This window comes from Melanostigma gelatinosum (assembly GCF_949748355.1).
Source record: "Melanostigma gelatinosum genome assembly, chromosome: 7".
In the NCBI taxonomy this organism is placed as follows: domain Eukaryota; kingdom Metazoa; phylum Chordata; class Actinopteri; order Perciformes; family Zoarcidae; genus Melanostigma; species Melanostigma gelatinosum.
In genome coordinates, this window is record NC_136640.1 from 14,315,419 (window position 1) to 14,459,597 (window position 144,179).

Genomic DNA, 144,179 nt, shown 5'->3' on the forward strand with positions numbered 1-144,179 from the left:
CATGATGATAGCCTCAATCAATGGACTCCTGGACTCTGGAATTGCGTTGTTCTTTTTTCTTTCGTTCATGCAAGCGGAGGCAGAGGGCTGATAGTGACAGAGGGTCGATTCATTTCTAAACATTAAAACAATGAACATACACATTTCTGACACAGAATAGAGTTAAAATATAACATATTGAGGTACAATTAGTGGTGGAATGGAATTTAATACGTTTACTCAAGTATTGTACAGTTTTGAGGTATTTGTGCTTGAGTATTTCCATTGAATGCTACTTATACCTCCACAACATTTCAAAAGGAAATACTGCTCTTTACTCCCCTACATTTATTTGACACTTATAGTTCCTTTCTTTTGCCATAAAAAGATAAACATATGATATGCTTATGTGATGTAATGCAGTACTACACTACTCACCCAGTATAAGGTGTCTAAAACTGGTTCATGAACTACAACAGTAAAATGCTCTTACATGTGTTCATTAGTGATGAAATATAATATTTCATAATAATATAACAAGGAGGAATTCTTACTTTTGATACTTTGGGCTTTTTGCTGATAATATGTATTTATTTGCTGAAGAAACATTTCTACTGCGTACTTTTGCCACTCCACTTCCATCCTGGGTCAAACTATTTAAAGGATATGACAAAGTAACGTGATTAAGTCTCACGGTGTAGTTTCAGAACAAAAGCTAAATGTAAAAACTGTTTCAGAGCTGAGGAGCTAAAACTTACTTTTTTAACCAAATCTCTGGAGTGGCCAAAAGTGGAAACACTTGTCTTGGTTGTCAGTATCTTGTTGCCTGAATTTCAATTGAAAGTAATTTCATATCTCTGAATGCAAATGAAGAGGGCAGTGTGCGTGAGTCTTGTTGCACAATTGCAGCATTTTATGACATTTTATGGAGGTGAACAAAGATTTACGTGGGATAAAGGCACAATAACACATAATTATCCATAAAGCTCTCGCCATTACTAAAAGACAAATGGCGCTGTCGCCAGTAGCTTTGTCGACGTTGTTGGTCGGTCCACCACTTCCAGACTGAATTAAGGCTTCTGACTTTGGTGATCCGCTGACTTTTCCTCTAGTGCCAGCATGAGGTTGAAATATATGGTTTTGAGTTAAATGTCTCTGCAACTATTGGGTAAATCATCATGTAATTTGGTTCAAATATCCACCGCCAACATGTTGGAATGCCGACGTCAGCTTTTACTTAAAGCACTGCTAATTACAGCCTCACAGAGCAGCAGCCTCTCGTTTGAATATGTCTAAAATGATGTCAACATCACCAAACCATTGAATGGTTACGAAAGTTTTTAACGTTTAAATGTGAATGAGTTGTCTTGTCAATGTTCAACCAAATCCGAATGGTTTCTGGCATCCTTGTGTCTGGTAATAACATAGAACAAATTCTAGTGGAATGAGGGGCCAACATTCCTTATGACTAAAGTATTGCATCGGCAACGACCGATAAAGAGCTTATCCACTGAGTTTTCTTACATCCAGTCCCATGATCATGACGCACAGTGTGGAAATAATAAACCGAAACATCTTTACTGCTGCTTTGGTTACTAGTCACGAGAAGATCTGGTGAAGAAACGTGATGAAAACTAAAGTTTGCATGTGCACAGTACAGAAAGTACAAGGCTGGTCTAGGATCTTCCAGACAATATTGTCCCTGAATGGCTTCAAAGGGAGTTTCAAGTCAAAGGGAGAGAGGGAAACGGCAAGCTGTATCTGAGCCACACGTTTAAATGCAGTTTAATTTGGCATTGAAGCTACAACATTTGACTCTCCCTCTCTCTAATGTGAAACAGCAATAACTTGGATCCTCTCTGCCTTGACAGAATGTGCAGTCCATAACTCTCTCTTATTAACTTAGATCCTGCACCTAAAAGATTGATTGCTGATTTAATATTGCATTTATCTTTTTTGGCTATCGATCGCCCATCTTTGACTTGTGTTCATACAGTAATGAAACTATATGTAGCATGATGCTCCTGGGAAAAACAAGTTTCTGTCATTCACACCAATACATCTCAGAGTCTTTATGCTGGGGCTGACACCACACTGACATAATATAATACAATACAACATAATGCAATGTCATTGTTTGCCGTGGTGGAGCTTAGTCTCCAACAAAGAAACACTTCAGTATGGTCAGTATAGTTACTGATTGAGAAAAAAACAGTTTAGTGGTAATTTGCTGAATTGCGTAATCACTGTATGTGAGCTCCTGCAATTATAAACCCTCTTAACAATCATATTACCTCTAGACTTGGTACAAATTGTGATTTCCATGACTGACGATGCCAGCTGTTTCAAGCTCTAACCATTCTTTCATCTGGTTATACATCAATGAGCAATTGTCTTGACGACTTCAATCATTATTTATCTCAATATGATATATTAATATCTCAGTTAGTTTAGTTGTCAATTGTTTACTCTGTGGCACAAATGAGTGGCCATACTAACGCACACAAAGTTACCATGACAGAAGAACTAAACTATTGAAAAAACAAGCACAGGCATGGGAGCAGTGAGTAAGTTGAGATGCACCATTGCACGGTATTTTGGTTGGACAAGTGACAAGAAGATGGACCAACAACACAAGGCCACCTGCCAGGCTCATAATTACAAATGGACAGGTTGTGGCCCTGTTTCTTGCCTGCAGCATGAAATGAAAGCCGGTTGGTTTTCCCAGTTCAGCCACACAGGACTGGTGTAAACAGATACACGAATAGATCACTCATGACATGGAAAAGAAACATTTTCCATTTCATCTCCCTATTGTCGTTAGGATAAATAATCTATGCTTGCTGCTCGTTGGGGATGACAAGGTAAAATCTGAAATGCAACATACTGACTCTATACATACTTGTCATCCATTCCATTGGCTGTCTGGAAAAATAAGATGTAGACTGAGGTTTTGATTCTTTTTGGGATTTATATTCCTAGAAATTGTATGATTCTATTGAGATGATATATCTTTTTTGTTTGCCATTGCTGCATTTACTTATTTGAAAGAAATAACTTCTAATAACGTCTTTGGAGAGTCAGAAGCGAGGGTCAAAGGACAGAGGGCGCAGCTGTGCAGATGGTAAAGCCCCTTGAAGCTGATTTGTCATATTGCCAAAATAAATAAAATGTATTTATTTACTCAAGTTTCATATCAGTTGGTGGAAGTTAGCTCAAACCTGTTTCTTGATTATTGTATCAAAAAATGTTTCTTCTACTCATCTCAGCCTGGAATCAAAGGCCTTCAAACGCCTCTTGTCACGCAGCCAATCTACTTTGCCTCAGCAAAGTTCTCTGAATTCAAAGGATTGCACTCATACGCATCACTGGCAGTGCAGGTCTGGCTTAAGATCCTTAATTATAATAATTTCTGGTGCCTCCCTAGATGTGTTGAACTCAAGAATGTTCACGCACAAAGGATTTCACTGTGGCCAAGCACTCCCACTGTGACACATTCACACAGTACTTAAACTCTGTGTTTGAATTTTCAGATATTTTTACATCTGCTTGAGCTACCCCCACACGCAGCTGGGTGCTAGCACTGCACAGCATGGCTCTACCTCGATGAAGACACCATCTTCCCTCTGACACCCGTGCTCCCCACTGAGAGGACGCAAGTAGTGAAGCGAGCTCCATGAAAGATTTACCAACCAACTGAGGTGGTCTCCCTTAGAAGCTGAGTGGAGTCCGGTGGTTGGAGGCGAAAAGGAGGGATGGAATTCCAATGGGAATCCCGGAGTGTCTGAAGTGTCATTTTGTATTCAGAGAAGATATTTAGTATTCTACTGCTCAGCAGTGGTCTGTCCCTCAGAGGCATTCACCGAGCCTCCGTCACACCCTGGATCCTGCAGATTGCATTAGAGTTTGATAGCTGATGGGAGGAGACACTTGCCTGCCCAAACACCAGCCAATTACAAACTCCAGCTGGACAGAGAGACAGTTGGAAATAACACAGAGGTTAACACAAAGTCACATGGACGCATGTGGTTTCGGTTTCTGAGAAAGTTCCCTGCTGACAAATGTGCACTGTTGAACAAACTCACTTTTGAACTGGAGAAAGTAGCACGAACAGAACCCTTGCCATGACCAAGGCTTTTGATCTCTGCATTATTTCTTCATCTAAAAACACGAGTGCCTGTTTACTTTTGAGACTTTAACACCCCTGCCTCAAGAGAATTAACTTATAATTGTTCTTTATTCGATTTGACAGTAAACTCTGAGGGAATGTTTCGTGGTGTGCGTCAGAGTTAATCTCTGCGAATACATTGATGCCATCGATGAAAGCACTCCATGTGTATAGCCTACAGTTGTTCTAACAAGCTTATATTTTTAGTAAGCTGGTATGGATGTGGTCTAAGCCACCCATGTGAGAATAAATTCTACAAATAATACTAGACTTGCTTGGACCTGTCTCCCGGTTTCCCACACAAATGTTGTGTCGTGATGAATGTTGTACTTCTTGCATGAAGATATGTGTCGCAAAAAAAATGAGAATGAAATCCTGTAGGCTACTTAGAGGGAAAAAAACTCCCCTGAACTTACAACTTCTTTGTCAAACTCCTGCAGCCTTAAATCAGTTCCTCCTGCAGGGTCCTTTCAAAAAGTGAGTTCATGAGAGTCATATTGCTTTGACAGATCAGTCCTTCCAGGAAACGATACATCTCATCTGGCTCTGTCACCGATAATAGAATTAGCTTAGGCTGCCTTGCAACCATAGCTGTTTAGCTGTCTGCACCACAGCCACTGCTTTCTCCTGCGTGATAGGGTTCTCTCGTTAAGGAGACTTGGATTCAGCCACAGCCTATAGTACACAGTTTATATCCGAGAACCACAGGCGGATCAGCACAAGACGATCTCGTGGAGCGCACAGCTGACACTCTTGCGTCATCTGCATTAATGTGGAGTCATCCCTTTAAGAAAATCACCGTTTAAATAAATAATAAAATTAATTTAACATCGGGATGTGAAGCAAAGTTTGGATTCATAAGCAACTGTTGCTTTGCAAACTGTGACAATTAAGTTGCATCTTGGTCGTTTTAAAGTTTCGCAGCGCGTCGCGTGTGAGCTGCAGGCTACCTAAATGGTAATTGGAGGCACCTGAGGAATTTGCGGTGCAAGGTGGGATGGTTCTGCCTCGTGCGTACACCGGGGGCGCGCTCCTGTCTCCATATCACTGACACTTAATTTAATTCTCCAGCTCCACGAGACGGGCGTGCATTACGGAACGAGCACGAGCAGCGAAGAAAAGCCCCGAACATGCACGCCGATATCCATCAAATGACACAAAACACGTGCTGTCATATTTAGCTGGTCAAGATCCAAAATTAAATCCGAGCGTAATTAAGCTTTGTCGCGCACCGGAGTGACTAACACGCGCAGCTGACCGCCTGTTTGTGTTTGCACCCTGCAGTCAGTTGCTGGGGACGCACGTTGTAAAATGAGGTTTGGAAGCATCATTTTAATCGTCGCTCTCTGCTCTTTTACCGCTTATTATATTTATGAGCCCATTCCTGAGGAGATAGAGGAGAGATGGAAACTCATGCTGACCAACTCTTTCTTCAGAAGTCTCAGCCACCTGGTAAGGAAAAAAAAACCTGTATTCTTGCAGGCTATCTTTACATTATGTGCTGGTAGCCTTGTGATAATTACTTTGGACATAAATCCCCTTAGAATATATTGTACTGTGGGTGAATGCACCTTTTTTTCTTATTTCAAAAGCTAATTGTCTTGGTTTTGTGTGTTCTCTCTGTAAGCAAGGTGACAGGTTAAACGTTTATTGTATTTTGCTGATGTGGATATAAATGCTTATTACACCAGATTATGTCAGATGCTAATCCATGTGTTGTATAGTCCTGCACACCTGTTCTAATAATAGACCCTACTAAGTAAACGCCTCTGTTTATGACCGTTAGATGCCTGTGGTTTACTGTAGCCCATATGACTCTATACGCTTAGAATACGACATAATTAAGTAGTATTGCATGGGTGTAACACTACTGTAAACATGAGCAGTGGCTAAATTCCTATAATAAATCCATCATAAAAAAGTTTGGCCAAAGTACAGAATGTCCCCATGTAAACCCATTATAATCACAATGTTCTGATCCCACGGCCATACAAGCACAACATCATGCATGCTACTATCTACAGCCCTGGCTTCAAAATAGTGTGATTTTTACTATTTTCTAACAGAATGAGTCATTTTCTCTTGTTTGCCCTGTGGAGCAAATGCATATTTTCCTGATTTCCACAAGGGTTATTGCTGCTGTATTATGGAGCACTGCAGTGTTTGATGCAATGCATCAAAATCAATGTTGCTAATCATTTGCATAGCCCAGACTGTGAAAAGGCAGTTGGCAGTTACAGAAAGTAATCACAATTTTGCGTTGTCGTTGTTTTTCGTGAAACACAACAGTGGCATTGATCACAAACTGGCATTTAGAGGGTGAAACTTGTTTTATTTATATAAATACATCTTTTACATTTCAGGATTTCATGAGAACTTTATTATTTATTTTCACTACAAATGACCTGTGACAAAGCGAGAGAGAGAATGCTTCTCTCGCCTGATGTTTGTGCTTCACTGAATGTGGAGCTTGCAGTTGAGGACTCTTTGAGTGTGCTGTAACAGCAGAAGAGCATCAGCTGATTCGCCTCATGCCAGCCACTGACTAAGTGCCTCATCAGACGTAATGGAGTATGAGTCCTGCTTTTAAAACTCATTATGTAGTTTTGACTTTTCAAAACAAATAACTGCAGGGGGCTTTTGGCATTTTACCAAGCAACATTCACATGACTATAGTCTCCATCTATGGCCACATAGCTCAGCATCTTTACCTTTAATGCTTTGAATATTATGAGCTTTCGTCAAGGTGATTGTTTGCTTAGGATAAATTCCCTGCAAATAGCTTCACTCTAAGTATCAGACGTAACACGAATGGCTCGGGTTTGATGAACAATGATCAGTTCTGTAATGTGTCTGTCTCTATATCTCACGCTTCACTTTCCAGGCAGACCTCAGTGAATTACTGGGGCTGAAGGACTACATGGGGGTTATGTACTTCATCACTCTGGCTGAAAAGGTAGTGCCTGTGTCTGACGAACATGTCAAGGTGAAGGAGGAGACATTTGATGGCGTGGAGGTGGTGCTGTACCAGCCAAAGCGGAGAGACGGTGACGCTGAGCTCCGGAGAGCTGTCATATACCTGCACGGTGGAGGATGGTGTCTGGGTAGTTCCCGTAAGTTGATAGGCTGGCCTCTCTGCTCCTTCGTCACACATAATTATGACTGCAGGGATTGACAGATGGATGGATGGGTGAATGGGTAATACATATTCTTGTGTTCATCGCACAGTAATTCTATTTTATTGAGGACGTATTCTGAAGTTGATGTGACACATTACAGACTTACATAGACTCCCTGTGACAGCTACTATGATTGTAAATTATGAACAAACTACACAAGGCACAGAGCTTTCCAAGTTTCCTGAGGAAATAATACACCGTCTGCTGGAGCGGTGGGAACCTCAGAGGGTGGTTACCCTTGCTAATTCAGAAAGTAAATACACGAGTGTGCATGCCGTTCGACACATCTCATGCTGTTGTTGCAATCTGTTGAACGGCTGTAACAATTACAGTGACACGGATCTTGCCATGAAGCAGATTCATCACTGTTACTGCAACCTTCATGTAAGATGATGTGTGGTTTCAGGAATGAATGGATGTCAATGACTATGATGGTTTGTGTTGCTTTAAAATCTCTGTTCTGATAAATGGTATCTGTTTATGCAGGGATGAGTCCATATGATCTCCTGGCCAGGAAATTGGTCACCGAGCTGGATGCAGTGGTTCTGTCTGTAGAGTAAGTGTTTCATATTTTATGGCCAGTCATATGCAGCTACTGTAATATAGTGCACAAACTGCTGTTTCATTTCCATTAGTCATAGTTCATTCTGTTCCCCAAATTCTTTCTCTCAGTCGGTTGAATCGGTGTATTGGTATGTTGGGGTTTTGCCTTTTCTTCTTCATCCAAATTCCTGTCTGTAATTTGTTGATTGTTGGATGAGTGATTCCAGCATTTCACAATCCCAAAGTTAGCCATGCATCACATTTGCCTTTTAGATTTAAACACAAAACAACTCAGAACATACAGCTTTACGTAATCTACCTCATTTCATGAACGTAAATGCAGTTTGCAGTTGTTGCAACACTTGAATTGTTTTCAAATGAAAAACAAAATCTGTTCTGAATTATTTTGTATGGACTTGAAATGAGAAAGCAGATCTTGAAAACAACTGCTTGTGAATGTGGTAACAAACTGATCCCCTTAAAAATGTCTCAAAGTTTATTTTCCATGGCTCAAAATGTTGTCTGTGCACATGGCCTTCAAAGCTCATGTTTATGTATGCTTCTGCTTTAATCTGCACCTTTCTGCTTTTCCAGGTACAGACTTGCCCCTGCTCACCACTTCCCTGTCCCATACGAGGACGTATACCGTGTGGTCAAACACTTCCTCCAGAAGGGGGTGCTGGCCAAGTACTCTGTGGACCCAGGACGCATTGCTGTGTCTGGGGATAGTGCTGGAGGGAACCTGGCAGCTGCTGTCTCTCAGCAGGTACTGAATCTGTGTTTCTCTCGAGTGGCAGCTCTATATTGCTGGTTCACATGTGGAACCACAAAGAACTGTATGAAGAGGTGTCATGAGGCAATGTTAATGAGACAGTTTATCATAAATAGTATTGTATTACCCTGAAGAAAAGAACATGGGCTCTTTGCTGGGATGTGACCAGTAGTGACCAACTATTTCATAGCCTATCATGTATGTCTTTCTTTCAACTGTTCAGCAGGTAAGTACATTCATTTTAAGATGATTTATCTTTTTGAAAGTAGTACACTTTCAAAAGTATTTGTACTGTATGAATGCCACAACATTTACATTCAGGCAACTCTTAATCACATCAATTACTTTCGGGAAGTGGCCATTTTAAATTACAGTCGGAGAAAAAAAATAAAAACCTAGTAAAGAATTATCGGGATACAGATTCAGGAGGGCTGGGATTTCATCTCATACAATGGTGGCACATGAAGGAAAATGAACTGTACATGTTGTGGGCACCTGAGCAGATACAATGAATGTGCAAAGAATAAGTCAACAAACAAGGCGAGGAGTTTAGCTCTCTTAAGTTAATCTCTTTGAAATTTACTTTTGTCACAGTGATTTAGGTTGTTGTGAATTCTCTAAAACTATCCTCTAGCTTTAGTACAGTTTCACACAGTACAACTTGGATTATTACTGTGCTTTGTTGTATGCAAGTATAGTGACAATAAAGTTGAGCTGAAAGCAGTACTTGTATCGCAATGACTTTGCATTCATGCACACTGCATGTATGCACTAAGCCAGGATAAGCCAAATCAGCACCAGAGGAGTCGGCACTATAAAGACGGCGCTCTCCCAACTCTTACAATATATTTCTCTAACAGCTGTGACATTACCCTAAAGTGGCAGTAATGGCTTTAAAGGACTCTGCATGAGTTTTCTTCATGTGCCCACGTGTGATCATTATTGTGCCCTGTAACAGGAGCCTATTGCTGCTGGCAAGGAAGACCAATGACATCTATGGTCAGGTTGAAGTCCTCTGCTTCCTGTCCCTCAGCTACCACAGATAATTATATGGGCACGGGAGTGACATGGTTCAAGAGGCAAGGAACAGGGAGAAAGGTATCTCCTTGAACCTCAGAAATGTGAGAGCCATCCTATACCTATGCTGGTTGAACACCTGCACTGCCCATACCATTTTGCATGCATTAGAGGCTGATAAACCCCAAAAATTGGTCAAAGCTGTAAAATTGGTTGGTCACCATGTCTATGTTCATGTTCCCAAATACATTTCCCCTTTGTTTTACTTTTCAAGGACTGGCTTTAGAACACTAAAGGTACTCATGTATTCAATATGTGTGCATGCAACTCTAGAACTATTGCATCGCTGGGGAATGAGGGTCTAAAGCTGCACATTGGTGTGTGTATATGTATCTTTCATCCGTGTAAGAACTGGGGGTAAAGCATTTGCGTCCACTAGGAAGCAGTGTCACGTTTGGGAAACCAAAATGTAAAAAAACACGTAGACAAAATTATAAGGGAAAAAAACAATTTCACCGCAGTAACAGTGTAACCAAACCACTATATCGTGAAAGAATTTCAATGTATTACCGTATATGGATGGGACAGTGACAAGATCACTTGTGGCAGTACTATGGTGAAATGTACGCCCAAACTCTGAAAGAAAAAGATAAATTCCCAACAGGATGTCTGATCAAAAAGCTTCGTAAAGATGTTTGCGTGTATGTCCACAGAAGCATAATTCTAGTTTTATTCTACCTAGACAACCTCAATCTGATTGCTCATTCCGGGCGATGGGCATTGTTACATACAGTCCAGTTGACACAGCTTTAACGCTGTAGGGGGTTGGAATCAACTTAATTAAAGAAAACCATTTCAAACCAGCCAACAGGTGCACGATGTCCTATGGAGAACTTACGGTGTTGCACCATGGAGAGTAGCTTATCCCGTTTAGTGCTTCACTTTCTAGGCCTACAAGAGTCTGGAGCAGACATCATGTCCCTGGGCACCCGATCAGTAGACCTTTGACAACAGCATTGTATTCATGAGTCAGACATCTGGCTGGTAGATAGGGATCTGTTTGCTTCTAGGCAAAAGCCCAGTGCACTCACTGGTTCACACTGTTATTCGGGTGATCCCATGATGAGAAGTGGATATGCAGTTCACCCTGACGTCACCCATTGGTTTGTTGACTGCCGTTTTTGAAGCCTTGAGTTTGCCTTTTTAAATGAACATCAATCTGTATTGAAGAAGACTTGAAACTAACGATGGGCCTTGTTATATACAGTCCAGTTGACACAGCTTTAACGCTGTAGGGGGTTGGAATCAACTTACATTACATTACAGTCATTTAGCAGACGCTTTTATCCAAAGCGACCTACAATAAGTGTATTCAACATCGGTTTTCGAGAGAACTAGTCACCAGAAGTCATAAGTGCATCTCCTTTCTTCAAACAAGCATCTAAGAGCATAAACCAGAGCCAACGTACAGTGCAGAAACAAACGAATGCAATAAGTTCCACAAACTAATATGAATACAATAGATGCTAAGTAAGTGCTAAGTGGAAGGCTAAGGGTAGGCCTTCTTGAAGAGGTGAGTTTTCAGCCTGCGCCGAAAGATGGGCAGCGACTCCGCTGTCCTGACGTCAGTGGGGAGTTCATTCCACCACTGTGGGGCCAGGACAGAAAACAGCCGCGACGGGGTCGATCGGCCGTAGGGACCTCTGAGCGATGGGGCAACCAATCGCCCCGAGGCAGCAGAGCGAAGAGGTCGGGCGGGGGTGTAAGGCTTGACCATGGCCTGGAGATAGGAAGGAGCTGTTTCACTGCCCTGTAGGCTAGCACCAGAGTCTTAAACTGGATGCAAGCTCTTACAGGGAGCCAGTGTAGAGAACGGAGAAGACAAGTTATGTGGGAGAACTTGGGGTGATTGAACACCAGGCGAGCTGCAGGTTTCTGGACAAGCTCCAGAGGTCTGATGGCCGACGCCGGGGCTCCGGCAAGTAGTGAGTTGCAGTAGTCCAGGCGGGAGATGACAAGAGCCTGGATGAGCACCTGCGCCGTCTCATCAGTGAGGAAGGGGTGAATCCTCCTTATGTTGTCGAGCAGGAATCTGCAGGAGCGTGTAACCGATGCAATGTTTGCTGAGAACAATAGTTGGTCATCCAGGGTCACACCCAGGTTTCTCGCAGTCCGAGTTGGAGTCACGACGGTATTGTCAATGGTGATGGACATGTCTCGGTGTGGCAACCCTTCCCCGGGAGGAACAGTAGCTCGGTTTTGTCCAGGTTGAGCTTGAGGTGGTGTGTCGTCATCCACTTCGAGATGTCAGCCAAGCACGCAGCGATGCGTGCCTCCACTTGAGCGTCACCGGGGGTAAATGACAAGACCAGCTGGGTGTCATTGGAACTTATAGAAAAGCATTTCATACCAGCCAACAGTTTACAACTATTTACAATGTTTAGTGAGGTAATAATTCAAGTGAGGAGTAGGGGTCATTTTCTCATAGACTTCTATGCAACTTCGTATTTATTTTTGCAAACAAAGGAGTTGCACCCTAATGGCCATTTGAAATAATGCAAATTTAGGGCACTTTAGCCTTGGCTTCACTTTCTAGACCTGGAGGTTGCTGCCTGGCTTCACCCTCTTTGGACATCGCTGTCCCCTCACAAATTAGGCCTTTGTCATATTTCCCATAAAGACAGCTAGAGGAGATAGACGCAAAACTGCTTGTCGACACAGTGCTTACTTTCCTGCAGCTTCTGGTACAGCCGAGCATGATGCATTTGACTACTAGTGCATGGATAGATTAGATCCCATTTTAATGTGGTAGTGGAGGGGCAGTATTCCATAAAAACAGGTTCAATTACTCTCATATTAACACATTTAGTTTTATTGCAGCACATTCCTACTCATATTCTTTTGTTTTACTTTTTATTTAGCTTACAATGATTTTTTTGGCGTACAGTATGGACTGGTTGACCAAGTTATGTTTTAGAGGCCAGCTCCATTGGACCAATCCAGTTCTCGTACTACATCTGAGTCAAGAATTCTCAACTCTCAATTCTCAGTGAAGAGACATCTATACAGAACACTGTATAGATGTGACTATACAGTGAGTGTGACTAGTACATGTAATCAGATGATGCTGTTTTATTTCTCAAAACTTTTAGCACAAATTTAATTCGATTAAGAAATAATCAATATCATTTTCTTCATATAGATGCAAATGTTTCACCGTCTCTCTCCACAGTTACAAAAAGAGCCTGGGCAGCAGGTTCAGTTGAAGGCCCAAGCACTCATCTACCCCGTACTGCAGGCTCTGGATCTCAACACGCCTTCCTATCAGCAGAATCAGGACATGCCCATTCTGCCCCGCACCCTCATGGTGCGTTTCTGGAGTGAGTACTTCACCAGCGACAAGGCCCTTTTCAGAGCCATGATGGCCAACACTCACAACAACCCTAAGTCTTCCAGCCTGCTGAAGTTTGTCAACTGGAGCGCCTTTCTGCCAGAAACATATCATAGAAAATACAACTATAGTGCTCCTGCTGTAGTGCAAGGAGCCGGAGGAGATGGAGTTGGGATGGATGGACCATCTCAATCTTTTGCCGACCCAAGGGCATCACCCCTGCTGGTTCCAGACTCTGCTTTACGCTCTCTGCCCAAGGCCTACATCCTGACATGTGAGTATGATGTTCTCCGAGATGATGGGATCATGTATGTCACACGGCTCCGTTCTGCTGGTGTTGAGGTGACGCATCAACACTATGACACAGGATTTCATGGAGGGTTGATGTTCACTGTGTGGCCAACTGACTTCCTGATCGCACGTCGCATGACAAACAACTATATCAAATGGCTGGAGGAAAACTTGTAAAAAAACCTCTTGACTATCAATATTCATTCCAACTTTTCCACACAATGCACCAGTGTTTAATTAGGTGCATTTTTTCCCATCTGGTGTTAAAGTTGTCTTTTTCTTGGGTCATGCTACTTTTCTTTAAATATACTGAGAAATAATTAACATCTTCTGTTTTTCCACTCATGGACCACATTAGATACCCGTCGGAAGGATTTAGAAAAGAACAGTGCAGATTTGTTCACATAAGGTGGTGTGAGTAGAACACGAGACATATGACACCATTACTCAAGTATTGTACTTGATTGTAGTACAGTATTGTGTTCATTGTCCACCAAACACAACACTACCCAGAGAGATCAGCGGGGGGAAATTAAACTGTGGAATATCACAAAGGTTGTCATGTTGTGGATAGTTTTTTTTAGCTGGCTAACTGGCCTTTTGTGGTGCTGTTTATTCTTGTTTCCCATTACAAGACCTTCTACCTGATCTTATTTTACTATTGCATCAGTAACAACACTGTAAATTAGCAATGTGTGCCACAAGAGAAATTGGAGCTATCCCATTTGGGGTTTTAAAAATCCAGAGTAAGTCTTGGAAAAGGAGGAAAGGATTTTCACAAAAGCAAAAAATGATGAAGCCAAAGGTAACATTGAGTGCAGCTGACACTGAAACCTAAGATTGTTTAAATGCGTTTGCAAAAACCTTAACTCCTGATGGATTGGCAAGTGATGTGTTTAAATACAGAAACACTGTTTTCAAGAACAAGGCCTTAGTTGTGTCACCCATACACACAGGGAGGTGCTTGTTGCTATGATACAATATTTAGATTGAAGAGTGAATATTATCTTCATCAGCACATCTAATTACATCGAGTTTATTTCCATATACATGATTTTAAGTATTTTTGTAATGGCTGCACATCAGGGTGTAGCGTTGATGCTGGTAGAAGATTGTACAAATAATAATTAATTAATATCAAGATATGTAACAATAAGTAAAAACTAAATGATTTATAATCCCATACATTAGTCTAAAACAATGATGGTACTCAGCTTACGCCATAAGCCACCATTAGTTTAACTAATTTAACAGAAGATTCAATTTTGGACGCCCCCCAATTTTGGAAAGATTCAAAATGCTATATTAATCAAATAAATCTTAATTTCAGGGTTGCTACGGAGTTCTTAAGTATACGGAGACCCATTATTTCACCTACACATAAATCAAATTATCAAGTTCTTTATAAATTAAATATTTCTTGGACTGACTACATACTAAACTATTCAACAAATAAAATGAATAAACAATAAAATACACAAAGTGAAGGGGATGAACAAAGAATATGATGAACAGTACAATGAATAATGATGAACCACAACTAAATAAAAAGGATCATATGTGACCAGGTAGAATCAGTGACTCACATCATTGACTCTTGATTAAATCCGTCGTTCGACGTTTATACCTAGAATTTAGCTCAAAACATCTTATGCACCGTTGAGCAGTTCAGAATTTATGAAGCACCAGCGAAGATTGTAAAGCACCTTTTGTATTAGTTTTAATTTAATTTAGATCCTTAGTTCTAAGATACTTCTATCTAGGATTATTTTATTCTGTGACTTAAATGTATTTGGCCTAGGAACATCAAGATGATTTACATCTGGAAATGGTATTGTTTCACCTGACTGCTCTGATAGGCAGATGGGAGGGATGCAATGGCGGCTGTTCCTCTTTTGAAATCTGCATCTGGTTGGATGATTGTAATTTGTTGCGGTTTGAGTGCATCACAGGTCGGAGCTGCATGGCACATTAGACAGCACGGGGTTGCCAAAGTCGACAGGTCAGGAACACAATACCAGAGAAGAGGCGGAACCGGCAGAACCGCGAGGGAGAGATCTGACATGCAGGATTCAAAGATGTCAATAATATTTGTGGTATTTTAGAAACCAGGTGAAGGGAGGCACTTCTTTAGGTTCTTGCTTGTCAGGTCAGCTGGATGTCCTCTCAGCCTGTGGAGATGTTCCTGCTAGCAGAGGGCCTTCGAGCCTGCGGATGGACAAAACTGGAAACAGCCTTGCATTTAGTCAATTTGACCTTCTACATCAGGGGTATTTAATTCAAATTGAAAAAGGTCCAGCAAAGATGCAAACCTCATAATGTCCGAATTGCATTCTGTAGCCTACCCTTACATCGATTAAATAATTCAACAATCATTTCTAGTAGGTTGGCTTGATCGGCTCAATCGAGTGATGCTATTGCCACATTAATTGGATTCGCTGCGCCTGCGGTTGGGGAAAAAACAACGCTGTCTGTGAAGATTATTGTTTATATACCAGTTATTGTGACAGGTAGAACTGTCATTGTGTTCGGTTTCTTTTTTTAAAATTCTATTTAGTGATCCCCGTTCTTCAAATTAAAAACAAATAAGCTACTATAGCTATATTGGTTGTGATTTAACGACAATAAACCGACAAAAAGGGACTCCGAAATAACTACGTAATGATGCCGATTTGTAAAAAGTCTGAATTCATGTTGAGTTAGTTCTCTCCGCAAGGTTTACACACGCACACACACATGTATACACATAGTTTGGTCCGGTCTCTGTTGATATGAGGTGTCGTAGAGCTCTGGGTGAACACAGACGGCTATAGTATTTATTTCCTGATTCAACAACGGCAGGATGTCAGTGATGACAGGAGAAACATCTCTACGCTGATAGGCTATCGCGCCGCAGCGTCACGCCATTTTTTCGCTGAAGTTGAAAAATTTCAACTCGCGCGTTTGGTGCGTTTTGGTGTTTGGTGTGAACACATAAGACCAAGTGCCAGTTTTATGATGAATTGTGTAACATTTAGCTTGAAACCATTCACTTGTCTCTCCTTCATATTCTCCTTTCTGCCTGTGGCTGACATCAACCTGTGACTTCTAAGCACATGGGATGGCTGTTGAAATGATAACGGGGAGGCAAAGGTTACCAAAAAACAATCCTTTGAATGAATGTTATTTAATTGCTCACTGTTCTTTAAGCTTTACTGTCAGATATATCGTGTTTTTCTTCCAGTTTCTCATTTTTACAAAGATAATACAGTATCACATAAAGTATGTAACTTGTTAACTAAGTAAGTTATAACTTAAGTTATCAGAGGAACAGAATGCACTGCTACATTCTCAACTGTAAATATGGATTTTTGGTTTGAATTTCATCTTGATGAATTTGATTTGCATCATTTTCAATTTCAATGTTATCTGTCAATAAATTGACTTGACCTCTAACTACTGCTTGTTTGTGTGTGTGTGCAATCACATGTAGTATAAAGAGAGCAAGACATGCTGTACAAGAATAGAGGAAAAAGAGAAACAGAAATGTCTTGTCATCCGACATGACGTTGACAGATACTACACATCGTGATAGTAAAGAGGATGATAGACTGACTCAGATACACCAAATCCACTTGGCACAACTGAGGTAAAGCAGTCCATCTTGCATCAGTTGGGTATTCATAGCTGAGGGGGAGTGTACAGTTGATCTGCATAAATCCACAAATCTACCACTAAACACACCTACCCACGTTCTACCCAAGAGGTTGGAAAAAACATGTTTTTTTTTGTTCTCATGATAGCAAAGAGGATGATGCATGAGTGCGAAAAAAAGAAAAATAATTATGTGCAAAAGGATGATTCAAATAGGTCAACCTCATTCGTCAGGACACCTTAAACAAAACTCCACGCCTCTGAGGGATAGAGTGGAATGCTTATGCGCTACACCATGCTGGTCATATTCTTCTGTCTGCTGGTCTTGTGTGCAGATGTGCGTACATGAGGGCTAATAACAGTAACGTGAAATGGATTATGGCAGATGATTCTTTGAATCTGTTAATAATGCATAGTGGTTTTGCTTTGATTATATCGACATACAGTGTAGAAGGTGCACAAATACTCTGTTCACACAGGAATGTGAAGGTAAGCAGCTCATACTGCTCATGCAAATACGCACATTATGTAACAAGATTTTCTCTCGAGTTTAGTGCAACACTGTTCTACACTGAGACTTGAAAATAAATCACGTCATTTTCAAAAGGTCAAACACTGAAAGATTCGAAGCCACAGCCAGTCAAGGTTGATTTATTTCCTTTATTAATGTTGAGTCTCCGACAAATAACTTTTTTGTTCGCATGCATTTTATCACCACAACATCATCACTGCTTAGAGTAAGTGCCTTCTTTAATAAACCACAAGTTTAAAATACAGAAACAAACCTAAAAACCTGTATAAGGATCAAGTGCCCTGTAATGCCCGAACTGGTTCAACACTGAATTACCTTCCCAAAATGTAATATAGAGCTTTAGGTTTTGTAATTCTCCTCAGATGAACTTCATCTGCTGCTTTTTCAACAGCAGATGAAGTTCTTCATACATTGCTTTTTCAAATGGAGAGAATAAAATAAAAACAAACACTGAGCATTTCATTCCTCTGATTTCTATTGCAATTTGTATTTAGAGTTAGTGTTTCAAACCTGAATGTGGAAGACAAAGAACAACAGGGAAATTATGTGCTGTTGTAATGATGGTGGTGGAGTTTGTGGGTGTGTATGAACTCAAAGTAAGCATCTATAGCCTGACACTGTTCCACATGCATTGTTATACAAACTAACAATGCACACTGTGTTGTACAGTAATAGGATACTGATTACACACCCTCCAAATCCAAACCATTTATTGATCTATTTGATCCTATTAAGACCCTGATACTAGCGAATAGATTGCACAATAAACCTAAAACAATGAGTCGGTTCTTGCTGATGACTTAGTTGAAAAGGACACAAGGTATAAGGTACTTCATAACTCAGCAAGTTGGGGTCACTTCAGTCCACGAAAACCAAAGTCAACGATAACAAATACACCTTTTTCAATGTTTTAGTTGTAGTATGTCCCATTTAGTAAAATGCAGATGTAGAGTGCATAAAAAGAAGTTCTCAGAAATACTTACAGACAGCTAAAGTTTCACATTACACAAGAACAATTATGGGATAAATCCACCGAAGCAATGGTTGGCAGAGTTGATTATCACTGTGATTTTATTAATACCGGTATTGATACTGATTAAAAGTGTAAACGTATCTACATGGAATGGATTGTTATGTGAATGGCAAACATAACTGATATTTGGTATCCACTCTCACACACAAACACTTTGTGCATCAAGCGTTTCAAAGTTCCCCTATTCATTTCAGTCGATGCAAACACATTTATTTCCTCTCTTGTTTTCACACTTGATGTCTCACATTAAATGTGTCTCACATTAAATGTGAGACATCAACTGGCAGGCCTCCTGAGCCAAGTCACAAAGTTGTTAACCAACAACTTGTTGCTGTTTTTCTGTGTTGTGAAACTGATGGTTGCAGCATCTTTCAATTTTCAAATGTACTGCTTCTTTGAAAACAAAGGTACTTTTTCCTTCTTAGTTCAATGTGATGAGCTTGCTTTAAAAAAAGACGATCTGCCATTCAAAGATTTCATCATTTTGTGTCACAACCGTCAGTTTTCATAAAACTGTAACTTCTATGTCTAAGAAAGGAGAAGTGTTGCATGATGAGATTTTTATAAATGGGCATTCATACATTTACATTGTGACAGCTGACACTATGGGGCACTGAGCAGTAAACCATTTTGTATATAATGAAAGCTTTTAAGTCTTGGATATAGTTAGGAAAAAAAAGTATTGCGAGATCGATATCAAATGCTTTACTTAAGAAAATAAATTGAGCAGGACATTATTCCTTAGCATCGAAAAGATCCGTACTGAGTGATATTCAAATGTCCAGAAAAAATGGAGCCAGGCCCGAGTCTAAAAACAAAAATATTTTTCTCATTACACAGTAACTAGATGTTCCAGCATTTTTACTTTTTAAGAAAGCCTGGAAATTGGCCGAACATTCTTCAAACCATGTGAAATACATCCCCTATAGTCAATGGTGCATGTAGTGCACCTTTTTATCATCATCTTTTTCCAGACCTTCACTGGCTTATTAGATTAATCTCTGAATGTGCTCATGACAATTGAGGATGCAGCTTTCTCAACTAATCTCATCCAACTGTTACTCAACTCTCAACAGTGTAGGAGTCTATCGCCTTCTTGACTGAGAAATCTGCAAATGTTCTCTCCACGGGAGAAAGGAGTCTTAGAGCGATTGTTTTGGCTTTGACTTTGAATAAAACATGCAGTACAATGTTCCTTTTTGCAATTCAATATGTGTTAATAATGTGGAACTAAAATTCATTCACTTGGCTTTGGAACACATAGGCAGTTCACAAAACAATACCACGATGTTGACTTTCATTTCCTATCTGTGATGTCAAGAGCCTTTCCCCTGCTTGGATAATACATGTTGATGATGTTTCTTCCGATAGGGAGCCTCGAGTATATTTTGGCAACAAAGCTTACAGTGTTGGTCAGCCTTTGCAAAGCACATGATCTGCTGGTGCGAGACATGTGAGACAAAGTCACGGTAGATTTGTATTATTTTGTTTTTACCTTGTCCTGTAGAGACGGTCAGCCCGGTATAATAAAATGAACATGTCCTTAAAAGACCCAGCCTGGGATGACAGTGGTCCGTTAGGTTATGCTGGGATCAAGAGCAATCTATCAGCATTCCTGTGCTTTAGTAGTGCTGGGATTTGTTCTCGTGGAGGCCAACAGCAGGGCGATGGCACAAGACTTATTTTGAATACTGACTTGGGTTAGCATATCTTTTGGTTTGTATGATTTATAAAGGATATGTGATCATCTGTGAATCATTACATAAGATAAAACTCTACTGGCCTTCCTCCACGTTACACAAAACAAATGTTCGTCCAATATCAACCACGGAAAATTCTCAGACCATCAGGCAGTGCTCTCCTGGCTCTGTCTTCTATCATTGCGAGACAGCAGGATGTGTGTGCTTCAGACCGGCAGTTTACCGACGCGCCTCAAGGGTAAGTTGATTTAAGGACACAGATCTCAAAGAATACTTTTTATTGTGTGATTATTATACCTTACATTGGTGAAATATTTGACACACATGACATTTTCTTTGTTTTTTGAAATGACTTTGTGATATGTAAATAAAGTTAGCCTCCTCTTGTCTTGTCTGGGAGAGGGAAGAGAATATGCCTTTGGTTGAGTCAGACAAATAATCTCATCTCATATCCAATAATGTAATAAAGTGTTTTTAATTACCATTGTATATAGTGAGAGTGCACACCACACACATATCAGTCTGAGTGCTGCTAAAAGATTGCTGTCATTTCAAACATGACCTCATGACGCACTGTTGTCTTTACGTGGGCAGCCTGTGCAAATCAAGTGGAGGCTTATGGAGCTTTCTCAGGTTTAAACAATTTGAAGTGGCTAGCCTGTGGACTTTAGCCTTGCAAGTCAGAGTTCTCGTCTTTTGTAGAATTATATGTGAAATATAACGATAAATGCTCATTTGCACCACCTGGCAGTTGAAAATGATGAAGAGAGACAGTTAAGCAGTCCTCAGTAAACATACAGAGCCCAGGGGCTGAACAGACGCTCCCTCCCACTCACCAAAGAATGTTTCTCTCACATATCTTTGATCGACTTCACAGGACCTTCAATAACTTATAGCTAATACATCAACCCTATTACACACACTAGTGCCATATTTCTTCACATCACTATTTCAAACATGTATTGCGCGACTACAGCAGGTGGCTTGACCTAAAACGAAAGGGTCATAATGCGTGTGTGTGTGTGTGTGGGTGTGTACATGTGTGGGTGTGAGCTTTGCTGAAGAATTACAAGCTATGACTAAAATGCAGTACAGAGTACACTAAACCAGTGTTCATACATTTTTAAAGGAGAAGGTAAAGCTTTAAACATGTGTGTAGCAGAACATATGTTGTTCCTTCTCTCTCTTGATATTCAGTGATCCCAAATATCAAGTTTGGAAGCACTGCACTAAACTAACACACATGTGCCATATCATTTAAATTTGAATGCAGTTACTGAAAAACTCCTGTATGTGTTGGTGGAGTTGGAAGAGGGCTTTAAAATGAGCCCATAGAACTATACCAATTACAATCCTCATACAAGTGGGAACCACCAGAAAGGGAATTCCATGGCAACTGTATCTGAATTATAAATAACAAAATCATTCCAGCTACGCACATCATGTACCAGCCCTGACATACATCGTGTGATACAAATATAATCCAGCAGAGGGCAGTAGTAGCCCAAAACTCAGATTGTGGACTTAGCTCTACAAGTGTCCTGCCTTACGTTTGAGGAAAATGACATTGGTGAAGTTATGTAGCAAAAGGAAATGTACAATAAAAACCTTGAAGTTCGATCAAATGAACTGAAATAACGTCTGAACAATGAGAGCAAGTCCTAGTCGTTGCCAGTGAAATGGAAATGAAGGAGGCAGAATGAGAACCAGTGAAATAGATGACAACGCTGGGATGGACTAGTTAGTAGAGGGTGGATCTGTGCCAAACAGTATGTCACAGTTTACTCATCACTTGTTTAGGCGCGTGTGTGAAATGAAGAAATGAAAAGATGATGGACTGTATCTGCTAGTTTTTACTTGTGCCCATTCCTCCCTCCCCTCCCTCTACACACACACACACACACACACACACACACACACACACACACACACACACACACACACACACAGAGACAACCTAAACGAGAGACCAAAAATAAACACAGAATATCAGTATGTCTGACATACGTACATGGGTATTATATTAGACCGCTAGATTGTCATGTTAAGACATGTGAGTGAATGTGTGTCTCCTGCTGTGAGTGAATGTCCCCGTCAGCCCCTGTAGCTTAAAGTGTCCCAGTTCTGCAAGGTGACACACTTACAGCTTTATCACTACAACTCTGCACTAATTATCAACGTGGTTCACATTTGACAGCGAGTTAATTGGATCAAGGCCAGTGTAGAGTGTGGCTTTATGAGTGTTTTAGTGTGCATCACGTGAGACGAAGGCATGAAAGTGAGGGACTGCATTTATATACTGCATAGGGTTAAGGTTATTGACTTACTTGCAGCACGATGTCCTAAAACTCTCTGCATTATCTGTGCTCTCTTCATGGCCCGTCTCCTCTGCTCTTTTGAGTTCTTACTTTTCATTCTTTTCAGAGTCCTCTCTCCCATGGTCTCCTATCTCTCTTCATGATCATTTCAACCTTCTCACACAATCTTTTTCAATTCCGTCTCCTTTATTTCCAAACTTCAAACTCCAATATGTTCTCACAGGCTCGAGTCAGAGGGTTTTTCAATTATTCATCCAGTGTTTGTTTGAGCAGCAGTCAAACTGGCATGCCCAGACAGGGGTGAGATTGACGGCTTTTCCTCTCGTCCCTTTCTTGGGGTCGCAGCCTGGACCATTTATGCAAACTAGTTTAAATATGTCCGTAAAAGCCCCAAAACAGTCCTTGTTTTCCTGTTTCAGACGTGCATGGACATACTGTCCAGTGAAACATGATCATTAGTTGTGGAAATACCCAGCAAGCTTTGGCTTTTTTGGCCAATTTACAGTTTTACTTCAGTGAGGGAACAGTTGAGTTCATGCTGTTTCATCTGTGTGAGAGACACTGTCAAATGAAGTCCCCCGTCCTCTTCCTACTGACGACTGCAGACACAAAGTAAAACTCAACTCGAACGAAGGAAGCAATTGTCAGACTTTGGCATGAAGTAACATTTATGGAATGTTTCTTATACAGACATGTACAGATATCATGTATATCTGTACATACAGTAATTAAATGTTTATGTCAAATGTTTATGTTAACCGTGTTCAGCTTTGTTGTCCCTATTTTGAGCTGCATGTCTATATCTGTGCATGCACATTGAGAGCGTCAATACCGCAGTCAAGTTCCTTGGATGTGTTCACACGTTCATTAAAGCTGATAAATAGAACTTTCATTTTTTACATTTGCCACTTTGGTATGTTCAAAACATTTTTGTGAAAAACAAAGATTTACTTTGGAGCCCTGGTGAAAACTGACAAGGTGACAAGTCAGCTGACAAGGTGATGAAACCTTTTGACAGGAAATGAAATAGCCATGACCCCCTTGTTCTACTATGTTTAGTCCTATAGGTGGTGTGGAACATTCCCCTTTAGTTTGAACCCTGTGCCTCCTGCATGTGTTTGGCCTACTGTGGATCTTTTTCATTTTCAGCCACGGCAGCTCCAGAGGCTTGTTTTACACACGCTGGTGGTGTATGCTGTGTCAGGCGTTCTCAGCGTTACTGATATGATTGCTTCTGCTGTCTACTGGGACATATAAATTCAAAACCACCATCAGGTCAACTAACCGTCAGCTAATCGCTACGCTAGTCACTGGACACGTTGCAGAGCAAAGACTTCCGAGCCTCAGCAGGGTCTAACATGTAACCCTGCCATGTTTTCAGCCTCTGTCGCCAGCTCTCACGGTCAGTCAAGCAACTGATGGCATGCCGTGACTACATCCAGACGCTTAACATTTGCGTGTAAAGCTTGAACAAAATCTCTGCTTTAACGCTGCTCTGCATATAAAGCATGGCTAGTGTGCGTTTACTTTTCCATGCAGTGAACAGTCCGAAAGCAGCTGCATGCTTTTCATTTTGCCAAGCGGTAGCGTGAGTCAGTCTTTGTGGATTTTTTCACAAGCTATGAAACTTGTTATCCCGCATTAAGCCGACAGCTGTGTGACACACAGGGGTGCACGCCGAACTGCAACATCTGTGTGCGATTGGCCAATGGCGTCCATGTCAATGTTCACGTGAATCACTACCATTCATTTCGGCAGGTGGCAGTTTGTACGTTTTCTTTGCAGGAGTTGTTTTCCGAGCGAATGCAAAAACACACACACACACACACACACACACACACACACACACACACACACACACACACACACACACACACTTCAGGGCCTTTTCAACGTCTCCTCTTGTTTCATTACCGGCATCACCAGGTTTTACATATGAGAACATTAACTCACCGCAAAGAACATAATAGCCCTCCTGTTCTATGTCTTGACTGGATGACATCATAGCGCTGCTGTGGGGAACCTGGGAGCCATAAAACAGGTTATATTATGTAAAACACATTGTAATGGTTAAGTAAGGTTAGTAGAGACACTGAGTGTCTTTTAAACCTCTGTGGTGATTGCAAAACACTGTACGTTGCTCTAAACGACAAGGAAGGGGGGGGGAGTACTCTGTATACCTCCGATTTTCAAGTACTCTTCGCAGCACATCAGCTCTCTTGTCACTCCTTTTCTGTGAGGCCTGAATTGGCAGCTCTGTCAGTTGCCAGTGAAGCGTGGGCTGACGACAGAAAACTTCCTGTTGCAACACTGACATCAGCTGTTCGTTCCTCCTCTTTCTCTTTTCTATTTTCCTCCCTTTTAACTTCCTGTAAGGGTTTTTCCTCCCTCCCCCCCCCCACCCCTTCCTCATCATTGTATGGCTTTATTGTATGGCTTGTCATACCCACAGCCTCCTAATTAGTGTCACAAGGTGTCAGGGGGACTGGGAGATCCCTGAAACTCCAGAAAAGAGAGTTTGCAATAGATTCTTGGAGGAAAATAATGCATTGAACGGTGACATCATTTTGGGGTTTTTCACTGTAAAAGTAGTATGATGACTTAAGATTCATCACAAAAGTAGAGTAGGCGGAGTTGACATAATCAAATCTACATAACCCCTGACAAATTCTAAATATCGCTCGATACCATATCTCAGTGTCAGGTGTGGAGAATGAGGAATTTCCCCTGTGGGGTGTTCTTCCTGGCTTGTATGTATTGGCACCGAGGGACAGGACTCACTTTGCCAGCCATTGTCAATGTGGGCAGCAGTACTTCTAAATAACACACCCACAGGAATTTGTCTCAGTCTGCTCGGTTTAAAAATGAATAAAGAGAGGAACTAAGGAGAGATGGTGTTTGGAGGTGCTCACAGAAGTAGAACCACTAGGAGTTTAAATGTTTGTTCTGAGGTCGAGAAGGGTTATCCTGTTTTCTCATAAGGAGAGAGTACCACACTGTAAATACTGCGAGGAGTCAAATAAAATGTATGTTGCATGCTTGTGAGTGTATGTTGCTCTGTGTTTGTGCATGCGGTGGAGGACTTCATGCACCTGTTCCAGTGTTTCCTCATCCTCATTTCTCTATCTCTGCTTCTCCTTCCTCCCTCATTGGTCAGTCGCTCTGCCATCTTCTCCTCACTCACTTCTCCTCAGGTGGCGATTATGCGTGGCATGATACTAATGTCTCAACTTCGTGCTCTGCTGCACACAGACAAGGATACAAAACAAACAAAAAAAAACCCCATCAGTGTTAGAACGAGGGAAGCAGTTTCTCCCATCTCTTGTTTCCACTCCTGCTCCCTCTCGCATCGCCTCTCGCAGCAGATAGATGGGGTGGAGGTCTCGCCCTGTGACATCACAGCTCTCTGCTTGTCTCATGGCGGCTCAGGTTTCAGCAATATGGATATTTGTTGGCTGACTCACTGTCCTTGAATTATGTTGTGCTGTGAAGGGGAGGCAGCATGGTTTTGGTCAAGGAGGGATGGATGTAAATTGGATTTTTGCTCAGATGTAGATAAATCTAAAATGAACCTGCATACATTCTCTGCTCTCTCCTCTTGCTGCAGTTCCTCATTTGCTTTGTAATTCAAAGCACTGCCTCGTCATTTTTTTAAAGTCTCACCACCTTAATACCTGTACTTTAAATTCTCAGATTTCCAATTTTATTTATGCATATAGCGGCATGGCTTTAGGGATGAAAATGTGGATCTACCGCTCTGGTCCAGAATATCTAAACAACTACAGGACGGATTGCCAAAACCCTGGTGGTCAGCTAGCGACAGCTAGTATGGATTGCCTTGAAATATGGTTCCCCCAACAATATTATTAAAACATTGATGATCCCTTCACTTTTCATTTAGTGCTAGCATGAAGTCATATAATGAATTTGTCCAGCACTTTGATTTATGTATTACCTGTAAAACCGATGATATTCAGCCTAAGCTGTACTTTCTGTTTAGTGCTAATTGTCACAGATGTTAGCAGGATAACATGGTGGAAGTGTTAGCATTTAGCTTAACGTTTAGCCTAAATATGGCATCACAGAGACGTTTCTTTTGTGTTCCAATTATAATTTTTCTATTAAAACTTTGTTGCCACCATTATGATTATATTACACCGCCTTTCTGACGCGATGAACTGATCTTCGGCCAATGACATAAAGGTTGAAAAGCTGATAAATAATTATTATTGGACCCTTTTGTTCAATGTTCGGATGCTGTCTTATCAGAGTTTCGTTGGCTGTATTATTTCACTCCCTCTATAGGGAAATGTATATAATGCGTATGTTCTTTCCCTTTGCCTCTATAGGGGGACACGAACACACACACTCACACACACACACACCCACACACACACACACACACACACACACACACACACACACACACACACACACACACACACACACACACACACACACCTTGCCCAGATAGATGGGTAGTGCTCAAGAACCACGGTGATGTGTGAAACAGATGTGCTGCTGATAGGCAGCATGAAACAAAGAGGATGAAGAGGATGATGATGAATGCACTGTGCAGTGGAGAAGGAAATGGTGGAAATGCTGCATTAGGGCAAGAAGGGCTTTGATTAAATTCTAAAGAGAGCTTCCCAGATTTCATTAAACCTGAGACTGCATTCTTATGGAGAGTGTAAAACTCTCCTCAATGAACACAACGCCTGAGATTTCTCTTTATGGATCCCATTCTTCTCATTCCCCCATTTTCTTTCTTTTCTTCATTTATTCCCATCACTGCTTTGGCAGAGGTCCAACACATAAGCTTTTTCATTGGCCTGCTGACTCTACACACAGCTTTACAACATTCTTGAGCAACAATCGTGCCTCCTCCTCACCTCTGTGTACACACTACACCTTGCTGCTCAAAAGCTCCGATATAGCCTTTACAAAGACCTCCCTGGAACATCCTGGCCCTTGTGTTGCTTCAAGCCCGTTCAGTATTTAGCCACAGCCTCACAGATTGCAGCCTTTACCTCCTGCTCTGGTTATATTCCTTTCTCTGTTCTGTGTAAACACTGCACAGACATACAAGTGTGCACATGTCAGCCACATTCTCTGTTTATACGAGCGGGGATACAGGCATGCCGGTGGTTTAAGCACTGTAAACACGTCTTCAACTGATGTCTGCTGCAGTGTGGGTGATGTCATCCCATGTGCGGCCTGAGCCAAGTTCAACATTCTACGCATGCAAGCGGTGAAGAGGGTCGTCGCACACAGGAAAACATATGACCAAAAAAAGGCATCAACAGTCTGGAGCAAACATCATTCAGCTGAGAACTGTGACGAGCAGAGCAAAGAATTGAGTTAGCTCAGACAGTCAGCTTTCATCGAGACGCATTAGGTTCCAGCTCATTCTTAGGCCTGGCACACAACTACCTCTGCTGTTACCCTTCATTCCTTTGTAGCTTCCGCTTTCCTTCTTTTTGTGTCTATCTTTTTTTTTCTGTCTCTCTCTCTCTCACACACAGAAAAAAAACAACATTGACTCTGTATAGCAGAATGATTACTTTTAAGCTGATGCTGTGGCAGACTGCAGCCTGTTTTCAAGTCAATGGCTCACTGTGAGCAAAGGGTAACGGCGGAGAGATGGATATGGAGTCAAGAAGCGCTGTGGATGGCAGCGGGATATCAGGGGCTGGTAGGAAGGAAAACCTCTGCTGGTTGGCCTGGTGTTGCTCTGCCTTACGAAGGCTGCATTTGGAAGCTAATGGACAAAATATCTACCCATCTATCCATGAGTCCATCTTTTTTTCTCTTCAGCTTTGGAGAAACATACAACATGCATAGCCACACGCTAACACATTTACATTCAGATGCTTGTCAGCACTGTGTGTGAATGAATAATTCAGGCTCCATGCAGCACATTCCAAGCACACATGGATGCTGTGGTGAATTCCAATCTGAAATAATCATGTCACTGTAATATCTTTTCAAGTTGTTTACCCATTCGAAACGCATGAATGTGTTTATTATTGCGTTGGTCATGCATACGCAGGAAGTAGGACACGGTGATTGGCGGAAATCTATCAAACATTAAAACAATGAAGATTATTCAAGTTACTGTCATTGAAGGATAAAAACAGGTGTACATACATACATTATATACATACATTATGCAGCAATAGGTTGAATATTTGTTGGCCTATTAATAAGAAATCAATGCAGTGATCACGTTGTTATTACCAGCACTGTAGGGTAATAATCTACTGGTTGATACTGTATATTTAAATCCCACTACCTCCACCAAGGCAGCTTTTGCTCATGATTTCTGTACCAGTTTTCAGCATCTTTCATTTTCTCTACAAATCTCTTCCTGTCGCACACTATACGCCCAACCACCATACATAAAGCACGATGCAGTAACTGCGTCTCAGTGATGATATTGATCATACACAGCACAGTTTCCTCCTCTTCATTTCAGCTTTGTTTGCGTTTACTTGAATCAATAATGAGCAGAGCAACGTGCACAGATTTCCTGAGGCAGTATGGGTAGTGTAGTCCCCGAGAGTGTCTGTCTCAGTGTAGGGTCTGAGCTCTGTGCTCCCTGCTGGGGTACTAAGGGGATTGGATATGCTCTGCTAATGCTATTAGTGCTGCAGCTGGGGATTACTGTCTCTAAAGGAAAGGGGAAAAGGGCAAGACAAGTGAGAAACCACTGCGTTGGGGAGTATGTGTGTGAAAGAGAATTTGCATGTTTGTACATGTGTACAGGAGAGATTAAAAAAGGGATATTCATGCAGACTATTGCACACTAACAAAAATACTAAGTCAATGGCTCTCATGCAAAGTGTTGTGTGAGCTGTTTTTTAAAATTTCATTTGGCCGTTAAGGTACTTCTGGGATTTGAGTTAATTAGTCTGTTAAGATGCCCAGCACCTCTTAGAAACAGACTTATTTTTAGCCAAAGGAGAGATAGTTGTCATGATTAGCGTTTTTTTCAAGAAGGCCAACGTTGAAATGTGATGCAGAAGCAGAGGTCTGATCCATTTAGACTGTGTTGTGTCAGAAAAGCCTGTTTAAGTATTGTGTGACATGTCGTCAAAGCTACATCTAAATCAAAGACAAAACAGTGAAGTCTAAATTTATACATCCATAACTGCTAAGAACATTGTGGTTGGCGCACATAAGGCATGCTCCATTTTGTTTACATGTCCACCTGTGCTGCAATTTAGTCCTCTTTTAGTCGGTGTAAGTGATATGACTGAGCTGAGAGGAGATCACTCCTGTAAAAGAACACATGGAAGAGAAGCAGAGTATTGCAGTATCAGTGGTGGACAAGCAGGACTCTGCTCTGCCCACCAGGATTTCCCCAGCTTGCCTTCTGGGTTGATCTGCTCTGTGAATTGTGCAGCTGCTTAAAAAGGGAGTGTGCCTTCAGGGAAGGACATTCAGACTTTGAATTATAAAATAATAATAAATAAAGAAGTGTTCTAAATCATTAAATAACAAGTACATAATTTGGCCTTATGAATATGCACAGTGTGTGTCGAGGACTGACATTCACCACAGGCGATATTATTTCACGAGGCATTTGTTTGTTCAATCAAACAGAAAATCTCAATTTCATATTGCCTGGGGGCTGCTGCAGGTGATGTTTTGAGCTTTTCTCACCTCAACTAAAGTAACAGTTTGATTTCACCCGTCAAATTTAGTTGCAAGTACAAACAGCAGACATGGGTAATGTACACTTGAAAACTCATTTCAGATCTGTTCCACTGTCAGTGATCCGGCGATGTTGACACTGTTCTCTGATAGTTTTGTTCATGCATCTCTAATCGGCTATTTATCTCCACATAAACACAGGGTTTAGCTGTGTTTATGCGTTAGTAGGCTAACATACTTGCAGATTGGTTTTAAAAAGTATGTGCATCTCCTTTACCGAAGCATTTCAGTTGTGTAGCTGTTTAAACTACCAGAACCAATATTAAAAGCGATGTTTCTGTTTTCCAGTGTTATCCCTCACCTTCTCTCTCTCTCTCTCTGTCGTATAGCTTCTCTTTGTCCAACACTCTCCAATAATCATCGCCTGATCACACATTTACGCATCTTTCAGCTAGATCTTCCTTATGAATATTTACCAACAGTAAGTCACTAAGGGCCTGAGCTTTGTTCACTCCTACCCTGTTTCATGCGTATGCCTGTGGGCTTCTGACTGCATGTGTGTATTATTTATCGGTATGCTGCCCTTTAGGCTGGGTCAGGCATTTGGCTCTAACCCAAGAGTATCCTATGTTATGAGAGATGCCAACATCTCACCCACGTACAGAGCCTGACCTGTAGATTAATATGCAAAGTGTTTTGGCAGACTCATCTTATTATTCATTTTTGTGGAGTTTTGAAAGAGAATGATGTTGAGTTGGTTTTCCTCATTTCCACATTCTATGTACAGTACAAGCTCGTTCTGCATAGTTCGGTTACTGACTGTACACAACACATATTCAGTCTGTACATTGCACTCTGGTTTCGCAGAAAGCATGACAGTATACACACACAACAGACACTGCTACAGAACAGACAAGGTTGCAGCTACATTGCACCATTCCGTCTGAGTGACGTTGACAACTTTTCTTCCGTCCAACACTTTTCAACAATTCGCATTATTGTTCCGACAATGGAGTCGGCATTCATCCGTGCAACGCAGTCAGGAGCGGCAATGCTGAACTGGTTGTCAAGCTGACAGTCAGAGGACGGTAAGCATGTTCGACTGAATGTCTTAAACTGAAGCAAATGGAGGTTTTGTCTATGTCTATTACATGTTTGAAATGATTTCACAGTTAACCTATTATCTTACAATATCATAGCCTTTTAGTGACTGTGCTGTCTGGTGGCCTGTGTGTTGAATAATACAGGTCAAGGCTCTGTCCTTGCTCCACAGTAGTGGAATGAGCTCCCCACTTTCTCATTGAAGGCAGGACCGCACAGTCACTGCCCATCTTCTGCCGCAGGCTGAAAACCCCCCTTTTCAGACTACATCTTGACACACCATGCTAGCATGTCTCACTTCTTAGAGAAAAACACGACAACTTTAAGCATTAGTATTGTTGCAATGAACACTTAGCTTTGGGTGGCACTTTCAGTTGTTGATGATATCCAGCTGTTGTTTCCCCAGAAGTTTATTCAACTTATTGCATTTCAGTTTGGACTAAAACACTAGGAAACTGTAACATGACATTCAGCGTTGGCATCTCATGGTTCAATTTCATATATGTTGAGGGATTAAGTGTGTGAGCTTACTCTTGGCTTCATTTTAAGGGCTTTCTTTTATGTGGTGTTAATTTGGGAGGGGTACTGGTTTACTATTTATAGGTAAGTTGCTCCAGTTTGCTTCCATGACTTACAGAAGCTGCACTTAGCATTTCATTGGTGTTGTGTGTGGTGGAACTTTCTCAGCCTCAAACACCACCAACTTTTAATTTAAGGGTGACGGCAACATTTTGGCATTCTGTGCCTCAGCTGGAAATAGTTTGCTGTGTACAGTTTGCATAGGCCGCTCTTTAAAAGGTTATGGCAGGTTTTTAGTTGTTGCACAGATTAAGCGAAAATACAATTATTTCATTGTTTTTTTACTTGCCATGATCAAAGATGTGACCTTGTTGAAAGTATGAAGCATTACCAATATTACTCTACAACAGCTCGTATTGTTGGGTTGATACAGAGAGGACTGCTGCTAGCTTGCATATGAATATTAACAAGAATTCCACACTGTGATGTTTCCCATTGTGTTTGGTGTGCATCTCTCTCTGCGGGAACAGACTGATTATACCAGACTCAGACATCGAACCCCTCACCCATCCCCGCTCCTTCTCTCAGACAGAGATGAGGGAAGATGTGTTTAAAAATAAATGAGTAAATATTATTTTGCTGTTAGATGCACCATTTGAAAAGCCTGTTCAATCTTACACCAACAACAGGAACTCAAGTCTTTAATACTGTAGTTCTGCTGTACACAGATTACACGCAAGACGCCACTCTTTTGGTTTGTAATGCATTGCCGTTTGGATGCTCAATGTAAAATGTGTGTGATGTGGTACGGTGCTCATGGCAACAAATTGACGATTTAGAAATATTTTGTCCTAAAGCTAAATTAGATAATAAGCAATACTTCAAGTGCACCGTTTAGACTTCAGTATGCATGGCTACATGTGATTATGAACAGGAAACTATTGATACCGATTGCAGCAGCATAGTCTCTCTGTGTTGACTGTCCTTTCATTTAACTACAAAATGATATAGTAAACAAAATATCCTCCTTGCCACTACAGTCTTTGCATATATAGGTAAACTTCATTTGAACCCATTTCTGTTAGACAAACACAGATATCACTGGATCTCTTGGAATGGAACCTGTCCCACTCGCTCGTCTAAACTGTGATTTCTGTGTTTACTGAGTGCTACGAAAAAAACAGACAAATAATTTCAACTTCCAACTACCAGCACCATAACAGAGTTTTTATTTGGACCCTTTTCTATGGTAAGTAACAGCCATGACTCATAACTTTGCTTTCGGATATAGACCAGGATGTAGTTATAATTAAGGTTTCGGAACAAGACCACACTTTACTCCCCCAATCATTTCATTGCCAGTGTCTCGTTAATTCCACTACCTGTGCCTCAATAACTCAATCACCCATGCAGGCCTATATACAAGTAACCCTTTGCTAACATAGCCCCTGCGGCTCCGCCTTCCTCTGCAGGTCCTCCTCCTTTATCTCTCGCGTCAACCACTACCAATGCTGCGACACCAGTTTCTACAAGTACTACATCCTCGTTGCATCGAAGGTTGCAGGTTGCCTCCAACAGTACAACCAGCCACCTATTGCCTCAACAGTGCCCCATTACCTTGCCCTTAGGGGCTACCGTGGCTCACTGGCTTAAGAGGGTCGTCTGGGAAACGGAAGGTCAACGGTTAGATCCCCGACTGGGACGTGTCACTTGTCGAACTGTACATCGTCGAGCAATACATTGAAACCCCGCGTGCCGATCAATGGCAGCCCACTGCTTCCTATATACAGGGATGGGTCAAATTTTGTGTATGTGTAAAATGTATCTGACAATAAAAATGGTTTCTTCTTTCTTCTTTCACTCCACCCGCACATGCTCCGACCGTGTTTTCAAAACCTGAGCCTCCCGCGCCTCCTCCCCCCATCATTCCCAAACAGCGCCCGTCACCCTACTGTCCCCTCGGCATGGACAACCTCTATTGAGGTGGCATAATGGTCTGCAACAATTTCAACAACATTTCAAGTTACTGCTTTCTCCAAGCCTGTTCCTTTTGTTGCAGTGCCCACGCCAAGTCCACTTGCCCCCATAACCCCAACCCCAGTCCTTGACTCTGCAGACACCTTAAAACACATATAAACATCAACGTCTTGAAGTCTACCCTTAAAGACCTTCAGTTTGCCCATTCATCAAAACTTCTGCAGGTTCTTTGGCGTTTCTCGGAAAGGTTAATTCTTCTTCGTAGTCCTTCTCACTTTCGGGTGCAAGAGTAGCCCCTAAATATTTGATTACTTTTCTGAGGCTTCCTACTTAACAATCACAAACTTCCATACGTCAATCACCTTCTGGACAACTTCTTCACTGTCAATCCATCTGACTCTCCTCTATCGTAAGGTCCCTCGACCGCCATTTCTGTTTGTACACCGATACAGAACCCCTCCATCGGAATCAGATGTGTCTACGGTGGTTCACCTCCACTTGGCCTCTGGAATTGTGCTCCGGAATTGTCCTCAATATTTCTCTTCTCCGCCCTTTACGAACTGCTCCCCATACTCCATTGCACTACTTCTAAAAATGTCATCCTCATCCATTCAGACCACCACCATTCTGCTCGACCACCACCATCCCCCTGTGCATGACCCCGACCAACCTTGTGCACTCGGTAACCGCCTCCCTTCCATCCCTCTCCACGCCCCTTCCATCCATCTCCTCGAGGCCCCCATCATCCCACCTTACACGATCCTCACCCTATCATCCAACCGAACTCAACCCTCAACCAATCTTTCTTTCTTTTCTTACCAACCTTCAGCCATTCCAAATAAAACTTGTTGCTACAAACTTTTGTTCCTTACGTATGCCGTTGTCTTCGTTAGTGAAGTAGGCGTTACTTTAAGTGTCACAGTGGTTGTGGTTGTTTTTGAACTACTAAAATGAAGAAGTAGCAGCAATTGTTTCCAGTCAGCTACTTTCTTACTGCACGGATTGTAAACCAGAGGGCACAGTTTACAAATCCGTTCTCACATTTTTTTCACCATGTGACCCCAGAGGGGCTCCATAAAAGGCTATAGGTTGTGGTGAGAATACAATGGAGCATAGAATACTACATAAAGAGTGGTTCTGAAAGTATCTGTAGAATAACAATTCATTGTCATTGTCAAGACTAAAATAATAATTTATTGGGCAAAATAACAGCCCTACGGTCTCTGTAGTCATGTTACTGTTATATGAGCAATGTTCATATTGTGGCATGTGGGTCTTTGAAAATGACACCCAGTAAAATATGCAAATCAGCCAAAAATGAATTTAAAAAATGAACAACAATAATTACACCAGCAGTTCAACCACCATCATTATACATACTCCTAATCAATGGTCATTGCACTTAAGGGGAGCCGTGATGTTGAATAGTTCCAATGAGCGGTGAGCTGTGTGTGTGTGTGTATGTGTATGCAAATGGTTCGTTTTAATGTCTCTAATGAATAGATGTAGCACACGAAGCCTGGACACCTGCTGTGTCCATTAGTCCCAAAGCGCATACTAATCACTGTGGCTTTCAAATCTGAGCAGGTTATTCACTGTCCCTAAAATTCAATGACCCTTCATTACACGGAGCAGTGATAGCTTGTTGAGTTATACGCTTCTTCCAGAGGCAAAAGAACACCACAGAAAAGTCCCTTTTATTGATTCATTGCAGTTTTCGCTTACGCAGAGCACTGGACGCCCGGAGAAGTAACTTTAACTTAGTCGCACATTCTCTGCAGATCGAAAGAATAAACTAGAACAACAAGTGTGAATTGACAACCTGCATGGACAAACAAGCCACATACCACCAGCTGTTGCTTCCCACCTTGTCTATACCATACTCTGCTCCCTTTCCCTTCAGTTGCCAAGCTCACTGATTAAATCATCCTCGGAAGAATTTCAACAATCAATGTTCAGTGAATCCCAGTTCCTACCTGTTCCCATGGCTACTGGGAAGACAGAGAACTGAACTGTGGGACATGTAGTGTTTTGACGCGGGTTCTATCTGGCTCCAGTGGCATGGTGGTACCACTCATCTTGGTGTAAATATCAACATGTATCATACATGTTTTGGTGTCAGAGGGGATTCTTGTAGGGCCAGTGGAAGAGGGGAGGAGACAGCGATGACAGCTGCGAGACAAAATAAAATAGAAGACTAGATGTTGAAAGATTGAGTGTTGGGGGTTACCAGTGCAATGGCTGCGCTGCAGGACTCAGCTGTGAGCTGCTGATTTACAGGGCCTGAAGGAAAGCCACGGCCTTCCACCCCCTCTGTCGCCATGGGAGACGGTGGAGACGAGGTCTCGTCTCATTTTCTTCCTCACCGTCATTCTCTCTCCATTATAGTACTCATCCCTCTATCTCCCGTTCCCTCTGCCCGTCTCTGTTCGTTTTCTGCCTGTCAACTACCCCTTTCATGATAACCCGCTGAGCTCTGATTATCATTCTGAATCAGCCACTAAATAACAGTTAAAACCAACCTCCAGGGAGGTGAGTAATCATAGAGATTGAAATAATTACAAAAGTGGGCACAGTCGGTCTCTCTGTGTGTCTTGCTGCCTGCATACATGTGTGCACACTTCCCATTCATTTCATAGGTCAGTTCAGCTTTACTTCCCTTGTTGGTAACGTGACTGAAATGTGTGTTATCAAAGGGTGGCAGGCCTCTGCACTAGCAGTAGTGATGGAGAGTAAGGAAAGAAACCACAAACAGGAACTATAGCCTGCTTCCAGGAACCACCACATCAACCCACACACTCAAAACCCACACACAAACTCAAAGACACACACAAGCCTAGAGATGCATGTGCATACACACACTCAGTTTGTCTCTATTCCCTCTGACAATACGCCACCCTCTCTTTATCTCAGAGGGCAGCAGCAACAGTTTGTGATCACATGACTGCAAGTGTCTCTCCTCATTTTTGTGTTTGCCGATTAGCTCAGGCTCAAAGTAAATGCTAAAAAAGAAGTAGAGGAGTAGAATGCATGCAGTGAGTTCACTTTTTCACGATTTAAACAGACTATACACGGGGAGAGAGCCTGTAGAGCTACAGGAGCGAGAGGGTTTGGGGAGGGGGAGGCTGTTGCTACGGCAACCAGAGTCGCGGCGCTCGTCATCATGATGCTTCTTCTGCATTGTGTGTGTGTGTATAGACACAGCTCTTGTGAGTTCACCCTCCTCTCTCCAGACAGGAGGCGAGGACATCCCTCGCTAATGCTGTGCCAACAGAGAGAGGAGAGAGAGAGAGAGAGAGAGAGAGAGAGAGGGAGAGAGGGAGAGAGAGAGAGAGGAGAGAGAGACTGAAACCCCATAATGCACTGCACGCTGCAGGGCTGAAGTCGTGCAGATTCATCAGTTCCTGTTCGGTTGTGTGTGAGCGCACACACACTCGTAGACCCAGACCGAGTGCAAGTGAAACACACAGACAACCAGGCAGGTAAGGCAGCTTTTCTCTGACTGTGCGGACAGCCACTGGCTTTACAAGATGATCTGTGTATCTGTGTATCTGTCCGTTGCTGCCTCTTGAGAGGAGGAGAGGGGAGAGTTGCTCTGTAGAGATGACAGGCTATCATTAATATTTGACATGTTATGATTCCGACAACTTCCCCGCCTGTTGCTAGAGATTTTTCTTACTTGGAAATGTTTGAGTTTGGGATTTAAAGATATATCCTTAGAGATTTGACATGTCTGATATGCAGGTTGAATATGTGTGTTAGTTTCTGTCTGTCACCGGTTTTGCTTTTTTGCACAGTTTGTTTTTCCTCCAGCTTGCAGATAGTGTTTAACTGTAGCTGATTTCAATATGCTGGGAAGGTTTTGCATGGATTTATATTGCGGGATCACACTTTCCCATTCTGACGACTGTTTGCCTTTTTATTGGGATAAAATAGTTAAACATGTATTTACATTTTCAAAAATAATAAAACAAAAGCATTAGGAATTCAACAGTAAACTTGACAGTTCATCAGGTTTATTCTCTAAATATCTAGTTAATGTTGCATTACTTGGTCTGATATGCTTCATGTAACACTAAAGTTAGATAAATTATGTTATTTAAACGCATGAAAGCCCAATGTGGCCGTACAAGCTTTATTCATGACGATCACTGATGAGGTGTTTCTGGATTAAGTTGTCAAAGCTCATTGTAATTCAAACGTAATTTACAGTCTCACATTACGACAAATACTTTAATAAGCTAACCCTGTTTTTTGAGTTATACACTGCATGTTGTGCCCAGTGACACCAGTGCAAGCTGATTGGCGGTTAAAAGCATGGCTTCTCCTTTACGGGTCAGTTTGTGGTTTAACGGCCACTGAGGCTTGTGACCGTATCTGTTGCGCCAGAGACACAGACAGGCTGGAAAATGCGATTGCAGGAGCTTAGAGCAGGGACTCTTAAACTTTATCACTGCAGGACTCCAATAGGAAATTTACGTCCTCCACCCATGGGACCCCATTGTGAAATCTTGTTTCAACAGTTATGATGGCCAAGAGTGAGAAATTGGTTTGACATAAAAGTCAATGATTGCTAAATTAAACCTTCATTTCAAAAGGTCATAATTTACACGTCCGTAGAAATCCCTGAAGAACACTTGTAAACATAGGTTATATTGTCTTTTAAAAAGAATACAGCTCAAGGTGATTTTATATTAACTTTAATCAAAGTCTCAGAAGAGCGTTGAGACTGTTTTAATGCAGATCAGACAAAAACAAAAGTATTTTGAATATTCAGTTTGTCACCATTTAGCTCTGAGAGAGCACAGCTTCTATCACTTCCCTGCACAAATCCACCTGTCAAAACTCTAAATGGAGAGGCTCCTCTTTTTCATTATGGCTCCTTTCATTAAGAGCCACCCTTCACTATCTGTGTTGTAGCATGATATAATTATCCACCAGACACCTCAACGACAGTGGCATCTATATCTCTGCCTCTGCTTTGTAGTAATTCAGCATTGGTGTTCAGAAGCTGTGTCTATATACTGTAGTCATCTGGGTATATCAGGTGTTCTTTAAAGTGAGTGTTTTAGTTCAGGATTCAGCCGGAAAAGAAACACTGAGCAAGAAAAAAAGAAATTCATGAGGATGTCTGTCAATGCTCTTACCAGAGCTATTTTAGTGGGGAGTTTATGAGCTTTTTGACCAATGGCCATTGATATATTCCACTACTGCTCTGTTATAGAGCTCTGTGCTGACAGATTCCCACACTTTCCACTGAGGTCACATCTTGGGGCCCCAGAATTGGTACCAGAACAACAGAGCTGTTCAGACCAAGAAGAAAGACGTCAGAGACTCTGGATTTGCTTGGCAACATGTATCAAAGAGGTGATATATGGATCCAGATCTCCTTGTCCAAATTTATCTCCTCCTGTCTTTGTACTTTTTCCTCAAACGTTTTCCTCATCCCTGTCTTTAAATATCTGGAACACGAGGGACACATGTTCATGGATCTGTGGCCTCCTTTTGATACGTCCAGAATGAGTGAGGACGTGAGCGACTCTGGCTTGCGTTAGAAAGCAGAAAGTCCTCTTCCTCTCTCTCCTTTCCTTGTACACAGGCATCAGCAGAGCAGTGAGCAGGAACCTTAGTGTGCATTCAATTATCTGCAATTGCAGCAATTATCTGCAAGTCCAAAACACTGTGCCTTGTTTCGTCATGTGTCTCTCCTTGAAGCCTGATGGTTGGAAAGTGAATTCACTCAATGATTCTGACGTAGGCCTACTTGTTAGTTACTTCAGTGTTTCCACTTCTACTTCACTCTGTCTCAAAGGGAACAAGTGCTCTGCAGTTTCATATTTTAAAACCTTATATTGTGAATTTTCAACGTAATGCACAGTAAATCCAACTACGAAACTATTTAAACTGGTTTAATGTTGGCCACACTTTAACATTGGGATGCTGCCTCCAGTACATGTGAAGACACAAATAATAATACTCCAATTACATGATGTAAAATAATACACTAAAAACACTGACAGGGTCATTCTGCGTCTATAATGAGTACTTTTACTTTCGAAAGTACAATTAACTTTTCGCAGCTTTTTACATAAAGCTTAAAACTAAAATATCATATCAGCAATGACTGTGTGTAATGTGAAACATTTTGCTTCTAGGGAAAAAACCCACGGAATATTGTCACCTGACCCAGCAGTTCCCTCAGCTCTATGAAGCAAACTGTTCACCATTTGAGTTGCTGATACTTGATAAATTATTATTTTTTAAAAGTCCGCATGTAAAAGTTACATTTTAAATGCAGAATTTTGGGAGTATTTGTTGTCTTGCTACTGTATGTGAGCGCTGTGCATGCTTTGAGTGAGGCAAGTGAAATAAGTATTTCCTTATGGAGAAAAACTGAACTTTATGGACAAAGCCAAGTGCTATTGGGGTCCTGCAGTTTTGATGACCATGAATATTCAAATTCCATCACAATAAAACATGCACACACATGGAGACACAGCATCCCATTCCCAATTCACCGTTATCTTGGAAGACAACTGCAGGGCCTTTTTTGGGCACACGCCGGTGACTTGTCAGCTCTAAAATTGAAATTCCTTATTACCGGCATCTGTAGTGCGTTGCTTTCACTCTATGAACGAATTGGTAAATATTTACAGAAGCTGGAGCTTAACATTAAGACTTAGAGCAGCACAGAGATCCATCATAGGTGCTTTTGAGGGCAGGCTGCAGGCTGCCGTTCAATCAACGCCTTTCCTTTTACACACACACTCCAATACAGTGATAAATTCCAAACACCCTGATGTATTGAAGCCACAAGTCAGTGATATGGCTCTGAGTCACTTGCTAACACCCACATGACACGTACACACACGCCTCCGCAAACACACACACACACACACACACATACACAAACAACGTGCTCACACATGCTTACATAGACACACATGCACCTGACGTAGTGTTTGATGGAGTTAGACGCCATGGCAACAGAGCGGTGACTCTTGCTGTCCTGTGAGTGGACTGAAGCTGTGGAGGAGGGAGGAGAAAGCTACCAGCTAGCACAGCTACACAAGTGCAGTTATTATTATTCCCAATCCCTCACTCACTATTCTCTGCTTTTCCTTTTTCACCTCAATTGGCTATCTACACGCTGCCTTTCTGTTTATTTTTCCCAAGTGCAATATAACTCACTGTAAGTTGTGAAAAAAACAAAACTCGACCAGGGGAAGGAGACAGAGGAACACAGGCGAACTGAGAAACAGGCTGGACATGGTCAGACGATGAACTGACAAAATACACAAGGCGAGCAGAGTGGTTACACACAGGTGGAATAACTCACAATTACAGAGGCGGGAAAAGACACAAAGGCAAGGAAGTAAAACCAGACATGACACAAGGGGAAAGTCAACTTACAAAACAAAACAGGAAACTAAAGAAGAAACCCAAGACCGTGACTGCAGGCTGCAGGTGGACAGGTCTCACAAACAGCATCTGTATGAGATTTACTGCCTGCAGATACAGATGGTGGAGAGACTGCGAGGATGAAAAAGGGGGGAGAGGGAGTTGGAATGGTGCAGGTGAATTGCATTTGGGTCTTGGGTAGCATTTTCACGGTCTGATTGTCAACATTTGTTGACATACCCACATGCACGCGGACGCGCGCACGCACTCTCATGCAGTGTGAAATTGTGGGAACGTGGCTGTGGAAGTTTGTCTGAGTTAAGTTCCCCCCTGCGCTTCTCTCCTCCCTCTTTTGCATACGGTCCAAGCGCGAGCTGTGAAAGGTGAACTTGCAGCCTGCTGTGGATAAATTATGTGTGACATGTTTGGCTGTGCTGCCTTAAATGGAGACCAGTGTATCTGAATACAGTAGGGCTCTGCCAAGAGGAAAGGAGAGAGAGCGAGAGAGAGAGCGAGAGAGAGAGAGAGAGAGAGAGAGGAAGTGAAGGACAGGGAGGAAAGGAGGAAGAAGGGGAGGAAGGAGAAGAGGCGAGGGAGGTAGAAAGCAAGGGAAGGAAAAAATAAAAAAGGAGAGAGGAGGGGGCAGTGACAGAGGGCGTGAAAGGGAGGAGAGCCGCGAAGCAAGCATGAGGTTTCCACTTTTCACTCTCCCCTCAGCAGCAGTCAGATGAGTCCTTGCAGAGATACAGTAAGTCTTTGCTGTTTACTCTGTGCATGTTACTTTTGTGTTTGTTTAGACACAAGACTGAGCTGTCCCCTCTTACAATTCCTGCTATTTTTTGTCATTTTATTCATTGCATTCTGGATGTTACCATCTGGATGTTGACTGTGATGTGTTTGAGTGAGTGAGTGAGTTATATGTTCTGTTTGAGCCCGTGTGTACAAATGCAGATGGCAACCGTGGTCGACTGCTAATGTGGGGTAGTTTGAGGTGGGACAGTTTTAATGTGGAAAAGAGCTGAGCAGACAAAATAATGGGTGTTTAATGTTCCGCAGAGTTGGTTAGCACACACTTACACGTACCCTTTTCTGGAAGACTACTCTTTCTCCCTCTCTCGGACTACAGTGAAATCCATGTTGTGTGACTCCTACTGTTAACACTAAAGATATGCACTCACGTTTATGGATGAATGAATCAAAACAGACAGCAACTCTCTCAGACACACACCTAAGTGAACAGCCCTGCACTCCTCCTGTGTAATGACTGCACAACTGGTGTTTACACTACAGCTGCCCTCAGGAAATTATTAAACTCCCGCTTTACCCGGGCCGTCTGCACCAGTCTGACACACAAAAACATGAACAGACGGGCTCCATGTGCACACACAAAATCATCATTCAAATTTCAAAGGCCCTCCAAAAAAAGTGATTTGGTTAAAATGGCTTATTATTCTTTAATAAAGTGTATCCTGTAATCAAGTTTGTGTAACCATGAAGAAAGTAAACAAGCAGTGTTTAATAATGCTCTTGTATTTCAATGTTTCCCCAAAAAGTTCTGAATGTGATCCATATTGGCAGTATGGGGAGAAACCACATTATAGATTTATAGAGAGATATGCTTATGTGCCGCTTAGACGGAGAAATTGAAGTATTAACAGGGTTTGTTTGTTTTGCCGTCAAAGCTTAATCACTGAACTAAGTGCATGAAATGTATCAGCTTTGGGGGTCAATTCATCTTCACAACATGCACGACTCATTTGCCACTTTTCCTTACATTTTCGACACCTGCAATGTGCTGGACTGTGAGCAACTGTGATCAGAGCTCATGATGCCAATATTCCATATACCGCCGAAGCAGGAAGTTGTGGTAAAAGGTGACACTTGTCGCTTATGAGCGAGTGCTGCCTGTAGTTCTTCACCCAATAAGCTTAATGTAGCTTCATCTTCTTTGACCATTTGTCATTTATCTACTGACAAAGAAAAACAATTTTATTTTGTATTCTATTCATCAACATGGGCTTTTTTTAATTACACGAGTATGCACAGTTGCTAACCTTCATGACTAAGGCTACACCTTCTACATACTTCACAATAACAGCCCGGCAGTAGTTTGCTGGTGAAAGACATTTTCTCCAATAGCAGGCACATTAAAGTGATTTATTTTTGGAACAGATGACATCACGTTACCTGAATGTTGATGGAAATTTGCGGGTGGACGAACATGTATGTCGGATGAAACACTGATTATTTTATATGTAATAAAAGTAATAACCTTAATTTGAACTTTGGTTATTTCCCATAGTGATGCTGCAACATACACTGCGTCTATCTATATATTCCCTGTTGTTTTGAGTACACGCCCTCCTCTCACAAACTGATCTGAACACCTTTGTCTCTCTTTCACAGTTTCACATCCTCATCCCTCTCCGTCTCATTCTCTGTCTTTCTGCCTTTATTTTATAGCTCACTTTGTATTTCCCTGTCGGTGTCAGACTCTCAGTGGGTTTGAAAAAGCTTCTCTGCAGATCAGAGCAGGCCGATCTACAAGGTCATTAGAGTATAACAGCGAGAGCGCGGAGGCACTCCGATACATCGGCTACTGAATTCCACAGCACACAAGTCTTGACTAAAGCACTGCATGCGAGAGAAGAAAGAGACCCTAAGGGAGACAGAGCAACGTGGAGAGAGGAGGCACGGTTACCTGCGTTTGACTGTGTTGATTCCTAAACAACGCGTGTTTCTATAGATTTGTCCTCGTTTCTTTTTTCTCCCCCACCTTCTCGTTTCATTGCCCAACTAATCTGTCCTTCAGAAGTGATGTCATCTCCCTGCTGTCCTCAGCAGGCACACGGCAATCTGTGGAATGCAGATGAGTCGTGTGTTTGTGTGTGAGAGAGAAATTGAGTGTGTGTATGTGCATAATGACAAGAGCACCCAAATACCCTGATTTACATGATTCAATTCTCGAGAAAAAAGAAAATGGGCGCGGGCTCTGATCAAGGTGACAGCAGGAGAACCTGAGAGGAGATGACTTTGAGTCTCAAGCCTCAGCAAGTCAGCACAGAGCGTATAACTGGCAGACAGACAGTCGGTCACTCAGGGTAATAGTTGGGGGAGTCCGTTTGGCATGTGGCAAAATCACAGTGAGTGAGTCAGTAACGTATGATTGCTGCTTTTTCTGCCGTCTGCAGAACTGTCACTGGACTAATGCACACCAGTGGAAGATGTAATCTATAGTAAATACACTTGGCTCCACGGTGGAGCCCTCTGTGAGTTCCGCAGATTAAGGTGTCAAACTGAATCACCGGTCATAGCTGAAGAGTACAGATTATCCCCGTTGGGCCAAATGCTGCTCTGATGACAAGTCAGGGGTTCTGCACTTCATATGTGTGTGTGTGTGTGTGTGTGTGTGTAGGTGTAGGTGTGTGTGTGTGTGTGTGTGTGTGTGTGTGTGGCTGCGATGTCGAAAACTGATTGTCGATATTTTCTTTCAGGGAGCATCCACTCTGTTGGTGTTTCCTGGTTTGATCGAAAACTGCCAGACTGCAGAATGTGAATAATTCACACAAGGCCAAACCATTAGCATCAATCATCTCCATCAATTGAGCTTCATAATCTTTACAACAATTCTGCTATTAAGCTTTTCAGCCATTCAGCTTCTAATCAGTGACCTGCTGTTACTGAACCGTCTCCTCTCAATGATTTTCCATTGTCATAAATGATTCTTATCTTGCTGTACTTATTGTATCTCTCTGTGTCTGACTCCTCTCTCTCTCTCACTCGGCTCCCATCTCATTACATGCTGAATACCTCCGCCCTGTCTTTTCTCAGACCGCGTCACCTGTTCATTTTCTTATCCGCCTGTCTGCCTGCATGTCTCAGTGTCTGTCTAGTTTGGCATGTGTCTGAGTGTCAGAGCACGAGAGACCAAATGAGAGTAAAAAAGGAAAGACTGCACATGCCTGTGTGTCTTTGCCTTTTTTCATGTCTCACAAAGGCCCCCTTGCTAGAAATCCCACATGATGTGATGGTAAATTTACACAAGGGAGCTTTTTCAAAGTGGCCAGTCTACTTTTTTCCCTGGCATCTGTCTGCCTCCCTTCCACCTATTACATCTATATCCCTTGGACGACTCCTTTCTATCACTCACTCTCTGTCCCTTACCTCGTCGGTCTAGCTGTCTTTCTGTCTCCGTGACTTTACCTTTTTCAATCTTTCTTGATCTGCACTCCCATCCACCTACCCACCCACACACACACACACACACACACACATATATATATATATATATATATATCATACACACACCTGCTCCATTGTTATTCCTGAGAGGAGTCGACTGGTCTGGCAGCGGGTTGTTTTATGTCCATGAACTTCGTGACACCCTGCCACTGCATTACATCACACTGGCGCTACCACAGCCAGGTAGCCCCACTGCAGTGAAGATAAGAGTAGCTGTACATACGAACCAAATGTATGAATACATGCACAATCCATGTATTTGCTCCTGCCTTCCTACCACACACAAACAAATAGGCAGCCCTATATCTAAACATATATTATCTCACATCCCTATTCACGTGGGTGTCTACTCAAAATGCCTCCCACTCCGTCTCTATGTGCACGTCAGGGTGTTTAAACACTTTCACTGATATCACAGTGCAGACGACAGCTTGCACACGTGCCACTTGACTGCCCTCGTCGCCTCCCCTCCCCTCTTTTTGTCTTACAGCTGAAGGAGGGAGTCATAGATCGTGCGTTCATGTGTGTGTGTGTGTGTGTGTGTGTGTGTGTGGGAGAGATAGAGAGCGCGCACAAGGGAGATAGTTGTGCGTATGCATACATATTACTCATATGGCTGTGTCCTGAATATCAATTCACTGACTGACCTTCCATCCATCTCTGTAGGTGTGCATCCTCCATGGATGATGCAGATCTGCTGTGTCATTGTTTGTGGTCAATACTAATGTGTGTGTGTGTGTGTGTGTGTGTCAGTCACAAGCTAGGGAATAGAATTAAGTCTAAGATTACCCTGGTGGTACAATCTGTGGAAACAGCATGGTAATGAGTATCGTTTCAGAATGACCGGCACTCTGAGACTGAGATCGGAGACTGTCGGATCAGATATCAAGCTTGCACGGGTGGGATTGGGCATTTGTCAGACAAGGGTCAAGTGTGCGCATTGTTAATACCCTTGTCCCCCCTCGGCAAGGTATTTGAGCTCATTAATGTCACTGAGATGGCCATAAAAAAAAAAAGATACACAATAGATTTAGGGACACCAAACGCAATATCATTGGCAAGAGTAAAAGTGGATATGTATCCAGCATTAGTCACTGTCATGTCCGTCATGCGTTTTCAAAATGAGCCATTTCATGATCATTAAAGAAACAAGCAGGACATCGCAATACCTGGGACCAAGAGCATGCGTACATCCATCCATTCATTCACACACACACACACACACACACACACACGAACACAAACACACACAACCTGACAAACACTTGACCTATCGGCAAATGTCAGCCTCATAGGTAGAAAGTTGGGGTGGGCACAGCTTTGTGGAGCCATTAATGGATAGATTTTTGTGAACCAATGAACTGATGTACCAACAGAACCAAATACAGAGTTGCTGGTTGCAGCTAAAAATATTACACTCCTCTTGGGCATCCTAAGTTATTATGAACTTGCAGATGCAATGATGACTCCCGTAAGAGTCTACAACAAACGATTCATGAGTTGCATTACAGGGTGTGGTATAGGGAGCAGCGCTAACCCACACCAATGAAAGAGGGAATCTCTGCTGAGATCATTGATGACTCCCACAAGAGTCTACGACAAACGGCTTATGAGTTTGGCCATAGTTATGGCTTACTGAATCTGTGTAGAAGTTATGTGTCTTTTACTTATAGGCCACCCTAACTGCTACACCCCCTTTTTGCAGATTGAAATGAACACAGATGGACCTTCAGTCCCACACAGTTGATGTCCCTGCCAAATTTCACCGTCCCAGGGCAAAAATTGTGGCCGCCAAAGGATGGGGAATTATTTGCGGACCGACTGACTGACAGAGTAAGCTGTAGAGCTGCTGTTCTCAGATATAAACCCTGAGGTCTCTCGCTGCTACGATGCTTGTTAGCCTTGTATCCCACAAGGTAGCACAATAACTGCATTTTTAGCGTGTTAGCTCAACATTTATGTTGCAGTTTTGTCTGTACTTCTGTTTGTGTAAATTAATAAATGTAATATTGGATGTTCTGCTCCAATTCAGTCCTACCAAACAATGACGACCCTCTTGAAAGGGTCCGTCAGTGAACATCATTAGCTTGGCTAAACAGATGCTGTTACCATACAGTTACAACACAGCAAATAGCACAGCACTAAATTCATGTTGGCAAATTGTGTCCTCAGGGTTAACTTTGCCAGTTTACAATTTCAAACTTTTGTCAGACAACCTCTGAGGCTCCAGCTCACCTTCTGGCTCCTGTCAAGTGATCAGCCAGCTGACGGTCAGCAGCTTTCTGTCACAACGCTGGCATGAAAATGAAGCAATCAAGTACACGGGAAACTCACATAAAATAATCATAACAATAAAATAAATGGAAATAAATAAAAGTCCTGCCCCCTCTGCTAACTAGCCACCGCCCGAGCTTCTACAACACAGTGTCTATGCATATTCTAAGCTACAGCAAATTGATATGTACTATCATGCTGGATGGATATTTTTTTAGCAAGCATGTCATTTAAAAAAAGAGAAAGGTAAGGCTCAAGGAATAACGTGGGACTTTCGCTGTCTAGAGTCTTCAGGTTCTGATCAAGCTGTGGTGAACTGAAACTGGTGATTTCTGTCCGATATGATCTAGTCTACTCTGACATCCCTATGCATGACTCTGGTATTTTTGTTTTAGTTTGGTCATCTCTACTGTGACCCTTCACTCATTCCCATCAACATGAACAATATCCGACTGAAAGCAATTTGAAAGTTTCAGTCACACCTACATCAGTACTCATCTTGTTTTATGATTGTCAGCATGCTGGTCCCCCAGTTTGTCCCTGCAGTCACGCCTCTACTGAACTGCAAGATTCCACATATTAGTGCAACAAGTCCAGCAGCTAGAATTCATTTGGGCAGCATAGGATATGTTTTACCAGGAGCATACAATGTGCAATTCTGCAGGTCATGGTATAAGACTGCATTTAAACAGCAGTTCACTTGTACATTTCTTCTTATGTTTGGTTTAGTCCACAAAAGGTGTGGTGAAAGGTATCATCAGGTAATATTTTTTTTGAAAATGAGATTGGAAAATATAGATCAAGGAGAATATCAAGGAGCCAGCAAAATATCAGGGCAAGGTTCTGTTGACCGAACATTATGAGAGATATTAATGTTACAATAGGATAGGATGCAGTTTTCATTGTCGTCAATAAGGTTGTTTTTCTTTCTAATGCTGTCAATCATCATCAGTGTGCAGACCTTCATCTGACTCTTGTACCACAGAGAGCAGCTTAGATCTTCTGACACACAAAACAAAATATTTGTAATGTCATGGTGAGAAAAAAAGTTACATATTTGGTTGATACAATAGAAAATGACTTTGCTAAATCTTTCATATTGTTTGAAGGACACTGTATACAGGTGAATCATTTGGTGAAACAAGCATTGTCTCTTACTGTCGCACCATCAGGACTAACTGCTCATGCCTCATTAACGGATGGTGTAGGTGTCTGCCGGGCGATAACCGTTCAGATGTCATGGAGCTCATTTGAAAAGTTGGTGTCTTTCATATGATTTCTACAATACTGCTTTGATATCAGGCTGGCCTTCAACATGGTTTCCCTATAGTTGCCGTGGCAGTGAGGACCTTGAAGCACATTTCCGTGGTACCGCAGCATGAACAAGGAACGAGGAACGAGGAACGAGACGGAGAGATAGCGGGGGCTGTGACAGTGGGCGAGACGAATAAGGACAGCTACTATTAAAAGATGAGCCACGTTCACAAAGTTGTTTGTGTCACATGATACTCTGAGTGCAACTCGGCAGAAGGCGAGCAGATTTGAAAGAAGTAGAGAGATTTTGGGGAGTGGAAAAGTGGAAAACACTGAAGCATATGCGTGAAGGGAAATAGAAAAGGAGAACAGGTGGGGGTCAGAGAAAGATAAATGAAGGATGAGAAATGTCAAGATGGTGTCACAGTTGAGAGCCAGCGGTGCTTTGAAATGGAACAAAATTCAGCTATTTCTCCACTCTTTTCATACTCATGTATGTATATATATATATATATATATATATATATATATATATATACACACACACCTGCCAGTACTCACCTTGTTTTTCTCCGCTCATTACCAGACACCAACCACTGTCCCTCACCCACTTGTACTAATTGACCCTGTTTGTCTTCCATCACTCTTCATCTATATTTCCCCTGCCACCACCTCTGGTCTCCTTTACTCCATTTGTCTCTCACAGACTCTTCCCCTCGCTTCTTCCTGACGCTCCTATCAGGAGAAAGGGCAGCTCAGGTCATATATAGAGCATATCCTGGTCAGTCTGTGATGCGGTGTAATACGAAGCGTCCAGCATCTGCTTTTTAATGCCGCAGTCAGCGCCCTTTAACCTCTCGCATTACTGAGTGAATTCCCCCTCCCTACCTCCATCTTTCCTTCTCCTTTTCTCACTTTTCAGAGGGTGCAAAAGTGACATCACTGATCAGCCATATTTCCGAACATCTTATGCAGGAGGCATAAAAATCTGATTCTGAGCCGTGAGACTGATTTGTGACACTTAAGGAATGTCTGAACCGTCAACTTGACCCCCAAACAAACAAGACCTTTTGGTTGCTACAGCGAGTCCAAGGGATCTGTTACAGATCAGAGTTTACTCTGTGAATGTCTTGGGGGATTTGTTTTGAAGGAAATTGTTTCCTCTTATTGTCCCGCACGTTTTGACGATAGCTCTCTTTGTTTCGCTGTCTAGTGTGTTTAAAAGGCCATAAGAACTCAAATACTCAAACGGCTTTCTTTTCTTCATCTTCCATCATTCTTTTTTCTTTTCTGGAAGTCATTCAAGGTGAATAAATGGCTCCCATCTCTGGCCCCTGTTCACTCTACTCCTCATATTTTTCTCTCTCTCTCGCTCTGTATTGCTCTCAGATGCAGGGCTCAATGTGGCTTGTGTTACCAGTGTGAGGGGCCCTGCCATAAAAGAAAGTGCAGTTCCGTGTGTCTTGCACCAAGCACGGCACATTAATATATCAAGATGCGCCGCTCTGTGCACATTTTATTCACAGTAATGAAAAATATTTGTTGACAAAGTTTCCAACAGACATGAACTTGATTAAAACGATATATTTTCATGAAAACACTGAGACTAAAGCTAAATCAAAATTAACACTGGCTCAGGAAGATGAACCAAACAATGTAGTGCAGGCTTTGCTTTGCATGGTATTTTTGTAGAGAATGACAAACAAAAATTCAACTTTTGCTATGAACACCTCAATGTGGTAAGATTCCCATTCATGTAGCCATATTAAAACCCATTTACTGTGTATGTAATCAGTTGTAAACAGTCAGTATTTCAGCAGCAGTGGTGTCACTGGAGGCTTAATGTGTGTGTTTTTCCTGGAGAAGTGTCAAAGCCATGAAATAATCCAGAGTTCGGCCAAACGAGTGGCACCGGTTTAGTAGACGGATTAGGACAGGATCACGGCTTCCTTTAAAAGAGGAGATGGAGACATGAATCCCGGTGACACTCTCGGCATTGCACTGTGCTTTGTACGGACCACATGTCAACAGCTGAAGTGAGTGAGTGAGACAAAATGTTTCGCTTAGTTTTCATTCTCTATACTCTCAATGAAGTGTGTGTGTGTGTGTGTGTGTGTGTGTGTGTGTGTGTGTGTGTGTGTGTGTGTGTGTGTGTGTGTGTGTGTGTGTGTGTGTGTGTGTGTGTGTGTGTGTGTGTGTGTGCGTGTGTGTTGGGGCATTAGGAGGTTGAGGATTGCACACTGTAATATCCCCAGCCTTCTCTACCTCCCTCTTCTCTCCAACTTATTACCTTGGCTAGTTGATCTGATGGTGTAATAATATCTCCTGCCTCTGGCTACGGGAAATGGCCACATGCATTATTCACACATGCTAAGATGCTTATTGATGACTCCTTTATTTATATATTCCCTCATTGCCAGAGTCATTTCTCACGTTTTTTTGGCCCTTCGTTTTGATCCTCTGTTGTGACGTGAGCCTCGTCTAATGGGCCTCACTCACTCTTGGTTTGCAAATGGGTTGTGCTCGTTTGATGGGAATTTAGTTCAAGCCTTTGGCACAAGATATAACCATGTGAAACTGGGTCTAATAACACATGTAGATGTAGCCCCATTCATTAAATCTGCTTTATTTGATGTCAAAGATCACGGCGGCTGAGTTGCCATCGCTGTTTCCACTGGGGTATCCCTCAAGTGCTGCGTGAAAATCCACAGAAAACATAACTGCTGTGAGAAAACTAGCATGACATTGCCTTGCGACTCCAGGGTAAGTTTGTCTAATCTAATTTGTGTACATTCTCCAGCTATTTGCCTCCTCCTAATTCATGCAGTCATTGCAAATGGGGCATATTCTCTTTTATGTCCGTGCATGGAGTACAGTGCTACTGGATGTTTAGTGGGTTTTCTCTCTAAATCCACATTTCCTGTTTGAGCCGTAGCTTTTCTAGAGCAGCAGAACTATAGTGAGCCATGTTTCTGGTCCAACACTGGTACTTTTAGGCATAAGTGTGTGTGTACGTGTGTGTTTTTTTTTTATCATTGAAAAACAGTTATAAAACTTTGTTGTCTGGCCATCTTTGTGACAAAGGTCATGTTTCACTTTCCATCTCTCTCTGTCTCAAATACACACACATTCAAATAAAGGCCCTATGAAGCTGTTCAGTGGTGGTTTTGTGTTGACTTTGTTACTCACAGTAGGCGATCCCCTTTTTAAAAAGCATTCATGATTGGCCTGCTTTAGAACTATACAATATACGTCATGCAGTGACTTCCAGAATTGAATATCTATGTTTAATATCAGACGGTGTCAGGGACAAGCATTCACAATTATTTCTGTAAAGCTGAGGTTTATGTTTGACCCTTTAGGAGTCTCGCTCTGCATCCTCGAAATAGTTATTTTTTTGCCAGAGTTGGGCTTTTTTAAATGTCTACAACAAAGGTGACGAGAGCAAAGTGACATTTTGTTTGCTCACCGGCGGCTGTGACCTGATGAATCTCTTTTATAGCAGACATAGTGGTTTTTTAATGACTGTGACTGAGAAATTGGATTAAATAGAGGATAGGTCAGGTCTGGCTTAATAAAGTCACCGATCTGGCACATTGGATCGGTGGACCTCTAATTGAAATAGAGGCATATCTTTTCCTCAGATGCAAATGAGATGGACGACTGACAAACACTGCTGAAACCCATCCTGTGTTGTGTAGACTTTAGAAAGTCTTGACTCAAATCAGAATGGGAACAGATATGAAATTCAGAAACACTGGAAAAGAGCAGAATTTCCCTTCACTTAAACATTCTTGAGATTATTTGCATTTTTCATGTGTAGTTATTCCTGCCTTTATTTGCATGCAAAAAATGCCACCTAACATCTGGGATTCAGCAGTGCAATACAGCGAGTCATAGAGGTCAGAGAGTGAGTAACAATAGGCAAATGCAGAAGACTCATTTTGCCACTCCATATTTCATGCACTGGTCATGTTAGCACTCTCTGTATTCTCTGTCCTTACCACATTTCTCCTGCCAGTGGGCTGCCCTGGCCTCTTTCTTGCCCACATACACACACACACACAGACACTCTGCCCAAGATATCAGCTTTGGGCTGAAAAAGTAGCTCACCACAGATGTGACCGGTCCAAATAGGAGAAGAGAGCATGAATCATAAGCAATCAATGTTTAACCAAGGGAATATTTTTACTGTATTCGTTTCCTTCATTCCTCGCTTGCTTCTCTATTTTTTCATGCTCCTCTTTCTTCAAAACCATCACTTTTTAAATGTTTTTATTGCAGTAGCCGATAGATTCCAGATCAAATATTAATCCCTATCACTGTTACATATCATCAATCTGTTTTTCGTTTTTTTTTATTTCTGACAAATAGCTGTAAATCGCTTTTGCGACCAAATGCAACCAAACAGCAACCACTGAATGTAAGCAACGTATTCAACATCATTCATCATTGTTGGTATTCGTCACATACATGTTATATATTCTATGAAAGTGTTAGACAGCTGACTGTCGATGTCGGTGCTTTCCATCAGCACATAAACAAACAATATAGACAAATAGCAGGACGTTCTGTTTTTGACTCTGACCAACATTTTAACTTCTGCTAGGCTTCTGGCAGATCTGAACATAATTAGGACACACAGTATTTTTGGTAACACTTTATAATAACTACACACTATGAAGCATTAGTTAAGTATGAGTAAACACTTAATTCATCATTTATAAAGCATTGTTCCTACATTAATAATTCATTAGTATGCAGTTCATAACAACAGTTATGAATGTTTTATTCTTGATGAATAAGCCCGTCTATTATGTGCTTCATTATTGTGTTTTCATACTTTATAAATGATGGATTCCCCATTTGTAAATGAAGTATTATATATTTTACAAACCAATTATTAAGGAGTTGTAGATGATTAATAAGATAATTTATAAAATGTTAGTAAATGATTAATAAATTCTTTAGATGTACATTATTCATGCATTTATATATATAATGATTTAGATATGCACTAATGCTTAGGGACTATGTTAATATATGCTTTATAAACACATATTAATACTGTAATGCATGATTAATTCATGATGTATTAAGGTAGTTACTACTTGTTAGTAAAGTGTTTTATGTGAGCTCATCTAAAGTGAGGACTATGCCTTACAAAGCATTTATAAATGACATTGAAAGGCCAGCAGTGCCTCAAAACACATCGTTTTTTTAACAGAACAGGCAAATAGAGACAACACAAAGTGATCAAGACTATATTAATATTCATTGCAAGATGCAAACAATATACTATTAAATACAAACCTCTCAGCCATTAATTCATATAAGAAACAAACAAACAAAGACATTCTTCACTTGTTTCAAGCGTTTCAGTCCTTAATTATTTTAATAAGGTATTATAAGTTGTTACTGAGATTGTATTACTGGTTCTGGAACTAGAATTGGCATGATTATAAGGCTGTTTGATCACCACTGACAAGTACAAAAAGTCTGAATTTCTTATTTCAAGCATCCTAACCTTTTCATCAACGACCAAATGGAATTCATTGTTTAATTGTCAATCTTACAACACAGCACAGCAATGATGTATTCCTGTAGACACAATACAGTACAGAGCAAAGACACTACATAACAAAGTCAAACTATTGCTTTAAGTTCTCCTCGGCCTGTCTCGTCCTTTAGCGAGATAAAGTGAGTGAGCGCTGTGCTAACTTCTCATTTGGAATATATCGGTTGCCATTACATTCATCTGGCCAAGATGTGGTTATGAACATCAGCATAAATGCCTTGTGATAATTCTGTACATCTAAATGGACTCTTAATACATTTGATCTAACAGACTAAAACAACCTCCAATAAATGCAGCCAGTATTATACCAAGATTCAGATGATTTACTGTAATTAGGTAACTATCTTTATAGTTATCACAGCCGTGTACTTCAACAGTTTAACTACAAACATGATGAGTAAAAGGATTAGGGTTAACCCTAACCCTTTTATTTTTAGATGGAGCCATTATTTTACTTGAAATGAGAGAACATTTATTCATGTATTTCTATGTATTATTATAATCCATCCAGTTAAATTAGAAAACTGAGAATAATAATTGTTAAAATATAATTGATTTGTACTTTCTTTATTTGATTTGACAGTTGTTGACTACACAGAGACGTTGTTACTATAAATATGGCACTAAATAGATATCGCATCAGAGCTGTCCAGGTGTCTTCTGTGGAGTTGTTGAAAACAGTAGGCGCAGGTTAAATTCAATTCAATTTATTTTTGTATCGACCAAAATCACGAATCACAAATTTGCCTCAGAGGGCTTTACAATCTGTACACATATGACATCCTCTGTCCCAGGACCCTCACATCGGAACAGGAAGAACTCCCCCAAAAACCCCTTTAACGGGGAGGAGAGAGGGAGAGACCTGTGGGCGAGCAACAGAGGAGGGATCCCTCTCCCAGGATGGACAGAAGTGCAATAGATGTCATGTGTACAGAATGAACAACATTTACAGAGTTACAACACATTCAATGCACATGACAGAACCACGGCAGCAGGAGGCAAGACCAGGGTCCAGGTATCACCAGCATCCACGGGAACCTGCGAGGTGGGAAAGCACAGAGGCGCCGGTGCAGGAGCAAAGTCAGCAATGTGCGTTAATGGTACCGCGAGGAGAGAAAGCACAAAGAGTGAGAGAACGAGAGCATACAAACACTGTACTAATGTAGGAGTTTAGAGTAAATCCCAACATTTGACACAGTTAGTTCATTATTTTACAACTGCATGATTATAAATACTATATTTCAAAATATCCCTCCTATAAGCAAAGCTCTCTAAGTTAATGCGAAGTACCCTAAGGCATGTTGGCACATGATTTGAAGACATACCGCCCACTATCATTAACATTCTAGTTCTATTCCACATGCATGTTCCATCCAGCATTCCATTCTCTTCTCAATGGCAGTTTTTGAATTATTTTATGAATTATTTTAACTAGTAGTAACTACCTTAATAAATCATGAATTAATCATGAATTTCAGTATTAATACGCGTTTATAAAGCATATATTAACATAGTCCCTAATCATTATATGTATAAATGCATGCATAATGTACATCTAAATAAGTTATTCATCATTTATCAACACTTTATAAATTATCATATTAATCATCGACAACTCCTTAATAATTGGTTTGTAAAATATATAATATTAATTTACAAATGGGGAATCCATCATTTATGAAAGCACAATAATGAAGCACATAATAGACGGGCTTAATCGAGAATACAACATTTATAACTGTTGTTATGAACTGCATACTAATGAATTATTAATGTAGGGACAATGCTTTATCAATGATGAATTAAGTGTTTACTCATACTTAACTAACGCCTCATAGTGTGTAGTTATTATAGAGTGTTACCGTATTTGTATTGAAGTCATGCGCACAAACGTTTGTCTGGATGGTTGCTTTATACAAACGTCATGTCAGTGCAGAGCATATCAGAATACTCATGAAGGCATTTCATCTGAGTGTGGGGGATTTGGGAGTGATGTAACCACATGTGGGATGCCGGGTTAAGGGCACTCACTGTAAGCGTGGCAGCTGTAGGAGTTTTGGGGGGCAGTGTTTGGATGAGTGGATGTATGGAGCATGCAGCAATGCGTGTGGCGAGAGAGAAAAAACAAAAACAGAGATATGTCACACTATTGTCTTTGTTTCTCGAGTGACCTTATCTAGTCCTCGTCTCGCTCGTCTTGCCTGGCCACCTGCCAGCAGAGATGCTGGAACCATCTCGCCAGTTGCTCAGCCATTTCCAATCTCACCAGAGATGTGCAGATTGATAACTCATGAATCAATACTTTCACACTCAAACACTTGCTCATTTGTTATCGATGCCTATGAAAAGGGTGCAGTGCAATCTATCGGCAAAGGTTGTTCTTTGTAATGATGGCTCATTTCGACATGTATTATAGAGATTGAGTATTCCTTATGAATGTGTAAAAGTCTGTAATGGTGTTTCTGTTTTTAAAGGCTGATCTGTGCAAATTACAATCATCATTCAAAAGTAATTACTATTGTATTGTTTCACAAAAAAATTGGATTGTTATAAACTATAGTCAGAATTAGCATTAATTATCAATATAAGTAATGCGTGTATATTAAAACCTCTACAATCATCCATCCTTCTGGGTCAGCTCTTTGGGACACAAACAGATATGCATACACCAAACTCTTCCCACTTTCCTTCATCTTTTTTTTTTCTCTGTCTCTTGATCTCTCTCTTCTTCACTGTCATCCTTTGAAACTTTGCCTTTGCCTGAATGTGTGAGCTTTACTGTTAGCTGGAAAATCAAATCAAACGCCCACATCGCTGAGGGTCTGGCGGTCTCCGTGAGGGCCACCGTGAGAGAGGATTTGCAGGAGAATGACTCTGAAACACGCTCGAATGAAGCTGTGTGTATGAATCCAAATGTGAGTGTATTAACCTCGGCGAGTGCGTGTGTGTGTGTGTGTGTGTGTGTGTGTCAGTGCGTTAAGCCCTGCTCCACTGACACTCTTCCCTCCTTCTCCACAGAGAGAAGTGCCTTCTTTCGGTGACCCGTGTGGCTCTGCCTCTGTGCCTGTCCATGTCTACCGGAGTTGCCAGCCACACCAGAAGCCCCACGATCGCCAAACCCGTCCACTTAGCCAGTCTCCACACCTCTGACACCTTCCTCCTTCCCTCCATCTCCTGCTCTGTCCAGCCAGACCTCTCTCCATCCATGCCACTCAGCCCTCCTCCGTGGAAGTCAACAACTCCCCCCTCATCTGCAGAGCGAGCTCGATACTGAAGGCAGCTTTTCTCGGGCTCCTGTGAGCGGAAGGAGTCTCTGTGCTGTCCTGTCCACCACAGCCTTCTTCCTCGTCCCTTCGGTTCATCTTTCTCCTCCTCCTTCCTCCTGCAGACCTGCATCTTTTTATCATGGGTCAGCTCAATCGATAATGTGTTTTGCCATTCATCTCATCTGACAGTTCAGCCGAGGAGCGAGGCGATAGCCAGAACTGGTGTGTGTGTGTGTGTTTGAGAGAACAAGAGAGAGAGAGATTACAAAGCAGGCCCCTGTGGCCGTCCCCAGCCAGGCCCTTGGTGACATGCGGTGAAGGATTCCTGTTACAGCCACAAACAGACTCTTAGGATGGGCCGCAGGTGGTAGGCGAGTCCCTGGCCTCACAGAATCATATCCTGGGGACGCGTCAAAAAACTCTTCAAACTAGCTTTTTCCCATGTCCATTACCTATTCTTTCTCATCATTTGCCCCAGTGTCATCAGCGACATACAGTGCAGACACGCATAATTGCATTTGCTGGATACATATTCCTCTTAATCGCCCCCTCCTGCCCGGTTCAAAATGGCGGTGAACATGACGCAGATCCGGGACACAAAGTGGCTGACGTTGGAGGTTTGTCGGGAATTCCAGAGAGGAACGTGTTCGCGACCGGACAGCGAGTGCAAGTTCGCCCACCCTGCCAAGAGCTGTCAAGTGGAAAACGGCAGAGTCATTGCTTGTTTTGACTCACTCAAGGTGAGTATTGCAAACACCTGTGATATTCATTCATCACTGCCCTGGCTTCTCTACTTTTTTGTTGTTGTTGTGTTGACGAGCATCATCTTCAGGATGTTTTTGGGGGATGATTTGGGGGGTTTTAGGGTATGCCAGATCTTGTTAGACCATAAGAGAAGGCTTGATGCAAGGGTGTCTTCTTTTTTTTTTGACACAAGGTTAGGCCATGGCAGTGGGGTATATAAATACTTTTTTAGAGTGTGTGTGTGTGTGTGTGTCTTGGTAAGCTGAGATGAGGCAGTAATGTCATTAGCATCTGTGAATCAGACTCAGAGTTTCCTTCACTGGCACATAACATGAGCGCAGGACTGTCAGTTGGCACATTGCTAAAGTCTGCGTGTGGTCGTCACATCAACAGGCTGAATAGGAAATGTAGGGCAGCACACTGTGTATTTCATGTTGTATGTACGAGTCTGCGAGTATACGTCTCTGTGTTATTTTGAGGTCATGCAGCACAGTGGGGTGTTCTCAGAAGGCTCTGTAATTTACTGTCTATTTTTGCCCTGGCACTGGGACAACACACTCCCACTATGCAGACCCCCCCCCCCCCCCCCCCCCCACCTCTCTCTCTATCTCAGAGGGGGGGAGGGGGTGATCAAACAGTGGAGAAGATGGAAAGAGGAGGAGGGAAATAGAATGGACCGGGTCGGTGCATATTCATTGTGGCAAGAAATGTTTTCCTGATGCTCAAAGGCACAGCTGATGAGAATGTCTACAGTGTCACTAGACTGCAACGAAATGGCTCGAGTTTCAATCATGAGTGAGTTCGATTTTTGATTTGTTTCGTCACGTTATGTGTCAACCAACCCTGCCTCTTACAAATTTAGCCAAAAATGTTGCCAGTGAATGTTATGCAGACATGTTGAGCATTAAACATTTGATAACAAGTTGATAAAAAACCCTCATAGTGTTGATTTAAAGGCAAAGTAACACGTCAACTCACGTCAACTAAAACTCAGAAGAAGAGGAAGAGAGTTCAAATGTTTATGCTAAAAGCAACGCATTATCTCACTTCCCTCGGTCATGAACAAACGCTACACTGTTCACAGTTCACAATATACATTGTGCATATCCATCAGGTCCCACTTTTAATTTACCACAACAATAGGAGAGTGTGTTAAGAGTCAGCTGTGGCTGCATATGTCATGGCTGAGAGCCAAACATAAACACTGGTCTTTTGTAAGATAGTATATGATATATGAAGATACGTACATGTAGCCAACATGTAGAATACATGTCACAAACACAACATGTGCGCACACACACACTCACTCACACTGCGGTATTTCAGCCTGCTGCCTCATTATTCCAGATCCAAATAAATGTGTCAGATTCAGCGGTATCAGTTGAGTCAATCCGGGTCTTTTGGCTCAACTTAGAACAATGATTCTGGACCCTAGAGTTGTGTCTACAGCGTTGTGCACATGTCCTGTAATTTATCTCCTATCTGATTGGCAAGCAGGGTGTTATTCGGTGAAACTGGAGACTCAGAGCTGGAAGTCAGTCAAGCCAGTCCAGGGGATTTCCTGTTAAGTCAGACACTGTGTTATTGCAGTTCTGGGCTGCTTGGTTAGCGTTCCGATGGCTTGGGTGGGTTTGGTTGGTACAGGTGAGACAGGAGTGGAAAAAGGGGGGCTGCATCGACATCGCATGGATCATGAAAACAGACATGCAGGCTGAGCCAGAGAGGGTGAGATCAGGCGCAGCAGGGAATGTGCGAGGAGGCATAGCAACTACGCTCAGCGCCCTTCCCTGCTCTCAGTGCCAGGGCATTCCACAGTCTACCTCCCCTCCCTGCCTCCATGACAGAATGATAGATCTGCTCTATCTGCAGATGAATTTATAATAGCTAGGCATGGAGAAAGGGGCAAGGAAGGACAGACAGGAGGATGTGGAGAGAATAAAGGGAGTAAAGGGATGGATGATTGTACACGTGGCTTCGCACTCCTGGACAATTTGGCATACGGGTTGCCCCTTCATTCCTGTTGAAATGCAGGCCGGCAAAGGAACGGAGGGCCTGTAGCTGGATGACCGCCATTGTTTCTCAGGTTTAATAAATGCACTTTGTTATGTATGATTTTATTATTAAACCATAGTTGCTTGCCAGTTGTTCTGTATGCAGATGTCTTTCTTACATACACTTCATTCAGTCATGCAGTGTTGTCTCAAAAAAATGTCAGCTGTGTATTTAATGGAAAGTTCCATGTTATGGATGTTGTTAACAGAGGACGGAGTGATGGAGGGGAACAGGAAATAAGTCGGAGGCAGAGACTCTGTAGGATTGGCTGATATCACAGAGAGACTGAGTTTGTAACCAAAACAGTAAGAAAGAAAAGTAACCTGACAAAGACGGGAGGAAACGTTCAGTGTGCATGACACAACTTCAAAATGATTTCACATAAGTGCATATTTATTCATTTCGTATTGGAAGAAATATAGGAAAATCATTGGGGTTATTCGGGTTGATGGAAGTGGATGGGTTTGATTTGCATTATGACAGCTGTATTATAACAACCACTTTATCTGTCTTACAGCATAACAAACTGTATGTGTTGTTCAACCTGGGCACAGGCCCAGTAACGAGAGACTGTCCTCACCAGAAAAACCGCAGGATGTTTGTTCCAATGCTTAAAACGACCTATTTATGTTTTGCTGACAGCAGACTACAGGTGTGTTTACACAAAACTTGAAACAGATTTTCCACAATTGTTTATTTGCATGAAAACCTTAGAGGTGCCCGGATCAGCAAACACTCATGTCAAAACTGTTTTTTTGAAGGCACTCACAAACAACCAATTTTGGACTTGTCGGACAACTGTCGTGGTTATAGAGACATTTTTAAAATAAGCATTAGCGTTTCCTTTTGGCTCCTGCCTCAGGAATTCAGCTATGTGTTGCTCATAGCAGCTGGAGACAAAGCTGTTTTCATTGTAAGTGAATGAAAAGCAAATCTGGGGGTATTTAGGCTGAAGGAATACAATAAACTCACCATTAGGCTTTGATGGGAAACAGGTGAGTGTGCGCCAAAGAGCCGCAGTAGCTCCCGTACAGCATGATGGACTGGCTACTGATGGGCAAGCTGAAGTTGTCTCAGTGGGTTGAATTTGCACTTAATTTCCTGTCATTAAGATTTTGAACCTCTTTATTGCAGCACATTCTCACTCCAATGCGTCAAATACTGCAGTTGCTCGGTGCTCCTGAGACAATGATGCTGGACGTACCCCTGTTTTGGACGTGTTATATTGTATAATGTACATGTACCAACTTCATTTTTGACGATTGGGAATGTAGGAAGGATATAGGAATATAAGAACACTTGGTTTTAGTTTTGGGGCGACGTTGCTGTAATCGCCGTTTTCCTGTTTACACAGATTTGTCTTTTTGTTCTGATTATATTTTAGCTCTAAATAGAGATTTTTACTCAGTGTTAACATGCAGTCTAATAAGCCCACTCAGGAATTACCAATTTACTTATTTATGTGCTTCAAAGAAAATAACATTACATGCAAAACTTCAAAGTGGCCATGGATATGAATTCGTAGTGATTACTTTTGGGGTCTTTAGGGAGTGTGACGATTGAAAGCTATGTATAGAGTCGATGCATTTTCTCTCTGACCCCGAATTGTTTTGTCTGTTAGGTTTGAAAGGAAAATATCACATGGACTTGGTTTCGACTATTTATTTGAATTTTGCAATTTGTACATCTTACCAGCATTCAACCTCAGTGTTCTCCAGGCCGTAATCAAGACTATGTTCTGCCAAAATAATTTATTAAATAACCAAACATTATAATGATGAAACACTGCCATTACCAGGTACATTCATCATTTGACATTAAACATGTTTTAGAAAGGATTTGTTTGGTGGATGTGGTGAATTTTCTAATTTACTATTTACAAAACTTTACCTTAACCTCCCATTAGGTCATTTTAGTATTCTTTTCTGGAACTTTGATGTTGTGATAACTTGTCCTGTATGTCAATATACTGCAAATTCATATGTGGTGTTATTCACAATGCAGGAATGTAATATTACCACAATCTCATTCCCATTGAATTCATGAGTTTGTTTTAGTCTGGTCTCCACCTGCCTAACTGGTGTGTGATAATACAAACTGAAAGAGTTGAGGAAGAGATACAAATCTGAAACAGCACATCAAATTGCCCCCAATTTATATTTTTAATTGGATGAACTATAAGGGAGTTGAACTATACCTTCTTGAATCTGCAACCTCTCCATGCCGTATATCCACAAATGTGAAGTTGTGTGCCCTCACTCAATTGTTGAACATTTTGTGTAACAGTGTGTAACACGTGATTCATAGAAGTGAACCAGATGTTAAGGTAGCTCTTTTACATCAATGTGAAAAGCTTTTACAAGCATTTGCTTTATCACAGTAATCTCACACTCCTTATTTTCTCTCTTTTTCTTGTACAATGGAAGCCCAAGATATCCGTTTCATTTTTCAGCAAAAGTGGCAAATTGTTTGAGGACAGTTTCGTAAATGTAGTGAGGGTCATTACAGCAATCTGCCCAACACTGATGACGGGTTTACACTGAAATACAAGTATTTTGGATTGCAGCATTCAGTGTTTAGAAGTTAACAACTGGAGTATGTCACATTCACAATCTGTCAGTAAGTAAACACTGCCTTATGCTTGTGTTAATTTAACCTGTATTGTTGGTGATAAACTTTTAACTTATGCTAATTACGCAATCAGACAACAGAGTGACTAGAAAGTTTCCATTGTACCTCATTGTACAGAGCAAGGGAAACAAACGGCTCACAAAGAATGTGTTTGATAGAGAGCCATTGGTTTGATTTAATCTGGTTGGCTCATTGTCAGAGAAAGTGTTTGGCTGTCAGAACGAAAAAAGTTCAACAAAGTAAAAGTTCAACAGACAAACACTTGTATAGTTGCAGTACGAAAATATTTTGGTCTCAAGAGTTGTGACGCCTGACTGGTGTTAACTGAAGACAAACTTGTCATATATTTGGTTACCCGAGGGTGTTAATTTCCACCTGCAGTGGCTTAAGGGTGTCATGTGAAGACTGGATCAGTGAATTGGACAGTGAACAGTTGACCAGACATTATGCCGTTTCAGGCTTCTTGGCCATTTAGCAAAACACGTAATCACTAAGACGTCAAATATGCGGCTCAGCTCCAGTTCATTGGGCACTATGAGACACTCCACAGCCATGTTCTTCACTGAAAGGCCCATAAACCTGCGGTTATTGGCTGGGCTTGATGAAAACGTGGTGCTACGTACATTAAACGTACCACACTGTTTTGGGTGTCATTATGCATGACATTATCCTGAAGGTGATGACCGTGCTAGTGATGCCACATCTCCTTGAGAATTATTATTGCAGTAACACAGAGCGTCATTATGCCTTAGCTGCTGTGTATTATGTACCCATAATCACTTTAAACAGCCTGTTCAAGGTAATAATGTCTGTCATAAAGTGGAGCTAGTGTCAGTGTGTTTTTTGAAATATTTTCTTGAAGTTGCATATGTAAGAAGCATTATTTTCCTAGATGCCAAAAGAGGCGTAGGGTTGGAACCTATTTTAACATTCAAAAGGTAGTTATCAGTGTGGCAGAAGAGTTTTTGGTCTCTTTTATGTAATGACTCATACAACCCAATTATAAGCATGTTTACACAAATTCAATAAAACAAAAAAGACTAAAAAAAAGATAAACTTACCATGTGGGACATTATTAGAGAAGCACATTGTAATGTAAAAAAGAGACCGTCTTTTTATAGTTTAAGATTCCAGTTAAAAATGATTTAGAAAAAGAAGCAGCTTTTGTAAATGAAACAATTCTACTCTCTGACGTGTATAAGTGTTGTAATATACGGTATGTGTCGTAAAAAAACAAACAGCGTTTCAATCAATGAAATATGTTCAGAAATACGCGACCACTTGTCACTGTTGGCGGGTTATGAGTAACACTCTTTTTCTCCTGTCGGAGTGGTCATTAATTATAGGCTGGGTACAACTCACATCCACACATCCACAATCTGACAGACATTTTTATATTGCACAGACAGCCACTCAAACATGAGCCAAGCAACGCATAGTGACCTACATTTACAATATACTTCAGAGTCCTTGAAAAGAACCAGTGCATGTAGAGGGTGAGTGTAACAGGAAGGGAGGGAGAGAGAGAGAGAGAGGGGGTAAAGCAAAGAGAACAGATAACAAGAGAAGAGGAAAGGCAATATGTATTGAGATGAGAGCTTAGTAGAAAACAGAGGTAGGTGTGTGTGTGTGCACAGAGGGATGCAGTATATTGGAAAATAACTCTTTGAAAGGGAAACGTACTCCAACAGTGTTAATCTGCTCTGTATCTGTATTCCACTGTCATGCTCTCCACTCTCATCCTATCCTCTCATTACCTCTGCTAATCTGTACTCAACCCGCCCTACCCCCCCCCCCCCCCCCCACCCCCACACACACTCTCCCTCCTTTCTCCAGTTATTTTTCTCCCAGCCATCCCAGACACTTTGACATGCAGAATTTAGGTTGTTGTGTCTAAACAGCATGAACCTTATTGTTCTCCAAAGCCTCAGTTATCTCTGTCAAGACAACCATGTGAGCACAGAGTTTGAATTCATACCTTTTTGGGGTCTGTTTACTAAAAGCTTGCTTTTGTGTGTGAACTATTCTGGCTCCGGGTTGACAGAGGGCCCAAACAGAGAAAAACATGCGATTTCAAATTAAGTCAGCTTATTGTGAATGTGATCTAATATGCACAGATCCAACATGTCACATCTGATTCAATTCAATTGTTTTAAAACAGATTCATGCTGATTTTAAGGAATTGTATTAAATATATTTTGAAAATATAATTTTTTAAATAAAATGAAATAGATGAAACTATGCCATGATTCATTTTTATGTAAGTAACTATAGTTAGCTCTTTGCAGATCCGTTTATAGAATACGTATTTTGTGCCGAACTAAATAAGATACACCATATACCTGCTTCATCACATAGCTCAGCCTAAGCAGGACATTACGACACAAGGATTTTCACATCGCCATGAAGTGAGCAGTGAACACACAGCCAGCAGCTATTAGCTCTGTCTGGCTCTATTCATGAGCAAGTTCTCCCTTGAAACATCTCCTCTCAATGTTTCTCTGTCCTCAGAGAGGCCACCATTTCTACATCCATCTGTGGATACGCTGCCTCAGCAGAGACACAAACACACACACACACACACACACACACACACACACACACACACACACACACATCCATCTTTAAACATGCTGCATCAGCATGGAGACATGACACAACATCATCAGAGCCAAAATGCATACAAGGGCATGCAGGAATAGCCTTTCACAACATGCAATCGTCTCTCTTTCACCTTTTGGCATCCTTCATTTTTTTCACTTTAATCCTCCACTTATCAAACCATTAACGTTGCCTCAAACACTCTTCTTGCAAATGTGTCTCCAAATATCGCATTACACCCGTGTTTTTGTACGAGGTTTAAAGAACCCTGGAGTCTGAAGGAGATATCAGCATTTCTGCGTGCTGAGTCGTGATGTCCCATTGCTATTGCTGCTCCTGCTGCTACTGCTATTGTGAACAGAATATCTAATCAATGATGGCCTGATCCATTTCTGTTAGTCTGTCTCACCCCCCCCTTTCCCTCTCACCAATCTAACTCCCTGAGTTCTCCAAGTGTCCCAAACACACACACACACACTTTTTCTTCTACCTCACAGTCTTGCGACTGCTTTCACAGCATTTGCAATTCTTTCAGAGTGATGCGGTAAAGCAAACATTTAAATTAGACTGCAGACAAGTAAGGTAGGGAGAAGTAGATGGAGAGTTGGAGCAAAAAATCAGTCGTCTGCTAACTTGTACACCTGTTTTTGTCTGTCGCGTGGTGCCGTAAGTCTGTCTTGTCTTGTCTTGTCTTGTCTTGTCTTGCCTTGCCTTGCCTTGCCTTGCCTTGTCTTGCCTTGTCTTGCCTTGCCTTGCCTTGCCTTGCCTTGCCTTGTCTTGCCTTGTCTTGCCTTGTCTTGTCTTGCCTTGCCTTGCCTTGCCTTGCCTTGTCTTGTCTTGCCTTGTCTTGTCTTGCCTTGCCTTGCCTTGCCTTGCCTTGCCTTGCCTTGTCTTGTCTTGCCTTGCCTTGCCTTGCCTTGCCTTGTCTTGTCTTGCCTTGCCTTGCCTTGCCTTGCCTTGCCTTGCCTTGTCTTGTCTTGCCTTGCCTTGCCTTGCCTTGCCTTGCCTTGCCTTGTCTTACCTTGCCTTGCCTTGCCTTGCCTTGCCTTGTCTTGCCTTGTCTTGTCTTGCCTTGCCTTGCCTTGCCTTGCCTTGCCTTGCCTTGTCTTGCCTTGCCTTGCCTTGCCTTGTCTTACCTTGCCTTGCCTTGCCTTGCCTTGCCTTGTCTTGCCTTGTCTTGCCTTGCCTTGCCTTGCCTTGCCTTGCCTTGTCTTACCTTGCCTTGCCTTGCCTTGCCTTGCCTTGTCTTGCCTTGTCTTGCCTTGCCTTGCCTTGCCTTGCCTTGCCTTGCCTTGTCTTGTCTTGCCTTGCCTTGCCTTGCCTTGCCTTGCCTTGCCTTGCCTTGCCTTGCCTTGCCTTGCCTTGCCTTGTCTTGTCTTGCCTTGCCTTGCCTTGTCTTGTCTTGTCTTGTCTTGCCTTGCCTTGCCTTGTCTTGTCTTGTCTTGCCTTGTCTTGTCTTGCCTTGCCTTGCCTTGCCTTGTCTTGTCTTGTCTTGCCTTGTCTTGTCTTGTCTTGTCTTGTCTTGTCTTGTCTTGTCTTGTCTTGTCTTGTCTTGCCTTGCCTCCATCTCCTCTTCCGGTCACTGACCCTCTGCTTCATCTGATCTCAGGAGTTCAGGCGCTAGTCGCACCACTCATGTGTAATCCTCTCTACTTTCAATCCGGAACAAAGCACACAAACTGTTACGCTCCACTGCAGTCACCCACACACACAGTGACACACACACACACACACACACACACACACACACACACACACACACACACACACACACACTGATCTCAGTAAAGCAGTAAGAGTCCTGTGAAATCTTGAGCATTCACCTCAGGTAATGACGTTAGAGTGGCTTTGGTGCCTGGTTAATGGCAATGCAGTGTGCAACAGGCTGGAATTTGGAGGCTGCCCAATAACACAGCAGTGAGTATTGATTATGTATGCGTGTGTCATTATGAAATCTATTGCATGACAGCTCTCAAATCATGACGTAATGGAATGATAAGACACAACATGTTTACTTTATTATCATGAAGCCACAAACTTAACATAGGTTACATAAAGTTTCCACCTACTGCTCAGCATGAAGAAAAATATGCTTGTAGATATACAATTTGTTAGCAGGAAGTCCAGCTTGATTAATGTAACAAAATGCAACATCAGACACATTCATATTTTACATTATAAACAAAATTTGATTTTAGATTTGTAATTTGTTTGAGTTTTGCAAACGTTTCTTACTGCCACATGACCTCCATTCCTGAGGGAGTGCAGTAAATAAGACTCGACTGAGAACGACTTCCATCTCACACCGTTGTTACCATGTTTGTTGTTTTATTTCCCCCACCCCTCCAGCAGTTATTAACACGCATTCATGAATGTACTCATTGCCCCTATCACTCACTCCTTTAATTAGAAAATAATCTGAGTTGGATGAGAGGTTCATTAAATCTCATCCTTGAGAGCCATCAGCCGCAAACACGAGAGTGGGATATTTATCAGGCTTATGAAAAGAACTCAGATGGCTCCTCTCGCTTTGTTTCCTCTGTCGAGACCGAACATTGGTTTGGAGGACAGAATCAACAGACTCAGACAGAGCAATGGACAAGTGATGAAGCCGAAAGAAAAGAAAGGATTGTAATGGAAGGGAGCAATACAGTGCAAGATTGGGAGGGAAGGCGAGGGAGTGGGGGAAGGAGGGGGAGAAAACAAAAAGAGAGAGAGATCATCAGAGAAGTGCTAATTAACAGAAACCACACTGTTTAGCAGCACTTTGTCTCCATGCAATATTGATCCTTCATGACCAGTATGGAGCGGATGTTTTTTGCTGCTTTCACCGTGCTCTTTACCTCTTTTCTTCCTACAATACATCAACTCTGTATCACAGTCGTACAGCGACTTTCGCCGCCCGTTCGTTTCGTGTTGTTTTTTTCCCGCCGAAACATGCAAGTCATGCAACTCAGCAGCAAAAACAAAAAAGCTGTGATATGAATGACCCAAATAGCCACTTTTGGTTTGCGGAAATGCTTGCTTCAGTAATTGCATCGTCATGACATTAACTACGAGGCAAAGAATATGTCTGCAGAGACAGACGGGGACACAGGAGGGTGGTGTCAACATGCAGATAAAAGCCATAAAGGAAAAGAGACGGTGCAGTAACAGAATGGAGTGAGAGAGAGAGTGAAAGAGTGATGGATGGTTGCAAAGACATCAAATGGTGTAAACATGGACAGCAATGGACAGATGGAGAGGAAAGAAAGGCAGATAGATGGTGTCTGGGTGGGGAGAAAGTAATAACAGAGGAGGAGAGCGTGGAAGTGAATGGGAGTCGTGTCAGTCGCCTGTTCGATGCGTGCAAGATTGAAGAATGTCTGTAATATCCCTTCATTGTTATAGCGCATGTTGCAGGGCTTGCTGTTGGGCATTGTGATTCTTCAAAAAGGCTATAACTGGATTACAGCGGTATCGGGCTCAGCCATCAGAGAGCAACAGCAGCTGTGTTGTGTTGGGTCTGCCGACAGCACTCTCTCTCTGTCACCGTACTGGCTCTCACTGCAGCTTTCCTGCTGATATTCAAAGTCTAGACTGCACGACATATCAAAAGAATATGTGGTATCTAAATGACATTGCCATCAAAGCTTCAATTAAAAAAAAAAAACATTTAAGCTTTAATTCAATTTCAGGCCACAATGTTATCTGACCTTTGCTCGTTTTTAATTTGATTTTAGCTCCTGATATACAACACTGCTTTTGCAACTACCTACAGTACGTGGCAGCGGCATCTTTGACAACGGATGAGTCCATTTTGAGAGAGGCTGAGGGAAGGTGATCACCCCGCTCTTTGCTTAAGTGGCACAAGCCGACTTTGATCAATGTGGATCGATGTGGACGAGGGTGCAGCCGGATGGCACGATGGCCGTCTGCTCTGTCGCGGTGTGTGTGGGGGAGGGAGGGAATTAAGACGCACCGTGTCATGCTTCTCTACATGATGCATCGCACCAACAAAACATATCCTTAACCTTTCAATGACTCCGTCTCAGCCTATTATGTCTCCTTGTCTCTCACTTTCACAGGAAAATGTGCAACTTCAGCATGAGAACATCAATAAATTGATGGATCTCACATCAAATTCTGAAATTCTTTTTCATCCGTTTCTTGTTCCACTGTTGTCCTTGTTTTGTTTTTGTGTTTCAGTTTTTGGGTCAGGCTTCAGTTTGAGGATTTGCAGTTGTGTTGCAAAGGATTACATGTGTTGCTCTGTATTACTGCTATTTCCTTTCGTGTTTTTAGATTTGACGGTGTGTCTTTTAAAAAAGGAAGTGTGTGCCGTGAGCATGTCTGTGCATCGCTCTGTGTGTGTGCTTGCGGGAGGTATCATCACTTTATGGAGTAATGAATGCTAATCCTCTCTTATCTGCTTTAACCTCGAGGCAATGACACTAGCTACTGATGCCAGTACAGTGACACCCTTCGTTGGAGTAGAATAGGAGTGTGTGTGTGTGTGTGTGTGTGTGTGTGTGTGTGTGTGTGTGTGAGTGCAGACATAGCACGTGTGCATGCAAGAAAAGATGTCTCTACTGGTGCCTGACAACCATCTCCCACTCTGTGAGTTGAGAGCTCGAGGGTGCGGCCTAGTGATTATCTGCCATGTCCTCCATGACTCATCAAAAGTAAAATAGAATAGAACATTCCAGCCCTCTGACTCTACTGCATCTGATCCTGACTCGTTTCATCTGGAGAAAAAAAACATTGTCATTTGATACAAAATCCCTGCTACGATCACGACACATATTATACAAAGCAGGCACATTAAATGCGGCTGTGTCTTATTGTTTGTGTCTACTCATGCAGACACTCAGGGCAGCGCTGTCCCCATTGCCAACAGCTTTTCTATTGTGTTCACGCCTTCATCTTTTCCTTTTCAGAAATTTTTTTTTATTTACTTGCCCATCTATTAAAGAACATTTAATGACAATAGCTGTGGTGCAAAGGAGATCGAAACAGGAAAAAAGGCAAGGTAATAAAAAAATAGAAAAAGAAAGAGGTCTGTTCCCATCAGACAGTGAGGCCCATATATCTCCAGAATGAGCATTACAAAGATGGGCGGAAAATAATTAGGCCTAAAAGCTGTTGAATCCTGTGTGCCTGTTCACCTGTCTTCCATTAAGATGGTTTTAATGGGTCTGCTCTCTGCCTGCCTCTTTGGCACAGTGAATGGGAGATAAAACTGAATTAATCTCAATTTTAGCGATTGTAAATAGAGAACGCTTGGGCTGAGAGTGAAGGTAAGATGAAGGCAGAAAGAAGACGATGAGCAGATAGATGATAGAGGAAGAGGGTTAATTGAAAGAGAAATAGAGAAGACGGGCCAGATCTCAGGGGCTGTGGCTCTCTCGACATCACTATCTGTGTGTGTACGTGTGTGTGTGTGTGTGTGTGTGTGTGTGTGTGTGTGTGTGTGTGTGTGCGCGCGTTAAGGGGAGATAGTGTTGTAGACCTAATAAGAACAAAGCTAATTAGAAACTTTCCCTTGCACAATTCATTGGCATTCCCACAGGAGCCAGGACAACACCTATACTTCACCCTCCAGAGAGAGAGAGAAGCACTCTCTCCAAACTTTTTCATTTTCACGATCTTGCTGATTTTAGTCTTGGTTTTATGCTGCTGACTAGGTGACTTTGACATCATATTCAATCTTTTCATCACCGACTTAATTTCTTTAAAAGCTAATTGTTATGCCTTTGGCTGGCGCCCGCCCAATGTGCCCGCTGCTTTTTGATGTGTTGCATGTATGTGATAGTTAGACCGGGTTAGGGTTTTTGTTTATTTTATTAGGAATTGTCTTTTTGTTGCGTGTATTTATTTGACATAAACAGCATTCTCAGATATTTTATCCTTTGTAGTTCCCCTCAGTTGTTTGTTATTTGTAAATCTTAGTTACCAATCAAATCAAATAAATAACTTATCAAATCCATCTGGTTTTATGTTTCTTTGCTTTCCCCTCAAAAACTGGGTCGTACCATTCCTGCTGACTTTTCTGACCAAGGGGAATGCTTTCAAAGCAGTCAGCAACCCTCAAGGGTTCAAAGCTGCCCCACTGTGAAATATGCAAGTGCTAGAGAAGTTATAATGCAAAAAAAGTGTTCTTGCATTTTCCCAAGATGGTAACCCCCACTGCTAGCCACTTAAATAAATGCATTTGCTACATTAGATAGATTTGGATTGCCTTGCTTGCACATTTTAACTGAGCCTGTATGCATCCATTGTCTATATCATTTGCAGGGTGGCAGGGCAAAAAGCAAGGTGAGAAAAAAAGCTGGTGGCAGTCTCTCACACGGCTAATGTATAATGACTTACAAAAACACATTCAAACCCACAAGGAATTTAAGAAATAGAGATCTAGACCTCACACATTTGAAGAGTTGAAACAATATATGAATGAATTGATCAATTGAATTGACATGTATGGGTTCATCTTGGGCTCTTGGAACTGGTGATGGGCATTTTTTCACGATAAATGATTCATCAACTCATTGAAAAACTAAGGGAAATATTAATCAATCGGTGGAAAATAATTATGTTTTTTCAATCTCCCTTATATGGCGTTGCTAGTTTGATAGCAACATAAAGCGGATAACCCCTATAAATCATGAATAAAACAGTTCATTAGTTTAATATGGGCTACTTGCACCAGACATGTAAGCCATGTATAGTAGTGGATAACAAACATAGACCAGGCCAGCTGACAGTGGCAGCACTCTGCCATGATGGCTCATGATTTTGCCCTCATCCTTAACTTCCTGTGCTAACGATATTGTACCCTCAACCATCCAAAACACGCTAACACCCTGCCAGGCTAAGTAGTGCTTTTTCATGCTGTAATTGGTGTTTTGGCTAATTGAGCACTACGGCTAAAAGCTTTCCCGCGGACTGGACGTCATTTGTGACGTGAAGAAGCTTCACTTTTTAAGCAGTGTTTTTCTGTGAAATGATCAGCTGTTTTAATTCAGTTATAGTTCGATCTTGCTGTGTTGTGTCGCCTCCCTCTATCATTGTCTGTGATTCTTCTGTCCACATATCCATCTTTGTCCTTGTCTCAAAGGCTTATACATCTGCCCAGTTAAATGAGGTTTTAAGGTCATTAACTGATCCATGCTATTGTACTAATGCACCCGGGGGTGTTCCAGATTTGATCAATGATCGGAAAGAGATAATGAGACTTAAATAGACCTCTGGTACTAGCAGTGGCACACACATGGTGAGAGAAGACAAAGAACACCGGATGTTTTTCTCCTTTGAATTCAAAGAAAAGAACATGTTTGTCATCAGGTTCACTTCCTAATATTTGGCATAATGGGTCAGTGGTTTGCAGCTGGTGTGTATTACTTAATAAATGTGCTGTATGCATGTGTGTGGGTGTGTGTGCATGTGTGTGTGTGTGTGTGTGTGTGTGTGTGTGTGTGTGTGTGTGTGTGTGTGTGTGTGTGTATGTGCTACTGGCCAGCCTGGCAGCACTCTCAGTCCTCAGACAGGCCATTCTTTGTGCTCCATCTGATGTCATAATTTGTCTGACGTATGTTTGCCAAAAGGAACCTTTGGTCAAGAAAGCGCATGCTTGTGTGTGTATGCTTATGTATTCTCATCACGGCCCTCATCCAGACAGCGTTTTTTCTTGATTGATGCCGTCTTTAGTAGCAGGAGGGACACAGGGTGCCAATGGGGGGGGGGGGGGGGGGAATTAATAATGTACAAGGGTTTTGGGACAGTGGCGTCCGGACTTGAGCTGTACAGTTATCACACTGGTCACGATACAGAGTTCAGACACAGAATGTGCACACACACACACACACACACACACACACACACTCAGAGACAGAGAGCGAGAGAGAGAGAATGCGGAAAGGATCAGAAGCTTTTAGATTATGTGTGTTTAAATCAGAGTTGGTCATTGTGGATGGGTAGATTAAAAGCTAATTTAGAATCAATGGGTGATTACTGTAGGAAACGTGGAGAAGGGTCTGGTGGAATGCAATGCGCCATTCAACCCTATGTAGATAGAGGATATCTGGCAGTAAAGACTGCTGAAATCAGTCAGACATGCTTCTTTGATGAATATTAATCTCCCTCTTTCTGCTTTCATACCTCTCCTACTGTCTACCCCGCTCTTCTTCTGTTCTTGTTTTTGTCTCTGTTGCTGAGTGGAATGCTGCCACAGGTTTTATTCTCTGGGATTCCACAGACACATCTTTCAGAGAGCTGCCAAACTACCACAGGCAACAACTAAGACCGACGGTTTTAGGTTTTAATCGTATTGTCCCACAGCGCACACACACACACACACACACACACAAATAGTAAGTCAGTGACTTCATAAACATGTGACTCAAAGTGCTTTGACCCATAATTTTCCAGATATGGTTTTTACGCGTCTCATACTTTGGATGATTATTAACAGGGATTCCTAAATCTTCATTTCACTGTCCTCTTGCAACAACTCATTTCAACAACGGATGAAAATAAACCTTGTGACACAAGAGAGACAACGAGAAAACGTAGGGATCAATAAAAAAATACCGACAGTAACCTCATCAGTAAAAGATGATATTTTTGTGGTTAAAAAAAGTGCAATAAAGTAATGCTGCAGCCTGGATCATAATTGTACAAAACCAGAAATAAAAACTTAAATACTGAAGTTTAGAAAAATGTTGTGCTTTTAGTATGCCTATGAGGAAGAAACAAAGAAAGAGAGTAGATGGAGAAATGGATGACGGTCATTACAATAATGACCTGCATTTTATCTTAAGAAACACGATACAATTTTTTTTTCAAAGTATTTTTAGCATTAAGATCAATCTTCTTTAGTTTACGGGGTCGGCCCATCTAACCCAGAAGAATACAATCATATCTTGGCCAAAACTATGTTCTCTTTCTTGTAAGGCATCGTGTACAATTACAGACCCTTAATCCCTCTCATCCTTTTGACCCCCTGCTGCTTTGATACACTGCTCTGCTAGCACACACACACGATTTAGAACTTTCACATATATTGTTCAAAAAAGTTACATGGAATAAATAAAAAGATAAATGTATTGATGGGTTTGATTCTTGTCTTTTGATAACTGTTGTAATTTCCAATGCAGTGCCCTTTTGTGAAAATACAGTGTATAATGCATGGTGGCATAACTGAAACATTATACCTGCAAGAATCATTTTTTTTATCAAGCAGTTGCCTATTCATACATCTACGATGCAATATTAGTATTCATTCAGAGTTGTCAAGTAAAATCCAATATTTGGTCTACTTTTAGCTCTGTCTACACAAACTCTAGTGGGAAATATCTGTCTCTTTAGCAGGCGGCAACCTCCGGTTCTGAAGAGTGAAGCCAATGTGGAAGTGTCTTAAACTTGGATCGTCTCCAATGTCCTTCAGAGGGCGACTCCTCTGGCTGTATAAAGGCCAATGAGAAAATGACCCTACTTCTTCACTTGACTTATTACCCCTCAGTGAACATTGTAAACATGAGTTCATGGTCTCAGTCGCAAGTCCTCTTTAATTCAGTAAATAATGATCCCACTTAAATAGAACATAAAGCGGAGTATGCTTTAGGGCGGGCTTACCGTGATTGACATTTGTCTTTATGGCACTCCTTCGCAGACCAAATATGGTAACTCACGCTCAATGGTGGCAAAAAGTCAAGGTGGCGACGGCCAAAACGTCGAACTCAAGGCTTCGAAACTGCAGTCCACAAACCAATGGGTGACATCATATTATCATATTGAAAGCTTTACCACATTCACCAGCTATCACAAATCACTTGTCTGTCTGCTGTTTGGCAAGTAGAGTTCTTTGGGGTTGTAAGAGATTAAGGTTGATGAATGTTGAGACCGAACTAAAACAATAAACTGAAAGACACTCAAATGCTCCGTTGAGCTGATGATTCTCTGAGTTTAACACTTTGACTCATTACACATTTGATCCCTTGCTAATATAAAAATACTGATTCGAGCAGCTTTAAGATTACAGCAAGGCAAGGCAAGGCAAGGCAAGTTTATTTGTATAGCACATTTCAACAACAAGGTAATTCAAAGTGCTTCACATAAAACCATTAAAAGCATCAAAACATAAGGCAAAAGAAAAGGAGATTTAAAAACAATTAAAGAAACAGTGTAAGAAATAAAATTCAGTAGTAAAAAGTAAAGGAGATTTAAAACATACATTGAAACAATAATTGATGTCTCCCTGAGACATTACGCTGCACGAAATCAACCATACACTGCCGCAATTCTGCAATTACTCGCACACAAACCACGTCTGGAAAAGATCTCTGCCGATCTGTGTTTTATAGTGTACGCCTTGCACAAACTCGGTCCCGGAGGAAATGGCGACATATTGTGCACTTTCTAAATTTGAATCGATGTCTCCCTGAGACATTGCGCTGCACGCAATCAACCATACACTGCCGCAATTCTGCAATTACTCGCACACAAACCACGTCTGGAAAAGATCTCTGCCGATCTGCGTTTTATAGTGTACGCCTTGCACGAACTCGGTCCCGGAGGAAATGGCTATATATTGTGCAGTCCTTTTAAAACCATTAAAAGCATCAAAACATAAGGCAAAAGAAAAGGAGATTTAACAGCAATTAAGAACAGTGTAAGAAATAAAATACAGTAGTAAAATGCAGAAATGCAGGAAATTGATTAATATATTAATTGAATGTGGTTCAATTAAAGGCAGCAGCAAACAGAAAAGTCTTCAATCTTGATTTAAATGAGCTGAGGGTCTCAGCAGACCTGCAGCTTTCTGGGACTTTGTTCCAGATATATGGAGCAGAAAAACTGAACGCTGCTTCTCCATGTTTAGTTCTGACTCTGGGAACAGAAAGTAGACCGGTCCCAGATGACCTGAGGGGTCGGGATGGTTCATAAGGTAGCAGCAGATCAGAGATGTATTTTGGCCCTAAACCATTCAGTGCTTTGTAAACCAACAGCAGGATTTTAAAGTCAATTCTTTGTTGGACAGGAAGCCAGTGCAAAGACCTCAGAACTGGAGTGATGTGATCCACCCTCTGGTCGTGAGGACTCGAGCTGCAGCGTTCTGAATCAGCTGCAGCTTTCTGACGGACTTTTTACAGAGACCTGTAAACACACCGTTACAGTAGTCCAGTCTGCTGAAGATAAATGCGTGGACAAGTTTTTCCAAATCCTGTTGAGACATAAGTCCTCTAATCCTTGATATATTCTTCAGGTGATAGTAGGCTGATTTTGTAATTGTCTTGATATGGCTGTTCAGGTTGAGATCTGAATCCATAACTACACCTATATTTCTGGCTTGGTTTGTGGGTTTTAACATCAGTGACTGAAGCTGAGCGGTGATTTTCAATTGTTCGTCCTTGGTACGGAAAACAATTACTTCTGTTTTATCTTTGTTTAATTGAAGAAAATTCTGGCACATCCAGTTGTTGATTTGTTCAATGCAGTTACCCAGCCCTTGTATGGGATTATAGTCCCCTGGTGACATAGTTATGTAGATTTGTGTGTCATCTGCATAATTATGATAACACACTTTGTTGTTTTCCATAATCTGAGCTAGTGGAAGCATGTAGATGTTGAACAGAAGAGGCCCCAGTATTGAACTTTGGGGAACACCACATGTCATTTTAGTCAGCTTTAGTCAGCGTGTCCAAAGGGTGAAAATTAAAGGGTTAAGAAAATCCAGTGCCCACTGTCCTGGCATACTGTTGTTTTCATGGACGGCCTCGTTGCTGTAACATCCTCATCACAGAGGATTATGTGATCCTGATTAAAACCATGGTGTTGCCGAGGTCAAAACCCGCCGCACGTGTGATACCTGAAACCGCAGTGAAAATGCCGCAGTGGTAATTGAAGTAACTCAAGGTTAGGACACGTATGTGTGTGTGTGTATGCCATGTATATGGAGGCACCTGGGAATTGATTTAGCTGTATTGTTCCCATTGTACTGATTAATTAATAAGCATCAATAACATTCTGCCACCCTAAACATTGTTATATCATCCTAAAAAAGAAAATAAGAGTGAATGTGTGTCCAGGAGCTGATTTATGGCTGAAAGCTATCCGGTGTAATGAGGCCAAGGTTGATTTACAAGCGCAGCATGCCCCATTCCCCAGCGTGTACATGCAAACACATACACTTAAGAGGGGGTCTGTGACAGCTGGTTCACTTTTTTTAATGGCTTGCCAATTAAAAGCAAGTGAATCTATGCTTTGCCACAGCCCCAGCCTGGCAAAAACGAATTGGTTCAAGTTTCAGCATCTATATTTGGTGATGAGAGTTCCATATGTGGAGGCTGTTTACCAAAACCTTGCCCTGACATGTTAAATCTTTTTTTGTAGCTTTAAATGAGGAACGAATATAATTAGTTTGGTGCAAAGGGCATGAGAGCAGACCAGTCCAGACAATTGCCTGAAAGGTAGGATGGGAGTGAAACCGACAGATAAGAGACAAAGAGGAAGAAGGAGCAATCGAGAGAATGCGTGAAAGACAGACGTATGCAGTCTGTTAGCATATTAGCATCCAAGCGGAGGACAGGCAGACAGGTGAAGGAGGAACAGAGTCAGCATGAGTGGAGTCTGGTAGCCATACGCTCTAAGCCAGAGGGAGTGACTGCTTTGGATCAGACACACTCACCATTAACCTATACTGACACGGTGTAGACAGCAGCAACGGCAGAGAAAAGGGGCAGGAGAGACATTAGCAAGCAGGCAGTGATCGGTGGGGACTTCACACAGGATTGAATTGTTCAATCAACAGCAACACAGCAATAGATAATGGGTCTATTGGCGAAAACAGTGCTGACCTTTCTAATTGCAGAGTGGTAAATCCTCATCACAAGGATGATTTCACCTTCATCCTCGTGAGATAATGGGTTCACACCCGTGTCAACCTCCAAGGAACAAAAGAATCGACAGTACGTCTTTCAAAAACACATTAATGATTATACACATTAGCAGTTATCCACATCAGATTGCACTGCATTATAAATAAATCCACCCCACGATGTTATTGATTGAGAAGATAGCCACATGAAAGCCACTGACCTTAAAATGAAGTGAAAGAAAGACATTCCCGAACAAGGCTTTTTCAATCCATCATAATGTTTTGCTTTCTCTCCTTCAAGTCTTTTTTTTGGAAGTCCCTTTAGCTTTGCTGAAAGAAGATTTTAGGGCAAAAACATTCTTGTATTCTGTTGATTCAACTTCTAAACATTCATTCATTTATCACAGAATATTCTTGATGCTAATTGTGATTTTGTAACATGTTTTTCAAATGATGGAGATGAAACTTACAAATTGTTCACTCTACATTTTATTTAAAAATGTTGGCATTGTTTAAAACTTGCTTATTGACACATGACAATGACACACTCATTTGGGGTCATGTTCTGGCCACCTGATGAATGTAAATGTACTATTCACGCCCGTTTTCTCTCCACTCACACCAGCTAGTCACTAACTTTGTCTGCTGTTTGGTGTTTAGCAGGTAGTGTACAGTGGGTTTTTCAGAGATTTACTTTTGCTGAAAACAATTGCCTGCTGTGGCAGAAAAAGACATGAACGGTGAAAGTGAAGTTGTAGGCGAGGAAAAGTGAAACAACAATTTAACAATTTGGGGTTCAATGTCTTGCCCAAGGACACATCGACATGGACTAGAGGAGCCGGGGATCGAACCACCGATCCACAGTCGCCCGACAATGAACATATTATATATATATATATATATATATATAAAGAGTATATATATAAAGAGTGCTTGGGGTATTTTATGTAAGCTCTGCATTGTCACAGTTAATCACACACACACACACACACACACACACACTCACACACACACACACTCACACACACACACTCTCGGCTGAAGTTGACATGCTAGAGTCCAGTTACTCATGGGGAATGTGCCTTGAAAATCAAAAGACATTAACCAATTAGCACTGATCAATAGTCACAGGCACACAGGAATGAGCCAGACTAGGAACATTGTGAATGTGTGCCTCTTGGCCAATCGGCAGGCTGGGAATACCATTACTCTCAGCTCTCAGCCAATGAAAACGCTGGGAGAACTCTTGACATTCTGCTGCTCTCCTTTGCAAAGTACCTTTCCTGCTGTAGCTAGGCAGAACAGGCTGCACAAGGAAATAAAAGGGAGAGATGGAGAGATAGGGCGAGACAAGGAGAGGAAAGAGGGGAGGTGGGGGAATAGAGGAAGAATGGGACAGTGCATGTGTTCGGTTGTGAAAGCAGGTGTCATAGTGGGCAGCAGGTAATCTCACTGAGATAAGCATGACAACCAACCTTTAATTCCCCATGGGAGGCGGTCCTGTGGAGTTGTCGCAGGGTTCTTCTCCCTATCCCCATGGAACTAGATCTATATAAAAGGACTAATGGGAAGATATGGAGGGATCATGCATTTGATGGGCGGGGGATTGAGGCGTGAGAAGACGAAAGAGTGAAAGGGACACAGTCGTACTTCTACTTTGCACATTCTGCACACAGACATGAATATGTTCGCATGATCCCAGCAGCACCTCTGCACTGCAACTGTTCTGTATTCATCATGAGGAGAACAAATATCGGCATGGGGCTTGGGATGTAGAGGGGATTTAGGCGGGAGGGAACGAAGGAGAAAGGGGAAGTAAAAAAAAGAGGAGGAGATATCTAAAACATTACACCTATCCGGGGGAGTGTTCAGTGGAGCAGGCATTATGAGAGTGTATGTCATTCCCTCCTTCTCCCCTTGGGCTGCTGGCTGCTGGATGAATATATTCACCCACAGCTCTAAGCACCCAGACACACACTGCGCTGCTTATAGACACGAGCAGATTATCAGATAAAGTCCCATGACGTGTTTACGTTATTGTCACAGAAGTCTCATATCGATCTGGCATCACTTCTCCATCCTGTTAGTTTTCTGAAACAATGTAAAGTATTGACTCATCAGTCATTTGACTCAATTGGGAGGAGATCAATAGTAATTCACTGGGGCATGTAAAACATCCAGCATCAAGTGGGACAGCTTCTAAGGTGGTAGGACGGAGGAGAGGGCGGGTCTTTGCTAATTAAAATTCAGTGCAGCAGAAGTTCAAGTGTTAAGCTCTTTGTCTTCCTTTGAATTTTCTGTCTTTATTTTTACTCAACAACCGTAATAAAAAAGTGTGTTCTTGACCTTTTTGAACTTGTGCCTGTTTTCCTTGTAACATAATTTATCTCAAGAAGTTAAAAAGGAAAATACCTTTTGATTGAAAGAGGTCACTGCACAGGCTGAACAAAAGCTAAACATTATTTGACGAAGGGGCTATTCAAACGACGAGAAAATGAATCTGCTACTACTTTGCAAGAATTAATTAACACAAACAATTTCAAGTAAAATAAATAGCTTTGGCTTTTGGACTGCTGGTCTGACAAAACACACAGTTTAAAGATGTCAAATTGAGATTTAAGAAATTGAGATTATATTATAAAATGTTCTGAAATTTTATAATGGCAATTCTGACGTCACAAAATAATCAAATCATTCCGTCGATAAAATGTTCTGACATTTTATAGACGGAATGATTTGATTATTTAAAAAAAAAAAAAGTGCCAGATTGATGGATAGTGAAAAGTATCCATATCACCATTGGGACAGTTCATTATTCTCTCCGTCAATTTGTCTTTGTTGCTCCGTGTATTACAATCTGTTAGCAGAAGCAAATAGACAGCTCTATCTCTGCTAATTTGTCTTTCGAAGGGACCTAGAGAAAAAAAAGGAAGGTAGCGAGCGCACAACTTAGGTCATGAAGGGGGAAACGAAAGCAGAACTGATCAGTCTTCACGGTAAAGCCAGTGGCAGGCCCAGATGTCAGGGCTGTTAGGTCAGCGCCTGCTAAATCAGAGGGCAGTAACTCGAGTCAAGGCTCATTACTTTTTTACATTAGACAACAGTTAAAGGAAACACTATTCTAATTTGCCTCTTGTCACGCCTCCATCCTCTCTATCCCTTCCTCTTCTCTGTCTCCACCTACCTCCTCCTCCTCCTCTCTCACCCAATCAGGGACGCTGTTCCAGGGAGAACTGCAAGTACCTGCATCCTCCCCCCCACCTAAAGACCCAGCTGGAGATCAATGGAAGGAACAACCTCATCCAGCAGAAAAACATGGCCATGCTGGCCCAGCAGATGCAGCTTGCCAACGCCATGATGCCCGGCACGCAGCTACAGCCAATGGTGAGAGGACACGCATGCATGCATACATACACAACTCAAGTGAACATGAAGAAACACTCATTATCTACACACATGGGTTCATTCTCTCAAAATATACATATGTTTACAGAGCAGAAACCATACATAAATGTTTTGAACATGTTTTCATCGTTTAGAGCGGTTTATTTTGTAATGATTACGTTTTTGGAAAGTCTTTTTGAGCCAGAGGGCTCAGAGACCTGCATTATTGACTGTTCTATTATGTTTTATAGCCCAGCGCCATTTGTGGGGCATTGTTTTTTTAACAATTACTTAAAATAGTTTTAATAGTTTAATACATACGTTTGACAAATAAGGCTAGAGAATGAAATCAAATTAGGGAACACGAAAAAAACAACATACAAATTTAGTTTGTGATTCCTGGAGCAAAAGAGACAAATTCAACTAAACCGAGCTGTTCAATTAAAGCAGGGGTCTTCAACGTTTTTCAGGCCAAGGACCCCCAAACTGATAGAGAGATGGAGCAGGGACCCCCGACTATATATATTGTGTACAATTGTGTGATATATAAACATACCTTGTTATTGTGCATTCCATACTAAGCTGTTAAAATAATACACAGCTTCATATATTCATGTTTTTATTTTAAACATGTGCAAGGTACAGTGAGTAGGGTGGCCGTGCCACTGCCATTCATAAACACACCTTGTCAGCTGATACCAATACCAACATCAACATTGTCTGTCAATTGCATGATAATCATGCATACAAGCTATTCAAATTGACGTTTTTTTTAAACATAAATGTGGTAACAAAAATGAGTGATGGCCTATTAGTGCCACTGCCATGCATAAGCATAGCTGTTATCTTGCATACAATACTGAACTATTAAAATAATGACCCCCTGTTGAAGACCTCTGAATTAAAGCATAAACCACCAACTTACCGTCTGCCTTCTCGTAAGTATAATGGGACGATATGGCTCATCTGCTTGGGGTGCTCAAAGCGCCAAAAACGAATTGAATTTGAAAAATTCAAAAGAGTCTCTTTCCAGAAATCAAGACTCGGTTACTCAAGATAATCCACATACCCTAGTTAGCACTTTCTCCACCATGAAACTTTAGGGCCGAACTTCCCTTCAAATGATTAATAAGTCACAGTTCAATGTAGTCAATAGTTCGCCGATTCATTTTCTGTCAATTGGTTAATTGATTGACGAATTGTTTCAGCACAAGTTCATTAATATCATGTTAGCCCAGATTAATCAAGCAACTAAGAACAACGTGGCCCGGGGGGTCAGACACTGAATTCTTACCACACTGTGATCGATAAACGTATTACATTATTATCATCATGTAACACACCCACAAATCCATGGCTGCACACCCACACACAGACGCAGTAAATTACATTAGAAATGGCTCTGCGACTGTGCTGCATGCTCCACAGAACTTCAAGGTGATGGCCGGAGCTCCAGTCAGCCAGCTCAAACCAATCCTTCCCTGCCTGGTCCATGAGACCTTACAGAGTCAATGAGACCTGTCAGTCAGGCTTGAAGTAGTTCCTCTGTCTTCTCCTCTGTCCCTTTATGCTTAAGTGAGAGCAGTGCAATGAATTTGTCTCAGACTATTCAAATGAGCTTCAGATGCTGCATGCTTGGACACACACGCACATGGACACTTAGCCGACGGCTTATCACCGTTATCTGGGGAAGAGGGGCTGAGTCGAGAGGCCCATTGAGAGGAACAGAGGAAGCCATGAAAGGATTTAAAGAAGCAATAGATCTCACTGGGACTCCAAGGCCTTCCCTTTCTGTGCATGTCATGGGGAGAGAGAAAGTAAGGAGAGGAGAGGATGAGGGAGGCAGGCGGACAGAGAAGGACACAGCAGAAGAAGAAAGGGAGGACCGAGTAAGGCAGGAAGAGATAAATGGGCAGAGTACAGACAGGTCGGGAAAGTGAAGGAGATAGGACGACAGCAGTGAGGAGAGATGGCTTTAGACCTGCACTACAAAGAAAAGTCAAGAAAACAGAGCCATGTTGTGTGCAAAGGGAATAACAGGGTAAGATCGGGTCCTAGCATTTCAAGGAATCAGACTTTATTCCTCCATCCTTCCCTTGTGTGCTTAGCTTAGTTGCCTGCCCCCATCGCTGGTATCTTTCCCCAATTATATCTGCTGCTCTCTCACTTTTTTTGTCTGTAGCTGGCAACCCTTTCCTCCGTGTGCGTAGGAGAGCGCTTTCACTTCACGCATGGAACTGTGCAGAGGGTGCAGTAATTAAGGCCCCTTACAGTCTGTGAGTGATGGTGCTCGTGATGCTTTTTATTAGAGAGTCAACGTCAGCGGACAGCCCACATGACAATTATATCTATACAGTAACGTTTCACTCATTCACTCACACACACTTTTGGTGTACTTGTTTGGTGCAGATAGTTCATAGAAATAAGTGAATAAAAACCATAAAAGCCACAAGGGAGTTCTTACGTCTGTATGGTTATATGTGTTTGTTTGGGTGGGGGGTGAGCAGGGAGGTAGGCTGGTGTTTAAAATGGTTGCACCAAAGTCCAGAGTGTGCACAGTGTAGATCAAATACTGTCGCAATCCAACAAATCTGAGGTCAGGTTTCTTCCGAATGGTGAAATGTAATGGACTTAAAAGGAAATCTTTAGTTGACATTGTGCACATTTTGCAACATTTCTATAGAATAGACCGTATAGCTTCAATAATAGATCAAATGTGTGGCTTTATTCTACAACGTTAAAGATTGTGACATTAACTCTGTGGTCTCAATTTAATCAAGCTAAATGTTGTAAATATGGACTGCTTGTTATTTTCAAATCAGTAAAAAACTAAAGCGTACCACACTTGGCAAAGTACAAAATTGAAACAGCTCCAGCTGATCACATTGCTTCTGATCTTTCTATTTAAGTCTTCGAGAGCAAGTTCAGTTATTTGGTCTCGATCAGAGGATACCCTCGTATCCTTCTGTTGTCACATGACATTGTAATATAAGCCATCTCTGATTTTTAAATCTGGGTTACTCTTTGTAACTAAAAGATTGTCTGAGAAAGAGCTACACACACCACTGCAGCAACACAAACTGCTGACAGGAGACATGCAGTGTGATGTTTTTCTGTTCCTACTGTGTAAATCTACTTAGTTTAACATAAGTACTTTCAATGCGTACCGATTGTGATTAAAAGCAAGAATCTGCAATGTCCTATCATCACTGGCAACGATTCAATGCCAAGTGAAGAGACATTCAGATCACAAACTTCTTGCAGGATGACATCAGTGCCTCATGAGGGTCTTTTTTACTGAAAAACCTCGAGCTTCAAATATCTGAGCACCTTGAGAGAAATAGAATCTACTTTTCCAGAGTGCCTTGTGATAGAACATAATTCTTCAGACATTCCAGAGGGGAGCATTGAAAGAATTTAAAAAGTCCACGCCGCAGTGAGGAGGTTTTTTTTGGGAGGAATGTAGCTGTCCACAGCCCTGGCTGCGCTGCTCTATTCCTCACTGTGTCCTGTTGGCAGGGGTTCAAGAGACAATCCTTTGACTGGGGCTGAGGTCAGGAACGTGCAGGGAAAACTTGCAGTGCGCAATGTCAGCTAGCATACTCCTTAGCCTCCCTCTCAGAGTCTTTCAAACTCCAGTAAAGCACATGTTTGTACAGTATAGTACTTCTTCCCCTAATGTGTGAAGATCAAATCATGACAGAGTCTTTGGCACAGACTATACAGGGAGATTTATAATCGAGGGCCTGAGCACCAGCAAAAAGAAAAAATCCCCTGGTGGATTCCAGACACTGGTGGTGGCTGATGATTCTGCTCAGACTGGAGGCTGATGAAATGATATGTTTGATGGTGATGGAGGGGCGCATAACAGCAGTATTACATACTAAAAGCTGAGAGATGATCATATTTCAAAAAGAGACAGCAGCAAGATGATAGGCTAACAATGTAGATGTGTCTCTGTGCTATTGGATAGAGGAGACCAGCTGATATCATGATTAATAGCCCCAAACAATGACAGCAATGGAATTGTGAGTGAGCCACCGTGTGAGGGAGTGAATGGCAGGATGTATGAGAAATAAACGACAGGCCTAGGTATGCAAAAGTATTGTCTCCCTGATTTAATGCGATGAACTAAACGAAGAAAAGATAATTTATTATAAACAGATGATGTGTGATGATGAACTCTTGACAGAGTATTTGGTGGTTAGACTCTACAGAGAGTAAAAAAAAAAGAAGACCAGAGCCTGATATTTACCCCAAAAAGAATGCTTACTCACCAAACAGGAGTCAAATCCACTTCTATAGTATTTCCACTCCAGTTGTTGTCTCTAGGACCACATGTTGCCATGATGACTCACGTTAAAAACAATACCAGCCACACGCCATCACATGTGGATGACGTGAATGGAATGCAGAGGTCAGCTATGACCAAAAGAAGAGCGTAGGACCTCTGCATTCTGAGGAGACAGTAAGCAGTGAGGTAGCCGTGAAGGAAGCCACAAATCCACCCACATTGTTATGCACGTGCATGTATAATCTCAGCAAGGCACATTGACAGGGCAAGATTGCACATTGACAGGGCAAGATTGTGTGATTCTTTCACATTAATCTTTCAGAGGAGTGCTTTTATTGAGGATGGCGACGACTGATTGACGCATAAGTGAGGCTCGCCTGAATGAGGTCAACATGATCCCAACGACTGACTTTAAGAGCTGTGCTGAGGTGGATGAATTCTTTGCATGTCAATAATTGATTTGCCTATTTTGGCATTTGGTAAAACTTTGCTGATAAATGAAACAATAAAACATAAATAGAAACCTTGCAAATTGTTGATTTTACCATGACAATTTCTGCAAGTTTCAAATCAAGTGAATCAACAGAGTGCTTTAAATGGTCCATGAATTATATTTGTAGTCTCGGACAGCATGATGTGTTTCTATGGGAATTTAAGAAACAAACACTGGATATTTCAATACCCTTATGATACAATAGATACGACCCAAATGTGTCTTTCTGATATGCCTGCATTAATCAAGCCTGATACCCGTGTAGTAGAGGTAAGCCGAGTCCCGCCACTATTAGAGTATTTACGGTAATAGTTTCCCTGGCAAACATGGGACGCTGAGTGAATTAAATAATGTTGAAACCTTGAAACTTTTGAAATAGCACACTGATCACAATTACTGGATGGGGCCACCTGATTAATGTCTTAACTTGGGTGTTGAGCTGCATGGACTTGCATCCGGGGCTCATGCGTCGGCTGCAACGAGGAGGAGGCCTGGTGTCGACGAGAGAGCCAGAGGCTGGAAGACAATCACTCCTGAGGTGTGCATGGACAGCTTTGCTGGGTTTAGCCTTAGACTGCATGGTGTGTACAGAGTGACCTGGAGTAACCGGTGAACTTGCTTGTGCAGGGAAACGCGTGGTAGAAGACATAAACTGTGTTATAACAGGAGACTAGAAAAAAAGGTCATGTCAGTGTGGATATTAGCCATTCGCGTCGGTTCGTACCGAAAACACAGACACTGGACTGATGAGGAGCGAGTGTATCAGCTGCATGAACGGAGCCCACTGTAGGCAGAGAGACGATCATATTTAAAAAGAGACGGCAGGAAGATGATAGGCCAACGATGAAGGAAGGTCACTGCGCTATTGGATAGAAGAGAGCTCTCCGATGAGATCAGCTGATAGCATGATTGACAGCCCAAAAACCATGGCAGCGATGCAATTATGAGGGAGCATGCACGAGGGGAGTGACTGGCTGAATGTATGAGAAATAAACTACAAGTGAAGTCTCCTTGACTAGAGCTCTGTGTGCATGTGATCTCTTGTGTGTGAAGCGTGCGATTCCATCTGATGCATGTAGGGAACTGGTGACACCACATAGGTCTCCTTTATGTGTTCTCTCAAATGAAAGACACATGCCCAACCACAGTTCCTGTCCTCTGCTTGGCCATTGCTGATACTTATTTCACTTTCATCTTTTATCACATCTCATCAATCAGTAATTTGAGTAGGAGTGAGGAAGGATGACAATGCGCTTTCTGCTAGATGTAAGTCAATATTCAACATTTTCTTCGATGTAAACATTGTGACAAATCTGAGTGAGATAGTTTTGCTCAACTTTTGAGTTCAATTTTGGCCAACTCTCTCATTTTGCTTTTGCCCCACAGCCCATGTTTTCAATCACACCCAGCCTTGCAACCAATGTCAATGCTGCTGCGGTAGCTGCATTCAACCCCTACCTTGGCCCTATGTCGCCCGGCCTGATGCCCGCTGACATGCTGCAAAGTGGCCATGTACTGGTCACCAGCAACCCCAGTGTCCCCGTACCCGCTGCTGCTGCTGCTGCTGCTGCTGCTGCACAGAAACTCATGAGGACAGACAGACTGGAGGTGAGCAACACATGCATTCACACACACATAGAGGCACAGAAGAGGTTAAACGTGACTGCGCGAGCACACCCATACACCACACAGATGAGAGGATTTGCGTAGTTATTTTTTTCCCCTTACTTTCATATCAGTCACAGATTATAAAATAGATTAACAAAACTTGAGTAAACACTGCACCCGGTGAGGCTCTTTTTTCCCAGCTTTGCCTATGGGCTGTGCCTATTTGAATATTAAATGCATGGGTTGGAAAGTCTTGCCTCAACAGTTTCTGTTCGTAGACTTTAATTATCTGGTACACAGTCTCTGTTACAGTAACTACATCGCATTACCATAGTACTGTCATTAGCCAGACTTAAGCAAAGAGAGCGATAGACGTTAATGAGAGCATACAAACAATACCGCTGTTGATGCTGCATCCCGTCAACAGGCAGGAGACAGCATTGTTTGGCACAAGCTCAAGTTATACTGTATCAGTGTGTAAATGTCAGGAAAAAAACCTTCATGTTTTCTGTGAAGGCCATTAGTCATTTGAAACCTGATGAGTGCCGCTCCTCTAGCTGTGTTCAGATAATCATTAATTGGACAGTCAGTCAATCTCATCCATTATGCAGCCCCGCCCGGGTAACACTCGCAGCGGAGTAATGGGGAAATCGTTGGAGGCAGGCAGGAGGCATGCCGGAGTGTTCGGCAGGTTACATTTCAAATGTAACGTTGGGGTAGCTGGGTAATTAATGGGGGTGAGGCTGAGGAAGTCTCTGGGCCCGATGAATGAGTGGATGACATGCAGAGCGAGGGAATGGGTCAATGAGAGGAGAAAGAGATGGAGGGGTAGAGAAGAAATCCATTTTTAGACCTGTTGTCGTCATCAGGGGAGCGGTTGGCGCAAGAGGAGTCATGACTGGTTATAGAGGTTGAGGCCATTTGGAGGCAATAAGTTGTTGTTGAAATAGAGCGTGCAGGTCTCGATTCAGGCTGGGATTCAAACAACTGCCTGGCGAAAGATTGATAGCATTCCACGCCTAAGTCCAGTAAACATATATTTAATATTTAACAATCAAATGCAATAATTGGCACTAGAAAAACAAAACATCTGCTGCAGCAGCTGCTGGTGAAGTGTTTTGATTGGGAGACATCATACTCTAGCCTAATTTATGAGGAACTAGGTTTGCTTAAAATATCTCAGCGAAAAGGGCCAGACATATTCTAGTTTCTAGTGTGTGTCGTTCAAAATAAACATAGCTGGGATTCTGTGGACCTACACACACACACACACACACACACACACACACACACACACACACACCAGTGAGTAGATATGTCACGGGCTATTTCCTTGAGGCTGAGAGAAATTCCTATTTTAAAAAATAATGCTCCAGATTGTTTTTCAGAAGAGAAACATTCTCCGGCAGTCTCTCTGTCTCTGTCGTTCACGGAGCTACACTGCGGCCGCTCAGCATGCATACAGTCATGATGTTGCTGACCTGAAACCATGGTGATGTAAACGGCCCAGACAGAGGGGCAGTTACCATCCGGACATAAATATGATTAACAGGCCCTTCATTTGTTTGTGCAACTAAGCACTTAGCTCTCTCTAATGCATGATTAACCGCTGTTAGGAAAAAACACACTGCTCTACACCTGGTGCAGAGAACATCAAATTGCTTCCGTTTAGTTTTCCCTTTCGTCTCAAATGTTTTTGTCTTCTCCACGTCAGCCACACTCACTCCATCCCAAAGACTCTCACTCTGTCTCCTTGATCCCCATCTGTCTGTCCTTTACTCTTTATTCATCAACCACTCTTACGTTTTCCTCTCTCTCCCTTGTTTCCTCCCTCCCTCCCTCACCCACCTCTCTAACATCTGCCTGACAACAAGCCAGTCTCTCTCTCTCTCCCTCTCTTCTTCTTCTTCTTTTTATTTTTTTTATTAATAAGACCAGTAGCAGCAGTGGTTGGGAATTAATGTGTGTGGGCGTGCGTGTGTAGGAGCACGTTCACATGTGACTGTGTGAGTGCGTGAGGGAGGGGCCCACGAGACAGAAGAGACAGACAGACAGACAGACAGACAGACAGACAGACACACAGACAGACAGACAGACAGACAGACAGACAGACAGACACACAGACAGACAGACAGACAGACAGACAGACAGACAGACAGACAGGCAGACAGAGGGAGAATCCGGCCCCATCGCTCACACATAATCGGTGATTGCGGATGATGAGCCGTCATGACAGGAGACGGAGCAGGGTTAGTTTGTAGATTACACTGTTGGTGGCCTTTTGTCTGACAGCCGTTCCACCACAAATCAAATCCTCTATGTATGCAGACAGTGAGACTGGTGAACAGACATTTGGCAAATGGCTTGCTCTGTTACAATAACTGATAGGTCGATACCACGTACCATGAAATTACATTTCAATCGGAGTAGGATAGGATTCTGAGTGCAATCTGGACTCGGTGGTGGCTGCCAGTGCTCAAACGGAGATCTTAAGTTATTGCAAAGCCATTAACACGTCAAAAAAGCTGCCTCATAATTTATATGTGCACTCACCTTGTGTGTGCGTGTGTGTGTGTGTGTGTTGTTATTTGTGGGCTGGTGATTACGTCAGCTGCAGCCTCCCTTAAGGGTAACCAACCAGCCTCATATTTCCCATGAGCCAGGTAGAGCCCCTACATTCAGGCTGAGGCAATCAGTTTCCCCAACTGTTCACGCAGATGCTGCCCCCTTCTGTCTTCATGAGGAAGAACAACAACACAGCTCATTTGAATAATGGATAAATGGTGTGTGATTGATGAGTCTGTAAGCGCTGGTTACGATCCGTTCTGCTTATCAATCAACAGTAATGGCCGTACCTGTCACTGAGATTGGTTAGGTCTGCCTGGTACAGTGATTGTCAAGTTCTAAAATGACTTAACAGATTGATTACTTCATCAAATGTGACGTAAAGTGAAAAGTAACTTCATAATGTGTGTGTAGGTCTGCTGTTTGTTGGCAGTTATGTGTGTGTGTGTGTGTGTGTCTGTGTGTGTGTGTGTGTGTGTGATTTAGGCTTGTAGTCTCATCGTCAGGTAAACAAAATAAAAGTAAAACGTGTTTTGTTTCTGTGTTTTTTGTGCGCCAGGTGTGTCGGGAATACCAGCGGGGTAACTGCACACGTGGGGAGAACGACTGCCGCTTTGCCCACCCTTCAGATAGCACTATGATCGACACCAACGACAACACAGTCACTGTGTGTATGGACTACATTAAGGGCCGCTGCTCGAGGGAGAAGTGCAAGTACTTTCACCCTCCGGCTCACCTGCAGGCCAAGATCAAAGCCGCCCAACACCAAGTCAACCAGGCGGCGGCTGCTGCAGCCATGGTAGGTATCTGTCCACAGATTACAGCACCAATCAGGACTCAAAATAAAGAACGTGTACTGTATCATAGCATCCTGGGCAGCCACAGGAATCCTTATCAGCGAAAACAAACACGACCTCCACGTATACAGTATACTGGAAACCATCCTAATTGGGCCTTGATTTGATGGATGTCGTTGTTTGAGAAGACCTTCCAGCCTGTGCTTTTACTGAACCTCCCACCACACATCCCAGTCTCTTCTGTTCCCGCTCTCTTCAGCTCTCACCCAATACGCACCATGAAGATACAGGGTCGATGTGTGCTTTGTTAGCAGCAGGCTGTAGTATGTGGCTGAGCCTACTGCTCCCCTCCTCCTGCTCATCCTTGTTTTGCTGCTTTTGTTAGTTGCATATTTTTGCTGTTGTTCGCAGTCAGGAGTTACTTTTTTGCTGAAACTGGGAAGGCTGCAGTTCATTTCAACCATGTCTCTGCAATGCAGTAATACGTTTCAATAGAGGGACACAATGAGGTTTTGCTCAGCCAAATTCTGTAGATGACAGTATGCAGCAGGCATTCCAGAAAGGAGGGTAAGCTTGATTTCAGTTGACCTTTCACGTTAAAGCCAGATTAGGCATATTATGATCAACCCTGCCTCCATATTTGACCAATAGAGTCAGTAATATCTGCCCTTTTTAGCCTCTACTCTCTTTTAAATGTTACACCTCAAGAGCAGATTAAATCCTTTAATTCTGCTTGTATGGCATTTGAAATGACGTCACAATGTGGCTACAGACTTCGACTAAATTATCTTAAGTATTTGTTTTTTTAAACCTGGATTGCCTTAGATTTCAATTGAACTAATGTGGTTGATTGGCTGAACCAAAACACCATTACCTTCAACTCTAGGTTGATACAACTGAATTTTCATCCGACAACAAACTATGTCAAGGGCCATAATTCTTTTCAGTAACCCTACAGCCATTAATGTGCACGTCTTAGTCTTGTTATTGTTGTATATTTCATTCCAATGATTGGTTTTTATTTTTTTTTGTTTTTTGTTTTTTTGTTTTGTCTCACCAACCCACACTGCACTGCTGCCCCCATGATGCACCTCCGCTTACTGGTTTATGTGAATGCGCTTGAACCCCATTGGCCCATTGCCATCATGTGCTCGCTGCCTGCTAATTAAGACTCAGTCGGCTGTCAAATCACTGAAGCGACCCCTCGACGCAACTTTTGACCTGGTACTATGACCTTTCACCTTTTAGCTTGGCATGTAGCTGTGGTGTAGTAGATATACCTTTGTAGTTATCAAGCAAAGGATGTAATGATGAAACACTGAGGGGTGATGAACTGATTGTAGCCATATGTTTTGTAGTATACTTTTTTTTTTTTGAATGCCGAATTGACTCTTGTTTTAAAACCAAAAAAGAAAAAGCCGTAGATAGGAAATCCCCTACGTTGTTCACTGACAGTGGTCAGTTCATCACCTTAAGTGCGTCTCAAAAGAAAATAATTGGTGGCATGAAATTGTAATATTTTAGTCTCTAATAATGTTTGGTAGTCTTTGCATGATTCTGTCACTTCCCATATTGCATGTGTAATTGTTGAAGAGGTGTCTTAACATGGCTTATAGTGTACTATTATCATGGAGCTGGCAGTGCAGCTTTCTACATCATTCCTGTTGTTGAAGGTCCAACAATCAATACAACAGTATCATAGTTGTCATTATAGTTATCATAACAGGAAATATCTAGTTATTCCTCAGTCTGCAAAAAAACCATTGTATGTATCTTTTTATTCACAATTAAGGTCAGTGACATTGTGCTGAGGGTGTTTTTTTTGTCATTACCAAGATAAATGTCAGTTTGTCAGCTAGCACCACGGTCCTGTCTTGCTCTGACAGAGGTAGTGCAGTTCACTGCTTGCTTGCCAGTGTTTGTAACAGCTGCTTTGGAAGGGCCACTTTATCTTCTAATGAAATTCTTTCTTCTCTCTGTCCTGAATGTCACTGCTACCATCCTTTTGGTTCCCCTCACTCCCATCCCTTTATTTTGGTGTTGTCCCCTCTTCAGGGGCTCCCTCCCATGCCTCCTTTACCAAAGAGACCTGCACTTGAAAAAGCCAACGGTGCCACCACTATGTTCAACGCTGGTGTATTCCAGTACCAACAGGCCCTGGCCAACATGCATTTTCAGCAGCAGGCTGCCTTCATACCATCAGGTAAGGCCCGAGCTGCCTTTAACCCATGTTTGTGGCAGTGATCTCATCGCTATTGGCTGTCAAATCTTGGCGGTTGTTTGTCACAACTGATTATGTTTTGGCATCAGCAGGGAGTGGCTGAATGATTGTGTGATTTCGTTGTTGGTGACAAGATGGAACAAAATTGCATGGACTTAACTCCGCATGTATGTACAGCAAGTGTAGGCTGAGTAGCAGAAGTCGGGGTTGTTGTTGTTTATGATATTATGCTCTTTTTTGTATAGATATGTGTTTAGTATATCAACTTAGCAAATTCACATTGTGTTAAAAATGGTCTTTGTATCTATAGTCTATATTCTGTTGTATTAATGGCTTAGACTAAACTGTTTAAATCACACCCTTAGTGTGTGTGTGTGTGTGTGTGTGTGTGTGTGTGTGTGTGCATATACAGTATGCACACACAACTCCTCTCTGGCCACTGTATAGTCTTCATACAGTGTGTCCCATTTTCTCATCTGTCTCATATGTCCCACATTCTTGGACTGTTAGGTCGCTGCAACAATTGAAGGACTCTGAAAGCAGGTCATTTAAAGCTACTTCTGTGCAAACAGCTGTTACGCTGCTGACAGGGAAATGGGACCTCTGGTAGTGTTTAATTTCCCCTTCCAGTTAATGGAGCAGTGAGAGTTGAGAGCCAGAGCTTTATATTTCATGCATAAGTATGTGTGGTTGCAGCGACTCAGATGTGTAGCAAATTAATGATTATTAATGTGTAACGTTATTATTAATACTCAGTATATAATCAGCTATATCACCATAGTAAGGAAGCTAACAGGTTAACAGTAAAAGAGCACAGGTAAAGCCAATATGTCTGACTTTATAACACTTGTAATGGGTTTTCTTGATTTCTTCTCCTCCCTATTCACTCCACTCCCTGCTGAAATGCATGATGGACAGGCTCGATATTGTGCATGACACCTGCAACAAGTGTTGGTAGGTGCCAGCTTTCCTTACTGATTATCTTTGAGCTCACGTGTCATTCAACTCACCACATAATGCGAGCACATTCTCAATTTTTGTAAATTTAGACTTTGACATTAGCCTAAAACGGCATCGGTAATCTCTTTTCAATTCAGCCAACAGTGTTGTTGAAAAAAATGTGAATTGTACATTCTGAATTTAATTGTGTCATTTAAATTGTAGGTAATGTGTTTTATTGTGCTGTGCAATACAGTTCTGTGGTAGTGAACCTCTGTTTGCACTGCCACCAATCTGTCTGACACCAAATGCTTGTTCCAGTTCCCCCCCCTCATTATACTTCTATCCCAAGCTCTCTAATTTATAGAGCACTTCATTACGCTGTCTGGTTATAATCCTCATAAACATAAAGTTAGTATTGGTAGTGGTAGATGTAGAAGTTGTTGAATGTTAAATACAACAATATATTCATTGTAGTCATGATAAAAATGACATTTTCCTTTTAAGTGAGGTAAAACAAAAGCCAATAAACTAGCCTGTTCAGAGATACCGCCACCTGAATTTATATATTTTGCAATCTCCAAAATAGCCGATTAGCTTCGTTGCATCCTAAAGAATGTCTCTGATGTTTCTTCTCCTTCCTCAACAACACGTCTGTTTCTGTTCTCATTTGTTGAGTAACTGTGAAAAAGAAAAGTAACGATCACTGGAAAATATATTTGATTTAAAGCTATTTAAAACTACCCACGGATTTCCTCATGTTATCAGCATTCTATAGACAGAAGTACAAATTAAGTATCAACATGAAAGAGCTTTAAATTAACCGCCTGTGTGATCTTTGCCTCCAAGTACCCATGATGCACGGTGCTAATCCAGCCGTGTCTGCAGCCGCCACATCTGCCACAAGTGTTCCCTTTGCAACGGCAACAGCCAATCAGGTTTGCTCCACTCCTGCATTCTCTCTCTATTTCTTTTTTTCACCTCTGGTGATAAGGTCTGACTTTTCAGTATCTGTCAGTTTTCCTTTTTAATCTTATGATTCCCATTTGCCTCTCCATTTGCAAAATGCAAGAATGGTGCACATGGCTCATCGGCTAGGTTTTCAGAGTGTCTATAACTGTGATTATTTAGATAGTTACAATGCTTGTCTTTATTATCAATAAATGTTGAAGCGCTGTTTGTTCTCATTTGAACTGATGTTTGTGTCTCCCTCCCTCTTTGTCCCCCTGTTTATTTATTTCTGTCTTTGCCTTTCCCCTCCCCCTCTCATTTTCTATTTTCTCCTCTCAATCAGATTCCAATAATATCTGCTGACCATCTGACCAGTCACAAATATTTGACCCAGATGTAGGAGTCTTAATCGGAACAGTATGTACTGCACCTCCCTCTAACATCACAGTTATTTGGACCATGCACAGTCTGCTACGTTTCACCCAAATATATTTTATGTGAAGGATTTGCCACGACTGCATTTTATTTTTTTTTGCAGCTGACAAAGTTGTTTGTTCTGGCTGTTACCATTATTCATTTGTATTGTTGTTGTTATCGTATTATTTCGATTTGTTTTTGCAAAATCAAGTAACGTAAAACTGAAAGGAATAGTTTGCTTTCTTGTAGAGTTCGAAGATTGATAGCACTCTCAAATACTAAATATGAAGCTACAGCCAGCAGCCGCTTAGCTTAGCTTAGCTTAGCTTAGCTTAGTTTAGACTAGAGCAGGGGGCACAGCTAGCCTGGCTCTGTCTAAACGTAACATAACCCACCTACCATCACCTCTAAAACTCACATTGACATGTTATATGTTGCTGGTTTAATCCGTAGAAAAGCTAATATGTAAAAAGACATAATTTGCCTTTGGTGTGAACTCAGAGGCAGATTTCAAGACAATAACTAACATCTAAACCAAACAGCTTGTCCTCTTGCTTCACATCTGTTTTCTTCCGTGTTTTGTGATCTTCTTTCCAGATGGAACTGGATCGCGCTGCTGTGGAGTCCAAGATTAGCGGTCACCCCTCATGCCTGTAACATTAAGAGCAAAACTGAGAACCACATCTAAATTGGTTTGGGATAAATCTGCATGTTAATATAGGAGGCACAGTTTGTAAGGATTGTTTTCATGTGTACTTCATGCTCACTATTACCCAACAACAGAAAAGAACATCATTTGCATTAAAGACTGCCTTTCGCTCTGTGGAGGCAACTAACCTTTATTCACCGGACACACTTTGAATGTTAACATGAGGCAAACGAGTGGAGTAGTTGTCAAAAACATAGACTGGATTGGTACGGCCATTGACCAACAATCATGACTTGTGTTGTTTTTTTTGTTTATGGGTTGGTGGTCTTTGACCTATATGTGTTCAATTTGTTTACACAAAGGTGCACCGTGTATTTAATTTGAGGAAAAAGAAATGAATGATCTGAAGGAATCACATATGCATGCACAATGACTTTGTTTATGATTTCATTTTTTTAAACCAGAGATAAGGGAAATCACATGAGTGCGCTCAGAGGCAAAATAGCAACTGAATGTCTGTAAGGCGTCTATCAAACCCTTGTAGCCTACCTTTCTATCTCTTAAGCACATGTATTTAACCTTGCAGGCAGGCATCCCTGTAAAGTGCCATACATCTAAAAAACACATGTATTAAAAGCAGTTCTACGAAGTGTTAAACCCAACAATTCCCTTTAATACGACTATTTGGTCTCTTGGACAGCATGTAGTGTACATTATCGTGACCATTCATTACCTGTAATTCCCAGTAGCACCACTGGTGACTAGATAGCCTGCCCCAGATTGTCTGCTTTACTCAAATCTTCTACTGAATGAATCTGGGGTTGTTTTTTTTTTTGGGGGGGGGGGGGGGGGGGGGTTGTGTCAGACTTTGTTGTTGATGTCAATTGTTTGGACAGGAAATGACTGGATCTCTCTGTGGGATCTTGGCCTGTGTGGGAGACCAAAAGCTCATATTGATGAAGATGTTGCGATAGCTCTGAAACAACAGGGCGATCGGTTGCTATCCGAACTGCTGTGAGAACGAAGTCAAAATCCACGATGCAACTGGTGATGGATTTGTATGACCTGATTTGTTTTGCATTTCTTTTGCATATTTGAAGGCAAATTGCCAAAGTAGAGATGTCGTGTATATGGTCTGACATATTTTAAAAATATTTGTTGAATACGTCTACCTGAGAGCTGTTTTCAGATTGTCAGCCAAAGTTTTTTTGTGTCACCGTTACTAGATATCGTGGGTAGACTAGTGAGACTAAATTTAAAAAATGTGTGGTGCCTCACAAGCGGGCCCAAAGTAGGATGGGGTGTATAGAGTAGATCTCTAGAAGTCTTTGTTTTTGTTGTGTTCTGGGTGTTCTTCAGGCATATTTAATCGGTGGATAGTACAGGGAATGTGGCAAGAATATAAACGATTGTATTACTCATCCAAAGCCTTAGAATGTACCATCGGGTCAGCACAATGCAACATGTCATTGAACCATCCAGTTGCCTAATCCACGCCATATTAACTTACACACACACACAGAGCACTACGTTATTGTCACTTTCTTGTGTTTTTTCCTTTAGATGAGGAGTGTTTTACTTTATCCTGTTTGATGATATTTTGATATTTACTTCGGATTTTTAGTTTTGGTCATTATATTTATCATTCTTATAATGAACATGAGGTTAAAAAATTGTGTTTTTGTGTTCCTCATGCACAGTTTCCTGAAATTCCATGTAATGTTCATTTTAGTATGATTATGATTGTAAAGTCAATATTTTCTACGTTGTGCATATTGTTGAACCGTATGCATATTGTTCATTTCTCTAGTCTATTTGTGTTCTTTGAACAAAAATGTTTTATATGAGTATCTAACAGTGATGAAATAATAGAACAGAGAGGCTAAGTTGTCACTGTGGCAACCATCGCCGATAACTGAGTAATATTTTAAGGATTGTAAGGTTTGTAACTAGTCATACAAGAAAAAATATATATAGTTCTCAGATGTTTAGAGTGAAGATGTTATTTTCTACTGTATCCATTTCAAATAGTAAATATTGTTTTAATATTTTTACTCTCCCTGGAAATTGGGCCATGTTGGAAAACAAGCTGCATATTTGATCACTTTTTGGGGGCGTCGCTGGCGGGGTCAGGTGAACGGGGTGAGTCGGGAACTGAGTCTGCACACCCGTCTCTTACTTAGCCAACTGCAAACAGCAAGGGAGGGGATGGGGAATCCTGAGGCGATAAAGGTGATAAAGGTTGACTTTTTTGCACTTCTGTACATAGTCAAAAAAGAGAGATTCATGTATATTGAGATCTTATTTTGAATAAAAAAAATGATGTCTATAATGACACGGAATTTTGCTAGGATAACAAAAAAAAAATCTTATGAAAGGCTGAACAAAATTGCTTGCATCAAAAGGTCACTGAGTTCTCGCGCTCCGACCCGTTTCAGAACAGGCCGAGTGTTGCTCTTCTTTTTTGTCAGCAGCTTGTAGTTTGCCAGGTAACCTTCCGGAGGAGGCGTCCACTACCCTCCAGCGTGAGGGCCTGACTGGGTTTGTCTGGTCCCCTAACCCGCCTGTACTGACAGGTCTGTGCGTCATGGCCACGCCCTCCCAGGCCCAACCAATCACAACACGTCCTGTCTCCTCACTTCACTCAAGAGAGGAATGCATGTTAAAGGAAATACATATACCGTTGAAAAAGAATCACAGCAGCAATATTGATTAAGAAAATATGTTACACAGAAAGATGTATTTACAGTATACAATATTCTATCAATGTAATTGAATAATATATATATATAAAAATACAAAAATAGAATAGTGGTTTATTTAAATAAAAGAAGAAAAAAAAGATTCCTGAGAACATACTCACTAAAGTTTCACCACTTGGAGAGTACATGCAACACAAACACCATAGCTTATAAGTATGTTCTTTATGTTTATGTAAGCTGTGCTTCTAGTAGATGAAACTGACCAAATAGTTCAACAGCAGGTGAAATGTAAGAATCATTTCAGATTGAAATACTGTTTTGTGGTTTGGTCATTAAGTCGTTCGTTTGAAATTGTGTCCTGATCATCTTTGTCATCTCTCATCTCCTACAAGCACGCATGCTTACGTTTATGATATAATGTAAACTGAACTCTTTTTTTTCATTTCTTGTTTGTTTTCTCTGCTCGTAGTGCTAATATGATGTATTCTGTCTTCTGCTGCAATTACTTTTGCTTGTTTTATTGCTCCAGGCCCCTTGAAAGGACGTGTCATGTTTAAATATACCGGCCACCTCCTCTGAAAAGCACCTGTAGAGAACATCTCTGATTGCCACAGTCTAAAGCCATAAGATATAATCTCATCAGAACGAAATGTGTGTGAGGAAATCAGAAATGAAATCGAGGTAGGAAACGGCACCTTCTGAAGCTGGTAGGAATGTTCCCTGGGGTTTTATAAACTACATCATGTCATAATTAAAGTCGTGAATGTAGCTAATATAACCTGTGTGCTGTACCAACTTTGATGGATGTCTGCGGTTAAGAGAGAAAAAGTTCTTGACACGTTTTTCCACGGGGCCTGCATTGCTATATTTGATTCTTGCTGTTATGAATTTTAAAAAAAAGAAATAAAAATTTACAAATTAACTGAGGAAATTGCTTCGTACATTATTTCATACACATGGGATTTGTAGCTAAATGTTGTTGTGTTGAATTAAAGTAGTAGTTCCACATTTTATGAAAATATTAGCTTTCTTGCCAAGGGTTTGATGAGAAAATTGATAGAGCCCTCGTATCGGTCATATAAAACTGCAGCCCGTAGCTAGTTAGCTTAGCTAAGCAGAAACACGGGGATACAACTGGACATAACCACCACTTCTCATCAAAGCAAGAAAGCTAATCGGCATATGACCCCGAATGTTGAACCATTTCATGAAGTAAAGCCACATTCTAAGAACCAATCACAAATACGCTGGACAACAGGAACCGTGACGTCATGTAGAATTGTTAATCCTCTGAATAAGCCAACATGTCGAACAAGAAATTCAATGACATGTGTTGCCATACTTACAGTGCACCACTGTGACAGAATGAAGTATTTATGTGTCAAATATAGATCACTGTACTACACAGGCCATTCACAATATATTACAGAGTCATGGAGACGAGTTGAAAAACTGATCAATACGTCATTAACAAACCAACTTGATGACATATGCGTACTCATCACAGATACTAAAGCAAACACTTTGTTTTATAATTGTATCCTGTTAAAAAAGCTCTGATTTATTCACGGTAAGATACCCTCTATTGTCAAATAGATATCAAATAGTTATTTTTATATTTTTATTGCACTCAGTGACTCCAAATCAATATTGCTATTCATTAAAATCCTATTACAGATACAATGCATCAATTTGTCCTGCCGACTGAAGCTTCTGATTAGGAGCAAAGATTTTAATTGAGATAGCGATATCAGCCTCATGAACTGATAAAAACGGATACATTTTCTTTAATGAAGCAAATTAAGTCAGTGGGGTGAGGCCAAATATTGAGGCCATTCAACATAGCATGTTCACACATTGTGGAGGAGACACCTTCCATGTCAGCATTTTGGCATTTAAAACAATATGTTTTCCACACCTGTTTCACAGGTGTTTACAGTTAAAGTGGCTGATTAGAACAGTCTGCGCATGTCACCCGGTCCTGATAAGGTGTCTAATTCGCCAAAGTAATTGAAAACACCTGCTTGCAGTTTGCAGGGGCTTCATCGTTCGATGTCTTTTCACAGAAACCATGTCACAGGTTCACGTGTCCTTTTCTTCAAGCGAAATGATAACCAATGCTGCCGGTTTAAAGATGTGATGCACAGAACAGCCACCAGATAGCACCATCTCTTTGTCGGTTGGGGCTCACAGTCCAGCGCTGCACAACGCAAGAATCTACAATCACAAAGTCCATCATTTGAGCGGTGCATGTATCAAATCTTTGGATGTTTTTTTGATTTAATCATAGAAGTATTTGAAAAAGGCTGAGATTATTGTTCCTGGTGATTCATCTTCCTCTGATCATTCCACAATCGAATCAAATGACATAATAGCGAAAGTTGTCAGGGAAAATGAGGTGGACAGACAGTTGGATGGAAATTATCCCCTGAAGCTTGGATGCAGTGAGCTGTTGGGGGGTTTGCCAAACCCACTGCTTGAGTTGTTGTGGAAATGTTGACGAAGCCAGCATGAACAGGAAGCTGCAGGCCATTATCCCTAATGCATTGTCCTTACTCGTCGATTTCTACGTCAGATTCTCTGCCTGAAAATGAAATCATCAAATTATCTCGAGTCACAGAAAATTGTGATGACACGTGTTTTTTTTTTGTTATTCCACTGTTTACTTCTTATCACGTTTAATCTCACTCTCCTCTCTATTTCCCTTTCTCCTTGCACAACTATTTTGTCTCCCTCCTGTCCACTCCAGCTCCCTTTTCCTTGTCTCTTTCCTTCCATCTCTCCCCCTGCTTCTCTTTCCCTCACAGCTTTTGTCCTAGCTCTCCTCCTCAGTTGTCTCTCTCCTCTCCCTCTCCTCCATCTCTCTGTGCACAGGCATTAGCGGCAGGCTGTGTCGTGTGGAGACTTAATGAAGCAATGCTGATCCAATAATGCCAGCTTCTGTCGCCCGCCTCACAAAGTATGATGTATGACTTCTTGCCCGCAACGCATCATGAATCTCACTTACCACTGCACCCTCAACATGCCCAGTTTTTCAATTTGGGTCTTTTTATAACAACAAAGAAGGCTGAATCGTGTGTGAGTTTGTGTGTGATTCTGGGTGTGTAGGGATAAAAAAAGAATGCACCCCCAGTCAAGTTGTCATGTGGAAAAAAACAAAAACGCTGAAGGAAGTTGTAGTTTGATCACTCAGCCGTAACTATCCATTAATACACAATACACATTTCATTTCATGAATTACCTCTCAGGGGAGGAAAATATTGAGAAATACAATAACAAATGTAAACACTTTAATTTGTGAATTATAGATAGAGACAAAACAGTGATGTCTGTTCAATTAAGGGGTTTGATCTTTTTTTTTTTTTTTTAAAGTGACCCCATGACGAACTAATGCTCTGACCTCATAGAGGCAATAATGAGAAACAAGGGAGGGAGAGGAAGTGAGCTTGAAAACAAGCCAAAGATGGACCGGAGAAAAAAACAACAACAACAAGAGAAGCCGAAGTGAAGACCGAAGAGAAAGTGATGGTGGCAGACGTGAATCTTTAAATTCACTGAGTATTGGATGTGGCAGGAAGTACAATAGTGAGATGCAAGTGTATGAAGAAATAATGATGATGTGTTTCCTTTGCGATCAGCGATAAACAAGAGATCCGAGAAAATAGGAATAAACGGTTTTATGTGCAGACAAAAAGAGACAGACAGGTAATTCCAGGGTTGATGCATGATGATCACAAACAGCGTGGATTATCACTTTTTGACACCTTTACTTAAAAGCAAACATTTCATCCCCACCTTGTTAAACCCTGTTGCTGTCTTTCCCTCACTCCAGTCTGCCTGCTGAGTCACCGCTTGACTCTCACTGAGTGCTACTTGGAGCACGACTCAAACATCCAATTTCCTCCAGGGTGTATGTGGGAGTGTGTGTGTGTGTGCATGGATCCAGGTGTATTTGACTACGGTAAGTCTGTTTGTGTGTGTGTGTACGTGTTTACTTTAAGTGTGAGTGTTTTTTTCCTGTGCTGATGGAAAAAAGAGAGTGGGAGAAGCAGGTTAGTCTAATATCATCTCCTCCTGGACGAGGAGCGGCAACGATTTTGCCGGTTGCAGTCCATCATAGAATTTAACACCAACCGTCTGCCGCGCTGCCAATAACAGGGCTGTGATTTTGTTGTGTTTTGATGGGAGTCGTGTAATTGAATCCCTTCTTCCATTTAGGCCTTGGCTACCATGTGTTTAGCTTCCTGTAAGCCGATAGCATCACATGTGCCAGCCTTTGAAAGTTGGAAGTTACCATCCACGGCTCTTTAAAATGAGTTCCCATGGGCCTAACTCTTTGTTGACAATTTCAGGGCAACTTCCTGGTAGTTAACTTGAACATTGCCAACTTTAGCGTCTTAAGAAGACTGCCTGAATACACAATTAGTTTTGCTCACTGTGAGGACAGACAAGAAAAGGTGCAGTTAATGGAAATATCAGTCGTAGAAGGGCTTTATATTGAGAGTTCTTCAAAGGAGGTAGCCTCTCACTTGGGAACATGTTGTCGTAAGCATGTTGGGGAAAAAAGGAGTATTATATTGGAGGTAAAACAAGCAGACTTTGGCAGCCCAAGTCTGCGTGTTGAATGCAGCATTAAACCCACTTAAACACCATTTAAAGCTACTGAGATGAACTTCAATTCTGTGTTGATTTTGGCGGTCCCTCTGGACAAAGGTAGCAGTGTTTCTGAGCAGCAGATTCCCTTGAGAACACTTCTTATTTTACTGCAGCAGTGTCTGACAGTCTGCCAGTCTGCCCTGCTCAGGCCTGGTTCTGGTTTGTTTGTAAAAGACTCGAGAGTTACAGAAGACTTGGAATGCCTGTGATGTTTCATAATTGGAATGGGAGTTCAACGATGCATTGAATAGTTGAACTTCAACCTTCAAACTACAATCAGATCGCCACACGTCATATGTAGGCCCACGGTATGACCTCGAGCCTCTACTAAACTTCAGTGACAGAATTTGCAGTTTACTGAATGTTTTGGCTGTTAGATAGCGGAAGTAGAGCAAGTCAAAGAGCACATAACAACCGGCAGGGCATTTTGCTCACAGAATATGGGTCATACAAAGAGGGTACTGAGGGCACAGCTGTAGCGAGATATGAACGGCCACTATTCACATGGTGACAGGATGTCCCTCGGCGTTACGTGTAGCACACAAAGACAGTAATAAAGGAGGAGAGAGGAGGTCAGGGAAGGCATGATGTAGGTCCTATTAATATGCTGTGTGATATCCTTTATTGTGAGATAATTAGCCAGTCATCTGTCTTCCCTGTACTGTGCGGTGCTATTCGAGGACAAACGAAGGAGCAGTGAGGAAATTTGACGGAGAATGTGAGCCGGAGAGACAAAGCCTCGAGAAAGATTGCACTGTGACACCAGAGCTCGCAGGAAGAAAGAAGCCAAAAAATCTGTTGTAACAGCTGTGGTGTAGGCTAAACTTCGTCTTTGTGACAGGACTCTGTGGACCGCTCGGAGGATGAAGTGAACAGTCACATGACTGAGGAGCCAAAAGGGATTCAAGTCAACTCATGGCCCAGCCTCGCCCCAAAGCTTGGGAAGGTGGAGTTGGGAGGGGAGGAGAAAGGAGGTGGGGATCGCAAAGACAGATTATTTAAAGCTTAAATATAAATCGGCACTTCGGGGTTAACAGAGTATAAATCAGTATGCCGCTCGTGTGAATGTGTGTATGCGAAACACCCTTAATCCATCTCTCTCATTAATGCGATTCCTCAACAGCTCCTCTCTTTTCCTCCCTCACTCTGCCATATCTGTCCCATCTCTGCTCCTGTTTACCACATAAAGCAGTCTGCTCACTGAGCCTATCAACAGGCTAATGTGGTTGGCATCTAAATCACAATTGGGGTAATTAAATCACAGTGATTTAGGAAGAGTGCGAGGGGCCTGATGCTGAGACAGGCAGTTTAGAATAGAGGACATATGCAGCTCTCGCCTTCTCTCAGTAGGACAGATAAGAGAGCGGCCTTAACCTTCTCACCTCGGCATGATAGCAAACTAATGTTTTTCTTCACCAAAATTTCTAAATATTACATATTGTTTCATCCATCCAGCCCCTCACAACACACTATAATACACAAGCTTCCTGATGTGTGAGTATTGCTATTCTTACATTTAAACTTTCAGGAAACAGGAAATACTTGTGCTATTTACATAAAAGTTAGCAATCACAGTGCAGAAGATGTATTTCAGTCTAATCAGTCTAATCTCTGTTATTTCCTGCTGCTGTGCCCAACCCACCACCGTGGTCCCCCATGTGACCTTCAGCTTGAGTGTATTCATGTAGGCAGCCAAACCTGAGGCAGGCAGCTTCTCATGAACCCGTGTGTGAATAATTCTCAATAGCACAGTGACTTCATCACACAAGAACAAACAGCTGCTCGGAAGTCCGTGTGTTGTCTGAGCTGTGGTTGGATCGGGGTAGCACCAGATCCTATTTTAAGCTTGATCCCATTTTGACCAATCTGTATTTGCCATTCTGATAATCACAGGCCAGTGGAAAAGACTAGAGGAGCAAAGTGTTGGACGTTGTCCTGACTTCCTCTTGTAATCCTTTGGTTCACCTTATTAGGCTTGGGACATGGTGCTCACCAGACCATACAGCTCTCTAATATGAAGATGAAAAAAGTTGCATATCTGTTCTTTGGTTTAATGCGTCTGAGAAAGTAGGAGGGGGTAACAACAGAAGAATGTGGGAAGGAGGAGGAAGGGACAAAGTTACGTAGGATAGCTCTTCATGCAGTTGAGGTTCCACTATAGGTTCCACTATAGCGATGGTCTTGGGCTTATTATGGTAAATTATGTTTATTCAACGCCTGAAACAATTACATCCAATTATTATTTTTAATACAAAGAGTCTACAGCCATGCTAGCAGCTCTGTGAGGCTACAGGCACAGTGGTGCTTTGAGCTAAATGCTGATGTTATCATGCTAACATGCTTACAATAACAATGCTAACATGCTGATGTTTAGCAGGTGTCATGTTTACCATAATCACCATTTAAGTTGATTGAATCTAGTTATTGCGCAAATACAAATGTTGACCTGATGACAGCGTTGAAGGTCAGATTGTATTGCGTTGTCAGTGTGATTTTTAATTTTTAACTTCTGAAACAGAACTCATAAGTTCCTGCCTCAGCTTGCAAGTTAAGAGTGAGATACGGTTGACCGCTTGTCCTCAACATCAAATTATTTTCTTCAGTGCTTCTCAGTTTGAACCTGGCTGACTCTTCATCTTCCAATGAAATGTCTCAGAACTCCCATGGTGCACTGCTGCCTTCCTGTCCCTTTCTTTGCCTCCTATAACAAGAAAGGATGGATTGTTTCGGTCTTGGCGCTCCCTTCTCTCCCAGATGTAACACTCTGTTGCTCCCTTTTTCTTCTCCTATCTGTTCTCCCTCTGCTTTTAGCTCTACATTCAGTCTTCTTCCCTTGTGCTCTTTGTCTGCTTCTCTTTTATTCATTCACCCTTTGGTCCCCCTCTTTGTAACTTACGCTTCCCGTCGTCACATCTCTCTTCTCTCTGCGTGCTGTCCCTTCATCTGCCTTTTAAGTCTTCCTTCCCTCCTGCGTTTCATCCATCTCTCTCCCTCTCCTATAACAGTGCAGAATATTTAAAAGCAGCAGTCTGACAAGGAGAGACCCTTATTAACTGTAACTCCTGAAAAACCTCCACATAGCATTTCATGTTTTCTTTTTATTTCTTAGACAGACATTGACATAAGACTTGGCAAGCTGTCTTGTGGCTTCACATAAGCACAACAGTTTATTGTTAAAACATTAGTTTTTGTTCGTACAACTATTAACTGTTTCTCTTTATCTGTGTCAAGGCAGTGGTGGGTATCAATTAAGAAACAACAAAATAGCATGTGAGTGGGTGAATGCTTTGGATTGTGGTCATTCTGCTATGTGTATTTCTTGAGAAAATATTTTCGACGACACCAGGTCCTCAAAAGCCTGGCATCAGCGATTTACATCAAACGGTGTGCGACCAACTCCTTACCCCCGAGAATAGCCAATCCCCTGAAGGCAACAGCATTTGTCCGAGAAGGACAAAAAGTCCCCAAACATCCATCCACCAAGCGAGATACGGGACAATTAATCATGGCCCGTGACTGGAAGATGCTGGTCGACATCGGCCAGCAATTTATCTTTCCTTCAGAGATTGCTGCCACCAACCTCAGGCCAGACCTGGTACTCTGGTCCCCTTCGCTGAAGACTGTGTACATCATAGAGCTCACAGTCCCATGGGAGAACGCGTTTGAAGAGGCCTAAGAACGTAAGAAGCTATGCAGAGCTTGCAGCAGAAGCAAAGCAACATGGCTGGAACACAAAAAACTGTCCAGTGGAAGTGGGATGCAGAGGATTTGTGGCTTCTTCAACCATCAGACTGCTGAAAGAGCTGGGAAGCCACGGTCAGGCTCTGCGGCAGACCATCAAGACATCTCAGAGGCAGCTGAAAGAAGCAGCCAGTGGATTTGGATCAAGCGGAATGACCCGTGCTGGGCTCCAAATATGTCAGCATAACTCACTTGAGAATCCCCAGCTGTTAACCATTCAAGCGTCTACCATTCTCAATGTTGTCAAGTTTGAGACAGTTGGGCACGGCACACAAGCTGAGGGCTGATCATCCTGCAGCTGGCCGCCCTTGGGGAGGGTGTATAGTGTTGAATGGCCGAAACACTCAATGACACAAGGGAACATTACTGATGATGTGTTCTGGGCCCAACTGTCCCAAAATTCTGCAACATAAACCAAACCAAGATAGACCCCACACAAGCTGGAAAACCCCCACTTGTAGATCGTCAACCACTCAAAACAAGGTTCATTCCCTGGAAGTGCTCACCACCTTGGCACAAAGGACAGACAAACATCATGTCCTGTGGTTTTTGATTCTTTGGTATTCATGGCTAAATGCAAGTGTGCGTGTAAGACAAAGAGAGAGAGACAGAGAATAAATAAGACTGTGAACTTGTTGCAATCCCCTTCATGCAATGCAAACTTCATGCAATTCCCACTTCTACCTATCACCCTCTCAATAATCCTCTTTTTTTCTTTCAGTTTTCCTCTGCCTCTCTTTCTCTTTCCTGCCTGCCAAATGTGCAGTAACACTCCTCAGCATGTTCCGACACGCTAGTTTACACACGTACAGTAGGTATCTACCCCAAGACATGATTTACTGCTCACGTTTTGTGCTTTGCCTCAAATACACCAAACATACGTTCATTTTTACCTCATCAAACCTCTCATGAAATGCACAACCTCCTTCGCGTTCCTCTCTGAATGTTTAATGCAATTTTACGGTGGCTTGGTCGCCAAATGAGAAAATTTTGACAAAGTAATTTTCTCCTCTCTTTCCCCCTTTCTTCCATTTGTCAGCACTTTCTTTCATCATCGGGCTTTATTCCATTAAGCAATTCTGATTATGGTTCACAGACAGGACAATTATTGTAATGCTGTACATTCAGATGGCACCATTCATTCACTCCTTGATCTTCTTCCACACATAATAGGATAATTCTCCCAGGCACTTACGCATTCATACAAATATACACACAGAAACACAAACACAAATGACAGCTCCTTTCTGCTAAGTAAGACTGCAGACACGTACCACCGTTATGTTGGGTAAAACTGGAAATCATGTGGGAAATATTGAATTCAAATTGCATATATTTCTGTAGAGGTATTAGCAGAGTGTAGATCGATATGGGGCTCTCTTGGAAGCATGGTAATGTACATCCTGTACGTCTCACCAAGCTCCTGTGAGTCTCAGTCAGATTAGTCCGACTATATAGCCAAAGAGCTTCACACTAATGTTCGCCATTAGCTCTTACTCCTTCACTCCCACTTTGCCCTCAGCATTTCAGCATCCTTGTTTTCGTAGCCATCGGGCAACAAATTATCGAGTAACGGAGAACCCGCTCCATTAAGCAACCTCTCCATCCTGCATTCCTCTCCATCCCGCCCTCCACAATCCTCACATCTGACACTTTAAACCCTCCACTTTGGAAATGTTTTCGTCATTTGATCCGGCAAGTTAAGTAGTTTCAATCTGTTTGTACAGCTTCACCATTGCAAATTCAGACCTTATCTAATCTTGTTTACTAGTATTTTATTGCTAACATAAGGCAAATCATTTATGGAGTAAGGATTTATTTAATTGGAATGACATTCGTCTAAAATTTAAATATGTGTCTAATCAGTTGTTCCCTGCTCTTAAAAATTGTTTAAATCCAGTTGTCAATCTTTTTGGGCCTCTGGTTGTCTTGTAGACACTGACACACACACACACACACACACATCTATAAAAACATTGTTTGTGGTCACAACCACCTTATTTAACAAAAACAAAAACATGTGAAGAACTATTCTCCTCATTCCCAGAACTTATTTGATCAATATTGCCCGCACCGACCTGAGTAAAAACAACTTTTAAACGCTAACACTGCCCTCTCTGCCTTTAACCAATTGCAAAATTCAGTCTGTTGTTGTTATAATTCAAATCACTCCTGCTGAAGCTGTTTGCTCTCTCGTCTGGCTGCTGATGTTTCAGTGTATTTTAGAATCTTTCTGTTTTAGTCTCATTAAGACTTTTTTTGGGGGGGTGATCTGTCTTTCTTATATTTACATTTTGGCAGCTCTCATAATCTTTCTTCTTTCCAATTTACCAAAAAGTCCTCAGCCCACCTCCAAAATGAAAAGGGGTTAATATGGATGTTGTATGATATTATGTGTAATATCTTCATTTATTGAAAGGAGTTGTACTGTAAGTGATAAAAGGTGAAAAAGTGACTACTAATTGATGGGAGGCAACAACAGATACGGCAATATTTAACCCATAATAAAGGCCAATCATCACATTTCTATTTAATTTCTTTTTAATGTTGTGTCAAATATTTTTACCCAAACTCATTTGTGCCTTGAACAAATCTCCATGTGAGCATTCACTTCCTTAATCGCCACTAGATCTACGCCCATCTCCTGGAAGCAACAAATACCACCCTTACAACATCTATTATGTATGTTTTGTATTCAAGCTTCTCCGAGCTTCGGTCATCTAGCTGGGCTGTCCCCGTTGACCCTGTGTGCTTTTAGTGCATGTGAGTGCGCCCCACCCGCTAGCTCACAGCCGCAGCTCTGTACTGCTGACATATAGTGGTTACAGCTGATAACCTCAGCTAACTGACATGTTGAGAGCTGTTGAGAGGCAATCGACATGCTCCCAATCTCGGATCTTGTGCCTTTTAAGCTTTACACAGGCTCCTTCTGCTGCCAGTGCATGCAGACATATGTTCTTATGGATCCCTCAATGATCAGTCTCATAGGGATCTACTGGGGGATAGATGATGGGCTGGATTGTGGGGGTGGGGGGTTGCAAGTGGGATGGGAAACTAATTAATTAAAATGTAAATGAAGAGGTGGAAAGAGTACTACAATACTGTGCTTATAAGTACTGCTACTTTAAAGCCATACGAAATACATAGACTGCATTAATCCGTTCATATAGCTGATTATGAATGATAAATATACAACTGCATCCAGTATAGCCTCACAAGAAGTAAACAGAAAAGAGGCAAAACTCTGACAAAATAAACAAAAATGATTGACACTTTATAAAACAAGCTATGGTAACCACGGTATGAAACTAAAGCAGTCTAGCAAATGACTAAAGCAGTCAAGAAAATGAAGTGGAGTAGGACTATAAAGTTGCATGAAATAGAAATACTCGACGAAAAATGGTGGACGAAAATAAACAAGCAAAGAAAAAAAGAAAAAACACTGAACCAGACTGTAATGGGTACAAACCCCATCAGACTTGCAACGGATGTCATTGGCCTTGGAAAAGTTGATTCTAAACAAAGTCTTCCTTTTTTTTCTGACAGCATGTTTGTGACCCCCTGGGAACATGAGACGAAACTGTGATGGGAATGCGATGGCAAATCACTGAAGTGGGATTAGTAACAGTTTGAAATGTACCATAACTGCTGAATATGTCGTCACAACGCTTGCTTCGACTCACTCCTCTGAAAACGGCCCGGCAGCATGGCGGTCCGGGAGCAACACTACTGTGGTATTTACACAGAGCAGACGCACTGACCTTCTCTCTGCTTGATAGAAAACCTCGGTGGCATTCAGCTGCATTGATCAGATTATAGAAAAGTCAGCTGCTCGATGCGGACCGGCGGAAGTAAATGATACCTCGCCATTTGGTTAAGATGGACTGATTGAGGATTTTAAGAAACACGGATAGAGTGATAGGAAGGAAGATTAAAGACAGAAGAAAAGATGGAGCATATGGCTGCATGTGTTGGTCATACGATTTAGCCTGTTGATCACAGTTGCAGTCAGAGGAACCCCAGGGAGCAGCTGACCTTTGTATGTGTGTGTGTGTGTGTGTGTGTGTGTGTGTGTGTGTGTGTGTGTGTGTGTGTGTGTGTGTGTGTGTGTGTGTGTGTGTGTGAACACAGCCAAGCTGTTTACTGAAAACTAAAGAGTGCACCTTACTTAACTGACCTTTCTTTTAAGGTCCATAGTGTGTGAATGTTCGTTCTCTGGCAATCATATCTGGACAACAGGAGAGTTGGTACTTTAGATGAGTTATACATGTAATTATAAACTTCTCAAGGTTACTGTGATGATAGTGTTTGCAAGGAACATTACAGCCTGCCCATGAATGAATTAGTATATCTCTAATTAACAGATTATTTTTGGCCACTTGAGGCAGTAGGCCTACACACACATAGGCAAACAGCAACATCGGCATTCATTTGGAGTTGTGATTCTGGCCACCTAGCACGTTTAATTTACATTCTCCTTGGAATTTATAGTGTCTTTAGCAGATACCTCTCAGATTCAAACTCACCTTTGTTTTTGATGCATATGTAGTTTTTAGAGCTTTTTTACTGAAAACAGATGCCGCTGGATACATCGCTAATGACAGTGGTGAGAGTGCTTATCAGATTTGAGGGGCCATGAATCCGAGCCAAACGATACTAAAATGCTCCGTTGAGCTGAAAGGGAACTGAAGAGCCAAGGCAATTCTTCACGGATTCATCACGATGAACAACCGCTTTCACACACAAGTAGTCATTTGATCCGTTGTTCATAAAAATATATTGAGTCGAGCAGCGCTGAGTAAACTGTTCCCTTCTATGATTACAAAGCAGTCCCATGAAACGGCTGATGAGAAATCTCTCTTATAATAAACACGCTGCTCACCCCACTCATAAGAATCATGATTGTTTTCATTCAGCTATACTGTGGTGCTCTAACCTGATGATACATTTTTGAATGAGTTTACATTCATGTGGATTAAACAAGTGTTAAGTATAGTATGTTTATTCATCAAGTGTACATGGTCAATTTCAGGCTAAAATAAACTCACAAAAAGCCGGACTTCAAATAATGGGATATCATCATTGTTGTACTTTGATTCCAAATGTGCAAGATTAAAATACTGTCAACACTGATCCGGGTCCTGTTGCACACTGCTCAGTACTACAAACGCAACAATAACCTTTTTGACAGCAGATGCACTGTGATCACACTGTGTTTGTTGCCAAGTTTGTTACCAAGTGAGCAATGCGGTGTCATTACAGCAAGAGTCCCGCAGGGAAAGAGTCAGACATGCTATCAGACAGGCTATTACTGGAAATGTGGCTAAATATGTTGCTCTCCCAGGCCCTTAGTGTAATTGGTGTTTAGGCTGGAAACACAGAACATGCACAGGAAAATACAGGCTACTGAGAGTTTCCATGTGGGTAAAGCTCTAAATACTGAATTCAAGTCACCTCGCCTTTTTAGGCGTTCATTCAGGGGAGAGAGCGGGGTGGGTGGATGTTCATCTGAAATGAAGGATGAATAGAAGGGAGATCAAAAAGAAACATAAAGGAGGGATTAAAAAAGGAAACAGAATGGTGGAGTGTTTTGGAGTGACAGACAAAGAGTATAATAGAATAATTCATTATTTTCCAGCCCAGTCTGTCTGACAGCTGATAAGAGAGATCAATACCAGCGGAGATGCTCATCAAAATCACGAGCGCGTTGTTTGCGGTGGTCTTCTTCTGGGCACGTGATGAGCCTGGCGTTGGATGAAACAAAGCAAAGAAACCAACCAATTTATCGGAGGAGAAAACTATAGACAGACTGGGCACAAAGGCAGAGAAAGAAAACAAAAAAATGAATGACGGGACAGAAACATGCAGATGAATGGAGTAACAGAGCGTCAGATAAAATGGAGCGCTGGACTGGAGCTTCGGAGATACACTGGAATTTAACAGCAAAGAGGAAAATGATGTTCTCACAAATCTGCTAATTTGTAAAATTAGATTTTGACAGCTGCATGCTGGTCTCAATACGCTACTGCAGCGTTGGGCCTGGTTTTCATTGCTCGGTGTTGCTGCAGAGAACCGGTAACCCCACAGTTCATGTGAATGACACAAGCAGGACACACTATTAGCCTCTGACGGTATTCGGGTTGTCAGAGGAGCCAGCGAAGCAGGATGTAAAGAAATACAAGTCAGAGCCTGAGACAAATAGAATTTCACTCCTGTGCTTTGTCATTATGATCACGTCCGGGACGTGAAGAGAAGTGTCAACAGGTTGAATCCAATCAGTTCAGAGACTTCTGGAAATGGGAATAAATCCACTGGTGCAGCTGAAAAACAACACAACCCAATGGGCTTGTTGAAGTAAAAAATGTGTTCGAAAGCATTTCAAAGCTGTAACTTTCAAGTTGTATTAAAGTGTCTGCAATAATGGCACGCTTCTCTGTGCATTCTTTTTGCTTTTTACACACTTGGGACCAAATGAGGCAGTGGTTAGGGTGTTTGGAACTTGAAGGCAGTGATCCGTAAGCCACACTGAGTGAGGGGATGGGCGCTGCAGAAGGCAATTTCAACTTTGTCCTTATCTGACTTCACACCTGGAAGCATGTGCATGGCAAAGCTGCTCCCTCAGACATGGATTGGTCCTGACTGGGAGCACCTGACTCACCAAAATGTGTGGCAGTGTGAGCAGAGCAAGTGAAAGCCAGGCCGACATTATGCATGAATAATGTTTGACGTGCAGCAGTGTGACAGGGTGTTTTTCATTTCAATGAAAGCCTCATTGACTTCATTGTCTTTGGATTTGTCTGTATTAGTACCAGTGGGAAATATTACATTTTCCGCCAATGTTGTGACAATTACTTGATAATGGTACATGCTGAAACATAATGCATGAGTAGAAAAGAGTCATAAAGTCAACAAACTCACCATGCGCTACTGCGCAGACCAAGTGAGGTTGTCGCTGAAAGGTGCATGTGTGTGTTGAATCAGGCAAGGAGGCATTTTATTGCCTATTCATGAAACTTTCCAATTTTTAACAGGAATTTTGTGAAATTTTGTGGTCTTGATTTGGATACTTGTACTAGTTGCTGTCAGATCTTCTTTCCTCTCTCACCTGTTTTAACCCCAGTGTCAATTTTTGCTAATTCGTTCATATTTCAGATTGTCTGTTGTGCCTCCCTGCCTGCTTGTTAGTTTGTCCAACCTCTGCCTACGCTTTATGACTTTTAGCCCGGTGTCTATAGCCCCACATCTGTTTTGTTTGCCACAGAATTTGTTTGCCTGCTTCTTGCTGACCCCAGCCTGCCACTTGGACTCAGCCTCTCCCTCACTAACTTGTTGTGTCTCTAAGTGTGATAGGTCGGCTCTCAGTTTGGTAATGTTATCATCTTAGCACATACTCTCCATGGAAGCTCTGCCCTTTGCCTGTTTCACTGCAGGTAAACACCTGGAGACTTTTATTTTCTCATTAAGAGCTGATATATAGAGGTATCACTCAGGACCACACCTGTATGCAGGTGTCAAGTGTGGCTAATGGAACAGGCTAGTCTCCCATGGACTTGTATTGATCAGTTTAGCTCTTTACAGTCACTTGAAGCAACCTGTGGCCCTGTAGGCTGGATAATCAGTTTTGATCTGTAAGCCTGTCTTGGTGCTAGATAACATATGACATTAAATGATCTTAACATCTGTTTTACTGGTGCGCACCACAGGGCAGGCATTGGCAGATGATATCCCACTGAGGTAAGTTACCTTGTTAGTCATTCAGTTGTACGTGTGTGTGTATATTGCCTGTGATGTATAACATTAACTTACATTGTACCGCAGTTGCTGGGAACAAAAGTGACTAAACGAACGTCATTTAGTGAGTTTTGAACTGCATGTAATGTTTTTTGTCATTTTTAGAGTTACCATAGCTGCTGCTGTTTGCCTGTACTGTGCTGAATCTGTGCCTTGATTTTGTATATGGATTCCTAGTAGACCCAGCTAATATAATACGTGGATTGGCTATCGAAATGTTGCTGCCAACTACAAGAGTTTGCTAATATTTCTGTGGGTTTACTCTCTTTCATGATCAGACCTGCAGCTGTTGGCATCAACAGTCTGTTGTTGTTGTTGTTTTGCTCAGACTGTTTGTAATGAAAAGATTACCATAGCTGTGTCTTTTATAACTAGTGTTCAATAAATTGAGAAAAGATGAATGTGTCTGCATCATTTTGTTACCACTAATTGTGTCAACCTAAATTTGGTTTACCACCGAACCAATCTTTTGAGTCAGGTGAGATTGAAACACAAACAGCAGTTTCCAAATTTAAGAATATATTTTGAAACATACTTTCCATTGTCCTCATAGTTCTCAGAATAATGTAATTAATTCCATGTCGTGAACAAGACAGAATCCATCTGCAGAGGAAGACCATGCCATACGAAAGCTCCAGAACTGTATCGTGACATTATATTTGCTTATTTCTTTATTGATGGTCCAGGATATTTATACAGTAAGGTTGTTATTGTATTCTTCATTTTTGAGATACACTGCTTGTAGTATTTTTGAAATCTATTTCGTCAATTAAGCAATTATCTCAGGTGATTTCACGACTCTCTTGTTTGCTTTTTTGCAGTCCTTGCTTGGATTATTTATTTATTTTTTGTATTGTGAGTTCAATGCCAAACAAGACCTCTGCCCAAAAGGTAGTTTTCTTAATGCTGACAGTGTTTCGTGCCTTCTTTTTTGTATGCCTTCATTCTCCTTCACGCCTGTGTGCATGAGGTAATATTCAATTAATACAACACAGTAAGAAATGAGCACATACAAAGGTAATCGAACGGAGATCACGTATGTTGGTGGTTTCAGTTAAAACGAATCACATAAACATATTTTTTGCAATATATTTGTATCACTCGAAAACATAATAATTCAATTTTTGGGGTCTTCACTCAAAGGTACATGCAACAAAATGTCTCCTTTGTTTTAAAAACGTGGTGAAAGGATTAACCGACCCAGCAGCTCCTCTGCTGGGTCGGTTGCCTTACGCTGACCTTGCCAATCTGTGTGCTGAACAGATTCAAACTAAACCGAGTGCGTCCAGCCCTGCCCAATATGTCTCTGTCCCTGTCAGCCTCATGGGGCAGAAGATGGAGGTCAAAGCCAAATAGATTACGCACCTTGGCAGAAAATGTAATGATAGATGCAGTGAGTATTTAACTTTGCTCACCCTGCCTTGAGACTTTGAATATTACAACCGTGCTTTCCATTTCACTTCTGTCTTATTTTCAACACAGAGGGCAGTTTGGAGGGGATATGAGAGAGGACAGAGTAACCATTCTAAATGTCACATATCAAGCTCAGTCAGCTAAGCTTTAGGAATGTGTTTGCTCAATCAAAATGCTTGCGGATATCTGTTTAGATTGAAGTGTCTTCTTCAGTGCCAAGAGATGCACATTTGCTGTGTTCACACTTCACTGAAATGATGAAGCACTGTAGGGGCATGTTTCAGCCCTCTGTGTTTTGTGTTGGCAGATGTACACCGCTTTGCCCTCGTAGATATCTTGAAGTGATTATGTACAACAGTGAGTCGTCGCGCTGCAAGTTTCCAATACAGCAACTCTCAAACAAGCATTTACAAATATTTAAATGTCTGCAACTATTGTGCAAATAAGAGTAGAATAATTATATTTTGTTGTTAAAATGTGCTCAAATGTCTCATTTATGGGACAGGTACAACTACACATTTGAGGTACTTCAGACCTGCGAATGTACAAAAGTGTTACTTCACAACTGAGGTGTCCCCTGCAGCTCAATACTAAACGACATGTTAGCTGCATATCTGTGCATTTTTCAATTTCACGTCAAAAATAACTATCACTTAAAATCAAGAATTGCCATCAATCTGAGAGATTTATTTTATGTGCTACAAGGAACCTAAGATGAGTTTGTGGTGGCATCGTTTCCCCATCATGGTATTTTGGCTGAGTGCCCAGCACTAATCTTTACTGGGAAAAACGATTGAGCTCACCAAGCATACAATGTTCTGTTGTAACTGCTTAACTTACCATGCTTCGTCAGCTGTGAATATGTTGTTGGTTGTGATGGTTTGGTGGGACGATAGTATCTGTTTGGTTAGGCGTCATTTTACGGGTCCTATCATTTCTTAACGATGATCTAAGACAGTTCCTGGAAAGTATTGTTTCTAGGGGAAATAAAGTTGCTCGTCAGACAGCACACAGGGTAAATATATATATAGATATAAATATAAAATTAATGATTTCCATTGGAATTTTCCTGAAACAACTGCTTTAAGACTCTCTGCTACGATCAATTGGAATGAATGTTGAATGAATGATTGAAAGTCAACTTAGAATGCTGCACACTACACATCCTTTCCTGGAACCTTTTTAAGAAATGATTGTCCTGTAACAATACAGCACCATGGGAAATAAAGTGTTGTTTGTGTTTTGCTGGGATAGCAGCAAATGCCAAAGATCTTATGTATGTTGCTTCCCTGACATGCTTTGTTGTTTCGAAAAGAAAAAAAAAGAATTGGGAAGGAGTTTAATGGCACGATAAAGCCACCAAATTACATCTCACCTAATGGATCATGACTTATATCTACCAAATCCAAGGGTGGACATTAGTTCTCTGTCCATTAATAACATCCGTTAGATTATTGCTCGAGTCTTGGCTTTTTAAATGTTTGGCATCACAGCATAATCAACTTAACCTTTGGCTCTCTCTCTCTCTCCACTGCCCCATCCCTTCACTATTCTTCATCATCACCATCCTCCCTCTCACTGCTGCCAGAGTCTGCTTTGCCTTTGGCTGTGTCAGATACATCCAGTTGTCTGTCTTAGTCTTTTAGGGGACACAAATGTCCACCTCCATGTAGACAACAGTCATTTATTGTTTTTATGCTTCTGCCCTAACCTTCTGCCGTTTTTTTGAATCAATGACTCCTCCTGAGTCTTCATTATTGTCAAAGGGTATTTCATGCAACATATGAATTGCAATGACGCCCTAACCCTGATAGCTCTGCCCACTTCAATGATCGTGGTTTTTTTTCCACACACTGCTGTAACACTCACACTGCATTTTCAAATAATTATTCTCACTGTGATTTGGGGAAACATTTCTCCTTTGTTAATGTGATTACTTCACCTTTTGGTAAATCTGTATATTATAAGCATAATACCATTACTGTGTTTGACAAAATTCACAAAGCTTGAATCCAAATGTTCTTCTGGTTAGACAGGGATGGCAAATTTGTTGCGATGTTATAATCATATTTACTCTCTAAAACCAGAGCAAAGATGTACTCTGCCTGGCAAAAACATATGAGTATCTACATTTCTATACGAATATCCCGCTCGTGCCGGCGGGTCAGATTTGATAATGCTCCAATGATAGGAGGGAGGAACAGAAAGAGCGCGCTTTAAGACGGGAAGCTGCGCAGTGCTTTGCCTAGTGCGCACCTCCCCTCTCCATAGCGCACAAGAGCTTCCTTTCCCTTTACGGAGCCCACTCGCAAATCCTGCTCTTCGTGCCAGAGCCTGCAGCTGTCTCTGTTGCGTCCCACTGCTGCTGCTGCTGTGGGAAGTCGTCGCCCCGCGTGACGAACCGACGGCAGACTATACTCCCCTTGAAGTGTCTGCGCAAACCTGAAGGACATTGCAACTTTAAAACAGTTCCCAACACAGTTGGGGGGGGGGGGCTGAATGAAAACACCTGACAGCTCGTAACGCCCCAGCTGCGTGGTGACTGGAATCTTTGCAGCTGTGACGGCTATAGGAATGTGGAATACAAGTCTATCTCAGCGGTGAGTGTTGTAATACGTTTCAAATCCCTCTCGCTCTCTCTTTCTGTGTGTGCACAAGTGTTTGTCGGACAATACGCGTAGGCGCTCCGCAAAAAAACAAGTTTGGAGTTTAAGCGTCGAGTCTTTGCACGACTGGTTTTGAATGCAAACGTCGTTTAAAATTCGAAAACAAACATTTATGGAACAGGTCACTTATATATTTGACCTATTATTGTGTGTTTAAGACAGCACTTTAACATCAAATATAAGCTGAGACATGACATATCTCCTCATCTGTCCCTCTCACACAGTAAAAGGACCTGCCTCTGCCCCTGACACCATGACCACGGAGCTGAACTTGACCTCCCTGCTGAATGTAACTGACCTTCACAATCACACAAGAGGATGTTCCCTCACCAGGACAGGTTTCCAGTTCTACTACCTGCCCACTGTTTACATCATGGTCTTCATCACGGGGCTGGTGGGCAACAGCCTGGCTATTTGGATGTTCGTGTGCCACATGAGACCCTGGAGCAGCATCTCTGTCTACATGTTTAACCTGGCGCTGGCTGACTTCTGCTACGTGCTCTCTCTGCCCTTCCTCATCTTCTACTACTTCAACAAAACGGACTGGATATTCGGGGATGTTCTGTGCCGACTGCAGCGCTTTATATTCCACGTGAATCTTTACGGGAGCATTTTGTTTCTGACCTGCATCAGTGTTCACAGGTACACCGGGGTTGTGCACCCGCTCAAGTCTCTGGGCAGACTGAAGAAGAAAAATGCGGTTATTACCAGCGCGTTGGTGTGGTCAGTGGTTGTTATAGCCATCTCCCCCATCCTTTATTATTCCAGGACTGGCTTGAAGCGTAACGCAACCACTTGTTATGACACCACCACTGAGGATGAGTTGCCTGGTTATTTTATCTACAGCATGACTTTGACTGTGTTTGGGTTCTGCATCCCCTTCATTATCATATTTTGTTGCTATGGCATGATTGTCAAAGCGTTGATCGGCAATGATATGGACAACGCGCCCCTGCGGCAGAAATCCATCCACCTGGTTATCATCGTGCTGGCAGTCTTCGCCGTCTCCTACCTGCCTTTCCACGTGATGAAGAACCTTAACATGAGGGCCAGGCTGTACTTCCAGGGCCCTGACATGTGTGATTTTAATAACCGCGTCTACGCCACCTACCAGGTGACGCGGGGGCTGGCCAGCCTCAATAGCTGTGTGGATCCTATTCTTTACTTCCTAGCTGGAGATAACTTCAGGAGGAAGCTGTCACGGGCCACTAAAAAGACCTCCAGGAAGGGGGACAATGTCCTTCAGTCCAAGAGCGAGGAGACGGCTCGCTACAGCCTGGCAGAGTATGTGGAGAATGGGGACCGGAGGCTGTGACAGGGCACTTCTGTGTGCTTAGTCACAGGTGCGGATCCCTGTTGGCTTAGGAAACCATGATGGACTTTGTATTGATTGCACTGTGTGGACTGAAGGTTTGAAACTTAATGGTTGATGGCTTATAGACCTGTTTGATAAATACTTCATTTAACCCTGTGATAACCATCGCAGCCTGTCGTTGTTGATAAGCTATTGTACTGTATCGTCGTGTACATGTGTTGTACTCTAAATGTTAGAGCCATCACTCTTCATTCTTGTCGAGTAGCCGGAGTTCCTTACACTTTTGGACAAAATGAACATTATGACCGGGCAAGCTGGGGGAAATAGGTGTCCCTACAAGCTGTGATGTCCTGCTCATCAATTTGTTCTGGAGGAAAAAAAACGGGACTGAGAACAGATTGCACCTCCTCTAGCCACTGAGCTGGTGCTTGATCAATAGCTATTCAATAGCTATTAAGCAGGAGAGCTTGTGGTTAAGGAGGTGTACCTGTGATGGCTTTTAGAGGGAAAAAGTAAATGCACTGAACCTGAGATTGCTGCATGGATGTGCCGTGCAGACATTGTAATGAGGGGACTCTCTGCTCGGAGGGCTACCGATCGCTCCTCATTTCTTTCTCCATCTAGTACGGACTGGGCGAGGAATGCGGTCGATTACGTTATCATTTTTGACGGCTCTGATGTTAAGGTCCGCAATGGCTCTGTTACCACAACCTTTCTCCCCTTGTTAACATGTTCCTTCCAGAAAAAAAGAGACGATAATACATACAGTATTTTTGTGGATATAATACTACGATGGATTTCTTTTGGGGCGGTGTGCTGTACAGGATGTTGTGACGTTCCAGATTTAACTGTTTTGTTCCAGTTGGTGTCACTAATCCAGACCTTTAGTGCAGAGGTCTTCAACAGGGGGTCCGCGGAGGTACTGCAGGGGGTCCGCAAAATGTATGGTTGATTAGACAATTTAAAAAAAAAAAATCTTTTTTTCTCTAAACATGAATCTGTCCATTATTTTAATAGTTCAGTATTGTATGAAAGATAACAGGTATGTTTATGCATGGCAGTGGTACTAATAGGCATCAATTAGAATATATTGTATGCATGATTATCATGCAGTTGACAGACAATGTTGATATTCCACGTGTATCCACGTGAATATTGGCATTGGTATGAGCTGACACGGTGTGTTTATGAATGGCGGTGGCACGGCCTCCCTACTCACTGTACCTTGCACAGGTTTAAAATAACAACGTGAATATATGAACCTGTGTATTATTTGAATAGCTTAGTATGGAATGCACAATAAAGAGGTATAAACGGTACTAGACCCATTTAATATAAAACACTATTTTATACAATATATATAGTCGGGGGTCCCTGCTCCATCTCTATCAGTTTGGGGGTCCTTGGCCTGAAAAACGTTGAAGACCCCTGCTTTAGTGCATGAGCCCACGATGAAATGCCATCAGTGAAACACTATCCGCAGCCGGTTGCAACTATTGTTTATTGCTCCATAGGGAATAAATAATGTCTCGCTAATGAGCATAACACACACACACACGCACTCAATCACCTGCTTTGTGACTCCAACATATTGAAGACTTGTTTTGAATGAGATACCTCAAAGTAAATACTGCACTATGTCCTTGTTTTGACAGATAATCATTTCTCTTTTGCATCTGTTGTAATCACTGTGGAGAAATGATTGTGGAGTGTATATTTCACCCTGGACTGCGTATAGGTGTTTGATGTCTGTACTAATACATTTGTTAATCTGTAATGTGGTCGGCTATTGTCAAGAAAGGAAGTGACTGTACAGGATATTTGGGGCCACGTGTATCTTTGTCAATAAATTTTTATATTTAAAACGTGCCAGACGATGTAATAAGACTCGCATAATTCTTTCAAGATGGTGGGTCATTTTAAGTCTATGATTTGAAGCATTTATGTCTCCTTCTTTGTGCGAGCTGCACGTGTCCTGAGCTAAATGTGTGCACTGTGACGCTGAGTGAACAAACACTTTAGGTTGTGGAGACGTTCCTGCAGAGATCCGTCCTCTCGCTGCTCCTCTCTCTCTCTCTCCGCGCTCCTGTTGAATTTATTTCCCAACACAGCCAGGAGGAAGCGAGGGGACGAGGGAGGAATAAAGAGTGGCACCTTTTTCTCCTGGCTTATCCTAAAACAGCTTTTGTGCCCGTCACAATGGTGTGGAGTTATTGATGCAGACAGGGGTGAGAGGCTGTCGCCAGGACCCCAGGGCTGCGTGCCATTGTGGGCACAGGAAACCGACCAACCCTCTTCCTCCAAACAGGGCCCGAATACAAACGGCTTTTGATTTCCTGGTTCTGAGGTGCAAACTGCATAGCTGGACTTGGCAAACGTGTGTGTGTGTGTGTGTGTGTGTGAGAGTGTGTGTGTGTGTGTGTGTGTGTGTGTGTGTGTGTGTGTGTGTGTGTATGTGTATGTGTGTGGGTGGGTGGGTGTGTCTCTATGTTAGGGAGCCCGAAGGCAACGGATAACTTATTTGAGTAGGTGGCTGTTATTGCCATAATATCTGTTTGTTGATCATTGGTTGAGGTTTCATTATCAAAAGGCACCGTTACATGCACATGGGCATGTTAATATGTATGTATATGTGTATATTATGTAGAATATATATCCTCTGTGCTCCATGTACACGTGATCAGATGAAAGCAAGTTGAGATTCAGCCAGCAACAGATGTCGAGCCAGTGCGTTTGAGTGTGAAATCTTGACTTGCAGAAAGTTGGGATGCGTGCCAGTATCTCCTCCTTCCCTTCTATGCCACCTTTCACCTATTTTCTCTCACAACCTCCGGTCTTTATTCTCAATCTAGAATTAGAAAAAAAAAGCCTTTTCTTCACTGCATTTCACTACCTTCAAGGGAATACTGTTTGTATAAGCGCTGGGAAGAAACAGAAGGAAGAGTCGAGTGTGAAGAGTAACGGCAGCAAGATTGTGCGTGTTTTTCCCGAGGACGCTGTTGGTGGCAGGGGGTGGGGGGGGGGGGGGGTCACGGGGGAATCACAGTCAGGACTGCTGAACTGAAATACTGAGCTTTGTTCCTGGAGATTTACAACGGGACCTGGCACACCTATACTTTCCTCACAGGGGCACCGGCTGCTTGAGCCAAAAACGAACCACACAAAACCGAAACATGATCAAAGTTTCAGCGTTTTGGTCTTTGGTGAGCAACCCATGATACAAACAGTCATGGGACAGTGTGAGTGCTGTGCTGTTGTTTTGCTGCACAATTTAGTGAACACACTGACACCATTTGACAATGCTGCAAAGGTAACACAAGGAAATATAAACTCTGATGACTAGAGTTGTTGCTGCATCATGATGAATCATGCAATGACCTGTAAGCTTATCAGGCTTTAGTTTCAGATTTTACATTGAAGATAACACTTGAGGGAGGGAGGTACAGCGTTTGTACACAATTTGATGCAGTTTTTCAGAAGAAGTCACACAACGAGGTACATGTTTTCCGCATTAAGCAATTAAGTAAACACTTCAGGAAAATATTTTGTTTGGTAACTCTTGGTTACAACACTGTGGTGCTGATGTTAACATGTGTTTACTTGCTCCTATCAGGCATCCACCAGATGCGAAAGGTGAGGGAGTGCATGCAGTTGCACACACACACACACACACACACACACACACATTAATAGTCAAACCGAGTAATGACACAATTTAGCAGATTTGATGAAAGAGGCTTCAAGACTACACATTATTGCTGACCACATGACCACTTTATTATGAATCAATCAGGCTTAAACCATGCCGTTTTTGCATGCAGTATAAATGTAGTAGTATTTATATGTATACAATTTTATATTTTAATTCAAATATTCTAATTAATTAATTACAATACAATTAATGTTTATTTCTAATTCATTACTTGAAGCAATTGACACACACTGCTAAGCTGCATCTCAAATCAATCTTCAGGTTCTCAGCTTTCAGATGATGTACCACCTTACCATTTGAAAGTGCCTTCATCCTTTCAAGTGTTGATTGTACAAATAAATATTATTCCTAGTGGGTAGTGAGTATTTTTACATTTTTTTTTACTATTAATACATTTTTCTGATAATACTGACAAGCAAAAAAAATCAATGTGGATTTTGTAACGTGCCCTGCCCTTGCTTTTTTTAAATTCTTTGTTTGGATCAGTTTGATTCATGCATTAATTAAATCACGTTTGTTTCCTGTTTTATTTTGTTACTCACCTCTCCTACTGTTTCACTTCACGTCCTGTTTATGTGTGTTTTCCCACCAGTTTTGACTGCGTGCCCCGCCCTAATGAGTTTCACGTGTCCCTCGTTAAGCCCTGCAGTCAGCATACCTCCCGCTCACCTGCTACAACTTCCCCATTAGTCACTCACTATTTATACCAGTTCCTTCATTCTTTGTCAGTTTGTTGTTGTTGCTGCAAGTATTTTGGGCTTTCCTGGTTTCTGCTAGTTGTAGCTACCTGCCCGTCTTGGACTGTGTCCCCATAAGACCTCCCCCCCCCCCTCTGTATTTATTAAAAGTACCTTCATTGAGTCTGAATCCTGCCCTGTCGAAACAGAGTATTTTTACATTGTGATCTTGCTATACTTTCACTTTTAGTAAGGATTCTAAATACCTCTTTTCCCACTGGGTGTAACACATGTAAGCAAATAAGATTTATTTTTAGCACTTAGCTTTGCAATGAGAACATCTAACATGAAGTAGAATTGTAACAAACCCAAGAGCAACTAAATGTGATTTACCAAACACAAATAACACAAAAGCCAAATAGTCAGAAGCGAGTAAATATAAGCAAGTTCAGAAGTATTTCTTTTGTGTTCGTAGATCTGCATCCACAACAATACTGCCAAGATAAAACAAATATATATGGCCATGCAGGATGAATTATAACCTGGGGTGTGGCTGCTCTTGACAGAAAAAGCCTTTTGAAATGAGATTGTCTTCAGGGCAATATGTTCACATTTCACCTCAGGTGCTGACCCTATTAAATGATGACTTCATGTTCATCATGTTGTCAGACACACTCCACATTGTTTGGGCCGTGAAGCTAAAAATAGACCGTAATCCTCTAAGGCAGGGGTCGTCAACGCTTTTCAGGCCAAGGACCCTCAAACTGATAGAGAGATGGAGCAGGGACCCCCGACTATATATATTGTATACAATTGTGTTTTATATTAAATGGGCCCCGTCTCTAATCACTGCAAGTATGCTTTTGTCCCTCTGTCCCGAGAGAGCAGATTACCTGATGCGGAGCACCTGGTCCAGGAACAGGGAGGGCATAAAACCCTGCTCTAGCGTTGCTCGGGGCGGGTTTACTCTCCGGTGTGCGTGGAGTGTTCCCAGCCAGTTGCTGCTGGTTATTTTGGTTTTGGCTTCCTTTGGTTTCGCTGACAACACCCACACTTCATCCCACACGCATCCACGTTGACACTACTTATGTTATTGACTGACACACTTCATAACTTTAACTGTTTCTTTGTTTCGTTAAATAAACATTTGACATTACCATCATTTGTTGTGTCTGCCGTATTTGTCATGGCCTAGGAGCCGGGTTATGACAACCGTGTGTACCTCTTTATTGTGCGTTCAATTGGTTCATATGTTCATGTTTTCATTTTAAACAGGTACAGTGAGTAGGGAGGCCGTGCCACTGCCATTGATAAACATACCTTGTCAACTGATACCAATGCCAATATCAACATTGTCTGTCAATTGCGTGATAATCATGCACACAAGCTATTCACACTGATGTTTTAATTTTAAACGTGGAAACGAAAAATGAGTGATGGCCTATTAGTGCCACTGCCATGCATAAAGATATTAAAATAATGGACAGATTCATGTTTAGAGAAAAAAATATACATTATCTTTTTTCTTTTTTTTTTAATTGTCTAATCAACCAAACATTTCGCGGACCCCCTGATGAAGACCTCTGCTCTAAGACGTGGACACGTAAAAACAAAATGAAACACACACTCCTTGCTCTTTCGCGTTACAGATGGTGTAAGCATAACAATGAACGAGAGCCATCATTATAAACTCTTATGGGTTGCTGTAATGTCATTTTTATGTCTTGGGCTGCTACCAGGAATAATATTAGATTGGCATTGTATATAAGATGTGCAATAATTAGATGTGGGAGAGGGGGGGGTGTGTGTGTGTCAGAGAACGCAAGGGCAGTCATATTTCGGCTGTCATGAGGTTTATGATCGATATCTCTGCAGCCACTACTGTCTGGCTTTTTGTTGATTTTCTGCCACTTCTTGGCGTCATCGTCGATCAACTTGAATTGTTGGCTTACTGGTTGACATCCACAAACCAGGGTCTGTGATTACACGGGGTTAAAATGATCAAATGAAACAGTTTGACCTGGATGTGAGAGGAAGATGTGCAAAAGTCTAAAAGCGGTTGGTGTTGTACTGATAACGGTATATGTGTTAAGTAAAGCTAATGCTGTTTGCAGTTTAGATATCAGAATGTCAGTTTTGCCAACAGAGTGACAAGAGCATCGCCAGAGCGCAGACAAGCTGGCCTGTAGATAAAAGTTATGAGATAAGAAGTGAAAGCTCTGAAATGAGCTGAGGTTAAATTGCAGGTTGCTCGCTGCTTGAGAGGATAGGGAAGGGACGAGATAAGGCTAGGTGTGAGAGCAAGAGGCTGAGAACTACGGCGACACCGAATGTGCTGTAGCCATGTAAAAAAAGCTGCAGGAGAAAGAAAGTACGAAAGAAGAAAGAGAAGAGCTAAAAATAAACGGGCACATGCTGTTCTGTGCAGTATACATACAGAATATACAAGTGCTAGTGAAGGATGCGGGAGGAAGAAAAATGGATTCAGGTCACAATAGTAAATAGAGAGAAATTTGTTGATGTAAAAGGTAAACAAACCTTAATCTTCATGTAGCAGGTTTGGCTGATCACACCAATTACTGCTTCTGCAATCTAAGTGAAAGACGAAGGACCATTCATCATGAGGCCAAAATATTGAATGGTTTCTCGAAATATTTGTAATACCTTCTGAAACAAGATCCAATCAAATTTAAGTCACAATAAAACAGTCACTAAAAATAAAAAAATACATAGTTTCTTAGTTTGGAGCTTCTCTCTGCCTGCAGCCCATCTGCAAGTTATGAAAGTACTGTAAAGTAAGATCGAGCTACGCGCGCCACTGAAAGTCCAATGATTTTATTAACTGGCAACCCGTCAGTCTGCCCGCTATCCTGCTGGGGGGTGGATGACAAATCTCTGAAGACCAAAGTTTATACACCGGCAGAATACATCCACTGCACCATTTCCACAGTGTGTCAGTGTGTGTTACAGAGAGAGGGAAACAGCTTGTGTGTACAAAAGTCGAAAGGGAACAAGAGCTTTGCAACAAGCGGTGTGTAGGCATCTCTATATATACAGCAGGTGAAAAATGGAAATATTGAACAAACATAACCATATATGCCATCTAAGGAAAGGGAAGTACTGACTTTCGCCTTCGCAGGTTCACTCCCCCTCACCACTTTCGGTTTGCTGTCAAGCTATGTGTGGTGGGATAGACATAAGCCTCCGTGGGACTCCTACACACCATGTACTACAAGCTACCATGAAGATTCATTTCTATTAAAAGCTGACTTATCTCTTGAGTTTTATCAGTTTATGGATCCTTTATTATCTTAAAATGGTAGAGGATCATAAGGAAACCTTTATATAAGCGTAGTAATTGATTGAATGCCATATGTCTTAGTACATGACTGCAGGGCAATCAGACTACTGTATGGCCTCTCGAAACATTAAAGCCCCTGAAAACTTGGCCTCAAATCTTTGGAATATTTCTCTATTTAAATCAAACATATACGACTAATAAGCAACAATCTGCCTGAAAATGTAATGAAGTTATTATTTATATGGGAGAACGCGTTTGAAGAGGCCTATGAACGTAAGAAGCTATGCAGAGCTTGCAGCAGAAGCAAAGCAACATGGCTGGAACACAAAAAACTGTCCAGTGGAAGTGGGATGCAGAGGATTTGTGGCTTCTTCGACCATCAGACTGGTGAAAGAGCTGGGAAGCCACGGTCAGGCTCTGCGGCAGACCATCAAGGCATCTCAGAGGTGGCTGAAAGAAGCAGCCAGTGGATTTGGATCAAGCGGAATGACCCGTGCTGGGCTCCAAATATGTCAGCATAACTCACTTGAGAATCCCCAGCTGTTAACCATTCAAGCGTCTACCATTCTCAATGTTGTCAAGTTTGAGACAGTTGGGCACGGCACACAAGCTGAGGGCTGATCATCCTGCAGCTGGCCGCCCTTGGGGAGGGTGTATAGTGTTGAATGGCCAAAACACTCAATGACACAAGGGAACATTACTGATGATGTGTTCTGGGCCCAACTGTCCCAACATTCTACAACATAAACCAAACCAAGATACACCACACAAGCTGGAAAACCCCCACTTGTAGATCGTCAACCAATCAAAACAAGGTTCATTCCCTGGAAGTGCTCACCACCTTGGCACAAAGGACAGACAAACATCATGTCCTGTGGTTTTTGATTCTTATTAAGAGCTCACAACTGGTTAGATCGGATTTGATTGACAGTGATCAAACAACCAACAACTGTAAAAACTTGATTGGTGCACAGAAGAACATGACATCATCTCTCTCCAGTTGAGCACCGCCCTGCTCAAACAAGTGAGAAGAGCCCGGAGTGTAAACAAATCCCAGAATATTCAATCTTCAAAAATATAAAATAAAATCTGTCACTGAAAATGTTGTTTTCATGTAGGATTCAAAAGACAAATCATAGTAACAAGCTGAAAATACATTTTCAGGGCCTTTAATTAAGGGGATTTAGCCAGGATTTTATATATGTAAAGGTCACGAGTCCATTTTACCAATTTCTAAATGAACTGCTCCAGTTATGTTTTATTTTATTGGCATTTCTAGATAATATTGTTGAGCCAAAAAGGTCAACCTTTACAAAAATTAGTAATTTGATAATATGTAATTTGTAATAATGTGTAATTTGAATATGTTACCTCAGGTCAGGTCCTTGTGTTCTCAGTGGCCCTAAAGATTAAGATGTGTACCTTGGTGGTGTAAATTACACAAAAGTGAATCAATACAGGGAAATATGAGTCTGGACTGTTTTTGTAACTTATTTATACTTTTCTTTTTATTGTAGCCCAGCACACAGTTCAGACACTGTATAAATCAAACGTGTGTGGCACTGCTTGTATTTCATCGACCTGCTCTGTAGAGTGAAACGGAAGCAGAAAAGGTCAGAACTCATATGTACCTCTACAGAAAGAGCTTATGATTATTAAACCCGCTTACATGAGCAGCTGTGAAGTCACAAACATTTTGTAATCATCTTTTTCTCTTTTTGAATTTACAGATTGAAATTACTGATGGATGTTCACAACATATGCCGTGGACATTTACTTCTGCATGTGGAGTGGAATGTGAGAGAGTTTTGTTAAATAACGTAATTCACACGTATTTGTGCAGACATTCACTGTAATCATTTGGAACGATAGCAACACGACTGTAACACTGATACACTGTTGTTGCTGCTGTTGGTGATCTTGTGCACTACTGTTTTGTTTATTTATTTTTTCCTACTTAGTTCATTTAATACAATTCTATTCAGTGTATATACTGTGCATTTTTTATTTTTTATTTTTTTTATTACTTTGTTTCTTAAATTGAAGAGGTCCTGCTCTGTTATTTTTATTATGTTGTATATAGTGTGCATTTTCCATACGCAATATTTTATTTTATTGTGTAACCCTGTTTGCTGCTGCCACAGACAAATTTCCCCTTGGGGATGAATAAAGTACATTTCTATTCTATTCTATTCTAACATGCTGGACAGAGGGTCAGAATCCGCAGCGGCAGTGTGTTGAACTTTTGATGACGTTGGATAATAAATATGTTTTCATGATACGTCCAGTTCACAGTGGTTTCGGTAAATCATGTGGAATGATAACTATTTAAAAAAAAAATAATTCAACAAAAAATAATCACTTCCTGTGCAGCTTAGCATGTTTGTGGACATTAAGCTAAATGCTTTGTTACATACTGGAGGAGTCAACTTCTGGTAGAAAAGTCAAAATGTTGCTATCACTTAGAACTTTAATGCAGACTTATTTTATACATTACAAAACTGATTAATTTTCTAAATATTAGTGGAGTGCTTAAAATTCCTTTACAATCTAATTAACAACTGTAGCTTTGAAAAATCACATGAAAAAGCACTGATAGCGAATCTCTTTTAATGCTGACACATGGTGCTAATTGGCATTTAACGTTGCCTTTGTAACTGTGGTTTAGCTACCTCAAAGTGAAGCACTTCAAAGTCCTTTTTCTGTGCCTCCATTGTTTTGTCACTTTCCCCCTCACCGTACTGAATGTGTGTGTGTGCTGTAGATTCCACCATAAGCGCACTGACACAGTATCCGTACACACTCATGTGTTGTACTTCCTGTTCTGGCATGTGATGTGTTAATGATCCACTGCAGGTAAAGCTGCGTTGTCAAGAATCAGATACACCTTGCATGCTGAGCAGGTGACTCGCCGGTGTTTCGTTATTTAATTGCTGCTCCATTGATGGTTTTGGTGTGTTTGGAGTGGGAAGTCCAAAAGAAGGTCCGATCGTTTCCCATTAGATCTAAATCAAGATACGATTGTGACAGCTTCCCGGTACAGAAATTAAATCAGTCAGTAAAGTAGAAGATGGTTCATAACATGAACCAAAAAAATGTTATTTTCACTGTTTTTATTTTACATTTAACATCTGATTTTTTCGTGAACCGTTGGCTTCTGTCTTTTAATTCTTCTGAAACACACAAACATTCACAAATACTGACGAGGCCACACACAGATGCATCCACACGCTGCGCATGCACACGCTCCTTCATTGTCCATTAGCAGAAAGCCATGATCAGCAGTGGAGTGCATTCTCCCCTCAGGGAAATAGCTGACAAGACATTTTGCCCTCTAAAACTGCTGCACCAAGAGCTATGCACATCTATGTTGTGAGAGTTAATCAAAGAAAAAAAACGACAACCGGACAAAATTTGAATTTTTCCACTTTCAAAACGTACTTCGCATTACCAATTCCATCTCGGACCTCTCGCTCTCCACCATAAATTCACCTGCCCTTCCCCGACCTCCTCCAGTGATGAGTCGGCTCTCTCTCCAGACGCCTTGTCTTTCCATTTCTCCTTTTCTCTTCCTCTTCAGCCTTGTTGTTTGGGTTCTATTATCCTGTCATGCTTGGTTGCCTCACCCTATTAATCCTTTCAGTTCAGTGTGTGTGTGTGTGTGTGTGTGTGTGTGTGTGTGTGTGTGTGTTTATAGATGTCTGCGTAGACTTTAAGCGGCCCCTGTGTGTGAGTGTAGACGCTACCGAATGGCTGCGAATGATTAATGGTCCGTGTTAGGTGAGGTGAAAAATGGCAACACACACACACACATACACACACACTCACCTTGCGCAGGTCTCCTGGTAATATCTTGTCTGTCGGGGTTGTGTCTCTCTCAATGGACTGTGTCCGGGACCGAGAGGCGGAATGGGGATGCGGTTAAAACGAAGTGGAAGCGATGCTGTGGATCATTGAAGGGGAATATACTGTAATTGTGAAACTTGCTGCTGACCACAACAGCTTAACTCTCCTGAACACACAAAGTTTGACGGTTAAGAGAGAAGTGCTTCAGACAACAGTTAGCCTGTCAACGATTTTGCTCTGCACTGCTTGTAACAGTTTTTGTACCCAACTTTTGATTCCTCTGTTTGGGATTCCCCTCTGGGCTTGTGCATGTGTGTGTGTGTGTGTGTGTGTGTGTGTGTGTGTGTGTGTGTGTGTGTGTGTGTGTGTGTGTGTGTGTGTGTGTGTGTGTTGTAATGCTTGTGTGAGTGTCTGTAAGCTGATCCGTGTGTCCTGGATTCCCTGCTAAACTTAGCTGAGTGACTGTGTTCATGATTGAGTGGTCATCAACAGGGTTCACTGAGCCCAGTCCTCTTTTTCTGGGTCCAGCAGGCCTGAGTACCTGTTGCTGCAGCCTGCTGATCTCACACAACATGAACTTACGGATCAAAAGAATATCGATCCTGCTGCAGACAGCGGTGGGTGGCTGCACCGTGAATCACCGATACTGGACCGATGCAAGGTTTTATTGGCTGACACCGGGTTAAGGTCATGTCCTCTCTAATGTGGATTCAATTTAAATATGAGTGTTTTTACTTTTTTCCTAAAACGCTTTTTAAAAAGAAATGAATGGAAGAGAACAGAGCGAAGTTAAACACCTGTGCTTTTCAAGTCAAAATGTCTGCTGTGAAAAAGGAATATTGTAAGATGAATGCAACTCATCATAGACAGAGCTGGAGATGACACAATCAAAGTGTCACTCCATTCATCGTATTATTTTACTGTGATGATGGCGGTAATGTACTTTTTTTCACACAATCTTCATGATGAAGTACATGTGAAAGGGTTGAGAGCCTCTCGGAAAAAGCTAAATGGACCCTGAGATGGGATTATTTCATTTACAAGGTCAAGAATGAACTTTCATGCATAACTGTTAAGCCATCTTGGGGCAGAAGTCCTATGAAGAAGTACTATGGATAAAATCATGGCAGCAACTTAGCTCTCAACGCATTTCTATGACAACTGTGCAAACTATATCCACTGATGAAGACCATGTAACACTGTCAATACCTCCTGAAATGGCTGGGAAGTCCTTGAGTTAGGATTGCAAACTAGTTAGGATTGTAACTATTTTGTGGTTTACTCACAAACCATTAAAGGCAAAGTTCAACCTTTTTTGGAAATACACATATTAGCTTTCTTGCTGATAAGAAGTTTGACAGCGTTTGTCCATTCCGTCTGGAGCAGGAAAAGACTATTTTAGATTAGTATATGAACCTTGAAGACAACACTCCAGGGGGTCACTGCACCCAGCCGACAAATAGTCTGTTACAAAATCCCCTGTAACACGACATCATCAGTTTTACACTTTACTATTAGTACGTATTTAACTAATTAGATATATTGTGGTAATTGATTCGCTTTAGATGTGCTGGAAGGTGCATTTCCTCTTCGTCTGAGGGCTAGCTGTTTCCCTCTGCTCCCAGTCTTTATGCTGATGTCATTGTTTTCTCTCTGTAACTTCACTTTTAGTCCGAAGACATGAGTGTGGTGTCGATCTTTTTAAACTGACTCTCTCCAATTCCAATTCCTATTTAGCACAGATAGTGTGAGAGAGTGTGTGGAGTGTAAGGATGAGTTGAGTGCACGCACACACACACACACCTCCTATTTTAATGGATGAATTGCTTCCATTGTGTTAGCAGCAGCAGTAATTACATTGCTGTTGGGATTCTGCCATTTCTCTTTGGACACAACACTGAACCGTAGACATCACACTCCCCAGAATGTCCTCTGGGTAGGACAAGAACATTCACATCTGCCTGAGGACTTTACAAAACTGCTGCAGCCTCCCGAGGCAGCCTTTGAGCCCCAAACCATGACAACAACACACTCGCTTACAGCATTTCTCATTGTTATGAAGTGCCCTCAATCAGCTTCAGTGAGGAAGTGAGATTGTCAGGCTCTTCTCTGTGATGATGATGGTTACTGTGACTCTCAACCCTAAACTTTAACCCCCAGCAGTCAACTGTACTGCACTGGACAGAGCTGTATGTATTATTAATGATGGCCAAATTCCACACATGAAAGGCTGGCATTGTGGGCTCGATGAAAGACCCTGTGTCTTCTACTCTCTATCTCTGTCACACAGTTTTTTTCATTTTCTACTTCTTCTTTCTGTTTTCTGCACATCATGTGTTCTCTTGCTCTTTTTTTCATGTTGTAATCTGTGTAGTTGAAAAAGTGTACGGCACAATGTCTATCAGTTTGTCTCCAGACCGCTCCTGCTTCCTTGATGAACATAATGGCATTTGACGCGAGACAACAGGCTTTTGTCTTCATTCTTTCAGTTTGAACAATACTGAATTCTCATCCAGCAAGATGTCAACAGAAAATCCCCCGCTTGCTGTTTGTGCATTATATTCATGTCGCTTTCAGAATTGTGAAGCTATGTTATATATGTATGCACTAAAACATGTTCTGACATAAATCGAAATACAATCACATGTTTTAACGTGTTTACTTCTGATGCACACGCCCATGAATTTACCATAGGCAATTCCAGTTTTTCCTGTGTATACAATGACACATACCCTGCACATTTCACAGCACTCTCACCTCAGTGTGGAGTCTCCAGCTCACCTGCGCTATGAAAACAACATCTGAGGAACTGCCAGCGCTCTCTGAAGGTTGGATGTAGGTCTGCTGCCCTCCATTGGACAAAGCTTCTCACTGCAGATGCAGAACTCGAGTCCAGTCTTCCCAACCAAAGCGTCAGAAGAAAATCAACTTCATCAATGCTGTCTTTTCCTCTAGTCCTCCATATTGTTGCCACCCACCAGATTGATCCAGCGTCCTTTTGAAGTCACAACTGTGATACACTTGGTTTGTATCTGATCCAGGACAGCTGTCACTCATCTCAGTCTTTCCCATTCATTTTCACTGTGGACTAAGTGCGCAAAATGAAGCATGCATGAAATGTTCTTTACAAAGTTTGCTCAAACTTTCAAAGCATTATATGGCCGATGCATTCACAACTTGCTTTTGGAGACCAAAATGTTAATCACAAACCAAATAAAATGTGTTTTAAAATCAGGAAAGGCCCCCAAGTATGAAGGTGATAAAACGATGGAAGACAAATGTGTGGACTGTGTTTCAACGACCCCAAACAGATTATTAGGCTTACTTTGATTTTGTCAAACTAGCATTTCCAAGGTCAAGAATGATTAAGAAAACAAGTCAACATGGACACGATTATGGGACCTGTGAAGACCACATGCTGAACGGCTCAGGTAACACAGGCAAGAGGAGCTGCTGTGTTCGACTCTTGTTAGAGGACTCGATAACACAGAGGAATTCATTTACATAACAACACTTCATTTACTTTATTTGTGTAATGAGTAACAATTTAAAACCCTAATGTCATATATATAGCTGCCATGCACATCCTAACCCATAATTGTGGCTTTTATAGCGTGTGCAGTCTCATCACAAGATGGCTTTGGAAGGCACTTTATTCACCCCGTGCTCTGATGCTACTGAAATGATGAATGGGCATCTCCCACCATCTGAATCAGTCATAAATCAAAGCACACATGTTGCCACAGAGGATGAGTGGAAATACAAACTATGAAAATAGAGTAATTAATTCAAGGTTAGGAGGCTACAAACAGTGCATCCAAACCAAGACAAAAATGTTGCCACAGGTCTTTTTCTTTTGAAATTAGAAACTGAAATTAGTTTGAAAGGCCTCTGAGTCCCTGTGGTATGAAAGTTTTCTGGAGGGGACTTATCTCTCTTATTAATTAGCTCTGTGGTCTCCGATATATTTAATTAGTCTGCCGTCACTCTCACACGACAAGGAGTGAGGATTAAAGACCTGTCGCTCTACATCTTAATGTGTTGTTGTAGACCTTCGCCTCTTACTGAATAGATCACACAGGGGCAGTCCTTGGGCTATTTCAGGCTATTTCAATTAGAGCATGCTGGGGATGATATGAGATGGAAGTGGTATTAGGTCAGGGGCGAGGAGTCCAGGCCCCTTGGCAGAGGTTATAAGGAGCTGTAGCAAGGAAAGCTAAAACATGTGGAAAAAGAGCAATGCAAGTATACCTTAAAGCGGCAATAATCAATATTTCGATGTTAACAATGGATCAAATGTATATGCTATATGTATATGTATGTACAGTAGATCGCTAATTAGACAAATTACTTTGCAGCAAGTTTGAACTCATGTCTGGTTCAGTCTCACTGATCTCAGCAGCGTTGGTTAGAGATGCAATGGGCTGTTTTCAAAAAGCTCCCATAAAACACGATACATGCCCTGCACCAAATGGCAGATAGACATAGCTGGTGAACATAGTGGAACATTAAGCAGCTAAAAAGACAAAATATTTCCACCAGGAGTTGGTGGAGACCAAACACAGAATTTAAAGGAGAGTGAATATTGGACAAACTTGCATTCCTTCTCTCCATACTGGCCGTAAAGTGTAAGAGATGAGGGGGAAAAGTCTGCACTGCAAACATCTATGAAGTTTAGCCGAAGCTATGAGGCATCAGCAGTCCACATTACCCTAATGAGCCTGGATATTCCAAAAGTTGCTATTTAAATGAGCTTTTTATTCTGAAAGTTTAAGTTTCAGCAGACACCTTGCTGAGCTGCAGTAATGGGGCAGTTATGAAATGAAATGAAATTTATTTATAGAGCGTTTTTCACAGATATGACATCACAAAGTGCTTAACAGCAGAAATTTAAAAGCATAAAAAACCACAATGTGACCCTAGGGTCAATGAATTACATACACAGAATAAAATTAAATTAAATTAAATAAAAAAATTAAAAATTAAATTATAAAAATTAAAACATATTTTAAGAGCAGGTCTAGGACATGGGTTTTTACTCAAACGCCAGCCTAAAAAGGTGTTTTTTGAGCTGGTTCTTAAAAGTATTCACAGTATCTGCGAGGCGTAGAGTTGCAGGCAGAGCATTCCAGAGCCTCGGCACCACTGCCTCAAAGGCTCGGTCACCACGAGTCTTAAATCGTGTGCGTGGGACTGACAGAACACAACAAGTTACCAATAACTCTTGAAATATATTTATTTTCTTTGAAGATGCAGTAGAAAAGAAAACTTTCCTTAAAGTCTTGCACTCATTTATGTGGTATAAATCAACTTGGAACCATTTTTTTTTCCAACATTAGCATCAAATATCTCTCAGTAAATGTTAATTCAAGCCAGAAGCCCCAAACACAATGACAACTGTGTGTAGGGCCACGCATCACCATAATCCAGCTCTGTGTTGAGATACATTCACATTTGGGATTCCATTAACTGATTAAGTGACATGTCTATCTAATTATCAGTGGTGTGTGAAAATAAACTCTGGCAGGATAGCATGGTTTTACATTCAGGGTGATCACTCTCACAGACGTGACAATCCACATCACAAGGCTCCGTGTCACATTAGCCTCAGTCCCCGTGGGGCAGAGTGCTGATTGCCTTCAGGCTTTGACTTGTTTGATCACAGGATTTGGGGAGCGGCCGGCTGCAGGACACCTAGAAAGCACACATGACAGGCTAATCTGTGTTTCACTTTACCGTCACCTAAAACTGAGGCACAATCCTCTGATGTCAACGTCTGCATGTGCCTTACTGTGTGTATAGGTTTATGGAAATCCTATACATTTGTGTATGAGCATTATAACGTATTGGGCTCCAACAAGCACAGTGATGCACTGACTCACAGATTTACTTCCCCATTCACGGGGTCTAACCGCACTGCATGAGTGTGTGTTGTATCGCTGATGGTGATTTGTGGAAGAATAAAAATTCCATTGATCCGGCAGAGTTTTCCCAGCCATCCCTCGAGGTGATGAGGTCATGACATGTGGTTTAATCATCACTGTGCTGCACTGACGGGCATTGATTGGAAACAGTGGTTGTTTCACAAGGGTGTAATGATACACACCCCACATACACACACACACACACACACACACATGAACTGAGAAATGTGATGACTTAAATGATTTCTTTTATTACAAATGTTTCACGTGGTTTCCACTTGGATTAAAGATCACACCACAATTCATGAGTCGGGGATAACTTCCAGATTCAGAATAGTTTTAGAGACAACCAAGAGAAAAAAAAAACCTTTTCTTCCTGGTCGGTCTGCATGAGGATCAAATATTGATTTAACTGACTACAGAAAAGAGGCTCAATGGCACAAGTCAGTGAACAAAGAAATGAAGATTAATCTGGTAACTACTGGGTTGCAACAAGAAAACCAAATAAGCACAAGAGTATATGTAAGACACAAATGCTATGATGTGTAATATGTGGGGTAATGCTTCACAGGATAAAGTGAGTCACTTCCACTTCCCTGCCTTTCAGGTTTGCTGATACTTTTTAACAAGGCAACATTAAGATACAAATCCACATCTTATCTCTTGGGGTTCCCTTTACATTTTGAAATATTGTAGTAGTTGTTTTTTTTGTAATTCAGGTTGATTTAGTTGGTATCTTTGGGGGTTTGAAATGAATGTGATGGACCCAAAGTTCAAGAGGCATGAAATAGGCCAAAGACCCATATTGTGTTTAGGGGTTAAGCAATAAGCTGACTGCACAGATTGCAGTAGATAAAGCCTTTCCAGTAAATTGTATGAGCATGAGTCAAGCGGTAGTAATCCCAAGGATCAGTGATGTCGAAACTTAAGGTGTGGCAGGTCTGCGTGGGTAGCTGGAGTGGAGCAGCAGCGCTGACTGTGCGATTGCAGCCGCACTGCACCTTTAACTAAACACTGGAGAGTATTTATTGAGTGACGTGGGACGCAGACTGCGTGCTGAGTGTGGGCAGGAAGTACAGAAAAGCTCACGTCGTCAAGTTAGCTTGAGTTAGAACTATATAAGGACTATACCGGAAAGGAAATGGCTCGCGTTCAAGAGGGAAGGCTGTAGTTATTATATAACGTAGTTATTAGCGAGACGAATGCGCAACAATCTTGGAAAAAATGTTGTGAGTTGTTGTTTTAAACAAGGCGTGAGACCGTAACTGTGTTGATTTTGCAGAGCAATGGTCACGACACATTCCGCCATTAGACGTTTATTTTGAAAGCTCCGACAGGAAGTAGACGGTTCTAGTTACGTGTGACTTGACTCTATCAGAGGCTGTAAACGGGCGCACGGTGGCTACTTGAACGTAAACGGGGGAAGCTCGCTCAACAACCGGCTTGGCTTTCGTCGGGAACTCAACATGCCACAATACAAATGCTGAGTGGGGCTCCGAAACAAGCGTATTTACCCCCTGAACGGCGATAGTTGACGACCACGCCCCGTAATCCACCGACCAGAGCACGAACAAAACTGCTGGCGGAGACGCAACGGTGAGCGGTTTGAAACCCAGCAGGGCGGCTAGCGGGCTCACAGCGGAGTGTCGGCTGTTTTGGGAACCATGAGAGAGTACAAGGTAGTGGTTCTCGGGTCCGGAGGGGTCGGTAAATCCGCGTTAACCGTCCAGTTCGTGACGGGATCCTTCATAGAGAAATACGACCCCACGATAGAGGATTTCTACAGGAAGGAGATCGAGGTGGACTCCTCTCCGTCCGTCCTGGAGATCCTGGACACGGCGGGCACCGAGCAGTTCGCCTCCATGCGAGACCTGTACATCAAGAACGGCCAGGGTTTCATCCTGGTCTACAGCCTGGTGAACCAGCAGAGCTTCCAGGACATCAAACCGATGAGGGATCAGATCATTCGGGTGAAAAGGTACGAAAGAGTGCCGATGATTCTGGTCGGAAACAAAGTGGACCTGGAGGGGGAGAGGGAGGTCACGTCCGTTGAGGGGAAGGCACTGGCGGACGAGTGGAACTGCCCGTTCATCGAAACTTCAGCCAAAAATAAGACGTCGGTGGACGAACTGTTCGCAGAGATAGTCCGACAGATGAACTATGCCTCGACACCAAACGGCGACGACCAGTGCTGCTCGTCTTGTGTCATCCTTTAAGAACGAGGACAGCCATAAAGTTGTATTCTTTGCTCTGTTTTAAGTTTGCAATGGTGAGTTGAGACACCCACACACTGGAGATGTAAAGCTGGCATAAGTGATATTAACCGCTACTTGTACACATTAAGTATACCGGATGTATGCTCAACCTAGCTTCACTTCAAACATTAGCCTTTTGTATTGTCACTTCTCGTTTATAAAAGCTCATTGTTAGTTTTCACGGGGGACACACAGCGACACACTTGCAGTCTATTGTTTTGCTGAGCACATTTGGGGAAGTGTCTGACTCATTTGCAGAACGAGAGTGACTTAAAATAGGTTTCCAAAGTTAGTGGTTCACTCTGTCTGTACACCCACAGCTTGGAGTTGCTAAACAGGTTAGCGGAGTCTGGAGATTCATATGTATGACCTACAGCCAGGGCCCAGAGTTTAGCCTCATTTCAGTGTGTTTTTAATTCTTTCTTTAGCTTTGGTCAGAGGTTGTTGTAGTTCATTCACGACTCTTCTTATCTCTCGTTTGTGGCAGTGTGTTGCAGCAAGTGTGTACTGTTGAGCTCTTCTTCGTGTCTCACCCTGGCCTTGGAGGAAAACACGGGGAGGAATGCTGCAGGAGGAGGAGGAGGAGGAGGAGGAGGAGGGGAGCAACTGAGACTCAGAGGGAGGGGTCCACTCTTCAGGAATTCTGCTGGGTTGGAGTATCTTTTGCTGCACGATCAGTGTCCACCATTGATGTCAACGCAGTGTCAGATCCAGAGTTTCAGCAGCACCCCCTTCACCAGTTCCAACTGTACTCTCACCTGGAACTAAACCCCCCCCAACGGAAAAGAAATGGAGGGCAACACTTAGAGACACTCGTAAATGGATATTTCTGTATAAGGAGACAGAGTATATTTTGTTAAAGACACTGCACGGTCTGGGGCTGGTAACGATTTGGGGGATATCTCTGCCTAATCTGTTTTGGAGCAATGCTCCACAACACTCCAAATCCTATTTTTTATTTTTTTTTCAAAATAAGATGACACCACTTATCTGCTGGTGGAGTAAACGTGATGAGTGCCACTTTTCTTTTCTTTTTTTCTCCATCGTCTCTTCAGTGTAAGAGAGGACCTTAACTTAAGTGACATGGTGCCGGTGACCCGATCGCCCTCGTGTCGAGTGCCTTTCCAAAACAAGTCAGCTGTTCAGATTTTAGTGCCAACCTACATGTATCACCAAAAGAACCCGTCTACATGACAATCCACAATTTGGTGAACTGTTCTTCTGGATAATCTCGTAGGGGTGGAGGCTAAAAAGAAACTACGATAGGCTTTTTTGTTCATGGAATGGCGGTGTTCTGTATGTTTTACGTTGGCCTTTTTGAAGTCTACAGTGTTCTTTTTTTTTTTTTAATGTCTACTTAGTCTGGCAAAATGCACAGGTACTGGAATCTTCGTGGACGTGATAACAACACCAAGCGCTCACCTTCCAGACCACTTAAATCAAATTCGCCATGTTTATTTTGTTGTTTTTAACAGGAAATGTGATGATGTACCGTTGACAAATCTAACCTGATTGTACGTTTTAATTTCAGATGAGCCCTGTAACAACGGGCTGTCTGTTTTTAAACAAAACAAACAAGACTTTTAATACAAATTGCATTTTTTTTTAAAGAAACCAGGCTGTGTTTTCTCTTTGTTGATGTGATCCACTTGTTTCAACGTGTTTCAACCGCAATGGCTTATTGCCAGTTTGCTGATCCTAAACAAAGTTGTCGTGAGCAGTTTGGACGAGAGTTTATACATGCAAATAACGGGATTACTAGAAATACCCGCAGTAACACAGTAGGTCAAAAAGTAAACGTTCAGTTGTGTGTATCATTTACAGTAACATGACTTAACACAAACTTACATGAGGTCCTTGATAGTTGAGGATAACTCACATGTAGTAGGAGTAAAATAGGAAAACGCAATGTGTTTGAGTTTTATGTTGACAAATTCACTGGGCACCTTAAAGTTAACATGAAAGCTTGTTCTTAGATTTGTTTTTTTTCTTCTGTGGCCAAAGCCACTTCTGTGTGGTAAACCTGAGACCACTGTGATGACTACCAAATCAAAGGCTGACAGGAACCAGACCGAGGTGCTTACATGGTCTGTAACTCACCTCTGTTAGCCCGTTGCAGTGTTTACATGACACTGCTAATCTCCGCATGGTTACTGTCGGGCTATCGGAGCCCCATGCGATGCGCCCGAACAGCAGGAATTTGTGTGAAGATAACTGTTAAGTACCTGGGGAGATTTGTCATTGCTGCCTCTTTGATGAACCTTAGCCGTATTCACCAACAACACGTAATCAAGATGACAACGCTTCTTATCTGCTCGCCAATCTAACATGCGTAAAGAGAGAAATGTCTCCTTTGACTGCGTGGGTGTAGTAGTGCTTCAGCCTGGGTGTGTGTGTGTGGGTGGGTGTAGCAGTGCGGGAGGACCTAGCACCCGGCTTGCTGGTCGACGGCGGTATGGAGACGAGCTCCACGTAGAGCTGGGGGTTTTTCTGATGGTGGATATGTGCTGGACATGTGTTGTACTGTATATGTGTTGCGTTATGGTATGTACTTCATGAGTCGGAGCACATGTGTCCGCCTGTCACCGTCCTTCACAGGGCTCCAGTAGGGCATCTGTGCCCGTTAGCCGGAGTAAGCGGTTGTATCATGTGTTCTTTGGCTTTGCCATGTGACCGTGGAGCATTGCATATTGCATCAAACAGGTGTGATCGAACAGTTGAGTACATTATAGCTGGGCCACATGGTTGAAATCAATATTTTTGTATTGAAAATACTTTTTATGATAATGATATATATTAAATGTTTGCCAAAACCTATGTAAATATAATCAAATATTAGCTTATTGCAGTGAACTGGGCATTTTATTCGACAAGTCCTCATGTGATTACTAATTGTTATTTCTTAAGTTACAATGAGTGCTTAAAATCATAAATTTTGATGAATGATAACACGCGCTGTCTATATCCATAGCGTCAAAACAAAACTGTTTAACTGAAGGATGATAAACACTGATATAGCCTAGCCCTACTGTGTAAACAACAATCTTTTTATAGTATTTGCAGGTTTTTTCCTGTGGGAGTATGGACAACCGTGTGTACACACACACACACACACACTGTGTACTTTTCTCACTCCCCAAAGCTGAACTACAGC

General features: G+C 41.9%; 4 protein-coding genes across 9 annotated transcripts; all 4 read left to right on the plus strand.

Moving 5' to 3' along the window:
* The first annotated feature begins 5,211 nt into the window (after positions 1-5,211).
* Positions 5,212-16,766, plus strand: aadac (arylacetamide deacetylase). The gene is made up of 5 exons (XM_079272566.1): positions 5,212-5,599; positions 7,032-7,260; positions 7,813-7,882; positions 8,464-8,635; positions 12,891-16,766. Exons 1-5 carry the CDS (start codon positions 5,459-5,461, stop codon positions 13,515-13,517), a joined length of 1,239 nt encoding a protein of 412 aa, XP_079128692.1. The 5' UTR covers positions 5,212-5,458; the 3' UTR covers positions 13,518-16,766.
* A 7,105-nt stretch (positions 16,767-23,871) lies between these two features.
* On the plus strand, positions 23,872-97,459 carry LOC306779866 (muscleblind-like protein 1). Of its 6 annotated transcripts, none has more exons than XM_079271926.1 (10): positions 23,872-23,958; positions 57,580-58,567; positions 81,922-82,092; positions 88,266-88,487; positions 91,612-91,851; positions 93,905-94,052; positions 94,989-95,024; positions 95,859-95,947; positions 96,304-96,377; positions 96,975-97,459. In XM_079271926.1, the coding sequence occupies exons 2-9, from the start codon at positions 58,394-58,396 to the stop codon at positions 96,358-96,360; spliced, it is 1,137 nt and encodes a 378-aa protein (XP_079128052.1). In that variant the 5' UTR covers positions 23,872-23,958; positions 57,580-58,393; the 3' UTR covers positions 96,361-96,377; positions 96,975-97,459. The 6 variants fall into 6 exon arrangements, with proteins under 6 accessions (XP_079128052.1, XP_079128054.1, XP_079128051.1 ...); XM_079271925.1 differs by lacking the exon at positions 23,872-23,958 and adding an exon at positions 41,785-41,961; XM_079271928.1 differs by lacking the exons at positions 23,872-23,958; positions 57,580-58,567 and adding an exon at positions 37,242-37,294.
* Positions 97,460-119,671: 22,212 nt separating this feature from the next.
* p2ry1 (purinergic receptor P2Y1) lies at positions 119,672-123,173 on the plus strand. The gene is made up of 2 exons (XM_079271209.1): positions 119,672-119,929; positions 120,220-123,173. The coding sequence occupies exon 2, from the start codon at positions 120,249-120,251 to the stop codon at positions 121,308-121,310; it is 1,062 nt and encodes a 353-aa protein (XP_079127335.1). The 5' UTR covers positions 119,672-119,929; positions 120,220-120,248; the 3' UTR covers positions 121,311-123,173.
* Positions 123,174-140,075: 16,902 nt separating this feature from the next.
* On the plus strand, positions 140,076-142,966 carry LOC306780146 (ras-related protein Rap-2a). Its single transcript, XM_079272387.1, has 2 exons — positions 140,076-141,039; positions 141,513-142,966. Exon 1 carries the CDS (start codon positions 140,435-140,437, stop codon positions 140,984-140,986), a length of 552 nt encoding a protein of 183 aa, XP_079128513.1. The 5' UTR covers positions 140,076-140,434; the 3' UTR covers positions 140,987-141,039; positions 141,513-142,966.
* The last annotated feature ends 1,213 nt before the right edge of the window (positions 142,967-144,179 follow it).

What these genes read in the sequence shown, in the direction of transcription:
- aadac (XM_079272566.1), top strand. Translation starts at nt 5,459, where the DNA reads ATGAGGTTTGGAAGCATCATTTTAATCGTCGCTCTCTGCTCTTTTACC. An exon ending in ATGGTGTCTGGGTAGTTCCC is followed by an intron (nt 7,261 to 7,812) that starts GTAAGTTGATAG and finishes CTGTTTATGCAG; the next exon opens with GGATGAGTCCATATGATCTC. An exon ending in CAGCTGCTGTCTCTCAGCAG is followed by an intron (nt 8,636 to 12,890) that starts GTACTGAATCTG and finishes CTCTCTCCACAG; the next exon opens with TTACAAAAAGAGCCTGGGCA.
- LOC306779866 (XM_079271930.1), top strand. Translation starts at nt 58,394, where the DNA reads ATGGCGGTGAACATGACGCAGATCCGGGACACAAAGTGGCTGACGTTG. An exon ending in CTTGTTTTGACTCACTCAAG is followed by an intron (nt 58,568 to 81,921) that starts GTGAGTATTGCA and finishes TCACCCAATCAG; the next exon opens with GGACGCTGTTCCAGGGAGAA. An exon ending in TGAGGACAGACAGACTGGAG is followed by an intron (nt 88,488 to 91,611) that starts GTGAGCAACACA and finishes TTTGTGCGCCAG; the next exon opens with GTGTGTCGGGAATACCAGCG.
- p2ry1 (XM_079271209.1), top strand. Translation starts at nt 120,249, where the DNA reads ATGACCACGGAGCTGAACTTGACCTCCCTGCTGAATGTAACTGACCTT.
- LOC306780146 (XM_079272387.1), top strand. Translation starts at nt 140,435, where the DNA reads ATGAGAGAGTACAAGGTAGTGGTTCTCGGGTCCGGAGGGGTCGGTAAA.